General features: G+C 42.5%; 2 protein-coding genes and 2 long non-coding RNA genes across 9 annotated transcripts; 1 reads left to right on the plus strand and 3 right to left on the minus strand.

Moving 5' to 3' along the window:
* Positions 1-22,639: 22,639 nt before the first annotated feature.
* On the plus strand, positions 22,640-75,005 carry LOC106563084 (multiple C2 and transmembrane domain-containing protein 1). Of its 5 annotated transcripts, none has more exons than XM_014128308.3 (21): positions 22,640-23,329; positions 58,885-59,005; positions 59,251-59,393; positions 59,487-59,566; positions 59,980-60,106; positions 62,612-62,650; positions 64,394-64,555; positions 64,622-64,752; positions 64,866-65,052; positions 65,374-65,467; positions 65,670-65,772; positions 66,133-66,235; positions 66,438-66,539; positions 66,646-66,720; positions 66,813-66,932; positions 67,025-67,135; positions 68,701-68,754; positions 68,900-69,009; positions 69,122-69,231; positions 69,418-69,515; positions 70,370-75,005. In XM_014128308.3, the coding sequence occupies exons 1-21, from the start codon at positions 22,811-22,813 to the stop codon at positions 70,439-70,441; spliced, it is 2,661 nt and encodes an 886-aa protein (XP_013983783.1). In that variant the 5' UTR covers positions 22,640-22,810; the 3' UTR covers positions 70,442-75,005. The 5 variants fall into 5 exon arrangements, with proteins under 5 accessions (XP_013983783.1, XP_013983782.1, XP_045545850.1 ...); XM_014128307.3 differs by having other exon boundaries at positions 22,641-23,329; positions 64,391-64,555; XM_045689894.2 differs by lacking the exon at positions 22,640-23,329 and adding an exon at positions 57,696-58,619 and having other exon boundaries at positions 64,391-64,555.
* On the minus strand, positions 33,479-34,057 carry LOC106563085 (uncharacterized). The gene is made up of 3 exons (XR_001319178.3): positions 33,935-34,057; positions 33,732-33,838; positions 33,479-33,564 (listed from the first exon to the last, which is right to left on the minus strand). It is a non-coding gene; the product is annotated as an uncharacterized LOC106563085 (long non-coding RNA).
* A 6,575-nt stretch (positions 75,006-81,580) lies between the features above and the next one.
* LOC106563113 (toll-like receptor 8) lies at positions 81,581-94,824 on the minus strand. The gene is made up of 2 exons (XM_014128336.3): positions 94,788-94,824; positions 81,581-85,216 (listed from the first exon to the last, which is right to left on the minus strand). Exons 1-2 carry the CDS (start codon positions 94,802-94,804, stop codon positions 82,123-82,125), a joined length of 3,111 nt encoding a protein of 1,036 aa, XP_013983811.1. The 5' UTR covers positions 94,805-94,824; the 3' UTR covers positions 81,581-82,122.
* Positions 94,825-111,095: 16,271 nt separating this feature from the next.
* On the minus strand, positions 111,096-129,229 carry LOC106563083 (uncharacterized). Of its 2 annotated transcripts, none has more exons than XR_001319176.3 (4): positions 129,027-129,229; positions 126,806-127,026; positions 126,191-126,551; positions 111,096-111,413 (listed from the first exon to the last, which is right to left on the minus strand). It is a non-coding gene; the product is annotated as an uncharacterized LOC106563083 (long non-coding RNA). The 2 variants fall into 2 exon arrangements; XR_001319175.3 differs by having other exon boundaries at positions 126,678-127,026.
* Positions 129,230-144,179: the final 14,950 nt, after the last annotated feature.

Below are 144,179 nucleotides of genomic sequence, written 5' to 3' on the forward strand. Positions count from 1 at the left end.
TGGGGCCATTCATGCAATTTATCCCTCACACGAGGGACAGTATGTTGGATACAAATAAGTTGACTCAAGAGGAGATGTGAAAGGTCCATAACAACAATCTCCCCTTGTATCAAAGTGACTCCGAACAACTCACTGCACCCACCCAACACATATGAAAATATTCCCTTTGTAGAACAGTAGTATTTATTATTACTGTATATACTGTATGTCATAAATTGCCATAACTGTTCCTGCATACTGCTGTGTAAACTCACCTTGGTCTCCAGACTAAATAAACTTTGTCTTGAAAACAATCCATGTCTACTTATTTGCTACATTGACAGACTAATCTACTGTTTTACTGAAACGTGTTTACCTGCCAACAAATGAAAGTTGAAATGATACATCAACTCCCTGCATCATTTATTTTTAGCAGTAAGATTGTAGCTAGTTACATTTAATGTACTTGGTCTTAAATGGGATTTGAACTAATAACCCCTTGATCGCTACAACCTGTGATGTCTTGTTACAGTGCAGCTACAGCACCAGATCTGTAAGCATATGTAATAAGCCTGTGTGTAGCTGGTGTAGAGGAGTCAGGCGCAGGACAGCAGGTATGAGTAATACAAATAATTTACTCAAAGAAATCACAAAATACAACGCATTAAACGAGCCCACAATAATGGACCGTTTAACATACAAACAATCACTCACAAACAAACAAGGGGGAACAGAGGGTCACATAATGAATAAGTAATTGGGGGATTGAAACCAGGTGTGTAAGACAAGGACAAAACAAATGGAAAATGAAAAGTGGATTGGCGATGGCTAGAAGGCCGGTGACGTCGACCGCTGAACGCCGCCCGAACCAGGAGAGGGACCGACTTCGGCGGAAGTTGTGACAGCATAATAGAGATATGGCCACAGATTTATTGGCAAGAATGCATTTCTGCACTTTGCTAAAACCTGCCCAGAATCAAGTAAATTATTTAACAATTATCACCACCAATGCTCTACACTTGATGTAGAGTAAACAATAATTATTTGGGGATTTGAAACTGCAACCTCTTAGTTAGGAGTAGATCAATATTTCTGCAGTGCCACCAGGTTCATACCTTTTGTTTGGAACATATATTAACACACTCTCAAAAAATAAAGGTGTGGTTAGGGTACAGTGTTGATCCCCGGTGTACAAAAAAGGTAAACGGTACACTTCCCAGGTACACATATAAACTCACATGGTACAGTTCGGTACCTTGTAGGTATGAGAGATTTTTCTACCCAATATTTTGAATATAAGGTACGATCATCACTCCACTTTAAAATATAGGTGTGAACAATGTACTGGTTAGAGCTCATTAGCATATTTGGGGGCATGGTTAAATATATGTATATTTGTGCCAACCATCAGAGGAAGTGTTGGAACAGTTTAAGTGTTTGATGGTTATGCCAATGTAAGTTGAGAAATTCCTTTAACATGGCTCTGCAAATGTGATGAGCTGCACTGAAAAGAGGTTATTGTGCATTTTCCAGTAAGAACCTCTTGAGGATACCGTAGGATAGGGGGCGCCACAGCGCATTTTGAAAAAAAATCGTTCCCATTTTCAACGGCCTACTAATCAAACTCAGAAGATAGGGCATGCATATACTTATTATATATGGATAGAAAACACTCTAAAGTTTCTAAAACTGTTTGAATGGTGTCTGTGAGTATAACAGAACTCAAATGGCAGTCAAAACCCCGAGACCGATTGAAACAGGAAGTGGAATTCTGAATTGTGGACTTGACTTCTCATCTTTCCTTATTAATCACACCGTTAACCATGGTTCAGTGAGCACTTCCTATTGCTTCCACTAGATGTCGCCAGTCCTTTCACAGTGGTTTGAGCCTTATAGAGTCAAAACTCAGTGAATGACACGAGTTTGAAATTGGTCACAGGGGATGGGCCATCACCATTATGACGCCGGCGGCCATGTCTGCCCCCACCTTTGGATACGGTTTTAAAGGCCATGACATCATCCCCCTCGAATCTTATTGGCTCTCTTGGTGTTAGAGGCCCTGAAGATTTATTTTATACAACGTTTGACATGTTTGAACGAACCTACATGCGCGAGCATTGCTTTTATTATGAACTTCAGAGCTGCGCTTGGAGAGAGCCATAGGACGCGCTACCAACATCAGGCTAATGGAACGTGAAGTATGGACTTTTTGACCGAAAATACATCTGTTGTGGACCTGGGATGCTTTCTGATGAAGACAACTAAAGGTAGGCGATTATTGACAATATTATAGAAGATAAGACGTGACATGAGATTCTTTCCAAGATGGCGCCGAGCTCTGTATATTAGCTAATTTTCTGAGTATCGCATCTCCTTTTATCGCAAAGTGTGATTACCCAGTAAAGTTAATTTAAAATCTGGTATGACGGGTGTTCTCAAGAGATATTCATCTATAAATGTTAGATTGACAATATACATTTAAAAAATCGTTATAGTATAGTAATTTAGGGAAATGCAGCATTGTTTACCGGGACGCTTTTGAGGGGAAATGATGTAGTCAACGTCAGACAGAGATGTAAAATGCTGTTTTTATATATAAATATGACCTTTATTGAACAAAAGAATGCATGCATTGTATAACATGATGTCCTAGGGGTGCCATCTGATGAAGTTTGTAAAAGGTTAGTGCTGCATTTAGCTGTTTTTTGATTATATGTGATGCAAGTGGTTGGTCGGAAAATGGCTATGAAGCTGCTTTTTACGATGGACTCATCTAATATAATCTAATGATTTGCTTTTCCTGTAAAACCTTTTTGAAATCGGACGACGTGGGTCGATTCAGGAGAGGTGTAAATTTTTTTTTTTAAATTATGATATTTTTTTAATGCTAATTGGCGATATGATTTTTCGCTGGATTTTGATCCCGCTAACGGGATCAGACGCTGAATTAATGGGAAGTCGTTGCTGTGAGTTTGTCCATTTTTAACTGCAAACTACTTATCTGTAAGTTATTGTAAAAGTCAAAACTACTTACTGGCAAAACATTGCCAGTAACTTACAGGACACTTGCTGCCGCTAGCAATCCTTGCTAACGGACTGTATTACATACAAACAATCACTCACAAACAAACAAGGGGGAACAGAGCCCACAGCCCACTGTGCATTCACTGACATTTCTGTTGACAATATGTGACCTGATTCAGGAAACTAGGCATATGTCGCAAGTCACAACGTCACAGGAGAGCCGTTTGAACGTAAAAAATGTTTGTTTTTTATCAAAATGCGTTTTTTTTGGCAGAAATGCCTTCTCGAACATGTGAATTTCCATGTGCCTTAATAACAAACGTGTATGCCATCTGTAAATACAAATAAAATTGTTAAATTACAAGCCTTGTTGGTTAAGCCACAGAAAAAGTAGGCAACCTTCCCACTAGCAATGATTGGCTGATATAATGAGTGGGCTGGATATGCCGAGTTCGGAGTTCGGATTGGTCTGCCATATTGAAGGCGTCTGTCTATTTGAGGTCACCAGTCTGTGTTGGTAATCCTGTCGAACGCAGATTTAAAAAAAATATATTGTGTAGTGGAGCTGCATAAGTGTTGCTCTCCATTTTCTGGAGGATCAAGTTTTGAAATCAGTGGAATTAGAGTATGATAGCTAAAGAGATGAGGAAAACACTAGTCTCCGGAATACATCTTCAAACTTAGGGCAACCGTGGTATGGCATTCATGACTGGAATGCATGTTGATGTATGCAGGTAAGCTGGTCTAGCGTTAGCTAGCTACAGTTTCAGATATTACACATTTCGAATTTAGACAGAAAGTTGTTTCATTTCAAGCTGAAGTGTACTGTTAGCTAGCTAACATTAGCTGCCTGGCTCATTAGCTGACGTTATTATTTGTTTCCCAGAGCCATTTGCTTTTCTAGTTAAAGCCTAATGTTAGCTAGCCACTTTGTTCATTGTTGTTTAATTAGCAAATGTTAGCTGGCTGGCTCGTTAGCTAACATTACGTGATGTGTGTTATCATAAACGCAGTTTACCTAGCTAGGTTCATTGTTTACCTAGCTAGCTAGCTAACATTAGCTGGCTGGCTGGCTCCCTAGCGGACGTTATTATTCGTGTCCCAGAAAAATTTGCTTTTCTAGTTAGAGCCTAATGTTAGGCATTGTAGGCACTTTGTTCATTGTTGTTTAACTAGCTAACGTTAGCTGGCTGGCTCGTTAGCTAACGTTATGTGTCGTGTTTACAACACCAGTTGAATATGGCTGGTGTCAGTAAACGTCTGCAGAAAAGCGTAATAAAATTGTTGCCAGCAGAGCTGTTAGTGTCACGATCGTCGTACAGAGTGGACCAAGGCGCAGCATGAGTTGAGTTCCACATAATTTTAATTCAGTGAAACAACAAAAACAACAAAACATCCAATGAACGTGAAGTACAGCGCGCACATAGGCACTAACTGAAACAATATCCCACAAAGCAGGTGGGAACAAATGACAATTTAAGTATGATCCCCAATTAGAGACAAAAATAAACAGCTGCTTCTAATTGGGAACCATACTCACCAATTAACATAGAAATACAAAATACTAGATAACCCCCCTAGTCACACCCTGACCTAAACCACCATAGAGAGTTCCGAGGGCTCCAAATGGTCAGGGCCTGACAGTACACCCCCAAAGGTGCGGACTCCGGCCGCAAAACCTGAAACCAGATGGGGAGGGTTGGGGGGGGGGTGCCTAGCATCGGTGGTGGCTCCGGTGTGGGTCGTAGCCCCCACCCAGACCACGGATCCGGCCATGGAGCCGGGCTGAACGCCGTGCCTGGACTGGGCACCGAAGCAGAGGAAGGCTCCGGCCATGGAGCTGGGTTGGACGCCGTGCCTGGACTGGTCACCGGTGTAGAGGAGGACTCCCACCATGGAGCGGGTCTGGACACCGTGCCTGGACTAAGCATCGGCGCAGAGGAAGGCTCCTGCCATGGAGCGGGACTGGACACCGTGCGTGGACTGGGCATCGGCGCAGAGGAAGGCTCCAACCTTGGAGCTGGGTTGGATGCCGTGCCTGGACTGGGCACCGGTGCAGAGGAAGGCTCCTGCCATGGAGCGGGACTGGACACCGTGCCTGGACTGGGCATCGGCGCAGAGGAAGGCTTCGGCCTTGGAGCTGGGTTGGACGCCGTGCCTGGACTGGGCACCGGTGCAGAGGAAGGCTCCTGCCATGGAGCGGGACTGGTCACCGTGCCTGGACTGGGCATCAGCACAGGTTGCACTGGACTGGTGACACGCTCTTCAGGGAGGGTGCGGGGAGCTGGCACAGGATGTACCGTACTGGGGAGGCGCACTGGAGGCCTGGTGCGTGGAGCCGGCACAGGTGGCACCGGACTGGTGACATGCACTTCCGGGATGGTGCGGGGAGCTGGCACAGGACTCACCAGACTGCTGACAGGCTCTTCAGGTCGAATGTTGTGCAGAACACACCTGACCAACATCTCTCTCCTCTCTCTCTCTCTCAACTTCTCCATCGCCTCCCTGATGGTCTCTGGCTCTTCAGGATGAGTGCGGGGAGCTGGCACAGGACGTACCAGACTGGGGAGACGCACTGGAGTCCTGGTGCATGGAGCCGGCACAGGATGTACCGGGCTCGGAAGGCGCACTTTAGGCCTGGTGCATGGAGCCAGCACAGGTTTCACCGGACTGATGACACGCTCCTCCAAACGTCCACATTGCAGCATACTCCTAGCCAACATCTCTTTCCGATATCCCTCCTCACATTACTCCATCGACTCCCAGGCGGGCTCTGGCACTCCCCGCTGCTCAGCCGACCACCCCATGTGCCCCCCCCCAAAACAAATCTTGGGGTTTCTGTGGCTGCGGTCCCTGGCGTTGTCACTGTCCCCCTATGCTCTTTGGCGACTCACGCCAAGGAAGGGTCTCGTGTGCTCCCATGATTTCTTCCCAGGTCCAAAACTCCTTTACCTTCGTCACACGCTGCTTGGTCCTTGCTTGGTGGGATATTCGTCGTACAGAGCGGACCAAGGCGCAGCGTGAGTTGAGTTCCACATAATTTTAATTCACAGTAAAACAACAAAACATCCAACGAACGTGAAGTACAGCGTGCACATAGGCACTAACTGAAACAATATCCCACAAAGCAGGTGGGAACAAATTACAATTTAAGTATGATCCCCAATTAGAGACAACGATAAACAGCTGCCTCTAATTGGGAACCATACTCACCAACAAACATAGAAATACAAAATACTAGATAACCCCCCTAGTCACACCCTGACCTAACCCACCATAGAGAGTTCTGAGGGCTCTCCATGGTCAGGGCGTGACAGTTAGACTGTTTTTATGTTATCCTGAGGTAAACAAATCATTTGCCAGAGCGTCAAGTGTGCGCTCCAAGAGCAAAACGAGATAGGTGGGGCTAAAGCTTAAGAGGGTGTGAACGATGCTGAATGGGTGTGGACAAAGAAGAGCTTTTCACTAGGTACCAAAACATTCAAATGCAATTTTCTCAAAAGTGAGTTTACAGGTTGATCAACTTTCAATGCAGAATTACTTTCCCATTGTTCCTCAAATGTAATGTATGATATACCGTTTTGTAGCTCTGAGTCTCTAATTGTATCCAATGTAAAAAAAAAAACATAATTTCACATTTTGCTACATAAGACCGAATCCAGGTGGTGAGTCACATATGCACATCACTTACAGCATACTGTAGCAGCGGCAGCCTATCGGAAGATTGCAGGAGTGGCTTATTTGTGGTGCTTCTTTCAGCAAGTTCTTTTTGGAAGTGATGGGGAAACAAAACTTCCTGAAGCATTGATCATTTCCAGCTAATTAGGTCGAAAATAGGTCATTGCTCGAGGCTTTGATTAACACATTGTACGCTAGTAGCACCTGTTTGTCAGAAGAATTTAGAACAGCCAGATTATTAAAGGCGACACCGCACACGCCGTGTCCTTTTTGTCTTCTACCAAACCAATACCAAACCAATCAGGTGGTTGTTAGATACAATGAAGCTTCGGACGCCATTGATCACGTGCTTCTGATACAAGCATCACACTGCTTTGAAGTAAACTGCTTAGCGATTTTGACGCATGCCTCGTAGCTCCAGTATCAAACGTAACGTCACTACTTTTTGGTCTCCCATGAGCGGGAATGTCATCCCAGTTAATATGCTCTGTTGAATTCTGTTCATAAACATTAAGCTTGTATTTTGTCAGTTAACAAGGCTGACATACTGTAAGTGCATATGATGACAAAGAGCCATGCAATGTTTAATTCATAGCTAGTCACCATGTTACTGTAATACTCACGTACCTACGCACCAGACCGTCAGGTCAGTGAGTGTGACAGATTAGCTACAGTAAGTTACTGTGAATTTTATAATAAACTACTTGCAACTAGTTGATAGTAAATTATTAACTGTATTATATTTCAGTCTTCTGTGATATATATAAAGTTTAACAGTGGGATGCAAACTCAAAATTGAATACATTTCAACTCTATATCCAACAAGGTACAGGCGTCTTCTTATTTTTAAGCCCATAACCATGTGTGTGAAGTGAAGACTTTTGCTTCAAGGTAGATTTGTTTAAGACTGCCAAGAGTCACTCTGTGTGACCCTGATTTAAACCACCGCAATAAAAGGTTAACAGTGCCGCTCTTGAGTGTCACAAGTTCTTATAAAGATTGCAAAACTGACAGTGTCAAAAGAGGTGCTCAACCTTCATCAACATAACAATAAAACCACTTAAACTGGTACAACATTTCCACTGACGGTTGGCACAAATACAATATATTTTAGACAATGCCCCCAAATACAAAGCACATTGCCCCACCTACATTTAAAAGTGCAGTAATGATTGTACCTAATCCTGTGTTCTTAACCAAGCGGGAATTTACCACATACGACTGGGAAAAATCCACTTGAATGGCCCTCCAACTGGTAATTACTAGTAGAAAATGTGCCTATCATTCCTGAGCTCTGACTTCTCCCACATGGTGAGCACCAGCATTTTTGGCAGTTACAGTGCCTTCAAAGTATTCACATACGTTACATTTTTCCACATTTTGTAGTGTTACAGCCTGAATTTAAAATATATTCAATTGAGATTATTGGTCATTGGCCTACACACAATACCCCAGAGTCTAAATATGTTTTTAGAAATGTTTACAAATTAATAAAAAATTAAAAGCTGAAATGTCTTAATTCAATAAGTATTCAACCCCTTTGTTATTGGAAGCCTGAATAAGTTCATGAGTAAATTTGTTTTTAACAAGTCACATAATAAGTTGCATGGACCCACTCTGTGTGCAATAATAGTGTTTAACATTATTGTTTTATGACTACCTCATATACAATTATCTTTAAGGTCCCTTAGTCACGCAGTAAAATTCAAACACAGATTCAACCACAAAGACCAGGGAGGTTTTCCAATGCCTCGCAAAAAAGGGCACCTATTGGTAAATGGGTAAAAAAATTATTAAGCTATTAATTACACTTTGGATGGTGTATCAATACACCCAGTCACTACAAAGAACTCAGTTGCCATAGAGGAAGGAAACAGCTCAGGGGTTTCACCATAAAGCCAATGGTGACTGTAAAACAGCTACAGAGTTTAATGGCTGTGATAGGAGAAAACTTAGGATGGATCAACAACATTGTAGTTACTCAACAATACTAACCTAACTGACAGAGTGAAAAGAAGGAAACCTGTACAGAATAAAAAATATTCCAAAACATGCATCATGTTTTCAACAAGGCTAAAGTAAAGTATTAATAAAGTATTAAAATAGTAATACTGCAAAAAATGTGTCAAATCAAATAACCTTTTGTCCTGAATACAAAGTGTGATGTTTGGGGCAAATCCAATACAAAACATTACTGAGTACCACTCTCCATATTGTCAAGCATAGTGGTGGCTGCATCATGTTATGGATATGTTTGTAATCATTAAGGACTGGGGAGTTCTTCAGGATAAAAAGAAACAGAACGGCGCTAAGCACAGGCAAAACCTTAGAGGACAACCTGGTTCAGTCTGCTTTCCACCAGACACTGGGAGATGAATTCCCCTTTCAGCAAGACAATAACCTAAAACACAAGGCCAAATCTACACTGAAATTGCTTAGCAAGAAGACAGTGAATTTTCCTGAGTGGCCGAGTTAAAGGTCTGACCATTTTTGTTGTTGTTGCAAGACTTGAAAATGGTTGTCTAGCAATGATCAACAACCAATTTGACAGAGCTTGAATTATTTTTTAAAGAATAATGGTAACTGTTCTTCTCGAGGATGTAACAATAGAAGTAGCCGATGCCAATTATCTACATGGATACTGAAAAGACTATACAAAAGAGGAATTGTAGCGTGTATTTCAATAACTGTTCGGTGTGTGTGTGTGTGTGTGTGTGTGTGTGTGTGTGTGTGTGTGTGTGTGTGTGTGTGTGTGTGTGTGTGTGTGTGTGTGTGTGTGTGTGTGTGTGTGTGTGTGTGTGTGTGTGTGTGTGTATGAATGAGAGTGTGAACAATGGTGAATATGTGTAGGACAGCGGAAGAAAATGAGTGCGTAGATGCATTGGGTATATGTTGAATGGGAATGGATGAGTAAGTCGATGTATGGATAGGTGTAAATGTGTCTGAGAAAAAGGGAGGGTGCATGGGAAAAGATGTGGGACAAACTTCACTTGGGTGAGTAAGGGTTGGCAAGGATGGGAGGTTGTGACAACCTTAGCTTCGGTGGGAAAAGGGTTGTTAAGGATGGCAGGGTAGAACAAGCTTGGCTTGGGGGGGTAAAGGAGGGAGGAAAACTGGGAGCGTGCCAATGGTGTGCGTACTGGGAGCGGAGTCAGGTGCAGGAGAGCAGAGAGTTGTGAACAGGCGCACACTTTATTGAGGCAGGAGAAACCAACAGACGGACGCCACTGCGTCGAAACCTCCAGCCAAATGGCAAAAGTGCAAAACGTGCAAACAGTCACAATAATTATGTTCAAACAAATAAACATACCTCGTGATAAACACGGAATAAACGAACACCAGTCCTGCGTGTCAAAACTGACACGTAACACAAAACAATTTCACACAAAGACATGAAGGGGAACAGAGGAATAAATACATGTAGTGTGATTGGGGAATGAAAACCAGGTGTGCAGGGAACAAGACAAAACAAACGGATGAATGAAAAATGGAGCGGCGATGGCTAGAAAGCCGGTGACGTCGACCGCCGAATGCCGCCCGAACAAGGAGAGGAGCCGACTTCGGCAGAAGTCGTGACAGAGCGGGAGGTGGAGCTGGACAAGCTTTTTGCTTGGGAAAGAGGGAAGGAAGTAAGGATTTATCTATACAACAATGTAATTGTATTTATTTTTGTGACTTGCAAACCAGCTGTAAAATAAATAATAGTTCTGGACAAATTAGGAGGTCAAATCATTATTTATTCCTGGTTTGTGATTATATTTAAGATCCAATGGTGGTTATTAGCGAGAGTGGAGATGGGCTTTATTAAAGGGATCAGGACGGGGGAGCTTGGAGGGCATCAGACTCTCCCTTGAAGTGGGTGTGGTGCCTCCACTCATCTCACTTTGGTCTCTCGGTGGACCCACTCTCCCCAGGTAGAGCCCCATCAGCCATTATACTTTATTTTAATTCACAAGGTATTACAAACATTTAAATAGATTGTCAGAACATTTAAATAGATTGTCAGCAGATGGGTTTTTTTCTGCAAGAGTTACAATTTTTTAAAAAGAAGGAAAAATGCAATATTTAAAGAGAAGTTGGGTTGGAGAGATCTGCCTCCTAACAGTAGTAACAGCAGAGGTGTAGGCATCCTGATGAATAAGAAAACACACTATTCCCTTATATCTGAACATACGGACCAAATGTTTTATTGTACATTACACGGGGAAACATACACATTGATTTCAAAAATACACATTAAATCAGCACTTACTGAAATAAAATACATTTTCAGCTTTTTTTCCCCATGCTCCACCCTTGATAAAATAACTTGTTTGATATGGTTGGTATTGTTAGTATTTATCAGCTGGTAAATAAAGGTCATTTGTCTACTTAAGTGCTCGATACTACATTAAAAAAAAATACATATTTATTGAGCAAACTACACTATCTCAAATGCAATATCCTGACATGGTCTGATTTGGAAGACTACCATGTTATGCTGAAAGGGCAACAGACGCATACGTACAGCTCTGGACGTTCAGAATATGGCACCAGCTCGGGTATATGGAGCAGGAACTCAAAACACTTTGATATAGTTATGGAGAACTAGCTCAGATGATGAGGAATGTTTATTTATGTCATAACGTTTTGAAATGTTTAAAATATTTGTAAAAAAAGTATTTACAGTCGATTATCATCTATTATCAATTACACATACTGTATGCTGCTTTACAAATCTTTGATTCATGACCTATGCATTATGTAAACAATTCTAACATGTGCTTTAACACTTCAACATGTCCATAACAAACTGTTTATTATAAGATTATTAAGATTATAAGATTATTTATACAATAATTCAAAAAAGATTCTGACCCAACAGTGGAGTCACTCAGTGTGTGAACAGCGTAAGCTACTGTAAGTCACTCTGGTTGGTGTCTACTACTAAATTTCAAAATGTAGGACTATGTAAAAAGTATAGCTCTGTGCAGTCCTGGCTCACAAATATGTAAAATACACAGTCATAAAAACAAACATATGCATCAGTAATAAGGTCCTCAATCAGCTTTCTGAATTGCCCTAGAGCAGGGGTGGGGGACGTCCGGCCTCCGGGCCGTATACGGCCTATTAGATCGTTTGATAGGCCACCGAGCCAATTCATAAATAAATAAAACAATTCTAAAAAAATCTCAAGATGTCGTTTTTCCAAAAATACAATTTAAAAAATCTACCAGACAGCTCCCAGACAGCTCTTCATCATCGAGCACCTGTACATCAGAAAAATGGCTACAGTAAAGAAAAGAAAAGTAGATGCGAAGTGTCGCGTTTTACAAGACAAATGGACAAATTCATATTTTTTTGTCGAAGTGAAAGACAAACCTGTATGCCTAGTTTGTGGGGATGCACTTGCAGTAATGAAAAAGGCAAATTTGGAGAGTCATTACAGCTCGAAACATGCTAAACTGAATGAGTTGCAAGGACAACTTTGTGTGGATAAAGTCTTTGCTCTTCAGCGGGGTGTGGGTGCCCAACAAGCCGCCTTTACGAAACCTCATTTGGATGGGGAAAATGTTATGCAAGCAAGGTTTGTGGTGAGGGAGCTTATCGCAAAGAAACTGAAGCCTCATTCAGAAGGAGAATTTTTAAAAGAGTTTATCCTTGCCACTGAAGATTTGCTAGCACCAGACAAAGTTAAATTGTCTCAAAGAATCGTCACGGAGCGGATAACTGACATGGCATAAGATATCGGAAAAACATTTAAGGACTCCGCAAGAAATTTTGAGTTTTTCTCTTTGGCATGTGATGAAAGAAATGACATAACAAATACCGCCCAATTTGCCATTTTTGTGTGTGGGATTACCGCTGAGTTTGACACAAGGGAGGAATTGCTGTCTTTGGAAGCCATGCATGGCACCATCAGAGGTGATGACTTGTTTGAGAGACTTGTCTCGACTATGAGTAAATTTGAGCTACGGTTTGAAAAATTAAGTGGCCTTACTACAGATGGAGCGCCAGCCATGGTTGGCTCGAAAAAGGGGTTAACCGCATTAGTGAAAAAATCTATGATTTGTCTCAGTCTTGATCCAAGTGATTTAATTGTATGCAACTGCATCATGCATCAAGAAAGTCTGTGTGCACAGTCCCTGAAGCTGAACAACATAACAGAAACTGTAGTGTCGACCATCAATTTAATCAAAAGCAAACAGCTGAACAACCGCCAGTTTAAGGAGCTATAGAATGATCTTGAATCGGAGTATGGTGATCCGGTTTACCACCGTGAGGTGCGATGGTTGAGCCTTGGACGAAGTATGAGGATGAAGTAAAACAATTCATGGAGATGAAGGGGAATACTGTCGTGGAACTGAGTGATGACAAGTGGATGTGTGATTTGGCCTTCATGGTGGAAATAACCAAGTATCTGTCTAACTTGAACGCCAAGGGCCGAACCAGCTTCTAAGCTATCTGCTGTCAAACGTGAAATGGTTTGAAGCAAAATTAAAGCTGTGGCAAGTCCAACTAGAAAGGGGTAACACAGTGCATTTTCCTACTCTGCAAGGACAAGAGCCTGAGATTATGTTGGAATATGCCGGTGAGTGTGGAAAGCTCACGAAGGCATTTTGGGAGCGGTTTAAGGATGTGAAAGTAAACAACTGGATTTGAACATATTTGCAACCCCATTTAACGTCGAACCAGCGGATTTGCCGGATGGCCTACAACACAAAGTAATTCAGCTGCAAAGCAATGACGAGCTCAAAGCCAGGTACAACAACCTCCCTCTCCTTGAGTTCTACAAAATGTACGTTAGCGCTGAGCACTTTCCTGTTCTGAGGAGACATGCACTTAAATTTGCATCTGTGTTCGGGACGACCTACTACTGTGAGCAGTTCTGTTTCAAACTGACTCTTACAAAGACTCGATTCGGCTCAAGACTGACTGACACAAACAAATAATCATAATAACAACAACAACATTATTTACAATACTAATATTTATTTAAATAGGACAAGCACTTTTCTAAATACTCAAGGACACAAGAAACATCATAAAAGTCATATTTAAACTATAAAACCAATGTCAGTGATTAAAGTCACATTAAAACATGAATAAAGCAGAAAATAGCCCATTTTTATAATATGGCCCCCGAATTAATTTATAAATATCTAAATGGCTCTTGATGGCAAAAAGGTTCCCCAACCCCTGCCCTAGAGGCACCAAAACATTTAATTTAAGAACATTTTGAAGATTGTTCGAGAAATAACTTGCAAGAACAATAAAAGCTGATTTACCTAACTCAGTAGAAAGCAAAGACATCTCTAGAGCTAGTGTGGTGACTCGTGTTTAAAGGTTAGTAAAGATACAGTGGGAATTTTTGGAAAAGGGCTTTATAAATGTAAACATAGCAATGTATCAACTTACGTGACATCAAAAGAGGGCCAACCAACTTTCCGGTAGAGAATGCAGTGATGATTAGTAAACCTATTGCCCGTAATAATGTGCTATGACAAACTGCTTCTAACGGCTTTAATGAAGTGCCAGAGCTGTGTTCATATAGATGATGTCTAGGACCAGTAGGAACGTCGACTGAATAATCTGCTTTCTACTATTTAGCGAGAGGCATGACCTATTTCTATACAAGAAGCCCATTGTTATTCTTAGTTTCTTAAAACCAACTCATCAATATGCCTTTTTAAAGATAGCTTTTTGTCTATCCAGATGCCTAGATATTTGTAAGTCGGAACACAATCAATATGGGCAACATTCCAAGTACATTTTTATTTTTATGTGCTCGAGAGAACAATACATACTTAGTTTTACCTGCATTCAATACTCATTTCAGGTCAATAAAGTTTTATCTGTAAAATAATGAAGGCAGTCTGTAGTTGAGATAGAGCCTGGTCAACCGTGGGGGCAATAGCATATACAACAGTATCATCGGCATTCAAGTCCAGGTCTTTTTTTGTTGTTGTCAATATTGTTAATGTAAACAGAAAAAAACTACAGGACCAAGAATTTTCCCCTGCGGGACACCTTTCGTTATGTCCATAAAACCTGATTTAATACCATCAGTAGATACATATTGAGTTCTATCTTTCAAGTGATTTCTAAACCAGTTATGTGCAGCCTGGTCTAGGCCAATACATATCTCTGCTGCATCTCTAGTTATAAATGATGTGCTTAACTGTATGGATAAAAGACACCATTGTGCTGCCCTTTTCAAATCCCTGTCAAAGGCCTTTGATAATATTGATCACTCACTGCTAATTCAGAGACAGTCTTTCCTCAATTATTGAGGAAAGACTGAATTAGCAGTGAGCGATCAACAGTATCAAAGGCCTTTGACAGGTCAATGAAGAGGGTAGCACAATGTTGCCTTTTAGCCATACAGTTAAGCACATCATTTATAACTAGAGATGCAGCGGGGATAGAGGCTGGGAGACGGAAGAGCAGTCGACTGACTGACCAGTGTCAATTAAACAACTGTTTCTCGCAAATAGAAAATCTGCCGAAATAAAATGCTGGTTAAAAGCGTCACTTATCCCATTCTTCTCAGTAATGATGCCAGAGTCTGACAGAACTTGCTTAGGTATGGAATAAGAAGACTTTGTATGCTTCAGTGCATTAACGTGCATTAACTGTTTTACAAAATTAGGGTTTCTTAATCGAGATAGTACATCTGTTTCTCAGTTGTCTGAAAGACTTCCAATCCACTACCGAGTCAGTTTTCCTTGCTTTGGCCTAGGCCTTGTTCCTCATCTGATTGAGCTCAGATGCTGTAGCTCAGAAGAAAATCAAGGATTAGATCCAGTGGCAATCGGTGCCGACACAATCATTTTTTTATGACCATGGCCTTATTTCTCTTACAGCATATTGAATGACTGTCATTCATATTCCATTCACCCAGCTTAATGTAATATTGAAATGTATTGGCTACTACATGATACATCATTTTTCACGATACCCATCATGAGGTTGCTACAACCTAGCCTACGAATGAAAGTGCACAACATATGTGTATAGGTCAAAGGAAATTTGAGTATTCAAGGTGACAGACAGTGACACATTCAATGGCATCTTGCACACTCTTGCCTGCATCTAGCTGATCTAGGTTGTAATCATTAGTCCAACAGATGCAAACAAGAGTTTCTATTGGAGAAATGCAGGCATGTTTATACCCGTTTCTATCCATTTGCTTCCATTTAAGAAACGTTTTTCAACAGAATTGGCAGAATGAATACACCCCTGATCACACACAAATACAGAACTACAGTAGCAGCCACAGATAAACTGCATGATCACTTTGCTCATTGTATATATAATTCCTTCTCGCATCTCCTCTCACCTTTTCCCTTCACTTGTGGACTTCAGTGCACAATACAACAGCTGCCTGTGACCAGGCGAAAATACTTTTCCAAGCCAAACTTTCATACCATAACAGCTAACCGCTACATCGTTTTCACCATATTAATGTCATAGTCAACATAGCTACTAGAACTAACGCGTTAGTAAATCTGCTGCAATCGTGCAGTACAGTGTACAGCAAGCAATTTAGCAGTTCCGCCAGTGGGCCTGTGTGGCAATAAATTAATAAAACCAAAAGCTTACCTTGACTTCGAAGAGTTCCAGTGTAGGATAGCCATAGCCAGCTAGCTAACATAGAATCCCTCTCTTTGAAACAGGTGTTTGAGTAGGCTAAACTAGCTAGCTGCATTTGCTACAGTAGCTAAGTAAGTGAAAGTAAAAAAAATATATATATATATATACATACAGTTGAAGTCGGAAGTTTACATACACCTTAGCCAAACACATTTAAACTCAGTTTTTCACAATTCCTGACATTTAATTCAAGTAAAAATGCCGTCTTAGGTCAGTTAGGATCACCACTTTATTTTAAGAATGTAAAATGTCAGAAAAATAGTAGAGAGAATTATTTATTTCAGCTTTAATTTCTTTCATCACATTCCCAGTAGGTCAGAAGTTTACATACACTCAATTAGCATTTGGTAGCATTGCCTTTAAATTGCTTAACTTGGGTCAAATGTTTCGGGTAGCCTTCCACAAGCTTCCCACAATAAGTTGGGGGAATTTCGGCCCATTCCTCCTGACAGAGCTGGTGTAACTGAGTCAGGTTTGTAGGCCTTCTTGCTCGCACACACTTCTTCAGTTCTGCCCACAAATATTCTATAGGATTGAGGTCAGGGCTTTGTGATGGCCACTCCAATACCTTGACTTTGTTGTCCTTAAGCCATTTTGCCACAACTTTGGAAGTATGTTTGGGGTCATTGTTCATTTGGAAGACCCATTTGCGACCTAGCTTTAACTTCCTGATTGATGGCTTGAGATGTTGCTTCAATATATCCACATCATTTTCCTGCCTCAGGATGCCATCTATTGTGTGAAGTGTACCAGTCCCTCCTGCAGCAAAGCACCCCCACAACATGATGCTGCCACCCCCGTGCTTCATGGTTGGGATGGTGTTCTTCGGCTTGCAAGCCTCCCCCTTTTTCCTACAAACATAACGATGGTCATTATGGCAAAACAGTTCTATTTTTGTTTCATCAGACCAGAGGACATTTCTCCAAAAAGTACGATCTTTGTCCCCATGTGCAGTTGCAAACTGTAGTCTGGCTTTTTTTATGGCGGTTTTGGAGCAGTGGCTTCTTCCTTGCTGAGCGGCCTTTCAGATTATGTCGATATAGGACTTGTTTTACTGTGGTTATAGATACTTTTGTACCTGTTTCCAACAGCATCTTCACAAGGTCCTTTGCTGTTGTTCTGGGATTGATTTGCACTTTTCGCACAAAAGTACCTTCATCTCTAGGAGACAGAATGCGTCTCCTTCCTGAGCGGTATGACGGCTGCGTGGTCCCATGGTGTTTATACTTGCGGACTATTGTTTGTACAGATGAACGTGGTACCTTCAGGCGTTTGGAAATTGCTCCCAAGGATGAAGCAGACTTGTGGAGGTCTACAATTTTTTCTGATGTCTTGGCTAATTTATTTTGATTTTCCCATGATGTCAAGCAAAGAGGCACTGAGTTTGAAGGTAGGCCTTGAAATACATCCACAAATGATGTCAATAAGCCTATCAGAAGCTTCTAAAGCCATTACATAATTTTCTGGAATTTTCCAAGCTGTTTAAAGGCACAGTCAACTTAGTGTATGTAAACTTCTGACCCACTGGAATTATGATACAGTGAGTTAGAAGTAAAATAATCTGTCTGTAAACAATTGTTGGAAAAATTACTTGTGTCGTGCACAAGGTAGATGTCCTAACCGACTAGCCAAAACTATAGTTTGTCAACAAGAAACTTGTGGAGTGGTTGAAAAACGAGTTTTAATGACTCCATCCTAAGTGTATGTAAACTTCCAACTTCAACTGTGTGTATATATATATATATATATATATATATATATATATATATATATATATATATATATATATATATATATAGATATAGATATATACTATGAAATATAACTAGCTTTATCTCTCTCATTTGCTTCTCCTTAACTACATCCTGAATCACATTCTTTTGGAGAGATTGGAAACCCAAATTGGTCTACACGGACAAGTTCTGCCCTGGTTTAGATCTTATCTGTCGGAAAGATATCAGTTTGTCTCTGTGAATGGTCTGTCCTCTGACAAATCAACTGTAAATTTCGGTGTTCCTCAAGGTTCTGTTTTAGGACCACTATTGTTTTCACTATATATTTTACCTCTTGGGAATGTCATTCGAAAACATAATGTTACATTTCACTGCTATGCGGATGATACACAGCTGTACATTTCAATGAAACATGGTGAAACCCCAAAATTGCCCTCGCTGGAAGCCTGTGTTTCAGACATAAGGAAGTGGATGGCTGCAAACTTTCTACTTTTAAACTCGGACAAAACTGAGATGCTTGTTCTAGGTCCCAAGAAACAAAGAGATATTCTGTTAACTCTGACAATTAATCTTGATGGTTGTACAGTCGTCTCAAATAAAACTGTGAAGGACCTCGGCGTTACTCTGGACCCTGATCTCTCTTTTGAAGAGCATATCAAGACTGTTTCAAGGGCAGCTTTTTTCCATCTACGTAACATTGCAAAAATCAGAAACTTTCTGTCCAAAAATGATGCAGAAAAATTAACCCATGCCTTTGTTACTTCTAGGTTGGACTACTGCAATGCTCTACTTTCCGGCTACCCGGATAAAGCACTAAATAAACTTCAGTTAGTGCTAAATACGGCTGCTAGAATCCTGACTAGAACCAAAAAATTTGATCATATTACTCCAGTGTTAGCCTCCCTACACTGGCTTCCTGTTAAAGCAAGGGCTGATTTCAAGGTTTTACTGCTAACCTACAAAGCAGTACATGGCCTTGCTCCTACCTATCTTTCCGATTTGGTCCTGCCGTACATACCTACACATACACTACGGTCACAAGACGCAGGCCTCCTAATTGTCCCTAGAATTTCTAAGCAAACAGCTGGAGGCAGGGCTTTCTCCCATAGAGCTCCATTTTTATGGAATAGTCTGCCTACCCATGTGAGAGATGCAGACTCGGTCTCAACCTTTAAGTCTTTACTGAAGACTCATCTCTTCAGTGGGTCCTATGATTGAGTGTAGTCTGGCCCAGGAGTGTGAAGGTGAACGGAAAGGCTCTGGAGCAACGAACCGCCCTTGCTGTCTCTGCCTGGCCAGTTCCCCTCTCTCCACTGGGATTCTCTGCCTCTAACCCTATTACAGGGGCTGAGTCGCTGGCTTATTGGTGTTCTTCCATGCTGTCCCTAGGTGGGGTGTGTCACTTGAGTGGGTTGAGTCACTGACATGGTCTTCCTGTCTGGGTTGGCGCCCCCCCTTGGGTTGTGCCGTGGCGGAGATCTTTGTGGGCTATACTCGGCCTTGTCTCAGGATGGTAAGTTGGTGGTTGAAGATATCCCTCTAGTGGTGTGGGGGCTGTGCTTTGGCTAAGTGGGTGGGGTTATATCCTTCCTGTTTGGCCCTGTCCGGGGGTATCGTCGGATGGGGCCACAGTGTCTCCTGACCCCTCCTGTCTCAGCTTCCAGTATTTATGCTGCAGTAGTTTATGTGTCGGGGGGCTAGGGCCAGTCTGCTATATCTGGAGTATTTCTCCTGTCTTATCCAGTGTCCTGGGTGAATTTAAGTATGCTCTCTCTAATTCTCTCTTTCTTTCTCTCTTTCTTTCTTTCTCTCTCTCGGAGGACCTGAGCCCTAGGACCATGCCTCAGGACTACCTGACATGATGACTCCTTGCTGTCCCCAGTCCACCTGGCCGTGTTGCTGCTCCAGTTTCAACTGTTCTGCCTGCGGCTATGGAACCCTGACCTGTTCACCAGACGTGCTACGTGTCCCAGACCTGCTGTTTTCAACTCTCTAGAGACAGCAGGAGCGGTAGAGATACTCTCAATGATCGGCTATGAAAAGCCAACTGACATTTACTCTTGAGGTGCTGATTTGTTACACCCTCGACAACTACTGTGATTATTATTATTTGACCATGCTGGTCATTTATGAACATTTGAACATCTTGGCCATGTTCTGTTATAATCTCCACCCGGCACAGCCAGAAGAGAACTGGCCACCCCTCATAGCCTGGTTCCTCTCTAGGTTTCTTCCTAGGTTTTGACCTTTCTAGGGAGTTTTTCCTAGCCACCGTGCTTCTACACCTGCATTGCTTACTGTTTGGGGTTTTAGGCTGGGTTTCTGTACAGCACTTTGAGGTATCAGCTGATGTAAGTCGCTCTGGATAAGAGCGTCTGCTAAATGACTTAAATGTAAATGTAAATGTAAATGTAAGAAGGGCTATATAAATAAATTTGATCTGATTTGATTTTAATTAAATGAGGATTAGCATTTTGCAACCAGGAGCAAACATTTATTGGGAACAGAAATATTTAAAGTGGATGCTATGAAATTCAATTTGACATATGGTATGGCCACTCCTCCCCATTTCTGTAATCTGTCACATTTAAAATACATTAGATATAATTATATAGCCTGATATACAGCACCCCCTTTTGCCCTCAGAACAGCCTCACAAGGTGTCGAAAGCGTTCCACAGGGATGTTGGCCCATATTGACTCCAATGCGTCCCACAGTGTAAAGTTGGCTGGAAGTCCTTTTGGTGGTGGACCATTTTTGATACACACGGGAAACTGTTTAACGTAAAAAACAGTGCAATAGTTGTTGACACACTCAAACCAGTGCGCCTGGCACCTACTACCATACGCTGTTCAAAGGCACTTAAAAATGTTGTCTTGCCCATTCATACTCTGAATGGCGCACATACACAATACATGTCTTAATTGTCTCAAGGCTAAAAACGATTCCCTGTCTCATCTACACTGATTGCAGTGGATTTAAAAAGTGATATCATTAAGGGATCATAGCTTTCATCTGGATTCACCTGGTCCAGTCTATGTCATGAAAGAGCAGGTGTTCCTAATGTTTTGTACACTCAGTGTACATTATATGGACGGACTTCAGATAAGGCCTATCTGTAAAAGGTGGTCAGGGGCAATGGTCGGATAAATCAGTGGCATAGCCAAGAATTCGTTGGTGGGTGGGCCTGCAGAAACTTGGGAGGGGGAAAGCGACTAACTTCCAGATATTTTACAGATTTTACCGGGGGCAAAGAGAAAAATTTGCAATTTTATAGCTAATCTCATGCTATTTTTACAATTTTTGCCATGATGCTGAGAGAAAATGTTACTGTTTTAAAGCAAATTTCCTGCAATTCTACATATTTTGCCATGGGCAGAGAGATAAATGTGCAGTTTTATAGCTTATCGCATGCTATTCTACTGTCATGCCCTGATATGATTCACCAGTCCTTGTGCTTGCCTCCATCCCCCTCCAGGTGTCGCTCATCTTCCCCATTATCCCCTGGGTACTTATACATGTGTTCTCTGTTTGTCTGTTGCCAGTTCGTCTTGTTCGTCAAGTTAACCAATGTTTTGTCTCAGCTTCTGCTTTTCCCCAGTCTCTCGTTTTCTCGCCCTCCTGGTTTTGACCCTTGTCTTTAACCCTTTTGACCCTTTGCCCCTACTCTGGATTACCGACCTCTGCCTGACCTGACCCTGAGCCTGCCTGCCATCCTGTACCCTTGCCCCACTACTCTGGATGATCGACCTCTGCCTGTCTTGACCTGTTGTTTGCCTGCCCCTGTTGCTGTGATAAACATTGTTACTTCAACGCAGTCTGCATTTTGGTCTTACCTGAAACGTGATATCTGAGAGAAAATGCTGCATTTTTAAAGTGAATTAAAGCTCAAATATAGGTGTGTTGACTGTGATAAAGGCACTGGACTATGAACTCTCTTATTTGCTAAATGAATAAATGAAATAGGCAGAGGCATGGTGCATATAGCCACAGAAGCACAGTGACATATGCCTCAATGCAGTCATATTCATGGATTATTGGGGGTGTGGCTTTCAGTTAGTTCTTTTTGGCAAACCATCCAGTGAGAGTGAATGTCATTCCATGTCATCTGTTCTGTTATATTTAGTCAAAACTGACTAACCCAGTGCACTGCTTGCTATGATTTATATCTGAGGGGTTTTGCATATGTAGGTAAAACGACAAATAATGTCCCATTTGAAACACTGACAATTAAAGAGCATTTTATTTTTTGTGGGTGGGCCTGGGCCCAACCAGCCCCACCCATGCCTACACCCCTGGGTTAAATAGGTCTAACCAGCTTGGTGTAAAATAAAAGCTTTTCTAGTTTGATGGTAGGCTACTCACATTATGTAATATTAATTTGATCATTTATTATGCATAGGCCTATTAGTTTGTAGTCTACCTTATGTACAGACAGGAATCTTTTGACACCCTGCGGGCTGTTGAATAGGCTTGTTTTGAAACATCTGGGCAAAATGCAAACACCCCCTTTGCAGAGTAGCCTACCATTCACCGCAAATCAGCGTACTTCCGCGTAAAGCAATTAGGCTACTGTCACGCACTCCATTGGTCTACCCTACAGAGAGCATCGAAGCAACATTGCGGTGTCTTCAGAGGGGAAACTGCGTAATGCGCAATAGCTGCTGGTCTCCAGTGCGCCTTGTCAGTCCATCAAGCTGTGACACTTATCGTTTCGAAAGCAGCAGCGCACCACACAGAGAGAGAAAGAGCAGGAGAGAATGGAGAAAAGTGAAGAGAACGACGATGAAGCCTCCTCGACCTCGTCCCACCAAAACACAATGTGGAAACAATTTCAAGCGAGAGCCAAACCCATCCTTAGCCCCAAACTCAGCGCCAGAAACCCAGATGAGAAAAAGGAGAAGGGATCATTGTGGATGTTTCGGAAGAAGAAAAAGCACCCTGTTTTGGATCGGGTGATCTCCTCCTCACAGCCCGACTTATTCTCCGAACCGGTGGGTTTGGACATGCAGGAGTCGCCCCTCTGCGGCAAAGTGGACCCGAGCACCAGCCACAGCTCCAGACAGGCGAGCGAAGAGACGATGCAGCCCGACACACAGAGAGTCGTTGTCGGCTCGGGAATCACGAAGCCCACGCTAGTACAGCTGGTGCAGTCCCACCACAAGAGCTCTTCGCTGGGGTCCTCGTGCCTGGAGAGGCTGGTTGCGGACCCTTCAGCGAGTGGTAGTGACAGCGATGTAGGAGAGAAGGAGGCACAACTGGATAAAGATGACCTGCAGGTAAGGATCAATGAAACAAAGAGACCTCTATAGCCTATCTCTATTAGCCCTACATGAGTAATTTCTTTGCAGCATGTACATGGAGCCTATAGATATAATGTGGGCTATAGTAGCAATATTAGAGCTACAGGCTATTCCGATGTGTACTGTACCACCCCGTTACAATATATTATAGCTCTAACACTCCCCTGGATAATCTTTTGTAGCCTTTATTTAGGGTTCTGGGCTAACCATCATTTCCATTGAAGCTGCTAAAATAAACTACTATGCTGGTGTCAAACAGCACCCGCATCATCAAAGGAAGTTACCTTTAGCTAACAACCAAAGACAACAGTACCTTGGGATGCTCGCCAAACAAATATGAACAGTTTCATTTGTTTAACAGTTCATTTGGGTAAGTATACCTTCATTGCATAACAATACCTGCAGGACAGGTTGACTGGATGGTCATATGGTTCACCTTTTAGTTTTGTGTGTGTGCGTGCGTGAGCGTGCATGCATGATGTGTGTTTTCCAGCTAAGACAGCAGCTGTAGACTATACCTGCAGCCTCATCAGACCTGTTGACTGACTACAGGTTACAGTTGTGTGTCTTTACACAATGTCAAGACAGATGATATTTCATAAAATAAGAAAAACACAATCCCTGGGTTTTGGGAAGGGAGGTGATAATAGAAGTGTGTATATATAGTTAGTTAAAGATCTCTTTTCCTCTGAGAGACAACAAATTGGTGCCCAAATGGGTCTGAGATAAGAAAGTGTAATACCACAGTGTTTCTGAAAAGGAGAATGTGTGTGTGTTTGTTGTGTGGGGAAGGGAGTAGTAGAAATGCATGATCTAAGAGTATGGAGCCAGATAGCTGCCAAAAAGGTTGAACGTGCTTATCGTTAGGATCGTAAGAACAGCCATGCGTGAAACATGAAATGTAAACGTGAAATTTCATCTGTGAACATACAAACACCATGTTACGATTATGGACTAACATTTTAGGCTTGAACTAATCTTGTGTTGCAATTCTGACGTACAATAATACCTTTCAGAGTTTTGGTAGTTTCCTCTTACCAACAAAAACAACCTACACCAAACAGCCTGTGCGGAGTGCTACGCGAACAAGCATAACACAGTATAAAAAAACGGAAGTCAGGGAAACCGGAAAGAGGTATCCTGCGCATTTTCAAGTTAAAAGTCTCCATTCTCTAATACTCAGTTGAGTTTACTTAACATTTAGGTAGCTAATGTAATGGATTTCTTCGCCAGCGCAAGTCTAGATACCACTAGCTGTATTATGCCTACAACAGTGAAGTTTCAGTCCAATAGGTGTACCTCTACAGCATGGACATATCTCTGGGTGACGTGGACATCCCCATGCATGCACCTTATCAAAATATGACTAATTCAATATTGCACCATCCCATTCTCTGGGCTCTGTCTGCAATCAAAACCAGTAGTATATACCAGGAATAATGAAACATAGAATAATACTATATGTTTGGTGAATCTATTAAGTATCTATGAACGCTCTTTGCCACTCAAAATATTTGATTACTATAGAATATTTAGATATGTATTTCATCACTCAAAATCTTGCCAAAGCATATTTTGTAGGCAGGGTTAATATGATTTTAAAATAAAGAACATGTTCACTTTGAAACGAACGAGGTAGATGTTAAACGTAGGCTAAATCTGACATTAGGTAGTCTCCATATAGGCTATTCCCTCCATCGCAACACTTTTTACTATACGCCTCCACTTAAAAAGATACCCTAGCTCACAGGCCTCTAAATAAAGCCTCTAAATACATTTTAAACAAAATAGTTGAAGAAGCACAAGCAGTGGCTGATAGGGACAACAGATCTGGCAATAAGAATAGGCGATAGATAGTTTTGACCATTTGGGACCCCTTGGCTATTTCGCTCAGGACAGGTTATAGCCAAGACTTAATCAATATTTTGTTTTGTCTCATTTATTGATATGGATACAGCCTCTGCGTGATGGGGTTGTGCAACGCAAATGGCTATAACAAGCCTACATGCAGAGTGGAATTAGCAAATACAACAGTTTAAATGCCTAATATAAGACCTACAGACCGTGCTCCCAAATACTGGAAGGTGTGCGATTCATTAGGTTACATGATCACCACAGTAGCCCCACGCAGCTCTAAAAATGTTATATGGCCATTAATAACACAACCGCATGGCATATTTAGATAGTGGAATAGGCCTAGCATAAATCACATTTACTTTCTATTTTGCTGCTCAGGCTGTTATTCTAGACAAGGCTCTTCTGTGTCTTAATAGTATCATTCGCTGTGCAGAATATCAGATCTCTACAACGACTGTTTAACATCACAGGCGTTCCCAAACGTTTTTTGGCCAGCGACCCATTTTTGATATCAAACGTTTTTTGCAACCTGAAGACAGAATGGTTTGTAGTGACTGATATGCATCAGAAAGGTATGGGGAAGTTCAGAAGATCATGAGGCAATCATTTTGTATGATACTTCTGTGTAGAAAAGATCCATCATTGATGATGATCTTTTCCCCCAGTCTGATTTAGTGCCTGGTCTTGTCCACCCGTTGTCAACCCTGGCTTGTGGGCATAGTAGAGTGAAACAGTACATACAGTTGAAGTCAGAAGTTGACATACACCTTAGCCAAATACATCTAAACTCAGACATTTAATCCTAGTACAAAGTCCCTGTCTTAGGTCAGTTAGGATCACCACTTTATTTTAAGAATGTGAAATGTCAGAATAATAGTAGAGAGAATGATTTATTTCAGCTTTTATTTCTTTCATCACATTCCCAGAGGGACAGAAGTTTACATACCCTCAGTTAGTATTTGGTAGCATTGCCTTTAAATTGTTTAACTTGGGTCAAATGTTTTGGGTAGCCTTCCACAAGCTTCCCACAATAAGTTGGGTGAATTTCGGCTCATTCCTCCTGACAGAGCTGGTGTAACTGAGTCAGGTTTGTAGGCCTCCTTGCTCGCACACGCTTTTTCAGTTCTGCCCACAAATATTCTATAGGATTGAGGTCAGGGCTTTGTGATGGCCACTCCAATACCTTGACTTTGTTGTCTTTAAGCCATTTTGCCACAACTTTGGAAGTATGCTTGTGGTCATTGTCCATTTGGAAGACCCATTTGCGACCAAGCTTTAACTTCCTGACTGATGTCTTGAGATGTTGCTTCAATACATCCACATAATTTTCCTACCTCATGATGCCATTTATTTTGTGAAGTGCACCAGTCCCTCCTGCAGCCTAGCACCCGCACAACATGATGCTGCCACCCCCGTGCTTCACGGTTGGGATGGTGTTCTTCGGCTTGCAAGCCTCCCCCTTTTTCCTCCAAACATAACGATGGTCATTATGGCCAAACAGTTCTATTTTTGTTTCATCAGACCAGAGGACATTTCTCCAAAAAGTACGATCTTTGTCCCCATGTGCAGTTGCAAACTGTAGTCTGGCTTTTTTATGGCGGTTTTGGAGCAGTGGCTTCTTCCTTGCTGAGCGGTCTTTCAGATTATGTCAATATAGGACTCGTTTTACTGTGGATAGAGATACTTTTGTAGCTGTTTCCTCCAGCATCTTCACAAGGTTCTTTGCTGTTGTTCTGGGATTGATTTGCACTTTTCGCACAAAAGTACGTTCATCTCTAGGAGACAGAATGCGTCTCCTTCCTGAGCGGTATGACGGCTGCATGGTCCCATGGTGTTTATGTATGCGTACTATTGTTTGTACAGATGAACGTGGTACCTTCAGGCGTTTGGAAGTTGCTCCCAAGGATGAACCAGACTTGTGGAGGTCCACAATTTGTTTCTGAGGTCTTGGCTGATTTATTTTGATTTTCCCATGATGTCAAGCAAAGAGGCACTGAGTTTGAAGGTAGGCCTTGAAATACATCCACAGGTACACCTCCAATTGACTTAAATGATGTCAATTAGCCTATCAGAAGCTTCTAAAGCCATGACTTCATTTTTGGGAATTTTCTATGCTGTTTAAAGGCATAGTCAACTTAGTGTACGTAGTGTACTTCTGACTCACTGGAATTGTGATACAGTGAATTATAAGTGAAATAATCTGTCTGTAAACAATTGTTGGAAAATTACTTGTGTCATGCACGAAGTAAATGTCCTAACCGACTTGCCAAAACTTTGTTAACAAGAAATTTGTGGAGTGGTTGAAAAACAAGTTTTAATGACTCCAACCTAAGTGCATGTAAACTTCCGACTTCAACTGTACGTACGTGTTCTTGAGTCTTACCTTTCAGTGATGGGTTCATACTATTTTGGAGCCTAAACCATTCAAAAGGTAGAGCCACATTTGTAGGAAGAAAACAGAAACCGCTCTGTTTATTACAACTGCATCTAGCGGCTATCGTTCTATGAACCAAGTGTACATTTTCTCTCATGACCCCACTTTCACATGGGTTCGTGACCCATAGTTTGGGAAACCCTGTACTACCACATCCTTATGATAGCTTATATATATTTTCATAAGCGCAACGTGACAGTAAAAGAGACAGGTTGGAATGTCAATTCTTATCAAATTCATGGGAAGTTTAACTGAAATACAGGACACACTTTTTAAATGTGTGTTTTAATTTGGTGATAAAATGTGGCAGGTGATTGGATGTTTGCGGGATTTGGGATTTGCTCTCTGGGCCTGCCGGATAGGCGGAGTTTTCCCTTCAAACACATTAAATGGTTCAAAATGGAAACACTTTGCCTTCACGGCGCTAGGGCTGCTGAAGTGCACCTACTGCCAACAGCGCGAAAATAATTTAAAATGTAAAAAAAAATGTATCGTTGGGTTTTTTACTGAAATGTTTGGTGATCGACTAGGAATGCCTTGGAGATCGACCATTCGATCGCAAATGTGGTTGAAACAGTCACCACTGCTGTAGTTAGAAACGTGAGCCCAAAATATAATTTGTTACCTTGTTGAGAAGTTAATAAGCTATTTATTGTATTTCTAAAGTAATATTGAATTGTGTTCGGTTGTCAACTCAAACACATATCAACATTTAAAGGATATTTATTTTCTGCTTGGATGGTTCCATCTGATCCACCGACTTAGTCAGGTTGTAATTACAGTATTCAGTTTGTCTACAAATTAGTAATTGATATGTTGTAATCACGTCTCCATCTCAACCAAAAATCGAATTTAGAGAATAGGACTAAATCAAATCAAACATTAAATGCACGTTAAATAACGTCCTATTCTTAAGAACTTAGATTGTAGGTTGAGACAGAGACTTAACATATAAATGATTAATTTGTAGACAAACTGGAATTAAAGCCAGACTAAGTCAGTAGCACAGATAGAACTATTCAAGCAGATGATGCATCTCCTTAAAATGTTGATATTTGGTTGCGTTGACTACCAAACACAATTCAGTATCAGTACATTTTGAAATCCTCCAGCACTTGAAGCCCTAGGCCTATGTGTTGTCTTATTTTGTTGATTCCTGGGTTGAATTGAAACAATAGCTGTTGATTTGCAAATGCTATATAGGCCTTAATAGCATCATTGATGATATATGAGTGGAATAACTTGGATAGCAACAGTGAATCTGTTTAGTTTTTAAGTGGAGATCTCTCAACAATCATTCTCACGATAGCACATTGGTAGTCAGTGACAAATATCATCGCTAAGCAGGGCTTGGTAAATAAAACCCTGGAGCTGAAAGGGTAGCTGTAGATAGATCAATTCTCCAGTAGGAGGTGCTGCACATCCTATTTTTATTTTTTTTCAGATATTGGCTATAACATTGAAGATCTGACATTGTTATATGTGCAAATTCAACATATTTATACAAGGTTTGTCTTTGGTAACTATGATGACATAATCCTGTGGTTGGAATTTCACCCTCAAAACAACAGTTTACGTTGATAACTTTTTTTCAAATCCAATGTGTTTTCCACATAGATTTCACATCACAAAACATTGACAAATTACCTTGAAACAACGTTGATTCAACCAGTTTGTGCCCATTGGCTATTTTCCATTTCCTTTGCCTTGTGCAGAACAACCAGCTTGATTTCCCAAGTATGATTGTGTTTTAGTATCCATTACAGAAATGCACGTCTGTTTGCCAGAAAGTATTGCGATCGAAGGGAGAGACAGAGAGCAGCAGGAGAAGGAGAGAGCTTATGGATAGAGGAACAGAGTGAGAAAGGGAGAGAGAGAGTTAGGAGAGAGAGAGAAAGTTTAATATGAGCGAGGGACAAAGAGAGTCTAATTTGACCAAATGTGTTTTTGCAGACTGAGCCATATCCATTACATCCGCACACTACAGGGTGTCGGAATTCCTGATCTAGACATATAATCCTACATTTTTATTCTATTCTAGACAAGTTTTGCATCGTACTGAAGAGAGGGAGGGAGGGAAGGAGAGAGGGATTATGGAGAGAGAGAGATCATGTAGAGAGAGACAGAACGAGTAATAGAGAGAGCGGGAGTATTTATGGAGAAAAGGAGTGAGTAAGAGAGGTGTGTGTGTTTCAGAGTGAGGACGACAGAGAGCGTTAAATATTCCTGTACCGTAGGGACATTTTCCAGCAGATTACCTGTCTGAGCCTGCACCAGGGCCAACCTTTCACAATACTTGGAAAAGGAAAAATAGGGAAATATGGGTGGTATTCAGCAGGTGTCATCACGTTACAACAGGGAGCCTTTGGCCGTCCAATAGGGCTCTGGTCAAAAGTAGTGCACTATGTAGGGAATAGGGTGCCATTTGGGACAGAGACTATGTGTTTGTGTTCCAAACTGTTTCCTTGCAGTAGGAGGAACATGACTCAAGACACTGATCTAAGGTCAAGATTGCTTTTTACACCCTGATGGTTAAGATTAGGATTTAGATAGGGAAAGCTGATTCTAGATCTATGGCTAAGGGGCACATCTACCGAGAGCCTGTTTTCTGTTTTAGAGAGGGACTTTCTGTTGTTGAAGAGAATTCTCTCCGCACACTTCCTGCAGTCTCTGCCCTGCATGCCAATAAATTATAAATGCGTGTGTGTGTGTGTGTGTTTGTACGTGTGTATATGTGTGTGTGTGTGTGTGTGTGTCCCCTAGTGATGCGTGGGTTGACTCATAACCCGCAGTCCCTACGGTTATAGCCGCGGAGCGGGTGGGTTTAGGGTCATTAAATATTGTGTGAATGAAGGGTTGGTGGGTGGCAGGTGGGTTGAATAAAGAGAAAGTGGGAAAAGAGGATGATAGCAGTGCCGGCTATGTTATTTGTGATGATTGTGAGGCGCTATACAAATTCAACAGTCACATGACGGGAACTTCAAATAGGCCTATGGCACGTCAAGGGAACTGTAGCCTGATGGTTAGATGGGTTAAATGGAAACTGACATCTGGACATTGACTGTAGGTCTATAACCTCTCACATAGCCTTAATATTTACTCCTTTCAGAATGAAGCATTTCTTGCAGTAAAATGACACACCAAATGTAGGCTACATTTTTATTTGGGAACAGGAGTGGATAAATATGATTTATTTCTTTCAGCATCTTGAGAGAAAGGGAATGCGCAGTTACTGTCTGTAGAGGTGCTATCTTTATCAGCATCATAAAAGCTGATAGTTGAGGATGGGTTATTAGCAATTGCAGGCGGGTGCAGGTGAACAAGCAGCTGACCCGTGCTCCACACATATGTTTGTACATATACTCAGCAAAAAAAGAAACGTCCTCTCACTGTCAACCACGTTTATTTTCAGCAAACTTAACATGTGTCAATATTTGTATGAACACAACAAGATTCAACAACTGAGACATAAACTGAACAAGTTCCACAGACATGTGACTAACAGAAGTGGAATAATGTGTCCCTGAACAAAGAGGGGGTCAAAATCAAAAGTAACAGTCAGTATCTGGTGTGGCCACCAGCTGCATTAAGTACTGCAGTGCATCTCCTCCTCATGGGTTGCACCAGATTTGCCAGTTCTTGCTGTGAGATGTTACCCCACTCTTCCACCAAGGCACCTGCAAGTTCCCGGACATTTCTGGGGGGAATGGCCCTAGCCCTCACCCTCCGATCCAACAGGTACCAGATGTGCTCAATGGGATTAAAATCCGGGCTCTTCGCTGGCAATGGCAGAACTCTGACATTCCTGTCTTGCAGGAAATCACGCACAGAATGAGCAGTATGGCTGGTGGCATTGTCATGCTGAATGGTCATGTCATGATGAGCCTGTAGGAAGGGTACCACATGAGGGAGGAGGATTTCTTCCCTGTAACGCACAGCATTGAGATTGCCTGCAATGACAAACTCACTCCGATGATGCTGTGACACACCGCCCCAGACCATGACGGACCCTGCACCTCCAAATCAATCCCACTCCAGAGTACAGGCCTCGGTGTAACGCTCATTCATTTGACGATGAACGCAAATCCAACCATCACCCCTGGTGAGACAAAACCGCGACTCGTCAAAGAGCACTTTTTGCCAGTCCTATCTGGACCGGCAACGGTGGGTTTGTGCCCATAGGCGACGTTGTTGCCGGTGATGTCTGGTGAGGACCTGCCTTACAACAGGCCTACAAGCCCTCAGTCCAGCCTCTCTCAGCCTATTGCGGACAGTCTGAGCACTGATGGAGGGATTGCACTTCCTGGTGTAACTCGGGCAGTTGTTGTTGCCATCCTGTACCTGTCTCACAGGTGTGATGTTCAGATGTACTGATCCTGTGCAGGTGTTGTTACACGTGGTCTGCCACTGCGAGGACGATCAGCTGTCCATCCTGTCTCCCTGTAACGCTGTCTTAGGCATCTCACAGTACGGACATTGCAATTTATTGCTCTGGTTTATTGCTCTGCAGTCCTCATGCCTCCTTGCAGCATGCCTAAGGCACATTCACGGAGATGAGCAGGGACCCTGGGCATCTTTCTTTTGTTGTTTTTCAGAGTCAGTAGAAAGGCCTGTTTAGTGTCCTAAGTTTTCATAACTGTGACCTTAATTGCCTACCGTCTGTAAGCTGTTAGTGTCTTAACGACCGTTCCACAGGTGCATGTTCATTAATTGTTTATGGTTCATTGAACAAGCATGGGAAACAGTGTTTAAACCCTTTACAATGAAGATCTGTGAAGTTATTTGGATTATTCAAATTATCTTTGAAAGACAGGGTCCTGAAAAAGGGATGTTTAATTCTATGTGTGTGTGTGTTTGCATGCGTCTGCATAGTGTGCGTGTGTTTGCACGCATGTGTGTAAAAGGCCTGTCATGCCAAATAATGCCCCCCAGCCAAATAGTGTCGACCTCTGCGTCACAATGGGATTCGATAAACTATAAGCGTGCGTAGCTATATCAATGGTGTGATGACCTAATTATTAGACCTAATTTTCACCTAATTATCATTACAGCCTAAATGACGTTCTTTTCATCATCGCTATGTAAACAAGGCTGATTTCCGCGGCAATTTTGCTGTTTAAACGTGTAATCTGCTTGACACATTAAAGTTACTTATGTTACAGATCACAGTCAGCTAATTTCCACTACAAATCCATTTGATTCATACACTGGCTTGTCTGGCTGTCATGTTTTTATTTGAACCTGCCCTTCCCTTATCTGCACTGAAATAATATAATTTCAGTAGTCCTCTAGTATGATTTAAAAAATTAAATATAAAAGAAGCTCATTAGTACACCCTTGTGGTTGAATATATATGTATCTATTGTAGGTCCTAGGATACAACAATGAATAATGTGGAACAAATCAATAACATCAAAGGATACCTTACAACTTACAGTAATCAACACCTTGTGAAACAGATGTGAAAATCAACTTGGCAATATCTCAGATTTGAATACATAAACGTTGATAGTTTTTGTACAGTTGTGTCATAAATTTATTTTCACAGATTTTTTTTGTGCACTCATAGACTAAAATACTGAATTCTGGTGTGTGGAATATAGAGGAGATGGTTGATGTGTGGGTGGGAGGTTCTGCCTGTCAACAGGCGGCCAGTCTCAGAAGGGGGACTTGAAGAGGGAGACTGGAATGTCCAGGCACAACTGCTCTCCTTGTTCTGAGTGTTTGCAGTGCTAGTGTTTTTAGTTAATCTGTGTATCTCACATATTATGTGCCCAGTATGCTAGAGAAAGAAAACTTTCTTAGCAGATATTGACAACATGACAACAACAGTAGCTGTAGATTATGTAATGAAATGTTGGAGGGTAGTTGGTAATGGAGGACATCAGGTGGATCCACGTCTGGGTGTTGGGCAGAACCCCTAGCTCATGGAGAACAGGAGCAGAGTTAAAGGAAACAGGGTAGGAGACAGAGAGGTAAATAAGCAAACACACAGGTTACAGTTTAATGTGAGAAAATTTGATGGATTAGTGCAGTGTTATAAATGGTAGATATGTACTTTCACCACATTTGGAAGTTATAGCCTACCTCAAGCTGGTCCCCCTCTGACTCAGAGCACAGAGAATCAGACTGTTCCGAACTCACTGGTTCTGGTGGATGGGATACCTCCTGGGGGGCTAGGACAGTCGATGGTCCTAAAGTCATTTGGAGAGAGAAATTGAAGAGGTACGTTTTTAGAAGCACAACTACAATTTCTTGCTTTCTCAAATGTCATCCAAAGGTTAACATACTTTGTCTATTGGGCTTCACTGAAGTGTAGGGCGTCAGGGCTTTCAGTGGTTGACTGTCCAACTGCTCCAACTGCAGAAGATTGTTGGCTTCCACCGAGGTAACCTTAGGAAGACAAAGAGAAAAGTATCAATATTCAGGAAACTAAAACTAGCTTCAGGTTATTATGTGTGCAAATGCAAATAGTTATTATCTGAGATTTTTTATATTCACTTTAACAGATGGTGACCCCAGCTAGGAGCGAAAGAGCAGCGAGGTTTCCCAGGTCTCGCCTTCCTTTCGTCCTTCTTCCAAACCAAGTAATTCCCCCGGATGTCAAAGCACTTGGTCCCCTTCTTTATTCTGCTCCGGTAGCGCTCCTTCTGTTTCTCCTGCACCTTGTCCATGTTCAGTCTCACCTTGATTGATGACAGGAATAGATGCAATTATGTTTCATATTTCAAATACATTTCTTACATATCTCTTGGGAGGGCCAGAAAATAAATTAACAGCGGACAATCATTTTTACCTGGTCAAAAACCTCCACATCCTTCTCAGTCCGTGCCTGAAGGTGGTCCTTGAAGGCGTTCTGATCTGGTTCCACAACTACCGGTGGGGTTTCAGAGATCTGAAAGTATGTTATACAAAAATAGCAATAGACAAACAACAACACTAAGTCAATCACATATTTGACTACAGTATATGCAATAATTGTATCTACAATTGCATTGTTTACCTAAGTCAATAGCTGCGGCTCCCGTTCGTACTCGGCCTGGATCCTGCTGTTGTGTGAAAAGAGAATTACCATGAGGTAGTTCTCCCAACCTTCCTGGTATTAATCAAGGGACTTGCCCATGGCAGTCTTGAGGGTCTGGTTGGTCCATTCATCAGACCTGGAGGAGGGGGTAGGAAAGCGATATCTATTGACAATGTAAAATATTGAAATATGTCTGATTAGGTACCATGGAAAAACAAAAACAACTTGTAAAAAATAAATAAGACAAACCATTGGTGACAGAATATAACCTATAAAATCCGTACCTTGTTCCAGCGTTCATGACCTCAGTCACTCAAGATGAGCTCAGGAGAACCGTGGGTGTTGAAGATGTCTACCATCGCCTTGGAGGTAGCCTCGCCCGTCTCATCCTTGATGGGTATCATTCAAAAAGAAAATCTATTTTTGGTTCCAAGCACCCTTTTTAATGGGTTACAGAAGGGAATTTAGAGTTAAGAATGTACTCTTCCTTTACTGACCTTAATGGGTATTTCCTCGCCCTCCACCCACTTGGTAAAGTGATCGGTCGCAGGCAGACACCAGCTTTTGCCATTTCTGGATTCCATGAAGGGTCCGATGTTGTCCACGCCCTAATATTTAAAGTATTAGATAGAAGATTACATCATTCTTACCCATATCTGTGTCGTACAGTATGCAGATGTTCATATTTGTAAGGATACTGACACACCCTCATTCTATAATATTGAACTCTGCTGTGGTCAAATAAAGAAACCATTACAAAACAACTTATCAGGGCAAAACGTGAATTGGGACACTTACTGATCATGTGCCATGATGAAACAACTTTGATGGGCTTCAACTCCGGTGCCACAGTCTTCACTCTCTCAAACTTCTGGCAGGCTAGACAGGGTACTGAGCTGCAAAAAGTGACAAATTGGAACATTGTGTGCTCTCTGATATGACACTTATTGAAATCATAATAATTTCAGATATAATAGAATGTGATTGATTAACAAAAGGTTATTTCACTTGCCCAGCTGTCCACCTCCTTGACAATTCCCCGTCAGAAGAAGCGTAGGTTGATTTTGGCAATCGTGCTTCACTCCAAAATAGCCAGCATGCATCTCAGTCAGCACAGCCTCCTTCTCCTCCTTAGTAAACATCACCCTCCTGTCTGGCTGTCCATCCTTCCCCCATAGGTACATGTGATTGTCTGGAATTACCATAATTGCTTCCACCTATTCATTTGATTGATCAGGTTTAACTTATACTGTAGCTAGACACCTCAATATGACAGACATATGACTATATCAGTGGAGGCTGCTGAGGGGAGGACAGCTCATAATAATGGCTGGAATGGAGTCAATTGAATGGTATCAACCACATGGTTTCCACGTGTTTGATACCATTCCATTTACTCCATTTCAGGCATTATTATGAGCCATCCTCCCCTCAGCAGCCGCCACTGAACTATATGTATAGCTAGCAACTAGCTAACGTTAGATGGAAAATGGTTGTTGAAAAATGGTTGTTTGTAGCTAAATCCTTCCAGTTATCTAATATAAGTTAACTGCTTAACATTACCCTGAATTGTGAATTTCTCTGAATGTTGCACTTCTTTTCAAGATCAGTGGTGTTTTCATAGTGCTTTGCCTGGTTGGAAAGATAAAAGAAAATCTCCTCGAGGGATGCCACTGAAGTGCAAGCTACATACAAACAGAAAGTTGCATTAACAGTTACAGTAGCTTGCTAGCTAGCTAGCGTTAGCTAAATAAAACTGTCTGGCAGCTACTGTTGCTGGCTAGCTGACTAGGCAGGCTGAGGTATATAAGTACAGTAGCTAGCAACATCAATCTAAAAACAGCTTCAATAATTTTTTCCTATTTAACAATATTTACTTATATAAAGACAAATGCATGGTAAAGAAAGTGTTCTCTTTCCAGTCTTTTCGGTCCTCTGATGCAGCAGGTAGTCAGCAGGTTGTCACCATCAAAAGCATCGTCCTTGGAGAGCAATTCTGAGGCCATAATTTTGCGGACTGAGCATGCATTTATGCGGTGAACTAGAACTGCCCGCATCCTCCTTCCTTCGCGACAGCTACGAGGTAAAATAGAGCCAAGCAACCAGCATAGCAACAAACGCTTTGGTTCATTATATAATCCAGTCAGAATGTTGCAAGTTCTAGCAACAGCCCTAGCAACAGCCCTAGCAACAGAAGCTAGAACTCATCAAATCCCATTGTGACGCAGAGGGGGACACTATTTGGCATGACAGGCCCTCAAACCAAAATACTCCCTATTGACGTGCGGAGTAAACAAGTGAGGCAGGTACACGGACCAAAACAACTCACATGGCTGTTCTGTGTTCTGCTTTTAATTATGAAAACCTGCAAACTTAGTAGAATAAATCATGGCACGCGATTTGTGACCAAAATCAAGCATCGTGTATCTGCATTGTTGTTCTACTACACACACATGAAATAAATGATATCTCCTCTGCCAATGTACAATGCATTTGGAAAATAATCAGACCCCTTCACTTTTCCCATGTTGATACGTTACAGGTTTAATCTAAAATAGATTCAATTGCACATTTTCCTCATCAATCTACACACAATAACCCATAATGTCAAAGCGAAAACAAGTTTTTTATAATTTTAGCAAATTTATAAAAATAAAAAAAACAGAAATGCCTTATTTGCATAAGTATTCAGACCCTTTGCTATGAGAGTCAGGATTGTGTCGAGGCACATATTTGGGGAAGGGTAACACAAAATGGCTGCGGCATTGAACGTCCCCAAGAACACAGTGGCCTCCATCATTCTTAAAAGGAAGAAGTTTGGAACCACCAAGACTCTTCCTAGAGCTGGCCGCCGGGCCAAACTGAGCAATCGGGGGAGAAGAGCCATGGTCAGGGAGGTGACCAAGAATCCGATGGTCACTCTGACAGAGCTCCGGAGTTCCTCTGTGGAGATGGGAGAACCTTCCAGAAGGACAACCATCTCTGCAACACTCCATCAATCAGGCCTTTATGGTAGAGTGGCGAGACAGAAGCCACTCCTCAGTAGAAGGCACATGGGAGCCCGCTTGGAGTTTGCCAAAAGGCACCTAAAGACTCTCACATCATGAAAAACAAGTTTCTCTGGTCTGATAAAATCAATATTTAATTATTTGGCCTGAATGCCTGGCGTCACGTCTGGAGGAAACCTGGCACCATCCCTACTGTGAAGCATGGTGGAGGCAGCATCAGGGTGTGGGGATGTTTTTCAGTGGCAGGGACTGGAAGACTAGTCAAGATTGAGGGAAAGATGAACGGAGCAAAGTATAGAGACATCCTTGATGAAAAACTGCTCCAGAGCATTCAGGACTTCAGACTGGGGTGAAGGTTCACCTTCCAACGGGACAATGACCCTAAGCAGACAGCCAAGATAATGTAGGAGTGGCTTCGGGACAAGTCTCTGAATGTCCTTGAGTGGCCCAACCAGAGCCCGGACTTGAACCCGATCGAACATCTCTGGAGAGACCTGAAAATAGCTGTGCAGCGACCCTCCCCATCCAACCTGACAGACCTTGAGAGGATCTGCAGAGAAGAATGGGAGAAACTCCCCAAATACAGGTGTGCCAAACTTGTAGTGTCATACCCAAGAAGACTCAAGGGTATAATCGCTGCCAAAGGTGCTTTAACAAAGTACTGAGTAAAGGCTCTGAATACTTGTGTAAATGTGATATTTCAGTTGTCTATTTTTTATAAATTGCAAAAAATTCTAAAAACCTGTTTTTGCTTTTGTCATTATGGGTATTACATGTATATTGATGAGAGAAAAATAGTCATTAATCCATGTTAGATTAAGACTGTAATTGGGAAAAGTCACTGGGTCTGAATACATTCCGAAAGCACTGTATTTCCAAAAATCTTATTCAGTTATGACCATGGCAGTGGAGGGATAATTTATTGCAGACGTGTCATTGAACAGTTTAGACAAGAATACAATTGATCTCAGTTGACATAACTGTTGCTTTTTTCAGTTCTTCCTGCAGAACACTGAGGACAGAAGATTAGGCCTGCTGGGCGTTTCTATGTAAAAAGCCCCATGTGAAGTTGATAGGAGCACATAAGATTTGGTGTAAAATGAAGGCTAAGAGTTTGTATTTTTGTTGTTGAAATTAAGGCATAGTCCTATATACATTTTTCTAAAATGTTCCAACCTAAAAATAAGCAATCAACAAACGCTTTGATTTCTGGTCAAACAGATAGAAAAGGGGGAAAAGTCTTAAAAGCTATTAGAAATACATTAAAATACAATAATGTTGACGTAAAGACCCCTGCCAACTAATAGTTGTAACGGCTGTCGTCGTGAAGAGAGGACCAAGGTGCAGCGGGTTGCGTGCTCATCATATTAATTTATTAAATAAATGTGAACACGAGAAAAACAATAAACGACAGTTTCACAGGCTATACTTACTACAGCAGTGCTAAAGACAACTACCCACGATTAACAAACAAAACACATCCCTATATATAGGACTCTCAATCAAAGGCAACTACAAACACCTGCCTTCAATTGAGAGTCCAACACCCAATACCTAACATAGAAAATACTAAACTAGAAAGAACATAGAAATACAAAAACATAGAACATAACCCAAAACCCAGAAATAATAAATCAAACACCCTTCTAAACAAACCACCACCCCGAACCACATAAAACAAATACCCTCTCCCACGTCCTGACCAAACTACAATCACAAATAACCCCTATACTGGTCAGGACGTGAAAATAGTGCTATGACAGTCATGGAATTTTGGATGGCGGTAACTGGCCAGCCAAGTGACCGCGGTCTCCATAATAACTGTTCGAATAGCACTATTTTTTGGAGACTGCATGTGCTGCCATAGAAATAGAATTAATAGAATGGGCATCCCATTCAAGTCAATGATGGCATAATCGGTGGACTGGCGGCCATTGCAAGTGTACCCCAAAGAGCAAAGCAGGAAGTAAAAGCAGGAAATAAAAGCAGGAAGTGTGCCCATCAATATGTGCTGTGATTTGTTGATTCAGCTCAACTAACATACATGCTGTAAAGAGGTCAATGAAACTTAGACCATGGGGGATAGAAGATGGACACCGGATTGGCGCACATTCAACAAATTCTATCTAACAAAGTGGATATTCGTCAAATCTGTCATGATTTATGTATTGTAACAGGCCCACAATGTGGGTACCAAAGTCAGATTTTGATATATTTGGCTGTTTTTGCTGCATAAAATGTAGAAGTTGTCCCTTTTCACGTTTAGAAGAAGTGACTGCTAATTGCTATCTCCTGTTCATATAAGCTGCTAGTATAGCTAGCATACAGTTATCGGTGGTGGTAGTCAAAGTCCTTTTTTTACTGTAATGCTGAGTTGATTGCATACAATGACATGAACATTTATTAAGGTTGACATCCATACAAGCATTATACTCAGATTTTTACCTCAACATATATGTGTATTTCACACTAAACAATAGCCTAAATGTAGGCTAATTTTGCTGGAAGGCTATGAGGAGATTCGGGAACTTTCCCACGCTGGATTTCCATGGCATTTCCATAGTTTTAGTTGAGCTCGATTGACCATTTTACCTAATTTATTAAAACATATATATATATTCCATTGCATGAGCCACATCAGTTAACATCATTTGAATTAACATTCTACATTACCATGGAAATTATTGCATCACAATTCTAGTCAGCCATGAGTTTACAAGTCAAATTGCCAGGGTTACAGGTTCCAACCCTGTTCTATTCATTCTATTTCTATGTGTGCTTCTGCTGCATTGTGGGGCCCTTGCCTAGGCAACCGAAGACTTGTTTGTTTCAGCAAGGAGCAACAAAGTTTCAACACAGTGTTAATTGGGCCAGGACAATACCAGTATCGTGATACTCGTTAGTATCGTGGCAAGGAAACAAAACACAAAACGGATTTAACTTCTTTAGGAAAACATCCCTAATGTTGGAAACAAAAATAATTCTGTTGTCATCCAGAGTCATATTTATTTATTTTCCAAGCTGTAGCATACAATATTTTACATACAGCAGCTTTTAAAAGGATCAAAGAGTTTGTCCTGGTTCGTGTTTTCATTTTTTCCATAGAAAAATTAATGCGATACTGGTATCATCACAGCCCTAGTTGTTAAGAGTCCATGTTACCAAAGAAACGGACTCAACCGTACGAATGCCCGGCCATCCTGTCTTCTGTCAGCTGTTTGTTTAAAAAAATATGTATATACAGTACCAATCAAAAGTTTGGACCCATCTACTCAGGGTTTTTCTTTATTTTTATCATTTCCTACATTGTAGAATAATAGTGAAGACATTAAAACTATGAAATAACACATATGGAATCATGTAATAACCAACAAATTGTTTAACATTTCTTCAAAGTAGCCACCCTTTGCCTTGATGACAGCTTTGCACACTCTTGGCATTGAATGCTGAGCTGTAGTCAATGAACAGCATTCTCACATAGATGTTCCTTTTGTCCAGGTGGGAAAGGGCAATGTGTAGTGCAATAGAGATTGCATCATCTGTGGATCTGTTGGGACGGTATGCAAATTGGAGTGGATCTAGGGTTTCTGGGATAATGGTGTTGATGTAAGCCATGACCAGCCTTTCAAAGCACTTCATGGCTACAGATGTGAGTGCTACGGGTCGGTAGTCATTTAGCCAGGTTACCTTAGTGTTATTGGGCACAGGGACTATGGTGCTTGAAACATGTTGGTATTACAGACTCAGACAGGGAGAGGATAAAAATGTCAGTGAAGACACTTGCCAACTGGTCAGCGCGTGCTCTGAGTACACATCCTGGTAATCCATCTGCCCCTGCGGCCTTGTTAATGTTAATATGTTTAAAGGTCTTACTCACATCAGCGATGGAGAACGTGATCACACAGTCATCCGGAACAGCTGGTGCTCTCATGCATGGTTCAGTGTTGCTTGTCCCGAAGCGAGCATAGAAGGCATTTAGCTTGTCTGGTAAGTTTGCATTACTCGGCAGCTCGCAGTTGTGTTTCCATTCTGTAATCCTGTTTGAGTGTTTGCTAGTGAACAAAGCAGGTTTGAGGAGTTAGCGAGGTAACTTTGATCAACTCTGAGTTAAATTTGGAATCCAAAAGTGGCTCACATTTAGCCAGCTAAATTTCTATAGCAACAAATACTTCAGAACTAAACTGCTCAAGGCTGGCTAACTCACGACTAATTCCACTTAACTCCACTTTCCCTGAATTACATGACTGAGGTACAAGGTGAGGACCAATGAAATCACATTCCCTCCCCTTCATTTGAGGAAGATGCCTATTTTATTAATTAAAAGTTTATTGGTGTAAAAAAAAATAGCAATGTTAAAATACACTGAGTGTACAAAACATTAGGAACACCTTCCTAATATTGAGTTGCACCCCTTTTTGCCCTCAGAACAGCCTCAATTTGCTGAGGCATGGACTCTACAAGGTGTCAAAAGTGTTCCACAGGGATACTGTCCCATGTTGACTCCAAAACTTCCCACAATTGTGTCAAGTTGTCTTGATGTCCTTTGGGTGGTGGACCATTCTTGATACACACGGGAACTGTTGAGCGTGAAAAACCCAACAGCGTTGCAGTTCTTGACACACTCAAACTGGTGCGCCTGGCACCTACTACCATACCCCATTCAAAGGCACTTAAATCTTTTGTCTCGTTCATTCACCCTCTGAATGGCACACGTACACAATCCATGTGTATAAAAATCTTTCACTTCATCTACATTGATTGAAGTGGAATCAACAAGTGACATCAATAAGGGATCATAGCTTTCACCTGGATTCACCTGGTCAGTCTATTTCATAGAAAAAGGAGGTGTTCCTATTGTGTATATCACATTACACATTTAGCAATGACGGAATGCATGTTAAACTTCACACAATGGAACACTTTTGTATGACTTAATGAACACATATCGATCGATATGTGTGGGTAAAACGTTGCTTGTGCATTGATAAGCAAAGCACACCAAAGACTGCATTACCGATACGCATTGAAATAAAGACGGGACTTCTAGAAGCATTTTTCACGTCATAGCGTGATGAATTTGCAAGATATTTTTTCTTTCATTTTGATTTCTGCACAAATTAAAATGTGCCACTGACTTGCTCATGGATTGACATTCCAGCATTGTCTCAATGAAGAGTTCGACGTTCGACTAGCCTTTGGCATACTTTTAAAGTGAACAATCTGAGTCTCTGCTTCATTCTGTTACCATGGAATTGCCCTAATGTCTAATGTCACCTAACACAGTATAAAAGCACTGAAGAAAACACTGCTGTCTAATCAATTCAAATGGAGCCTGTTTGTTGAAGCGTAAATCCATCTTAGAGCTGTAGTTTAATTTATTATAAATAATGTGAAGTAAATAATATGGTTTACTGCATTGGTATTCTGTAGATCCCTATTACCATCTTATTGATCTGTGTGAGACTTTAATATATGTGTGTGTGTGTGTGTGTGTGTGTGTGTGTGTGTGTGTGTGTGTGTGTGTGTGTGTGTGTGTGTGTGTGTGTGTGTGTGTGTGTGTGTGTGTGTGTGTGTGTGTGTGTGTGTGTGTGTGTGTGTGTTTTATGCCCACAGTCTAATCAATGCCTATCTCGGAATTCAGATTAACATGCACAGTAAACAAGAGTGCACCGAAAGTGCAGTATGTCCACCAAAAGTGCAGTAGATGGAGAGGCAGCCTTTTCAAAGATGAAAACGGTTAGTATGTTTACACAAGTGTGTGTGCTGGACAACACATTGGGTGTAAACGCTGACACAGTTACAGTCAGCACTTCCTGCTGTATGAGCTCAATCCGTTTCCGTGTGTGTGTGTGTGTGTGTGTGTGTGTGTGTGTGTGTGTGTGTGTGTGTGTGTGTGTGTGTGTGTGTGTGTGTGTGTGTGTGTGTGTGTGTGTGTGTGTGTGTGTTAGTACTATTTGCATAATGAGTGTAGGTTACATGGTTTTCTGTTCCTGTGCAGGCAGACAAATAGCATGGTTGTCTGTTTGTAGGTAGAAGGAGGGTTGGTAGGCAAATAGCATCGTTTTCTGTTTGTAGGTAGAGGGAGGGTTGGTCGATGAAAATAAAATTAAAATGTGCATAGTTTACTGGAATTAATTTGGTGCATGTGTACAGTATATTTGTTATGTATCTTATTTATCACACGCTTACTGCATACAGATACAGAGCCTTTGAGCGGAAAATCTGTCAGACAGCCGAGAGCTGCGGCTACAGCATCTCAAACAGCAAATGCATATTGCGCGTTTACGCGCTAGTCGGAACTAGGAAACTCTGACATTTTCGACTTGCTAACTGGTTGAACGTGGCAAGTGTATAACTACAGCCAGTTAGCTAGCAAGTCAAACATTTCAGAGTTTTCTAGCGCCAACTAGCACATAAACGCGCCAATAGGCAACAGAAGGCAGGCTTCATCAGCGTATCACACTCCACTTTGCAATGAGCTGGAGGCAGTATGCATTTTGAAAACATATACTTCATTGTTTGAAACCTGAATGTTTTAATACATATTATGAGGCATGTCTTACCTTGCCTTAAAGTAGCCTAGCCAAAATTCAGACCATATTATTTTAGGCAATTACAGTATTTTCTATCAACTTTCGGTTACACTTTACTTCCCAGTGTAATAACACGTTATGACACGGTCATAACCATGTCATGATATGTCATAGCGGCTGACATAACTTGTCATAACCTGTTATAATATGGTCATAACACTGTCATGACACATATATGTACACCTGTAAGAGTGTCAAAACCTACCACGGTAGTTATTATATTTAATGATACCTACATAAGAGTGTGAAATCCCACAAAACCTACCACGGTAGTTATTATATTTAATAACACCTACATAAGAGTGTCAAAACCCACAAAACCTACCACGGTAGTTATTATATTTAATAACACCTACATAAGAGTGTCAAATCCCACAAAACCTACCACAGTAGTTATTATATTTAATGATACCTACATAAGAGTGTCAAAACCTACCACACAAGGCAAAACATTCCATTACACCATAGCCTACCTGTCAAAAGTACGTTTATGTTATAGAACATTTTTATCAAACATTGACCATGTTAAATTATCATTGTAATTGTGCACACATTGATCTCAGACATGCACCTACCCCAATGCTCTGTTGCTGATGACTGGGATGAATGCAGGAGCAGATTTCAGGAGCAGGACAAGACACCCTCTTTTTGACTGATGACTGACATAAGGGCATGTACGTGATAGGCCTATCTGGCTTATAAGATATATGATGGTCATAATGCTTCATGACAGTGTAATAAAGTGTATTTGATCACGCTCTCCGCAGCTGATGTGAGTAAGACCTTTCAACAGGTAAACATTCACAAGGCGGCAAGGCCAGACGGATTACCAGGACATGTACTCTGAGCATGCGCTGACCAACTGGCAAGTGTCTTCACTGACATTTTCAACCTCTCCCTGTCTGAGTTTGTAATACCAACATGTATCAAGCAGACCACCATAATCTCTGTGCCCAAAAACACTAAGGTAACCTGCCTAAATGACTACCGACCCGTAACACTCACATCTGTAGCCATGAAGCGCTTTGAAAGGCTGGTCATAGCTCACAACACCATTATGCCAGAAACCCTAGACCCACTCCAATGTGCATACCGCCCCAACAGATCCACAGATGATGCAATCTCTATTGCACTCAACACTGCCTTTCCCACCTGGACAAAAGGAACACCTACGTGAGAATGCTATTCATTGACTACAGCTCAGCGTTCAACACCATAGTGCCCTCAAAGCTCATCACTAAGCTAAGGACCCTGGGACTAAATACCTCCCTCTGCAACTGGATCCTGGACTTCCTGACGGGCCGTACATGTACATATTACTTCAGTTACCTCGACACCAGTGCCCCTGCGCATTGACTCTGTACCGGTACCCCCTGTATATAGCCTCGCTATTGTTATTTTACTGCTGCTCTTTAATTATTTGTTACTTTTATCTCTTACTTTTTTTAGGTATTTTCTTAACTGCATTGTTGGTTAAGGGCTTGTAAGTAAGCATTTCACTGTAAGGTCTACACCTGTTGTATTCGGCGCATGTTATTTAAAATATGATGAAAAAACATGACTGTAAAGAATTAATGTCACGTCCTGACCCTAGTAAGAGGTTATTTTCTATGGTAGAGTAGGTCAGGGCGTGACAGGGGGTGTTTTGTGCTTTTCTATGTTTTGTATTTCTATGTTTAAGTTCTAGTTTTTCTATTTCTATGTTGTTGTTGTTTTTGGGTTGATCTCCAATTGGAGGCAGCTGGTCCTCGTTGTCTCTAATTGGAGATCATATTTAAATAGGGGTTTTTCTTCCTGGGTTTTGTGGGTTATTGTATTTTGAGTAGTGTTTGTTTCTCTCTGCGTCACGATTTGTTGTTTTGTCAATTCAGTTATTTATGTATTGCAGAGTTTCACGGATTAAATAAATATGTGGAACTACAACCACGCTGCACTTTGGTCTGCTCCTTTCGACAAACGTGACAATTAATTACATTAAAAAAAAACAGAGGATTTAAGAGACAAACTTTCAAATGAAAGGAAACTTATTTTCAGGGGAAAAAACTAATTTGAATAAATGTCGGTTTTGACACTCTTATGTAGGTGTCATAACCAACCATAAAATAACACAATATATGTTACAACAGGTGTAACACATATGTGTAATGACAGTGTTATGACCATGTTATGGCAGTTTATGACAAGTTATGTCAACTGTTATGACATATTATGACATGGTTATGACAGTGGGTGTCAAGTAAAGTGTTACCTAACTTTCTTTCATTTTACACTAGCCAAAGGCACAATCCTAGTCATATTAGCAACCCATGCTAGTTGTTGCATCTTAGATCTCCCCTCGTTCTACATTTCTGACAATGTTTTCATCTCTGTCACATGAAAACATGAAACCGCTCACGTGTGCGTTGCCCTTTTGTGTTTTCCTGCTAATTTCATTTTGAAACGAATATTCATGCGTAGCCTACTGCCTTGTGCGCATTGCAGAGTTTATAATATGAAGAAATAATAGTTTATCAACATTTTAAGCTAAATGTTCTGGTCCACTGCAGCAGACTCATTGCTTTTTTACGTTTGTTTTCTGTAGCCTAGGCCTACTGGTTGTATGAATTTGGGGTCTATCGTCCCACAACCGTCCCTGAGACAGTTTGGAAAAGGCTGTTTCTTTCTCAACAAGCTGACAAATAGGTCAACTTCTCTACTATGGGGAATAGTAGATTGACATAGGCGTGTGATTTAGCTGTTCATTACTCGTCTTGTTGGCCGAGGAAAAGTAAATGTGGAGAGTTATTCTAAAATCTTCAAAGTGCACTGCAGAATTCGGTAAGAAGTCCGACTTGCATGTTCTGTTAATATGAACTACCATAATCTAAATGGGATTTCTGTCATTCTGAGTACCCAATGCATATGGGTCCGGTAAATTCCTCAAATGTCCGTTAAATTAAAATGCTGCCGGTTTTCTTAACAGAAACCCTGGTTGGTCAGCAAACTCAGACCAGGATGTATCCATGACACTGAAGTTAGAATGTTCTATGTGGGATAGTGAATGGGTGGGCCTTTAAGAGACATCCCAGTAAGATCAGTCTGTATTGATAATTTATTTTAAAAGATTATTGATTGGAAGATTAAAGGTTTTCTCTTGTATATTCAATTCGGCAACAGGTGTCCAAGATATCGATCAGTCAACCAATCAGCCGGCCATAAATTAAGTTTGATTTGTTGATGTTGTTTCCCATTGGTTTATTTGTCCCTTTTATGTCTTCTGTTGTTGTTTGATTGGTTCCTGGCTTGACTCCTGTCATTGGTTGGTTCCAACTGTAGCATACGCAGTAACATGACTGAACAACTGAGAGCTGTCAGACCGCCTCAGCGGTTACATAACTGGCTTAGCACCTGTCAATCAAGAGGTATCCGCTCCAGGGATTATAGCCAGAAGCTAAGACTTCACTTCTCCTCTCCCTCCCACTCTTCCTCCTCCTTCTACTCCTACCTCTTTGTCATCCCTTCATTCAGCTTAGTATATTTTCCCCTAGTCCTCTGAGCTCTCCTGTCTTTCCTGTCATTAAATGCCTTTCTATCACTTTCTCCCTCTTGTTCTGTTTCTGCCTCTATCGCCCTCCATCTATCTTGGCTCTCTCTCAGAGGACACAGGCTATGATAGTGCAGAGAGTGAGTCTGGCCATGTCTGTCTGAGGGGGCAGTATGTGTGTCTCTGTGTGTGTGTCTCAGATGAGGTTAGGGACTGAGCGGATGTGAGGATGAATGGAGGAGAGGAGGTGGCTGTTTTCTGGATGAGTGGAGCTTGTCGTCCCTAAGCAGTGCCTTTTGGCAGTCCCCTCTTTTTCTCTCTCTTTCCCTCTTTCCTTCGATGCCAGTTTCTCCCACTCTCCCCTCCGTTCTCCTTTTATCTCTCATTCCCTCCCATTCTCCACAACCATCTCTCTCTCTCCTCCTCTCTCTCTCTCACTTCATGAATGAGGGTTTGGAAGTGGCGTTTCAAGGGTTACGGGACGAGTCACATCGCCTGACCTCAATATGCGGATGACTGCTATCGGTGAGCTTAAGCTGCTGTCCCCTGCCTCCCTGCCTCCTACCCCCTGCTTCCCCATGACACCTAACCCCTGCTTCCCCATGACACCTACCCCCTGCTTCCCCATGACACCTAACCCCTGCTTCCCCATGACACCTAACCCCTGCCTCCCTGCCTCCTACCCCCTGCTTCCCCATGACACCTAACCCCTGCTTCCCCATGACACCTAACCCCTGCCTCCCTGCCTCCTACCCCCTGCTTCCCCATGACACCTAACCCCTGCTTCCCCATGCGATGGTTTTCAAGGGTTTCATTGTTTGAATGTGTTACTGTTGGTGGCTCTACTAAATTGTGGCTTACAGTATTTCTCTTGCTCACTGTCCTTCTGCTGGCTGGATAGGTTCTCTAGTGGATACCTGTCTTGTCATCATGAGACCAGTGTGAAATGTTTTCAGTTTGTGTGTGTGTGTGTGTGTGTGTGTGTGTGTGTGTGTGTGTGTGTGTGTGTGTGTGTGTGTGTGTGTGTGTGTGTGTGTGAGGTGTGTGTGTGTGTGTGTGTGTGTGTGTGTGTGTGTGTGTGTGTGGTGTGTGTGGTGTGTGTGTGTGTGTGTGTGTGTGTGTGTGTGTGTGTGTGTGTGTGTGTGTGTCCTTTTGACAGGTTCCCCGACAAGTTTGAATAGTGTGTCTTACATGTGGGAAATCCAGATGCAATGTGTGTTTGTGTGTGTGTGTGTGTGTGTGTGTGTGTGTGTGAGTGACTCAGTGGGTGACTCACACTCTCAGGAGAAGACTTGATCTGACAGCTGTCTAGGTCAGGGAGAAATCACAGTAACATCAAAGTGAATGAATCATGTTGATACGCATGTCTCCCTCGGTTCCCTAACTGGTTTCATCACATGTCTGTGCTGGGATGAAGGAGATATGTAATTCTTCTCATGTTTGAGGATTATCGTTATGCAAGCATGGTTTCTGTGTCACTAGACACTCTAACATATGTATAATTGAAAGGTATACTGCACTTCAAAGTGATTCTATCTTCTGTGACTGTGCTCTGTAACATGCTGAATATGGTAATTTACATAATCAGCATATGCTTTTAATCAATGTACAGTAATATGTGGCCCGTACAGAAATCAAACCCTCAATTCTGGAGCTGGAAATTGCAAGCAACAATGCTCCAACCAACCCGTCTGAACCAAATGCAACCAAGTGCAACACAACAACACTAATCAAAAGGAGCTCGTAAGAATTCATTCTTCCTTCAAGGCTGTGTTCTGTTGTTCCAAAAACAGGTTGCTATATGACCTAGTTTGTGTTCAGAACTGCTATGTTGCCGTTTCCCATTTTAAATACACTGCTCAAAAAAATAAAGGGAACACTTAAACAACACATCCTAGATCTGAATGAAAGAAATAATCTTATTAAATACTTTTTTCTTTACATAGTTGAATGTGCTGACAACAAAATCACACAAAAATAATCAATGGAAATCCAATTTATCAACCCATGGAGGTCTGGATTTGGAGTCACACTCAAAATTAAAGTGGAAAACCACACTACAGGCTGATCCAACTTTGATGTAATGTCCTTAAAACAAGTCAAAATGAGGCTCAGTAGTGTGTGTGGCCTCCACGTGCCTGTATGACCTCCCTACAACGCCTGGGCATGCTCCTGATGAGGTGGCGGATGGTCTCCTGAGGGATCTCCTCCCAGACCTGGACTAAAGCATCTGCCAACTCCTGGACAGTCTGTGGTGCAACGTGGCGTTGGTGGATGGAGCGAGACATGATGTCCCAGATGTGCTCAATTGGATTCAGGTCTGGGGAACGGGCGGGCCAGTCCATAGCATCAATGCCTTCCTCTTGCAGGAACTGCTGACACACTCCAGCCAAATGAGGTCTAGCATTGTCTTGCATTAGGAGGAATCCAGGGCCAACCGCACCAGCATATGGTCTCACAAGGGGTCTGAGGATCTCATCTCGGTACCCAATGGCAGTCAGGCTACCTCTGGCGAGCACATGGAGGGCTGTGCGGCCCCCCAAAGAAATGCCACCCCACACCATGACTGACCCACCGCCTAACCGGTCATCTCCAGACTCTGTCACGTCTGTCACGTGCTCAGTGTGAACCTGCTTTCATCTGTGAAGAGCACAGGGCGCCAGTGGCGAATTTACCAATCTTGGTGTTCTCTGGCAAATGCCAAACGTCCTGCACGGTGTTGGGCTGTAAGCACAACCCCAACCTGTGGACGTCGGGCCCTCATACCACCCTCATGGAGTCTGTTTCTGACCGTTTGAGCAGACACATGCACATTTGTGGCCTGCTGGCGGTCATTTTGCAGGGCTCTGGCAGTGCTCCTCCTGCTCCTCCTTGCACAAAGGTGGAGGTAGCGGTCCTGCTGCTGGGTTGTTGCCCTCCTACGGCCTCCTCCACGTCTCCTGATGTACTGGCCTGTCTCCTGGTAGCGCCTCCATGCTCAGGACACTACGCTGACAGACACAGCAAACCTTCTTGCCACAGCTTGCATTGATGTGCCATCCTGGATGAGCTGCACTACCTGAGCCACTTGTGTGGGTTGTAGACTCCGTCTCATGCTACCACTAGAGTGAAAGCACCGTCAGCATTCAAAAGTGACCAAAACATCAGCCAGGAAGCATAGGAACTGAGAAGTGGTCTGTGGTTACCACCTGCAGAACCACTCCTTTATTGGGGGTGTCTTGCTTATTGCCTATAATTTCCACCTGTTGTCTATTCCATTTGGTGGTGGCTGCCGATGGCTTAACCAATCATGCTATTTTGTTTGTTTTTTCGCGTTGTTCGTAACTTGTTTTTTACATAATGTTGCTGCTACCGTCTCTTATGACTGAATAGAACTGCGAGCACCACACTCAGATTAGACAAAGGGTTTTTCTTCAATGAGTCTGACGGGAGGGAGATACTGCAGACATCCGACCAGGTCCAGATCCCCATCATTGGGCACCATAGTCCCTGTGCCCAAGAACACTAAGGTAACCTGCCTAAATGACCCGTAGCACTCACATCTGTAGCCATGAAATGCTTTGAAAGGCTGGTCATGGCTCACCACAACACAGACCCACTCCAATTTGCATACCGCACCAACAGATCCACAGATGATGCAATCTCTGTTGCACTCCACACTGCCCTTTCACACCTGGACAAAAGGAACACCTATGTGAGAATGCTATTCATTGACTACAGCTCAGCGTTCAACACCATAGTGCCCTTAAAGCTCATCACTAAGCTAAGGACCCTGGGACTAAACACCTCCCTCTGTAACTGGATCCTGGACTTCCTGACGGGCCACCCCCAGGTGGTAAGGGTAGGTAAAAACACATCCGCCACGCTGATCCTTAACACGGGTGCCCCTCAGGGGTGCGTGCTCAATCCCCTCCTGTACTCCCTGTTCACTCATGACTGCACGGCCAGGCACGACTCCAACACCATCATTAAGTTTGCTGATAACACAACAGTGGTAGGCCTGATCACTGACAATGATGAAGACAGCCTATAGGGAGGATGTCAGAGACCCGACCGTGTGGTGGAAGGACAACAACCTCTCCCTCAACGTGATCAAGACAAAGGAGATGATTGTGGACTCCAGGAAAAGGAGGACCGAGCACGCCCCCATTCTCATCAACAGGGCTGTAGTGGAGCAGGTTGAGAGTTTCAAGTTCCTTGGTGTCCACATCACCAACAAACTAACATGGTCCAAGCACACCAAGACAGTTGTGAAGAGGGCACGACAAAACCTATTCCCCCTCAGGAAACTGAAAAGATTTGGCATGGGTCCTCAGATCCTCAAAAGGTTTTACAGCTGCACCATCGAGAGCATCCTGACTGGTTGCATCACTGCCTGGTATGGCAACTGCTCGGCCTCCGACCGCAAGGCACTACAGACGGTAGTGCGTACCCGCCAGTACATCACCAGGGCCAAGCTTCCTGCCATCCAGGACCTCTATATCAAGGAAGGCCCTAAAAATTGTCAAAGACTCCAGCCACCCTAGTCATAGACTGTTCTCTCTGCTACTGCACGGCAAACAGTACCGGAGCGCCAAGTCTAGGTCCAAGAGGCATCTAAACAGATTCTACCCCCAAGACATAAGACTCCTGAACATCTAATCAAATGGCTACTTAGGCTATTTGCATACAAGGTAATATGTACATGCGTACCTAAATGTACATATTACCTCAATTACCTCGACACTGGTGCCCCCGCACATTGACTCTGTACCAGTACCACCTGTATATAGCCCTGCTATTGTTATTTACTCTTTAATTATTTGTTATTGTTATCTCTTACTTTTTTTTTAGGTTGTTTCTTAAAACTGCATTGTTGGTTAAGGGATTATAAGTAAGCATTTCACTGTAATTTAACCTGTTCTATTCGGCGCATGTGACAAATAAAATTTGATTTGATTTGAAATCAATTCAATCTAACCTCAGTAGATACAACAATATCCCAGTTGCTTTAACCGGCAGAATATCAATTGTCAAAATGACTATATAGCCGCGGCTGAATGCTTCCCTTGTCTCCCCCTTCAGGTTATTGGGATACATTTCATAGTGTGGTTTCAAAATGTATATGGCAAGGTAAATGAACACAGATAAATGTAACAAATGTACAACGAGGGAAAGAAGTAGGACTATCCCTACCAAACTTTTTAAATTGTATTTCCAGGAACTAGCATTCTTCTGTCCCCTGGCTGAGTATAGAGAGAAATATGGTGTCTCCTATTGCCCTGGAAGAGGTGGTCTTCACTGATATATCCCTTAAACAATGTAATATGGTGTCTCCTGTTGCCCTGGAAGAGGTGGTCTTCACTGATATATCCCTTAAACAATGTAATATGGTGTCTCCTATTGTCCTGGAAGAGGTGGTCTTCACTGATATATCCCTTAAACAATGTAATATGGTGTCTCCTATTGCCCTGGAGAAGAGGTGGTCTTCACTGATATATCCCTTAAACAATGTAATATGGTGTCTCTTATTGCCCTGGAGAAGAGGTGGTCTTCACTGATATATCCCTTAAAATGGTGTCTCCTGTTGCCCTGGAAGAGGTGGTCTTCACTGATATATCCCTTAATATGGTGTCTCCTGTTGCCCTGGAAGAGGTGGTCTTCACTGATATATCCCTTAATATGGTGTCTCCTGTTGCCCTGGAAGAGGTGGTCTTCACTGATATATCCCTTAAACAATGTAATATGGTGTCTCCTGTTGCCCTGGAAGAGGTGGTCTTCACTGATATATCCCTTAAACAATGTAAAATGGTGTCTCCTATTGTCCTGGAAGAGGTGGTCTCCACTGATATATCCCTTAAACAATGTAATATGGTGTCTCCTATTGTCCTGGAAGAGGTGGTCTTCACTGATATATCCCTTAAACAATTTAATATGGTGTCTCCTATTGTCCTGGAAGAGGTGGTCTCCACTGATATATCCCTTAAACAATGTCAACTACGCTTTGATCCTATTATTGCTCACACTATTTATATTTGGTACAACAACAAAAAATGTGTATATAACTGGGAATCAAAAGATTATGCCCATACTCCAAAATTTCACAATAATACCTTGCTATCTGCAGGGCGGCCTTTTGCATCCCCCCAATTGGCCAAATGTTGAATCCGTACCCTTACCGATAATCATGGACAGTAATGGTTTGAGAACATTCCAAGAATCGAAAAATACATACACGTTATCAGGAAACTCCTTTTTTTCTATAATTGACAACGTAGGTCAGCTACTCTGGCCTATGAAGTCCCTTGGGAAACCCAACTACCAAACCATCCAATGATGGGATTTATAAATACATTATGTGGGCTCCAGAAAGGACTGATCTCTACAATACTGTATGTAACGGCTGTCGTCGGGAATGGAGGACCAAAACGCAGCGGGGTTAAGTGTACTCATCTTCTTTAATAAAGAAAAGAAGGAAAACAACAAACACTGAAAACACAACGACAAACTAACAGTCTGGCAAGGCACACGGCTAAACACAGAACAATCTCCCACATCACTACACCAAACAATTACCCATATATATAGGACTCTCAATCAGAGGCAACGAGAAAGCACCTGCCTCCAATTGAGAGTCCAACCCCCCATTAACCTACACATAGAAATACCACAAACCAGAAAGAACATAGAAATACAAAACATAGAACATAAACCAAAACCCGGAAATAATACATCCAACACCCTACTACATAAACCATCACCCCGAACCACATAAAACAAATACCCTCTGCCACGTACTGACCAAAATACCATAAAAAATAACCCTTATACTGGTCAGGACGTGACACTGTATATAAACAACCTTTGGTAAATTAATATCCTGAGCTAGCCATTAAAAAGTATGGTTCACAGATCTAATTGAATCTGAACAACCCTTTAACTGGAACAGAATATGGCAAAAAAATTACCTTGGCATCCTGTAATCTGAACCATCAATTCATTTTAAGTTTGTTCACAGACTGTATTTAACACCAAGGAAGCTTTTTGCGATGAAAAACGGTTCACTGTTTCCCCTAAATCAGATAGGCACATTCCTTCAAATGATGTGGGAGTACCCTGCTGTTAAATGATTCAGGGGCAAAGTTTAAAAAATTTTTGGGGGGAGTGCATGATTTTAAATATTCAATGCTTTGCATCTAATATGTTACTTAATGATGATAGTGCCCTTGAAACTCTCAATCAATCAGAGAACAATACTGTTGGCAGGCAGCACTGCTGTGAAAACATTTTTGTCTCCAAAATGACAACCACCTCACTCTCTCCGATTTAACCAGTGGATACAGCTGCATGGTTTCTGAGTGGGGCGGGAGGATGCGGGAGGATGGATGGTGACTGTGTCACGTCCTGACCATAGAAAGATGTTATTTGCTATGGTAGAGTAGGTCAAGGCGTGACAGGGTTTTTTCCCCTATGTTTTCTATTTCTATGTTTAGGTTCTAGTTTTGTATTTCTATGTTGGGGTTTTGTTTGGGATGATCTCCAATTAGAGGCAGCTGGTCCTCGTTGTCTCTAATTGGAGATCATACTTAAGTAGGGGTTTTTCCACCGGGGTTTTGTGGGTGATTCATTTTGAGTTTTGTATGTGTTCATCGATGCGTCACGGTTTGTTGTTTTTATTGTGTATTTATGTATTGCATAGTTTCACAGTATAAATAAAATGTGGAACGACACACACGCTGCACTTTGGTCCTCTTCTCCTTTCGGCAACCGTGACAGACTGAAGTGGGGAATGGGTTGTGTCTGTTTGTGATTACCATAGTAATTCTCTCTCTCAGTCTAATTTTTTTATTGCTTTTGTACATTTAAACCCCCCTCTGAATTTTCGATTTGGTCACGAAGTTGAGCTCACAGTATATTTAACCAGTTGAAACATGTCTATTGTCATGTCACAGAGCTCACGGAGATCGCCTATACTGGCTGCTTGTCTCACTAAATAACTAACACACACACACTCTCCTGAAATACCCTGTACTGCATGTATATCAGTGCCTGCTGATAGGATTGTACCTGATCAGTGTGTATTATAAGCCCAGCGACGCTCATCTCCTGATTTAGTACCACAGGCCTGTGGAGATCAGCTGCAAGCAGCTTGTTGTTCACACACGCACAGCCTGGTTGGTTAGACATATGGCTTAGTCCAGAATCAAACCTTATTCATTCACTGTACATAATGCACTACTTAGGACCACAGCCTAATAGGCAGGCATACAGTCACATAATACAATTGGTTTTGACATTTGACATTTTTCCATTGGCTCAATTGAACCAGGCAAGTCAAGTGTCTTGTTGTTGTTTGGCCAATATCTCTCTCCTGTTCGTAGTCTATCGACTACACCCCCCCCCCCCCCCCCCCCAGCCATAGCAAGACTTATCACATCACTATGATTGATTGTTAGTACAGATCCCTATTATTGATCACCTATTGATCGTGTGCACAGAGGTTGTGTCTCAGTGATGGTCTATTGTTGATATCATTAGATAGCAGATATCTGATAATGACACTAAAAATAGAAAGACTCAAAACACCATGATCGTGTAATGAAACCATGAAAAGTAATGCAGCTAACCTGAGATCTGGTGTTTGAACGTAAACACCAATGTAAGTGTTATGAGACTAAGAACGTTTTAAAACAGAATAGAAGTACTCCGAAACGCCCAAAGTGGTTCTTCAATCTGAATATTGTTTTTTTAGGAGAGCATTGGAAGGGGTGGGGGGGGGGGGCAGTGCATGTAAAAGGCAGCATAAAAATACGTTTTTTGGGGGGGGGCAGACTGTCTCTCATACAATCAAATGGTTAATATTAAATGGAATTGAGTTATAGCCTAAATGTTGATTAATGATATTTTAGTGGAGTTCCACCTTTTTCAATGCTTTATTTAGACATAATAGAAAGAGGAGGAGACAGAGAAGGAGTGAAAGGGACAGGCGGAAGCTGCAGTTGAACCCCTGGGGCAGTAAAATGGTGCATTTCTTTGGAATTGATTTGAATTTTCACACACTCAGCCACACTAAAACATTATTCTGGGGTGAATATAAATTGACAACAACAACAAACAAAAAACATATACTTAATAGAAATTGAATGCAAGTAGTTTCAATGATTTTACCCAAAAATGTAAGAATAAATCCTACTTAATATGTTGCTCAAAATGTAAGTCACTTTTATTAGGATAACTCACCAAAGAGAGAACATTTTGTGATTGAACTGATTTGGTGTGAATCATATCTGGTCACGTGGCTCTTTTTTTTCGAGGATTATGGGTAATTCAAATGTTTTAGAGTTTATGATTATTTTACAGAACGTTGTATGCATGTTTGAAGAACGAAAAGTACATTTCTATATTAGTATTAAGCAGCTTGTTGTGCCATGAGGTGTAATGGATTATGATGAACGGATATCAAAACCATAAATCAAAATGACGTTCAATGGTGAGACTACCCATTCCCACGTTTCAACCTTTTGATGGAAGAGGGAAATATAGTGCTTGTTGTAAAACCTTTAGTTACTGCTGGTGGATTGGGCACTGTGCTCAACAAACCTACCAAAATGGGTTAAATGGGCAAACGATCAGATACTGAACATAAATACATTTTAACATATTGCAGAAGAGCTGTTCTAACGTTGAAACACTGTGATAGTGTTTAGAACATTTAGAGATGGGAAACAACACCAAAAGAGAAGGTATCTAATTCTGCACTAAAACAGAACTCGAAACGCCAAAACAGTGTTTTCAACCTCTTCCGGTTGGGTTACACAACACTTGATTAAGTGGTGTTACGACACATGTCATCTTTCAAAACATCTCAGAACGATGTGTTTCAATACTCCAGCAAAGTTCAGCTTTCGCCTCCTTCGCGTTGGTGCCAGCTCAGTTGCCATTCGTTTAGGTGTTACAGAGCACTTCATTTTAAGTGTATGAGCTGAATAGCTCACCTTTCTGTTGACTGGATTAAAGTTGCTGACCGCCATTGATTTAAGTGTGTCTGTGTGTTTGAGTGCGTCTGGAGGGAGAAAGAGAGAGCGAGAGCGAGAGAGAATTACTATGGTAACCACAGTGTAATTATGAGGTACAGCTATGTATATCCACGGAACCGAACTCGGGAGACAATGCGGGCACTGGCAGTGTGTGTACACTGTAGTCACTATGTGATCAGGGATGCAATACTGTAGAGTTGGTGTTTATCCCTGGGCTTGGTCTATGTCCTGATCACAATTTTTTTATTTTTTTTTGGTGTAAGTGGGGACAATATATCAGCTGACCTTCTCTTCACCAGAAGTATAATTCCTAAAGAACCAGTAGCAGGAAATTGTTGAATACAGTAGATGCACACACTGACCGGCCTCGGTAATGCACCGTGATGACAGTGGACCTGGGTATGGAAGTGGAGCAACACCGGAATGGATATGTATTGCAGATAAGAAGCTCACACTCAGCTCAGGAAGTCTTTCTCATGCAACATCCTGTTAGTGGTGTCCCTGTAGATGTGCTGTTTCATTGTTTCTCTTGGTACATGAGACCCACAATGATAGCCGTCTGCTCACTGGAAACGTGTGTGCCCTTCCTGCACACACCCACAGCAGAGGAACGGAACTAAGCTTACAGTGGCTTTTATGGTGAATATTATGCTCTTGACTGTGTTTGCTGGTGAAAGCATCGCTCCTGTAGGAGCTGTAATGCTGAAAGCATCTCCGGTGCAGGACATTCCAAGAAGTTGGTTTTGTGAAGCTGTGTCACACCCCTTTCCTCGTTCCAACGCTGTGTTTTAGCCAACATATTTTTCAGGATGTCAGTTTTATTAGGCTTTGTGTGTGTGCTTTGTGTTTTTTCTGTCTCGCTCTCTCTCGCTCTCTCTGTTTGTTTGTCTGTGTGTGTATGCCTGTGAAACGTGTGTGTGTGTGTGTGTGTGTGTGTGTGTGTGTGTGTGTGTGTGTGTGTGTGTGTGTGTGTGTGCATGCATGTTTGTGTATGTGATACTGTGTGTGTGTCTGTGTGTGTTAGGTTGTGTGTTTAACGCTGTATTTTTAAACGTCTGTCTCCCCTCTCTCCCCAGGTTATGGGTGCCACTGGTGCCTCGGGGGTTAACTCAGACAGAGCTCTGCCCAGCTCAGAGATGTACCAGCTGGACATAGTGCTGAAGAGAGGACACAACCTGGCCATACGGGACAGAGGAGGTAGAATCATATACAGTATATCTGTCCATCTATCTTTAGGGGGGGTGGGAGGTACAGAGTTGGACTGGAATAATGTGTTTGTAAAAAAAAAAAAAAATCATGAAAAGTCTGTCTCACTTTTTTTTCTCTCTCTCACTCTCTCTCTCTCACTTTCTTCTCTCTCTCACACTTTTTCTTCTCTCCCTCTCTCACTTTTTTTCTCACTTTCTCTCTCGATCTCGCTCTCTCTCTCTCCACCCTCTTAGGTACCAGTGATCCATATGTGAAGTTTAAGCTGTGCGGGAAGGAGGTGTTTCGCAGTAAGACCATCCACAAGAACCTTAACCCTGTCTGGGACGAGGGGACTAAACTACTGGTGGACAGTCTGCAGGAACCTCTCTATGTCAAGGTAACAAACACACACACACACACACATGCACACGCACACACATGCACACACACACACACACTCTAACACAGATGGTGTGTGTTTTCCCTGCAGGTGTTTGACTATGACTTCGGCCTTCAGGATGACTTCATGGGTTCAGCTTACCTCTATCTGGAGTCCCTGGAGCAACAGCGGTACTGTAGGCCTATGACATCTGTATATTACCTGTTTGTAAACTGTTTTGGCATATACTGTACATACAGTATGCAGATCACCTGTCTGACAGAATGATAATACATACACCACTTAGCAGAAGCTTTTCTACAAAGCGACTTACAGTACAGCGAGTGCATGCATTTTCAGTCTGTGTATATGATGATCCCTGCACAAATTGAACTCACGACGCTTACCACCTTAGCCACACGAAACCACTTGACCGCATTACGTCATCAGCTATTGTGGCTCCCGGGTTTTGCAACCTGTTTTCCTCTGATTTCCTCTGTTCTGTTCCTCCAGTGGAACCGGACCCTGCCTGAGACCTGGTGTCACACAGACATCCACACACTCAGACACACACAGGAATTGATTGTGATCTATTCCTGTGCAGGGCAATACCAGTTACTCTAACACTGCAGGACCCTCACTACCCGGATGTAGACCTGGGAACACTGGAGCTGACCGTCACCTTAAGACCTAAAGACGGCTCCATAGAGGAGCCGCACAGAGATGCCACTGTAAGTGTCACACCACCACTTACACACTGACAACAGTTATCACTATAAGAGAACTATAGGGTGTGCAGGGTTTTGCTCCAGCCCGGCACTAACACGTTTCATTTTTGATGAGATGCACGGTAAGGGAGCCAGATCACTGCAGTCCCGGAAAAACTACAGGGCGGTGCAGGTTTCTGTTCCAGCCCAGCGCTAACACGTCTAGCACTGAGATAATGTAAGGCAGCCAGCAGCTATAGTGTATTGAGGGTCTAGTGGTGCTGAGTCTGTGAACTGTTTGCGTCCAACAGACAAAAAAGGTGGTAAAGGAGCATCGTTGGAAGCCTTATGTGAACAAAGTGAGTCTATTGGTAGTTAGCCCTTTAGCCTCTTGTAGCATATTCCATACCTGCCAACTCCAATTAGTCTCTTTAGCCTAATGTAGCCTGGCTTAATATTCCTACATGCCCTCTCTCCATCTCCCTGACACTCTTTCACACAGATTTAATATCCATCAGGGGAATTTATTGGGTTCTTACCCCCTTGATTAGTTTTAATTAAAGCCTTAATTACAGCAGCATCTTAGACTGTATTTTTTTTGCGTCTGTATCTGGAGCAGTGTGAAACTGGAAGCGGGAATTTGGAACACTGTCCTGTTCTGTTATTTTGTGTTCTACATCGGAGGGGGATGAGGCATCTGCAGTACCAGGATGTAAAATTAATCCTGTCAATGTATTATGCATGATCTGCTGGGTTAATTAGACATGATCCCAACAGCTACACTAAAAAAGAAAAACAAAGAAGAAAAAAAAAAGTTGCTTCAACGTACAAGGCAACCAGCTGCAATAGGATTGTGATTTTTCTCAACAAAATGTTTGTGTGTGAAATTTCTGTTGAGCAAATTCACAATCCTATCGCAACTGGTTGCCTTACAATTTTATATAGAGACAACATATCTCTCTTTTTTTACAGTGTACACAGCCTGGCCTTTCAAGTATGACCCTCTTCCACTCTGGGAGAGATTGTGGGGCAGGGAAAGAGAAAAAGGGGATGGAGATAGAGAGGGGGGGTACTGATCAGAACCAGTGTGAAGTGTCTCTTATCCATACTTTGATACTCTATAAAATCGAAAAGGGGTGTTAAATCCGTTTTTTCCCCCACCAATCTACACTATCTACTCCACATGTTCAGAGTGAAAGAAAAATCATAGAACATTTTCCAAATGAATAAAACATGTAGACGTCTTGACAGCGTATGTCTTCACACCCCAGAGTTGATTGTTGGTGGAAGCACCTTTGGCAGCCATTACGGCTGTGAATCATTTTGAAAAAGATTCTACCAAACTTGCACAACTTTTAGGGCCACACATATCCATTGATTTTGACAAAATTGCTCAAGCTCAGTAAAATAGTTTGGGAATCATTGATGGATAGCAATATTCAAACCTTGTCTCTGATTTTCAAGCAGATTTAAGTCAGGACTGAGACACCACCTCTTGGAAAGCCATTCTGGTGGGTTTTTGGCTATACAATTTGTGTATTTGTCCCGCTGAAAAAGAAAACTCTTTCCCAGGGTTAGGTTTTCAGAAGACTACGGCAGGTTTTCCGCAAACTTTTTACCTGGGCTTTGGCTCCTTTCATATTTATTTTGATGCTGACAAACTCCCCACTCCCTGCCAGTGACAAGCATACCCATAACATGATGCTGCCACAACAATACTTGAAAATATAGAGGATCAACAACATCACATTCACTCCTCATTACTGGCCTGTTTACCACAAGGCCATTAAGTAATACTACAATACAAAATGGAAAATACATCTTATTTGACCAGTTTCTCACAGCAGGAAAATAATCCTGCAGCAACAGGAACTGTGAATAATTATGTGGATTATAATTATTGGAAACATTTTGGGAGTTTATACATTTTTAGTTAGGGTAAATCAAGTCTGACATTTTAAAGTGGAAATTACCAACTTTAGAAGCACTTTTAAACCTTCGAATACACTGCAATTTGCAATCAGGACATCTTTGTTTATCACAGGTTTTTATACATTTGGAACATTTAGAAAAAATGTCTTTCACTTTGAAGATGTGGAGTAGGTTGCATAGATTTGTTGGTTAAATTTGTTTAATTTAATCCCATTTTAGATGTAACATTAAGGCAGCAAAATGTGAAAACAGTGCAAGGGGTCTGTAGACTTGATGGTTTGGCCCTGTAGTTGATGGTTTGGCCCTGTAGTTGATGGTGTGCGTATAAAGTATATCCACTTATTCCAACTACTCTACATACAGTGCCCTCTGAAAGTGTTCAGACCCCTTGACTTTTTCCACATTTTGTTACATTACATTACAGCCTTAACTCTTTGGCATTCAGGCCAAATAGTTCAATCTTGGTTTCATCAGACCAGATAATCTTGTGACTTCCGTCTGGCCACTCTACCATAAAGGCCTGATTGTTGGAGTGCTGCAGAGATGGGAGTCTATGTTGAATGGAGTGCTCTTTCAAATAATGTGTCTTATTTCTAGACCATGCTGCTCAAACGGACCTGGAGGCGATCCAGTAAGGTAAAACTATGAAGAATAGCATCAGCTCCTATCCCTAGCTATACCCTGTGTGTGTGTGTGTGTGTGTGTGTGTGTGTGTGTGTGTGTGTGTGTGTGTGTGTGTGTGTGTGTGTGTGTGTGGCAGCCGCATCCATCCCAGTGCTGTGTTGCTGTGCTCTATCCCCTCATCCCCCTCCACTGAACTCATCATGAGGGGCCGCAGTGGCTGGCAGGTCTGCGTACCCACATCCATACAGTCAGATCCTGCCCTAGCCTTTTGGAATTTGTTGGCCCTCTACTCATTTTGCAATGCGGCTGAGCGAAAAATGTGCAGTTTTACAGCTAAGTCCCTGTAATTCTACACATTTTGCCACAGGTTGGAGAGAAAAGTTTGCAGTTTTGAATATGATATCTGAGTGAGAGTGACTAACAAAATCAATGGGGGCCCCCTGGTCGGTAATCGGACCATGATTACTACAAGTTTGATAGCTGGCTAGGCGAACTTATAAATCAAAAAATGGTAGCTGACGTGGGCTAATTGAATGACTGTCAGTGACTGACATAGCAAGATAAAAAAACTGCCGACGCACAACTAAATTTCGAAATTGCACCTTGTGTATTTTACTATTATAACTCTCGACGGTAAGTTGAGATGCCGACTGAGTTCTAAAAAAAAAAGACAAATATTTGCCCATCCCTGGTCTACAGTAGCTGGATAAGCAGGTCTGACCAGCATGGTCTAATTGGTTGCTGATTTACCAGCATGGTCACTAGCATTCTGCCCCTGAAAAAGGCAGTTAACCCACTGTTCCTTGGCCGTCATTGAAAATAAGAATTTGTTCTTAACTGACTTGCCTAGTTAAATAAAGGTCAAATTAAAATAAAAAATACCAGCATAAGCTGGGCTCTAGCACACCAGCATGAAAGTGAACAAAACACAACAAAGGCTGGTCACCAGGAAAATCAGCTCTAGTCACAAGCATATGCTGGTCTATGCTGGGTTTTTTCAGCAGGGTCAGTCTCACTGCCACACCAGAAAGAACACTATCCCATTTTAAACACAGAGATAAGCTCTGGATCCTAGAGATAATATATATATTTTTAATTCTAAACACCATAGTTCAGCAAGGAAACACCATGTCGAAATGTGTTTCACCATTTATTAAAGAACGAATAATGCAAGTCTAGGCGATATGGGCTCCGCTCCTTCAGGGTAGCTCACTGCCCAAGCGAAGCATCAATATATACAATGAACTACAAGCAGTGAGCGCAGTCAGCTATACCAATCCCACAGCAGGAAAGCAGGACAGGTGGAGGCTGGGGTTTGTGGTGGAAGAAGAAGCGCTCATCTTAAACAGACCGCCAAATAAGGTTGGCGTGATTGTTACTAGCATCTAATTGGTGCAATCCTAGCTGATGCGTCAGCTGAGGCGGGCACTCGGGTTCCCTTTCAGAACTGACTTTGCTTTATTAATCGTGTCACATTGTCAGTTATAGTATAATTGATAATGTGTCTCTGAGCAGACAGTCTGTCTAACAGCTGGTTCAGGTGATAAACTGTGGCTGTACTGTAGCATTGTTTGTTGTGGATGTCATCCTCTCCCATATTTTAGCACCGGGGTCGACATGATGTTGGGGCTCCTGCTTTTAGCACCAGAAGTGATTCAAACCAGAAGTGATGTAAAATCTATGTAACTGACTTTCTTTCTTTCTCTCTCTCTCCATCTCTCTTTCTGTATCTCCCTGGGTTTGTCGCTGCAGCAGCAGTCAGTGCGTCTGGCAGAGCTGCACCGTAAGCACCAGCTGTGGAGAGGCATTGTCAGCATCTCTCTGATCGAAGGTCGTGACCTTTGCCCCATGGACCCTAACGGCCTCAGTGACCCCTATGCGAAGTTCAGACTGGGAAACCAGAAGTACAGGAGCAAGGTACAGACGGCATATACATATGCACACGCACGCACAGGTAAACAGCGTCTCTCTTTCCCTCTGTAGACCATGCCTAAGACGCTGTGTCCCCAGTGGAGAGAGCAGTTTGATCTGCACCTGTATGAAGAGACAGGAGGAGTGCTGGAAATTGCAGTCTGGGACAAAGATACAGGACGCAGGGATGACTTCATAGGACGGTGAGTCTGTTTGTGTGTGTGTGTGTGTGTGTGTGTGTGTGTGTGTGTGTGTGTGTGTGTGTGTGTGTGTGTGTGTATTTAATCCTGTGAGTGTGTGTGTGTGACTCTTTCAGCTGTACATTAGACTTGTCCACCCTCGCTAAGGAACACACCCATCGGTTAGAGCTGGCGTTGGAGGAGTCCCGGGGCTCTGTGGTGCTGCTGGTCACTCTGACAGCCTCCTCACACGTCTCCATCGCCGACCTGTCACTCACCCCGCTCGACGACCCCATCGAACGCAGGGAGATCATAGGCCGATATGTGAGTAACATTGTAGGTAAAGGGAGTACAACTTAGTCTATTCACCATTATGTTTGCCAACCTGCAAGCTCAGGGAAGACATCCGTTCAAAAAAGAGGATTTGGTTAAGTTTACAGGTCGCTAAGGGATATGGTGGTGTAGTGGTTGTAACCTAAAGCCTCTTTCTCTGACCACTGGATCCGTGTAGTACCTCTGTTTGACCAGAGAGTAGAGCAGTAGGACAGATCTCACACACAATGCTCATACACTCACACCACTCTCTCTCCAAAATGCTGGTTAGAATTAATATTCTGTCTTTCACTTTCTCTCCCTCTCTCCCAGGGCATGTTCCGGCCCCTGTCTAACCTGAAAGATGTGGGGATAGTTCAGGTCAAGGTGATGAGAGCTGAGGGCCTCATGGCTGCCGATGTCACAGGTAAGGTGTGTGTGTGTGTGTGTGTGTGTGTGTGTGTGTGTGTGTGTGTGTGTGTGTGTGTGTGTGTGTGTGTGTGTGTGTGTGTGTGTGTGTGTGTGTGTGTGTGTGTGCGTGCGCACGTGGAAGTCCGTGTGTGGAAGTGCATGTGTGGATGTGTGTGTGTGCATGTGTTTATAGTATAACTGCCTGCGTCTCTGTGTAGGTAAGAGTGATCCTTTCTGTGTTTTGGAGCTGAATAACGACCGGTTACAAACACACACCATCTACAAGAACCTCAACCCGGAATGGAACAAAGTCTTCACCTTGTAAGTGTCGACTTCTTTCTATCCCTCTATCGCTCCCTTTTTCCATCTATTTACAGTTTATCCATCTATCTATTCCTCTGTCTTTCCATCTTTATATACCTGCCTCTCTGCTCTTTCATCAATATATCCATCCCTCTTTTTATCCCTTGCTCTATTCCTTCTATTCCTCAGTCTCCAACCCAATACAGACTTTTGTCAGTAACAGCCTCCTCTGTTTCCCTCCCTCCCTCCCTGCCTTCCTATCCCAATCCTTCCCCCTCCTCTGCTCCCTCCCCCGTCCTCCTCTCCCTCTAATCCCCTCCTATTACTCCCTCCCTCTCTTTCTTTCTCCCCCCCTCCCCCTCCCCTCCTCCCTGTCAGTAATGTGAAGGACATCCACTCTGTGTTGGAGGTGACAGTGTTTGATGAAGACAGAGACAGGAGCGCTGACTTCTTGGGCAAAGTGGCCATCCCACTGTTACATGTGAGTGTGTGTGTGTGTGTGTGTGTGTGTGTGTGTGTGTGTGTGTGTGTGTGTGTGTGTGTGTGTGTGTGTGTGTGTGTGTGTGTGTGTGTGTGTGTGTGTGTGTGCCGCACACCTCCAGCACACGTATTTTTTAGGAATACAAAGAAACACACATAGCCTGCTCTCACCCTCTTTCACACTCCCTCCCTCCCTCGCACAGATCCAGAATGGAGAACAGAAGGGTTATGTATTGAAGAATAAGGAGATGACTGGACCAACTAAAGGACTCATCTACCTAGAGTCTGACGTCATCTATAGCACTGTGAGTTTACTCACCTCACCTTTTCTTTTCTAAACCATCCTTTGCTTCCTCTCGCCTGACATGTTCCTTCCACTCCTTTGGGGGTTGTGACTCATGTTGTCCTCAGGTGAAGGCAGGCTTGAGGACGATAGTTCCACCAGAGCAGAAGTACATTGAGGAAGAACCCAAAGTGTCTAAACACGTGAGTGTGCGAGTGTGTGTTTTACGGCCGGTGATGATGATGATGATGATGATGATGATGATGATGATGAAGACCCTGTGTTTTTCGTCTAGTTGCTCCAGCAGAACTTCAACCGAGTGAAGAGGTGCATCATGTTTGTGATAAACATTGGGACCTTCATTAACAGCTGCTTTGAGTGGGAGTCACCTCAGAGGAGCATCAGTGCCTTCCTGGTAGGAAACACACACACACACACACTTTGATATTAAGGTCTACGGGCCTCGTCCAATTAAAGTAATAAACTGTCTCTCTCTCTCCCTTTCAGTTCTTTGTGGTAGTAGTGTGGAACTTTGAGCTCTATATGGTGCCTGGGGCTCTGCTGCTGCTGTTGACGTGGAACTACTTCATCACTGCAGGCAGGGAGTCAGGAGACACGGTGAGTGCTGTGGTTCTGTGTAGTGTGTTTCTATAATGTTATCGTTTCTCTCAACAGTGCCTTCAGGAAGTACTCAGACCCCTTGACTTTTTCCACATTTTGTTACGTTACAGCTTTTTTCTTAAATGGATAAAAAAAAAAAATCCTTGTCAATCTACACACAATATTCCATAATGACAAAGCGAAAACAGGTTTTTAGAAATGTTTGCAAATGTATTAAAAATAAAAAACAGAAATTCCTTATTTACATACGTTTTCAGACCCTTTGCTATGAGACTCGAAATTGAGGTCAGGTGCATCCTGTTTCTATTGATCATCCTTGAGATGTTTCTACAACTTGATTGGAGTCCACCTGTGGTAAATTCAATTGATTGGACATGATTTGGAAAGGCACACACCTGTCTATATAAGGTCCCACAGCTGACAGTGCATGTCAGAGCAAAAACCAAGCCATGAGGTCAAAGGAATTTCTGCAGCATTGAAGGTCCCCAAGAACACAGTGGCCTCCATCATTCTTAAATGGAAGAAGTTTAGAACCAGGGAGGTGAGCAAGAACCTGATGGTCACTCTAACAGAGCTCCAGAGTTCCTCTGTGGAGATGGGAGAACCTTCCAGAAGGACAACCATCTCTGCCGCAATCCACCAATTAGGCCTTTATGGTAGAGTGGCCAGACAGAAGCCCTCCTCAGTAAAAGGCAAATGACAGCCTGCTTGGAGTTTGCCAAAAGTCACCTAAAGACTCGGAACATGAGAAACAAAATTATCTGATGAAACCAAGATTAAACTCTTTTGCCTGAATTCCAAGCGTCACGTCTGGAGGAAACCTGGCACCATCCCTACTGTGAAGCACGGTGGTGGTAACATCATGCTGTGGGGATGTTTTTCAGTGGCAGGGACTGGGAGACCAGTCAGGATCGAGGAAAAGATGAACAGAGCTAAGTACAGAGAGATCCTTGATGAAAACCTGCTCCAGGGCGCTCAGGACCTCAGACTGGGGCGAAGGTTCACCTTCCAACAGGACAACGAACCTAAGCACACAGCCAAGACAACATAGGAGTGGCTTCCGGACAAGTCTCTAAATGTCCTTGAGTGGCCCAGCCAGAGCCCGGACTTAAACCCGATCTAACATCTCTGGAGAGACTTGAAAAAAAGCTGTGCAACAATGCTCCTCATCCAACCTGACAGACATTGAGAGGATCTGCAGAGAAGAATGGGAGAAACTCCCCAAATACAGGTGTGCCAAGCTTGTAGCGTCATACCCAAGAAGACTCGGTGATGTAATCGCTGCCAAAGGTGCTTCAACAAAGTACTTAGTAAAGGGTCTGAATACTGTGATATTTTTTATTTTTTTATATAAATTAGCAAAGATATCTAAAAATCTGTTTTTGCTTTGTCATTATGGGGTATTGTGTGTAGCTTGAGGAAAAAAATATATTTAATCAATTTTAGAATAAGGCTGTAACGTAACAAAATGTGGAAAAAGTCAAGGGGTCTGAATACTTTCCAAACGCACTGTATGTATAATGTCTCTCTCCTCCCTGTCCTGGCAATGTGGCCTACAACAGGTAGGGGAAGCCACGTTTGAGTGGGAGGAGGAGGAAGAGGAGAAAGATGACAAGGTAACATTTGACCTTCTCTTTAACCTTGTGTGCAACTGATGGAAAAACATTATTGTAAAAAATAAATACATGATTTTGTATTTTGTTGTTAGAAGCAACCTTTCCTGTCCCTGTAACATTTGCGTGCGTGTGTGTGTCCTGGCAGGATTCGGAGCGTAAGGGCTTCATGGATAAGCTGTATGCCCTCCAGGACGTGTGTGTCAGTGTACAGAGTGCCTTGGATGACGTGGCCTCCTATGGAGAGAGGATAAAGAAGTGAGTGAGTCTGTGTGTGTGTGTTTGTGTATCGCCTTTCGACAGCTACAGTTTGTGTGTGTGTGTGTGTGTGTGTGTGTCTTCACTAACATCTCTGTCTCTCTCTCTACAGTACATTTAACTGGACAGTGCCTTTCCTGAGTTGGCTGGCCATATCTGTTCTGTGTGTGGCTACAGTCCTCCTCTACCTCATCCCTCTGCGATACCTCGTGCTCGCCTGGGGTGAGTGTGTGTGTATGTGTGTGTCCCTTGCTCCTTGTGTGTCTCCTGTCTACAGAGCCTAAACTGAACATGGAGGCTAGCCTCAAGGAGGGGTGTAGCTAGTCAGCTCCTGGGGTTCTGACCATAACATCCCTATCATCGTCTCTAACCTGTTCTGACCAGTTTCTTCCCATCCACTCTTCTCAGGTGTGAATAAGTTTACTAAGAAGCTCAGGAATCCATACCTGATCGAAAACAATGAGGTGCTAGACTTCCTCTCTAGAGTCCCCTCAGACGTACAAATGGTAGGTGCTACTCGTGTGTGTTTGTGTGTGTGTGTGTGTGTGTGTGTGTGTGTGTGTGTGTGTGTGTGTGTGTGTGTGTGGACATGTTTAACTATACTTGTGGGGACCAGAAGTCCCCAAAAGAATAGTAAATGTGTCAGAGATTCCTAGCAGTGGGGGCTGGAGTCAGGTGCAGAGAGCAGAGGGTAAGTACAAACATCTTTATTTCTCCGGCACAAAACGGACACGCCAAAACCAGAGGGCGCGTAATAAGGAGGACCAGCCCAAACATTCAGGGCAAAACAGTCCTGGAGAAAAATAAGACGTATCCAGCACATCCAAACACAAACAGTGAAAATAATCCTGCACAAACCTGGGCGGGCCTAACAGGCTTAAATAAACACAAATCAAGAAACAAAACAGGGAACAGGTGAAACCAATAAGACCGAACAAACAGAAAAGGGATCAGCGGCGGCTAGTAGACCAGCGACGACGACCGCCGCCCGAACAGGCAGGGGAGCCACCTTCGGTAGGATTCGTGACAAAATGAACAACAATTTGACCAACTGGGGACATTTTGTTTGTACCCACAAGGTCAAATGCTATTTCTAGGGGGTTTAGGGTTAAGGTTAGAATTAGTGTTAGGGCTAGAATTAGAATTAGGGTTAGGTTTAGGGACTAGGGTTAAGGTTATGTTTTAGGGTTAGGGGTTAGGGAAAATAGGATTTTGAATGGGACTGAATTGTGTATCCCCACAAGGTTAGTTGTACAAGACTGTGTGTGTGTGTGTGTGTGTGTGTGTGTGTGTGTGTGTGTGTGTGTGTGTGTGTGTGCGCGCGCGCGCGTGCGTGTTTAACTCCGACTGTATTTGACAGATGCAGTATCGGGAGCTGAAGTTCGATCCAGGGCAGAGCCCCAGCAAACGAAAGAAGACCAACCTTGGCTAGACATACACACACACACACACTGGACTCTGTCTCAGAGGGATATTCAACTCTCCCATACTTTGTAAATAGGGTACGCAACTGTAAACATTGTAAAACAAATCGTATAGAGTTTTTTTATATTATGAATATTTCATCATTATGATTAAGACTAGTGCTAGTTTTATTTTGTATGTTTTAGTTATTGTGGAAGTCACAGCACAAAGGGAACACAGTGTATGTTTTTTTTTACTCCTTTTCTTTGTTTGGTCACAATATAATTTTATAAAACGGGTCCAAACATGTCTGAATTTTTAAAATGGAAATATTCCCTTCTGGAGACGTGTGTGCTTTCCTCCGACTAGATACCTGGATACCTGTGCAAGACCAACACAGGGACACACACTAGCATCCAGGACTAAGTTGCCAGTTATAAAAACTTTGTTTTTAATAAAGATTTATAAAGAGATATATACAAATATATGTACTGTATGTGTATAACGAAGAGTATGTATTTATATCAAAGAGCATATGTGTATGTACTGTGTATTTTTGTCAAATCAAATCAAAAAAATATTGATCACATACACATATTTAGCAGATGTTTTTGCGAGTATCGAAATGCTTGTATAACACAAAAAAATCCTGCAAAGTTGCTTAGGAGTTAGAAGCAGAGCTGCCATATCTATTGGCGCCATCTTGGCCCTAGTCTGAATTTCTGCAGGTTTGTTTTAACGTACAGAGAACGGTGAGTCTTCTTGTAGAACTCTTCTGTTTCTTTGGTCCAGACACATTTTTTATATGAGCATCTGCCATTGAATACCCCGAAGAACATGGCTGACGTTTTACATTCATTACACTCCCAACCAATTGTGCTATTTTGTTATTTTTGGGGCTTTTTGTGTAACTTATTTTTTTACTTATTGTGTACATAATGTTGCTGCTATCGTCTCTTATGACCAAAAATAACTTCTGGACATCAGAACAGCGATTACTCACCACAGACTGGAAGAAACTTTTTCCTTTAACGAGTCCAACGAGAACGATATCCTGCTTTCACTGGAACAGGCCCAGATCCACGCCTTTTGCGTGAAGAAAAGAGGCCGGAAAAGGGGCCTCAGATCGGGCATTCTTCTGAAAATCCGGAGGCGAGCGAGTAAACTCCCACTGCCTTCCATTTTTCTCGCTAACGTGCAATCATTGGACAATAAAATTGACGACCTACGATAAAGATTATCCTACCAAAGGGACATTAAAAACTGTAATATCTTATGTTTCACAGAGACGTGACTGAACGAAGATACGGACAATGTAGAACTAGCAGGATTTTACATGCACTGGCAGAACATAGACGCTACCTCTGGTAAAACGAGGGGTGTGTGTCTTTTTGTCAATAACAGCTGGTGCGCGATGTTTAATATTAAATAAGTCTTGAGGTAATGCTTGCCTGAGGTAGAGTACCTTATAATAAGCTGTAGACCGCACTATCTACCAAGAGAGTCCTCATCTGTATTATTCGTAGCCGTCTATTTACCACCACAAAATGAACCTGGCACTAAGACCGCTCTCAACCAACTCTGTAAGGCCATAAGCAAAGAAGAAAATGCTCACCCAGAAGCGGCGCTCCTAGTGGCCGGGGACTTTAATGCAGGCAAACAAATCAGTTTTACCAAATTTTTATCAGCATGTCACGTGTAACAAGGGGGGAAAAAAATCCTAGACCACCTTTACTCCACACAGAGATACATACAAAGCTCTCCCCCGCCCTCCATTTTGCAAATCTGACCATAATTCTATCCTCCTGATTCCTGCTTACAATCAAAAACTAAAGCAGGAAGTACCAGTGACTCGCTCAATACGGAAGTGGTCAGACGACGCTGATGCTACACTATAGGACTGTTTTCCTAGCACAGACTGGAATATGTTCCAGGATTCATCCAATGGCATTGAGGAATACACCACCTCAGTCATCGGCTTCATCAATAAGTGCATCGATGACTGTACGTACATATCCCAACCAGTAGCCATGGATTACAGGCAACATCCGCATCGAGCTAAAGGCTAGAGCTGCCGCTTTCAAGGAGCGGGAGACTAATCCGGACGCTTATAAGAAATCCTGCTATGCCCTCAGACGAACCATCAAACAAGCAAAGCATCAATACAGGATTAAGATTGAATCCTACTACACCGGATCAGAGGCTCATCAGATGTGGCAAGGCTTGAAAACTATTACGGACTACAAAGGGAAACCCAGACGCGAGCTGCCCGGTGACACGAGCCTACCAGATGAGCTAAATGCCTTTTATGCTTGCCTCGAGGAAAGCAACACTGAAGCATGCACGAGAGCACCAGCTGTTCGGTAGCTGATGTGAACAAAACCTTTAAACATGTCAACATTCACAAATCCGCTGGGCCAGATGGATTACCAGGACGTGTACTCAAAGCATGCGTGTGTCTTCACTGACATTTTCAACCTCTCCCTGACCGAGTCTGTAATACCTACATGTTTCAAGCAGACCACCATAGTCCCTGTGCCCAAGGAAGCGAAGGTAACCTGACTAAATTATTACCGCCCCGTGGCACGTCGGTAGCCATGAAGTGCTTTGAAAGGCTGGTCACAGCTCACATCAACAGCATCCTCCTGGACACCACAGACCCATAGTGCCCACGAAGCTCATTATTAAGCTAAGGACTCTGGGACTAAACACCTCCCTCTGCAACTGGATCCTGGACCTCCTGACAGGCCGCCCCCAGGTGGTAAGAGTAGGCAACAACACGTATGCAACGCTGCTTTTTAACACTGGGGCCCCTCAGGGGTGTGTACTTAGTCCCCTCCTGTATTCCCTGTTCTTCCACGACTGTGTGGCCAAACATGACTCCAACCCCATCATTAAGTTTGCTGACGACACAACAGTAGTAGGTCTGATCACCGACAACGATGAGACGGCCTATAGGGAGGAGGTCAGAGAGCTAGCAGTGTGGTGCCAGGACAACAATGTCTCCCTCAATGTGAGCAAGACAAAGGAGCTGATCGTGGACTACAGTAAAAGGCGGGCCGAACAGGCCCCCATTAACATACACGGGGCTGTAGTGGAGCGGGTCGAGAGTTTCAAGTTCCTTGGTGTACACATCACCAACGAACTATCATGTCCAACCATACCAAGACAGTCGTGAAGAGGGCACGACAAAACCTTTTTCCCCCTCAGATTTGGCATGGGTCCCCAGAACCTCAAAAGGTTCTACGGCTGCACCATCGAGAGCATCCTGACCGGCATCTGACCATAAGGCGCTTCAGAGGATAGTGCGAACTGCCCAATACATCACTGGGGCCAAGCTTCCTGCCATCCAGGACCTATATATAATAGGCGGTGTCAGAGGAAAGCCCATAAAATTGTCAGAGACTCCAACCACCCAAGTTATAGACTCGTTTTCTCTGCTACCGCATGGCAAGCGGTACTGGAGCACCACATTTAGGACCAAAGGGCTCCTCAACAGCTTCTACCCCCAAGCCATAAGACTGCTGAACAATTCATAAAATCTCCACTGGAAAATGTACATTGACCCCCCGCCCCCCCCCCCCCCCCTTTTGTACACTTGCTGTTTGTTTGTTACCAATGCATAGCCACTTCGCCCCCACCTACATGTACAGATTACCTCAACTAGCTTGCACCCTTGCACACGGACTCAGTACCGGTGCCCCCTGTATATAGTCTCGTTATTCTTATTGTGTTACTTTTATTATTACTTTTTATTTTAGTCTACTTGGTAAATATTTTATTCTTCTTGAACTGCACTGTTGGTTAAGGGCTTGTAAGTAAGCATTTCATGGTAAAGTCTACACTTGTTGTATTCGGCGCATGTGACAAATAAAATTTGATTTGATTTGACTGAACTTGGACTGCTAGCAGAATAATCTAGGAAGTCAATGCATTCTAGCTTAGAATGCTAAAGATTATTTTACAATGTCATTGTCTTGCATGAATCTGAACCTGTGAGAAAGTGCATTTATGTATGTGATATGTGGAGTGCATATTCATTGTGTGTGTTGCATGAGTGTGTGTCGCATCCTGAAGTCAGTACAAAGGCTTGTTGATAGTGTATTTGCATTTATCCCAAGAATAGTGTTTTTCTTTAACATCAACTTCATCAAAGGTTTCTTCCTGGTTCTCATGTGATTTACCTGATCAGGATTTTACCTGTGATGTGTGTGTTTATAAACATTCATTGGCTGATCAGGGTTTGAATGTGAACTGACAGTGTGCTCTTATCTGAGAACACGTTCGTGAAAGGTTTATGACCACAGGTTTACCATAGAGTGAGGTCACTGCACGTTGGTGCTGTCCACAAAAAGTACCTGATGAAATGAAGAGGACAGAGACGCACATCTGGAAAAGTATATTCTTTGTTTAAATAAGAAATCATTAGAAGAACAACAGCCGCAGGTTTATAACATGAGCTCTGGGTCGGCTGAAGCCAAAATCATGAGATCATCCTCTGATAATCTTGATTAATGTAAAATACATTTGTGATGTTTTATTTTCTGTCTCTGTCTGCATAGACCATGTTCATAAATGATTGTTGTACCGCTGTGACTGTTAATGCTTGATGCTGAAGGAATTCTGTATGTTCTGCCTGATACAGTATATAAAGACCATGTAACTGGAGCTAAAATAATTTGTATAGAGAGTCTTACTGTGGGTGTGCTCAGAGGCGGAAGGATCATGGGAAGATTTCCCGCTATGGGGTAGCGCTACGTGCGCAGAGCCATAATCTAAATATATGGCTCTGGGTGAGCTGCTCTCTCTGCTTCATAAACCACGTTTACATCTACAGTTGTTATGCGAGTAAAGTCATCATGACAGCTGTGATGGAAACAGGTTGTTTCGGTAGAATTTTATAAATGCAGAGAGATCATGTGTTCTTTCGACATGGTGGGATCTTTTTTGTCGGTAAAGTTAATTATTGAAGAAATGGCGATGGAAACGCCTTTATGCGCAAGTATTGCAAGATGGCGACCGACAGAGATGGTTGCCTCGCTTACAGTTCTTAGGAAACTGTGCAGTATTTCGTTTTTTTAATGTATTATTTCTTACATTGTTAGCCCAGAAAATTGTTATTACAGTTATTACATACAGCAGGGAATAACTATTGGATATAAGAGCGATATCAACTTACCAACATTATGACCAGGAATACAACTTTCCCGAAGTGGATCCTTTGTTCTGACCACCACCCAGGACATTGGATCCAATCCCAGAGGCCGACCCAAAAAAAGTCGCCGCAGAAGAGGTAGACGGAGCGGCCTCCTGGTCAGACTTCGAAGGCGTGCACACCACCCACCGCTTACGAGTATATTAATATTACTCGCCAATGTCCAGTCTCTAGACAACAAGGTGGATGAAATTAGGGCAAGGGTTGACTTCCAGAGAGACATCAGAGATTGTAACATTCTCTGTTTCACAGAAACATGGCTCTCTCGGGATATGTTGTCGGAGTCAGCCACCGGGTTTCTTCATGCGTCACGCCGACATAAATAAACCTCTCTGGGAAGAAGAGGGACAGGGGTGTATGCTTCATGATTAACGACTCATGGTGTAATCATAACAACATGCAGGAACTCAAGTCCTTCTGTTCACCTGATCTAGAATTCCTTACAATCAAATGCAGACCATATTATCTCCCAAAATAATTCTCGTCAGTTATTGTCACAGCTGTGTGTATCTCCCCTCAAGCAGATACCACAACGGCCCTCAAGGAACTTCACTGGACTCTATGTAAACTGAAAACCATATATCCTGAGGCTGCATTTATTGTAGCTGGGGATTTTAACAAAGCAAATTTGAGAACAAGGCTACCTAAATTCTATCAGCAGCACTCACGCGGGCAATACACTGGACCACTGCTACTCTAACTTCCACGATGCATACATGGCCCTTTCTTGCCCTCTCTTCGGCAAATCTGACCACAATTCCATTTTGCTTCTACCGTCCTATAGGCAGAAACTCAAACAGGATGTACCCATGACTAGAACCATTCAACGCTGGTCTGACCAATCGGAATCCGCGCTTCAAGATTGTTTTGATCACGCGGACTGGGAAATGTTCTGGCAGCCTCAGAGAATAACATTGATTTATACGCTGACTCAGTGAGTGAGGTTATAAGAAAGTGCATTGGAGATGTTGTACCCACTGTGACTATTAAAACCTACCCTAACCAGAAACCGTGGATAGATGGCGGCATTCGCGCAAAACTGAAAGCGCGAACCACCGCATTTAACCATGGAAAGATGACTGGGAATATGGCCAAATATAAACATTGTAGTTATTCCCTCCGCAAGGCAATCAAACAAGCAAAATGTCGGTATAGGGACAAAGTGGAGTCGCAATTCAATGGCTCAGACATGAGGCCTATGTGCCAGGGTCTACAAGCAATTACGGACTACAAAAAGAAAACCAGCCACGTCATGGACACCGACGTCTTGCTTCCAGACAAATTAAACACCTTATTTGCCCGCTTTGAGGATAATACAGTGTCACTGACGCGGCCCGCTACCAAGGACTGCGGGCCCCCCCACCTTTTCTGTGGCCAACGTAAGTAACACATTAACAGGTGTTAACCCTCGCAAGGCTGCTGGCCCAGACGGCAATAACGACGAAAGCCTACAGGGAGGAGGTGAGAACACTCGGAGTGTGGTGTCAGGAAAACAACCTCTCACCCAATGTCAACAAAACAAAGGAGATGATCGTGGACTGCAGGAAACAGTAGAGGGACCACCCCCTATCCACATCGACGGGACAGTAGCGGAGAAGGTGGAAAGTTTTAACCTCTTGGGGCTAGGTGGGACGCTAGCGTGCCACCCGTGGTGCACTCCATCAACAGCAGGTGCATTTCAAGAGCGGCAAATTTGAATCCAAATAAATGTCAAAATTCAAATTTTTCAAATATACAACTATTTTACACCAATTGAAAGATAAACATCTCCTTAATCTAACCACGTTTTACGATTTCAAAAAGGTTTTACGGCGAAAGCATAAATTTAGAGTATGTTAGGACAGTACATTTACAAGAGTTGTGTGTAATGTTTTGTCAATTCAAAGACGGTCACCAAAACCAATAAAACCAGCTAAAATGATGCACTAACCTTTTACAATCTCCATCAGATGACACTCCTAGGACATTATGTTAGACAATGCATGCATTTTTAGTTCTATCAAGTTCATATTTATATCCAAAAACAGCGTTTTACTATGGCATTGATGTTGAGGAAATCGTTTCCCTCCAATAACCGGCAGTCAAGTCAGCGTAACAAATTAAATAATTAAAATTAGAAAACATTGGTAAAATATTATATTGTCATTTAAAGAATTATAGATTTACATCTCTTGAACGCAATCAACTTGCCAGATTTAAAAATAACCTTACTGGGAAATCACACTTTGCAATAATCTGAGCACTGCGCCCAGAAAAATACGCGTTGCGATACAGACTAGACGTCATGTTGGGGAGATCTAAAATCGAAAATACTATGTAAATAATCCATTACCTTTGATTCTCTTCATCAGATGTCACTTCCAGGTATCACAGGTCCATAACGAATGTAGTTTTGTTCAAAAAAGCTCATCATTTATGTCCAAAAATCTCCGTCTCGTTAGCACATGATGTAAGCCAGCCGGACTTCTCGTCATGAACGAGGGGAAAAAATATATTTCCGTTCGTTCAAACATGTCAAACGTTGTATAGCATAAATCATTAGGGCCTTTTTTAACCAGAACATGAATAATATTCAAGGTGGACGAATGCATACTCTTTTATAACGTATTGGAACGAGGGTACCCAACATGAACTCGCGCGCCAGGTGTCTAATGGGACATCATCTTTCCATGGCTCTTGTTCGGTCAGATCTCCCTCCAGAAGACTCAAAACACTTTGTAAAGGCTGGTGACATCTAGTGGAAGCAATAGGAAGTGCCAAAATATTCCTAAACCCCTGTGTTTTTCAATGGGATAGGTTTAAAGTCAATACAACACATCAGGTATCCACTTCCTGTCAGAAAATGTCTCAGGGTTTTGCCTGCCAAATGAGTTCTGTTATACTCACAGACACCATTCAAACAGTTTTGGAAACTTTAGAGTGTTTTCTATCCATATATAATAAGTATATGCATATTCTAGTTACTGGGTAGGATTAGTAACCAGATTAAATCGGGTACATTTTTTTTATCCAGACGTGCAAATGCTGCCCCCTAGACCCAACAGGTTAGGTTCCTCGGGGTACACATCACAGAGAAACTGAAATAGTCCACCCACACAGACAGTGTAGTGAAGAAGGCGCAACAGTGCCTCTTCAACCTCAGGAGACTGAAGAAATGTGGATTGTCACATAAAACCCAGACAAACAGATGCACAGTTGAGAGCATCCTGTCGGGCTGTATCACCGCCTGGTACGGCAACTGCACCACCCTCAAACGCAAGGCTCTCCAGAGGGTCGTGCGGTCTGCACAACGCATCACCGGGGGCAAACTACCTGCCCTCCAGGACACCGACAGCCCCCGATGTCACAGGAAGGCCAAAAAGACCATCAAAGACAACAACCACCCGAGCCACTGCCTGTTCACCCCGCTATCATCCAGAAGGCGAGGTCAGTACAGATGCATCAAAGCTGGGACCGAGAAACTGAAAAACAGCTTCTATCTCAAGGCCATCAGACTGTTAAACAGCAATCACTAACTCAGAGAGGCTGCTGCCTACATACAGACTCAAATCATCGGGTACTTTAATAAACGGATCACTAGTCACTTTAAATAATGGCACTTTAATAATGTTTACATATATTACATTACTCATCTCATATGTACACTACCATTCAAAAGTTTGGGGTCACTTAGAAATGTCCTTGTTTTTTAAAGAAAAGCCTTTTTTTTTGGTCCATTAAAATAACATCAAATTGATCAGAAATACAGTGTAGACATTGTTAATGTTGTAAATGACTATTGTAGCTGGAAATGGCAGATTTTTTATGGAAAATCTACATAGGCATACAGAGGCCCATTATAAGCAACCATCAGTACTGTTTTCCAATGGCACGTTGTGTTAGCTAATCCAAATTTATCATTTTAAAAGGCCAATTGATCATTAGAAAACCAAACCCTTTTGCAATTATGTTAGCACAGCTGAAAACTGTTGTTCTGATTAAAGAAGCAATAAAAACTGGCCTTCTTTACACTAGTTGTGTATCTGGAGCATCAGCATTTGTGGGTTCGATTACAGGCTCAAAATGACCAGAAACAAATAACTTTCTTCTGAAACTTGTCAGTCTTTTCTTGTTCTGACAAATGAAGGCTATTCCATGCGAGAAATTGCCAAGAAACTGAAGATCTCGTACAACGCTGTGTCTTTTTTTATATTCGAATGAAAATATGTTGCCAATTGAATGGAAACCTAGTTATACACACAACAAAATGTGTTTCTAAATAGTACCAGATAGGGGTTCTTTGGGTTGTAACCACAGCGGAACCCTTTTTGGTGCTATATAGAACCCTTTTTTGAAGGTTCAATAAAGAACCATGCTCATAAGGTTCTAAATGGAACCTGCATGGTGCTATAAAGAAACATTTCCTAAGGTTCTATTGTATAAAGAACCATTAAAAAAGGTTCTATATAGCACCAAAAAGGGTTCCGCTATGGCTACAACCTTTTTTGGGGTTATATAGAACCCTTTTTTTATTGTCCTTCATATAACCTTTATGGAGAATGGTTCTATAAAGAACATTTCTCAGGTTTTTTTTAAATTCTTGTCAGCCATATTATATTGTTAAAATTCCACAGTGTTTTTTTGTTGATTGGCAAATTGAATCAAGTGAATTACCTCTGGAACAGCTGGGGGTCCCTGAGGAGAGCATTGGGAACCACTGACTGATTTAGTCAACCATTCTAAATTGACACAAGGTACTGTCAGTGGCCATGGACATATACTAGGTAATGGTATAACATAACCCAGTCTGGATTTTTAAAATAGAAAGACTCCCTTCTGGAGACGTGTGTGCTTTCCTCCGACTAGATACCTGGATACCTGTACAAGACCAACACAGGGACACACTTGCCTCCAGGACTAAGTTGCCAGTTATAAAAACAAAGTTTTTAATAAAGGTTTCTACAGAGATATATATAAATGTATGTACTGTATGTGTATAACGAAGAGTATGTATTTATATCAAAGAGCATGTACATATGTACTGTATGCTTGTCAAATCAAATCCCCAAAATATTGGTCGCATACACATATTTAGCAGATGTTATTGCGGGTGTAGCGAAATGCTTGTATAACACAAAAAAAATACTGCAAAGTTGCTTAGGAGTTAGAAGCAGAGCTGCCATGTCTACCGGCGCCATCTTGGCCCAAGTCTGCATTTCTGCAGGTTTGTTTTAACGTACAGAGAGCAGTGAGTCTTCTTGTAGAACTTCTGTTTCTTTGGTCCAGACACATTTTTTATCCTTCGTACAAGGAGGTGACAGACAATGTTGTTGTGTTGTTTGATGCAAGAAACCACTTTACAAAATAAATTGTATTATTATTCCCGTATCATTATTACAGAGAATCAGACAAATTATGCTACCCTCTGCCTATTGGCTACTTAGGTTATTCAAGCCTGTCCTTAAGACAACAAAAAAGCTCTTTACCCAACTCGCTTTTTAAAGATGTCTAGAAATGTACACGTTTTGTGATCTTGTAGGAAATAATCACTCCCCCATTGATGACAACAAATGATCTATAACTGGTTTAATAACTCACTAACTAGCAAAGGATATAAACAAATGAGCACACGTGGCTACATGCAGCTCTCAAAACAAGCGGATCTTCTCAGGACCGCAATTGTAAACACAGTCCAGTTCAAAGTGAATGGCACAGATCTTTTGGTGATAAAAAAATAATTATGATATTAATACACTTTGTAAAGTATGAATCGCTAAAGCCTGCACACCCTGTGGGTCCCTAGGACCAGGGATGGAGAACACTGCCTTCCAGAGTCAGATGATACTGTAGGAGAAGCTACTGATATGGAACTAGTAGTGTATATATACATCATGCCAGCCCTGAACACATGAATCAGGAGTTACTCTGCCACCCAGTGGTTGAGATCAGTAAGATTGTCCTCCCATAGGAAACTATTGTAACTACATTTATTAAAGTATCGGTAGACTGGTTTACACCTGGTCAAAAACATCTGAATGTAGCCAAAATATGATCATAATACTGTTTTCTTACCAGGTATAGATGAGGTCATGTACATCAACAGTAAACATGATTTACTATATTGTACTGTAGATGAAGCAGGCATTTTCACAGAGAAGCTAATGTGACCATTGATAATATAATCCTTCACAGGAAAAACAGAAATGAAGGCCTAATATTCTATTATGGATTGTACAGAAAACCATGCAGCCGCTACAATAGGCTACATTGTGTGTGTGTGTGTGTGTGTGTGTGTGTGTGTGTGTGTGTGTGTGTGTGTGTGTGTGTGTGTGTGTGTGTGTGTGTGTGTGTGTGTGTGTGTGTGTGTGTGTGAGGGGGAACTACACAGTCATGTCTCTAGGAACTGATTCTATAACACTGCAGAGTAGGAATTGGAGACCTTTAAGCTGAAGTAAACTCAACCATGTTTTTGGTCGGTTTCCTGTTTTTGGTCAGTTCTTTTCATGACCTTGAGTTCACCGCCCAGTGAAGTATGTGCCGTGTAGTGATGCGTGTGTGGCTCGCTGATCTTTCCGTATGGCTCTCTTCAGGTGGTGCCAGAACCAGCGCTGGGCAGCCGGACCGGCAGTTGCTGGCCACTCCAGAACACTGCGCCTGCAGAGCCGTCTGCGCAGGTGGAGGATGCGTGAGCGTCGCAGAACCTGGGGCTGCAGCAGCAGCAACACCATGGCATCCACACCCTCCTCCACCAGTCGCTGCTGCACCAGCAGGGCGGCCATTTTAACCACACCACGCGACAGGAAGCCCTCTGTCAGCACGAACACCGTTTTCCTGCTCTGCCGCACACTATTGGAAAGGTTATCCATGATAGGCATCCCTGGCATCCAATCACGCTCCTCCAGGCAGAGTGGGCGAACCCTCTCTCCGCGCTCCTCTAGTTCCACCCTAAGGTGGTTCAACACCCAATCAGAGGCCAGCGGGTCTGTGGTGTCATACATGACGAAGGCATCGTAGACACAGTCTGTGTCATGTAAGAGACATTGGTGCTTCAGCTTGGCCAAACAGTAGTAAAGAATATAGGACAGGTCCCAGTAAAAGAGGTGTGCTGTGAGAGATACCAATAGAAGGTGAACGACGACTAACAACGTGAGGATGCAGAAGGCCATTGCGTTGTCATCCTTCACGCATTCCTCTATGTCGTAACTCAGCACAGACCTGCCCCTCCTCTCCATGGGCATGTCGCATGTCACCTCAATGGCCAGCAGAGGGAGCTCCACCTCATTGCTCCTCATCCACATGTGGAACTCCAGCAAGTCACAGGTGCAGTGGAGCGGGTTCCCCTGTAGTGACAGCTGCTGGAGGTTGTTCTCAGCTCCAGATTCAAACGTTGTCTGGTTGATGAGCTCCAGCAGGTTGAAGCTGAGGTCCAGCACATACAGGCTCCTGGCGCCCCTGAGGAAACCAGGCACTAGCTGGGAAATCCTGTTATGGCTCAGGTCCAGCAGCCTCAGTGAACTGTTAAGAGTGGAGAAGGTTAAGGCCACTCGCTCCAGTTTGTTCTTACTCAAGTCCAGCTCCTCCAGATGTGGCAGTTGTGTGAGCCTCGTCCAGTTAAAGTCCTCAAGTCCGTTTTTACTCAGAGTCAAGTGTCTCAGGGTCTTGGGGAAGTTGTCGTATACCTCAGATGGGATGTGGTGGAGCTGGTTGTATGACAGATCCAGGGACGTCAGGTTATTAAGTTCTCTGAAAAGATGATTAAAGTCCAGACCCTTGTTCCACATGATGTCCAGGCGGTTGCCCTGGAAGTTCAATTCTTGCAGGGAGTTGCTTGACATGGCTTTATCAGTGAGGGTGCTGATCTCATTCCAGCTCAAGTTCAGAACCTTCAGAGAACCCAGGTTTTCTAGGAATGCTAAACTGTGGTTTAGCCCTGCCACCAGAAAGTAATGCTTATTATAACTCAAGTCCAACACCTCCAGTGCAGTCAGTTCACTGAATGCATGCTCAAAGCGCAGGTAGACTTTATTCTGGGATAGATCCAAGTACTTCAGCTTGGAGAAATGTACAAACTCACTGCCGTTGAACATGTCTCCAATGAAGTTAGATGACAGGTTGAGACAAGCTGTGTTGTTCAGGCCCTGCAGCATATCAGGGTTTATGTGGAAGATATTGTTTTTGCTGAGGTCGAGCACTGGACCGTACGCAAGACACTCTGGTTTAATGTTAGGCAAATGGCGACGGTAGAATTCATCCTTGTGTATCAAAGGCTCATACCTGTCTATATCTGGCTCATAGCCCCAGCCATACCCATTCACAGACAAGGCATCTGCCCTCTTGGACAGGAAAGTCAGACTGTTCTCTGAGAGGCCAACACTGGATAAATTGTGGAACTTTTCAAAAAGTGAAAGGTCTGTCCAATAGATGAAGTTGGTTGCCAAATTGAGGACAGACAGATTAGCTAAACTGTAAAGTGGTTCCAAGTGATTTTTGTGAAGAGCTGAAAAAACATAGTTTTCTAGGTGCAATGTCTTCAGAGATGCCAGTTTGGAAAAATTCTTTGAGAGGCTCAAGTTGTGGGAATTTTGTCCAGCATTATTGTAAGACAAGTCCATCACTTCTACGAAAGGTAGCACAGAGAGAAAGTCCCCATTGGCTATCTCCCCAACCAGACGATTAAATGAGAGGTACAGGTAGCGTAAGTTGGTGAGGTTCTCAAACCAGGTTGTTTGTAGGTGCTCTAGCGAGTTTCCTGATAGCCTCAGCTCCTGCAGCTGGGAGAGCTTCCTGAAGGCATCTGGGTGGATTTGTAGTGCTCCGTTGGGTGTATTACAGGGAAAGCAGAGGAACGGCGTGTTAGAACACACAGGACAGTTACCCGAAAAGTCTAGAGCGCTCAGATTAGTGAGTGCACTCAGGTCATGCTGGTGAATGTGGGTGATTAGGTTCCGTTCGAGTTTGAGCAGCTGGAGGGATGGGGGGAGGAAATGGGGGATGGCTTTCAGTCTGTTAAAAGACAGTGTCAGGTTTGTCAGGTTAGTGAGGCTGGAGAAAGTGTGGTTTGCAATATCCAGGGTCCCATTACAGACACTCCCTTGGCAGTTGTCACTTAAACGGATGACTTTAATTCGTGGAATATCCCTGAAGTTTTCCGGTGTTACAGTCCTGATGTCATTGTACCTCAGAAACAGAATCTGCAACCCAGACGGAAGGCCCCTCGGCACTGTGCAAAGGCCATTACCGTCAAGGAGCAGTGCCTCAAGCTGATCCAGCATGGAGAATGTTTGGTCCTCTATCTTCAATGGATGTTCCTGGGGGTTGAAGTTATGGCTAAGGTCTAGCAGAGTCAGATTCTGGAGGTTCCAGAACGAGGAGCTGGAGAGTATCTTGATTTGGTTGGAGGACAGGTCGAGCTCTGTGGCGTTCCAGCTGATATCGTGGGGTACCTGGAGTAGCTTCCTGTGCGAGCAGTTGAAGGCCAGTGAATGGTTGAGAGAGATGACATCACAGGGTAGTTTCCTCTGAGCCCAGGTCCTCCCAGAGCAGGAGGGGGAGAGACACAGCAACACTAGGAGTAACAGCAGCCTCTGAAAGGAAGTGTAAAGGGGACACCTGTGGGAACAGGATATGAGTATTTCATGGGCTGAAAACAATCTCAGTTCCCTGAAAGAAGGGACCGGCGTAACACATAGCTACAGACTACTTAAAGATACAGTATTATGCATTTCAAAGACTGTTGAGAATATGGAAGAATCCGAACCAAAAAGGAGCGCAGACGGCCTCCCATTACTTCTATTTTAAAAACTGAAAATCTGTCTTGACTTCATTTACTGTGTGGTACGTTCAATAATATGCTGGGCATCCCTGAGCTACAACAAATCCTACAATCCTGCTTCCCTAACTCTTTTCTAAACACTTTTAAGTTACCAAAAGTGTTATGAAATGTAGTAGGCGTACTGTAGTACTTTGGTTGTCAGAAAATTCACCAGTTCACATTTTTACAAGACTGAACTGTTCCTATGCATCACATCAAAATCACACTGTAGGCAAATAAAACACCATTCGGATTAAGTTTAAGCAGACCGGTCATGAACCTGCCATTGAGCTGTCAAGGGTTAGTCATGGTGTAGTCAGGGCCCGCAATCCACAAAGCATTGACCAGTGAGTCAATTTAAGTAACAAAATTAAAATATCCCCTTCAAAGTCTGTCAGTTTAAACTATCTGTTTTTTTGCATTGGCTGTCACGTTCTGACCATAGAAAGCTTTTATTTTCTATGGTAGAGTAGGTCAGGGCGTGACAGGGGGTTTTGTCTAGTTGATTTATTTCTATGTTGGTTCTAGTTTATTTTTCTATGTTGGGGGTTTTGTCTAGTTTCTGTATTTCTATGTTGTTGTTTTTTGGAATGATCTCCAATTAGAGGCAGCTGGTCATCGTTGTCTCTAATTGGGGATCATATTTAAGTTGTTGGTTTTCCCACTAGGTTTTGTGGGAGATTATTTTGAGTAAGTGTATGTTGCAATGCTTTGTCACGGTTTGTTGTTTTGTTCATTAGTTTCTTTTTATGTCTTGCATAGTTTCACAGTTATAATAAAATGTGGAACGATACACACGCTGCGCTTTGGTCCCATTCTTCAGACAGCCGTGACATTGGCTGTGTCTCAATTCACCAAATCTGCCTATGTTGACCTTCCACATCTATAGGGGAAAGAGCTACAGTGCTGTTTGTCAGACCAGGAAACATCCCGAAAATTGCTCCTCTCACTAAACTTCTGCAGCATCTGAACGGTTGAAGTCGATAATGCTGATGTGCCAACTTTTGTCTGTAGCGTCCGAACCGTTTGGGCTACAAACTAATATGCTCTACTACAGTACCCCACAAGAGTCACGGGACTCGGCTAAAGGTAACCTATACAAATTAATGTAGGTATAGAGGTAGTTTTGTGGCAACAAAAAAAATAGCGTTAAATATGAGCTTTTATCTCCTAGATAAAGGACAGACATTTTAATGAGTTGATTTTACTCCTGGCTCAGTAACATGAGTTTGTCTGGGCAGCATCTTAACATCATCCTAAAATCTACTCTGAGCTGGAAGTTTTTATTTTTATCTTAAAACAGGTTTTAACAGGATTCCATTTTTTTTTACTGTATTTTTTTGCCATTTATGAATGTGTTAATCAATACACCCAATGGCTTACACTTGCAATGACCAAATGCAATGAAGGCTTTAAATTCTATAGCTTGTGTCACCTCAGTCAACCATGGTGAATGTAAGTGTACATCAAATGCTGCAATGGTAAAACGTTTGATATAATTTTCAACTGACCCGATCACTTTGCCTACTCATATTGCCTAATATGTTGGCATGCAAACTTTATTCTCTTTTTTCTCCCAATTCTGATTGTTGTTACAAGCAGAATTTTGACAAGTACCATTATATCAACACACTTGTCACTCCCATTTAACAACTCTAAATGGCTTTGACACAGTAGGCATCAATTCACTTGCCAATAATGTCGCATACAACATTTGAAAGGTCTATAATATTCATCAAACATAATCAAAGTTAACATAAGCCCTACACTCAAAAAATGAGGGGTTCAACAAGGGTTCTTCTAAGATCCTCAAAGTTCTTTGAAGAACCTTCGGGTTCTTGGCGCTGGGGGTGGAGGAACCTCCTCAGTTGGTGGGGGTTCTTGCAGGAACCTAACTGCCCAACTGAAACATTTGAATTTGAAAGGACAGCAGGTGCAGGTGCTTAAAGGAAAAATGTAAAGATGTGTATGATCTAAATTGATGTTGTTTTAAGATGAAACCATCTATCTTTTGATATTTGTGCTAATCTTTCTAAAACAGAAAATGGACACAATTCAATGGATATCAATCAACAAAGAGGTAAGAATATGTAGGCTATAAGAATATGCTGAAGGCTAGCTGTATTGGGTGCAGATGACTGAACTGCTCACTTTTGTGTCTGCAGGTATACAGACAAGGAGGCATGCGAAGGTATGTCTATTGGTATGTTATGCAGATCACATGTACCATCCTCCTCCCTTACCTCTTCAATGAAAGTCCCATAGGCCTCTACATTATGGACATAGTATGTGTATGAAAACCATAATCAAAAGTTTTTTTCATTCACATTTACCACAAAAACCAAGGTATGAATACTGGTGTGTGCACGTTTTGTTAAACATCTGTATAATTACTATTTTTTGGATTCAGACTTTAACCCCCCTACACCTCTGATGAATATAACAGGAAACCTGTTCAATCACCATGCACTGCAAAATCATTCTGGCTATGGCTAACGTCAACACATTAACATCAACACGCCAGAGGAAAGGGAAAGGGGGATACCTAGTCAGTTGTACAACTGAATGCCTTCAGGATATACCCATTGGACTTGGGGCTCTGCTGGGAGTTTACCTCATATTTGGATATTTTTATTCTGCTTTGCCACTAAAATTATAATAAACACTAAAATATTGTGTTGTTAATAATAATAGGGGGGTAGTTCAAAAATTAACCCCAAAAGGTTCTTCAAAAGGTTCTTTGAGGATCCATTAAAATTGGTTCTTTGAAAAACTTATAAGGGTTCCCCCACAGTTTCAGTTTGAAGAACCCCTAAAGGCCACTCCAGGAACCTTTTATTTTTAGTGTAGATGCCATCAATTGCCCAATTTAGGCATGGTCAATTTAGACATATATTTTAACACCATGGTGTTGTGCTCCAAATGGATAACTTGAGTTAACATGAAGTAGGTAATTAAATAATCAAAAACGTGTTTATTAGCCTAGTGGTTATAAGTATGTAGGCATATCATGTAAAATAGGCCTCATGTGTTATTCAGGGCAGGTGGGGCTTTGAGCCCCACTTTTTTTGTGGGGGGGGCTTTCCTGTTTTGCATGTTATTTTGGTGTTAATACGTATCACACATCAGTTTGCAAACAGTGTGGAAAAAAAAGAACGGCCCATGTTCTGAATTCTGTTGCTGTACATTTCAAAAGTGCTGAACAAATAGTTATATTGACTATGTCCGTCCTAGCTCGCTCATTAATGTCTACATCGAAATTACAGATTGCCTCATCTGCTTGTCGTCCCCTTGTGCCGTAGTTTGTACATCTCAATTGTCAGTAGAAACCACATGTGTTTAAGCAAGTCAGCCATATCAGCTATGATTCTTTAAAAGGCAGTAAACGAGGCTGAATGAACTGTTTCGCTGCCAGACAAGACTCCGCTGATAGCCAGGTGTAGCAGTGGTAAGGTGTTGGGACTCTGCTGGGACAGCTTTATGTACGCCCTAACAGTTTTTGGGCATGTTTGTCACCGTTATAGTGAAATTAATGTATTGTTTAATATTGTTGTGTAGTGGCATTGCTGGCATGCATCCCACTTTCTTTTTTTTGCCCCACCAAGATTTACAGGCTAAAATCGCCACTGCAAATTATATACTTCATCGTAATGTACGATCGCCAGGTAAGCCTACTTTACCATTTAATTGTGAATGTTTTGCCGAAAGTACTTATGTCAACCCACAAGACGGTTATCACATCAATTACACAAGGAGTGATAAACAAACACGCGCACCACACAGACAGACGGGCAAAATTGCTGGAAATTAATTGGCAGATATTTTGTGTTAGTGGCTAACCAGGGATGGGATAATGTGAGTGTTGTGTTGAATAAATAGTAGCTGGGAGCTTGCGGTGTCTGATAGGCTACTTGTGAGATTTGTTTATGACAATTTGCGGTGAAAATTGCATGTACTTTCAGAATTGTTTAGCGAGCTACTCATAGGTGGGTTGCGAGCGACTGGTAACTCGTGATCGACCTGACATCGAACAATAGCCTACTGTGGTCATTGTTCAAGTCAGACAGCATAAATTGTCATCGAAATGCCATTGAACTCATGAATCACAGGTAGGCCTATTTTAACGCATATAGATTTTAAGTGTAAAGCATAAGGAATAGACACATTCAGCGATAACCTGTATAAACATAAGTATGTGGACACCCCTTCAAATTAGGGAATTTGTCTATTTCAGCCACACCCATTGCTGACAGCTGTATAAAATCGAGCACACAGCCATGCAATCTAAATAGACAGACATTGGCAGTAAAATGACCTTACTGAAGAGCTCAGTGACTTTCAACATGGCACTGTCGTAGGATGCCAACATTCCAACAAGTCAGTTCTTCTAATTTCTGCCCTGCTAGAGCTGCCCCGGTCAACTGTAAGTGCTGTTATTGTGAGGTGGAAACATCTAGGAGCAACAATAGCGAAGTGGTAGGCCACACAAGCTCACAGAACGGAACCGCTGAGTGCTGAAGCTAAAGATCGTCTGTCCTCGGTTGCAACACTCACTACCGAGTTCCAAAATACCTCTGGAAGCAATGTCAGCACAATAACTGTTCGTCGGGAGCTTCATGAAATGGATTTCCATGGCCGAGCAGCCGCACACAAGCCTATGATCACAATGTGTAATGCCAAGCATTAGCTGGAGTGGTGCAAAGCTCGCTGCAGTTGGACTCTGGAACAGTGGAAATGCGTTCTCTGGAGTGATGAATCACGCTTCACCATCTGGTAGTCCATCTGGGGCTGTTTTTCATAGTTAGGACTAGGCCCCTTAGTTCCAGTGAAGGGAAATCTTAACGTTACAGCCTACAATGACATTCTAGACGATTATGTGCTTCCAACTTTGTGAGCCTTGGGGAAGGCCCTTTCCTGTTTCAGCGTGACAATGCCCCCGTGCACGAAGCGAGGTCCATACAGAAATGGTTTGTCGAGATCGTTGTGGAAGAACTAGACTGGCCTGCACAGAGCCCTGACCTCAACTCCATCAAACACCTTTGGGATGAATTGGAACATCGCCCAATATCAGTGCCCAACTTCACTAATGCTCTTGTGGCTGAATGGAAGCAAGTCCTCGCAGAAATGTTCCAACATTTAGTGGAAAGCCTTCCCTGAAGAGTGGAGGCTATTATAGTAGCAAAGGAGAGAATCAACTCCATATTAATGCCCCTGATTTTGTAATGAGATGTTCGACGAGCAGGTGTCCACATACTCTTGGTGTTGTAGTGTATCTATTTTAATGCCTGATTCTTTTATCTAAGTGTCATTTTCAAGTGTTGTTTTTTCATAATGCTGTTAGAGTTGTCATAGAGAAGTCGTGGTTGGAGGAGCGTGGTTGGAGGAGCCTCTGCTGGGTAATAAGCCTATAGCACAGTAAGAGGAAGTTGTCTAACTGCCTGTGATGAACTTCCACATTCAGAGAAAATACTTTCTGTCTGTCTGGGGAATGTAAAGAAATGCTAATGTTGTTGCCAGGATTCTTCTTTTCACAACCGGATGGCATATTGTACTGAATCATACAGTTTGGTTGTTAAAAGCTGGATTTTGATTACCCTTATCAACACTCCATCAATCCCATTCAACAACTGTCTAAATCGCTTTTGGCACAGTAGGCCTAGGCATCAAGTCACTTGCCGATAATGTTGCATAAAACGATAGACCTTTCAAACATTAATCATCGAACACTTAGGCCCCAGATGCTATCAACTGCCCAATGTATACCTTTACTGAAGGGATAACTTGAAATAACATGATGTAGGTTAATGATGAAATCAAAAGAAGCATTAGTGATTATTTATTAGCCTAGTGGTTAAGTATTTAGGTAAACTCAGCAAAAAAAAAGAAACGTCCCTTTTTCAGGACCCTGTCTTTCAAAGATAATTTGAAAAATCCAAATAACTTCACAGATCTTCATTGTCAAGGGCTTTAACACTGTTCCCCATGCTTGTTCAATGAACCATAAACAATTAATGAACATGCACCTGTGGAACGGTCATTAAGACGCAAACAGCTTACAGACGGTAGACAATTAAGGTCACAGTTATGAAAACTTAGGACACTAAAAAGGCCTTTCTACTGACTCTGGAAAAACACCAAAAGAAAGATGCCCAGGGTCCCTGCTCATCTGCGTGAACATGCCTTAGGCATGCTGCAAGGAGGCATGAGGACTGCAGATGTGGCCAGGGCAATAAATTGCAATCTCTGTACTGTGAGATGCCTAAGACAGCGCTACAGAGAGACAGGACAGACAGCTGATCGTCCTCGCAGTAGCAGACCACGTGTAACAACACCTGCACAGGATCGGTACATCCGAACATCACACCGCGGGACAGGTACAGGATGGCAACAACAACTGCCCGAGTAATGCACTATCCCTCCATCAGTGCTCAGACTGTCCGCAATAGGCTGAGAGAGGCTGGACTGAGGGCTTGTAGGCCTGTTGTAAGGCAGGTCCTCACCAGACATCACCGGCAACAACGTCGCCTATGGACACAAACCCGTCGTCGCTGGACCAGACAGGACTGGCAAAAAAGTGCTCTTCACTGACGAGTCGCGGTTTTGTCTCACCAGGGGTGATGGTTGGATTCGTGTTTATCGTCGAAGGAATGAGCGTTACACCGAGGCCTGTACTCTGGAGCGGGATCGATTTGGAGGTGGAGGATCCGTCAAGGTCTGGGGCGGTGTGTCACAGCATCATTGGACTGAGCTTGTTGTCATTGCAGGCAATCTCAATGCTGTGCGTTACAGGGAAGACATCCTCCTCCCTCATGTGGTACTCTTCCTACGGGTTCATCCTGACATGACCCTCTAGCATGACAATGCCACCAGCCATACTGCACATTCTGTGCGTGATTTCCTGCAAGACAGGAATGTCAGTGTTCTGCCATGGCCAGCGAAGAGCCCGGATCTCAATCCCATTGAGCACGTCTAGGACCTGTTGGATCGGAGGGTGAGTGCTAGGGCCATTCCCCCAAAAAATGTCCGGGAACTTGCAGGTGCCTTGGTGGAAGAGTGGGGTAACATCTCACAGCAAGAACTAGCAAATCTGGTGCAGTCCATGAGGAGGAGATGCACTGCAGTACTTAATGCAGCTGGTGGCCACACCAGATACTGACTGTTACTTTTGATTTTGACCCCCCCTTTGTTCAGGGACACATTATTCAATTTCTGTTAGTCACATGTCTGTGGAACTTGTTCAGTTTATGTCTCAGTTGTTGAATCTTGTTATGTTCATGCTGAAAATAAATGCAGTTGACAGTGAGAGGACGTTTCTTTTTTGCTGAGTATATATCATGTGAATTAGGCCTCATGTAAAATCATTGTCAAATGTGCAAGAGAGAGGCTACTCTTAGGTCTAGATTATTTGTGGGTTGATCATAAAGCAATATCAAAACATTCTTTCAACTCCAAAGAAATTGCCTGTCTATGTCACAGGAACCACTGACTTGATGCCTTTTTATAATCAAGACACCTGCTGGTAACTCTTAACTGGTGAAGACAGCTCATGAGGTCTTCTAAATATCTGTCGACTAGGTGATGGCTTTGTCTAGACTGATCCGTGGAGAACGGAAACCAAATTAGATTTGATGAATTTTGGTCCATGGTCCATGCGCATGTTGCTCTTTTCTAATTGGTTAATTTATCCGTCCGCCCGTCAAAAAATCAATTTATCTGGGGCCTCATTTATAACGGTTGCGTAAATTGCACATTAAATATCTGCGTTCGCCATTTCTGAAAAGACTGCACATGTACAGATATATTGAGATGCATAAACTTGGCGCACGCCATACATACGCTTGTTTCCCGTTATAAATTAGACCTATCCTGAAACTGTGCGCGTGTGAACGATAATTAAAACTCCGCCTGAAAAACAACCATCATTCACCTTTTATGGTTATAATAACGGTCTTATTTGCTGTATACTTTGGAAGTATTCGAATTAGGACGAGGCAGTTTTCTAAAGGATAACATTAGCGAACTTGATCAAATGTCTTTGTAGGTGATGGCAGAATGTTACACTTTTGCAGTGGCATTTGCTGTAAGGCTATCTGGCAGACAATAATTGCACATTGCTGTGGACCTGTAAACAGACCGTTTGAATTTAATAGGACCTAAATGTTTTGCATTTACTTTTTGTTGAACCTATGCTGCATTGCCCGAATTCTGAAACATTGTCTTTGTCTACTTACAGTGGTAGCCATACACACTTCAATGCAAAAGATAAACTGTCTATTCACCTGTTAAAATCCACTGTATGTTATGAACCACTCTTCCTTTCAAATGACTAGAGCAAAATACTCGAAATAATACCAATAGGTCCAATTAAATGACAAATGCGCATGGTCATTTGTTATAGGCTATGGCTACTTCGGGAATATGAATCCATCATCCATGGCCAGTAGAAGAGAGGAATTTATTCTGCAATGGTTATGAAAATATGTATTGTGTATAAATGCAATATTGTCTACTTGAGAAGTGTGAGATTACAGTATTCAGACGTAAGCTATAGAAGTAACCTCCAACTGTCTGTTCCACTGTTAATTAACTGTTAATTAACTGCGGATGGTGTAGAGCAAATACTTGAAATAGCTTATCATTTGCTACTGTGAAGTGGGTCAAATTAAACGAGTGATGGGACCTCACGACTATGAAACCATCACAGAAAAGGTGAGTAATTTATTATCGCAATATCATGGAAATGAAATAAATAATAGCCTAGGAAATAGATGCCTATTTCTCATTTTAAATGCTAAGATTAACAAAATAAATGTTCTCTCTTCTCACTAACGGCAAATGATTACATCTTGTTATTGAATAAGCGTGTCCATCATATCACAAATGTGCACAAAATACTAATCTACTTGCCTTCTAGCAATGCAATACTTAGTTCAACCTGATGGAAATTGTATGGTTATGGATGTGTCATTTCTGCTGACCGTCAACATACTGTAGGACTCTCTTTGAGAAAGCATGGGAAATCACGGATACGGATCAAATCACTGATACGGATCAAATTATCACGAAAGAGGCTTCATGCAGAGCTTTTATTTGTTATGCATACCAGTATGAGTGTAAAATGTCTATATTCCCCGTACTTTTCTAGACTGAGATGCTTTGTGGATATGGCCCCAGTTCTCAATATAGAATAGCCTACCGTGGTCATTGTTCAAGTCAGAGAGCATAAATTGTCATCGAAATGCCATTCAACTCATGAATTAAAAGTATTTGAAGGCATACAGATGTTAAGTGTAAAGCATAAGAAATACACACATTCAGAAATATCTATTTTCATGTCTGATTCTTTTATCTAAGTGTAATTTTCCTTACCAGTGTTGTTCCTTCATAATGCTGTCAGAGATGTCAGACTAGTAATGGATAGATGAGCCTCCTCTGTTTAATATAGCACAGTAAGAGGAAGCTGTCTAACTGTGATGAACTTCCACATTGAGAAAATACTTTGTCTGTCTTGGAAATGATTTCTTATGGGGAATGTCAAACATACTAAACGTTACAAATTGTTCCCCTGTTCGGGTCAACTAAGACCAGGAAGAACTCTTCACCCTATTAGATGACCTGACCATGACAAACTCCGGTTTACAGTATAATAGTTTATATCAGGGGTCGCCAACCTCTCGTAGCATGAGAGCGACTTAAAGAAAAAAATGAAACCCAGGTCCTTAGTGTACAAGAGAAAGTAGTGCATTATGTTTTCTGTCAATATACCTGGTAAAATAATGGTTAACAAACAACTCCAAGGGGGGCCCTATAAAATCTGTGACCCCCCCCCCCCAAATTAGGTTCTCAGTTTTATTTTTCACAATTGTTCATAGAGTAACAACGAAATTGGATATTCTGAGTTAATGTCAATGCTTAAATCACAAGAGAATACTTTTTTGGGGGGTCTGGAAGAAAACTAAGAAATGTAGATTTTGGAGTGTAATTGCGCATCTGGCACTTTTAATTTGGCCTCTAGCTAGTGAGCAGGGGCGGGAATCGCGGGGGGGACGGGGGGCACACGACCCCCCCATCCTGGGAAAAATATGATTTGTCCCCCCCAGTATATCACTGAATCATAACTATGTAATTTAAATAATATTAATAATACGCAATGAAAGCAATTGTGCTGATTATAGACACTTAATAGCGAGTTTTTAAGTTTCAAAAGATTGCGACCCCCCCCCCCCCCCCCCCACCCTTTTCCTCACAATGGTTTGATCCACTGGCAGGGTAACAGAGGGGTCTAGCCACTGTCTGAAAGGCACTCAATGAACGTAACTGACGTGAGGTTAATCCAGTCAATCGCACACACACACTAGCTGAATATGCAGAGCTAGCGCGCAAATATTAACTATTACGCAAGCTAGTACCTATTCCATTTATGTGGCCTCGTCAAAGATGGAATCTTTGCTATCGTCAATTTATTCCGAGATCAGCATGCAGATGATGTAAGTTAGTGCTTCAAAGTCCCTGTGATAAGGTTAGCGATAAACTGAAGTCCAAACTGAACAGAACTACACTCTCTTCTACCATTGTCTTAAATATATTTAATGGTCTCGTTGCAAAAGCTAAATTGTCGCAAGGGAACTTTTATTTATTTATTTTATTTAACCCGGGTAGCAAAGATTATAGCAAACACCACTGAAACTGAATTGGTGCTCGCTAGCTTTGCAAATTCAGCTATTGTTGGAAGCCAGCCAATATGAAACAAACTATTCAAATTACAAAAGGTTGCAGCATATGTTGTGTAAATGGTGAACTCATACAGCTATCAACTCTTGTCATTTTAATCCGTTTCACATTTGCTAGCTACCTTTTAGATCGAAGCCCAAATAGAATGATAAAAGATAAGATGATAGAAGCCCATCTCCTACTGTAAATAACCTACACACTGTGTGTGTAGCCAGCCAGCCAGGTAGAAAAATGGCAGAAAAATAAAAGACGGACATCAGAGTATTTTTCAGTACACCAAAACGCAAAGTAAGAACCCTAGTAGCCTAATATCTCAGACTAGTTGATAAAATGTTCATAAGAAAGAAATGAAATTCTAATGGAAATGTTTCACAATGATGTCATTAGGCAGAGCAGGCAACAGATGGCACACAGACAGCAGAGTTGGGGACAGATATGCAGGAACAGACTGGCAGAGACAGGGAGTCTCAGGTAAGTTTGTTGAGTCTTTGTTTGGCAACATTATGAAAGGTTCTCCATTTTTTTTACTTGTAAAATAGGAACATAATTGGAAAATGCCATGGATACCCCCACTCTCAACTTAAACTGGTGACTGAACTAAGATTTGTTAAAGGCAATGGTATTGCTGTTGTGAGTAGTTAGCCTTCCCTGTAGCTCAGTTGGTAGAGCATGGTGTTTGCAATGCCAGGGTTGTGGGTTCGGTTCCCACGGGGGGCCAGCACAGAAAAAAAATAATGTATGAAATGTAAAGTTCCGGAACTCCAATTTGAGCAGCAGCAGCTGAAAAATGAGCTCCTACAAATATTGAAATGTACATGGTTTTTAGAGTGAAGTACATCGGAAAAAAGCAAAAGAAAACTGCAAGACTGAATAGGAGAAAAAACAAGCAACAAACAAAGAAGATAGGCTTTTGAAAAATAACTACAATTTTATGAAAAATAGTTATCTTGGCTAGCTGAATTGTTTACCAGTTGCTAAGCAGTTGCTAGGGACTCTTTTGGAAGAAGCTAGCTAGCTAACGAAGAACAACAAAGAATATCTAGTTAACAGAAGAAAAGAAAGAGAAAATCAGGACAGAAGAAAAAGGATATCAAAGTGAAACAGTTCTCTAAAGACACAAGAGACAATAATACAAGAAACAACACTTCTGTAGCTTGTCAACTATGTGTCTGTCTATCCCTGTTCTCTCCCCTCTGCACAGGCCATACAAACACTTCACACCGCGTGGCCGCTGCCACTCTAACCACGTGGAGTTCCAGGTCTCCGGCAGCCTCTGGAACTGCCGGTCTGCGGCCAACAAGGCTGAGTTCATCTCAGCCTATGCTACCCTCCAGTCCCTAGACTTCCTGGCGCTGACGGAAACATGGATTACCACAGATAACACTGCTACTCCTACTGCTCTCTCTTCGTCTGCCCACGTGTTCTCGCATACCCCTAGAGCATCGAGCCAGCGGGGTGGTGGCACTGGAATCCTCATCTCTCCCAAGTGGACATTCTCTCTTTCTCCCCTGACCCATCTGTCTATCTCCTCCTTTGAATTCCATGCTGTCACAGTTACCAGCCCTTTCAAGCTTAACATCCTTATCATTTATCGCCCTCCAGGTTCCCTTGGAGAGTTCATCAATGAGCTTGACGCCTTGATAAGTTCCTTTCCTGAGGATGGCTCACCTCTCACAGTTCTGGGTGACTTTAACCTCCCCACGTCTACCTTTGACTCATTCCTCTCTGCCTCCTTCTTTCCACTCCTCTCCTCTTTTGACCTCACCCTCTCACCTTCCCCCCCTACTCACAAGGCAGGCAATACGCTTGACCTCATCTTTACTAGATGCTGTTCTTCCACTAATCTCATTGCAACTCCCCTCCAAATCTCCGACCACTACCTTGTATCCTTTTCCCTCTTGCTCTCATCCAACACTTCTCACTCTGCCCCTACTCGGATGGTATTGCGCCGTCCCAACCTTCGCTCTCTCTCTCCCGCTACTCTCTCCTCTGCCATCCTATCATCTCTTCCCTCTGCTCAAACCTTCTCCAACCTATCTCCTGATTCTGCCTCCTCAACCCTCCTCTCCTTCTGCATCCTTTGATTTTCTCTGTCCCCTATCCTCCAGGCCGGCTCGGTCCTCCCCTCCTGCTCCGTGGCTCGACGACTCACTACGAGCTCACAGAACAGGGCTCCGGGCAGCTGAGCGGAAATGGAGGAAAACTCGCCTCCCTGCGGACCTGGCATCCTTTCACTCCCTCCTCTCTACATTCTCCTCTTCTGTCTCTGCTGCTAAAGCCACTTTCTACCACTCTAAATTCCAAGCATCTGCCTCTAACCCTAGGAAGCTCTTTGCTACCTTCTCCTCCCTCCGTAATCCTCCACCTCCCCCCCCTCCTCCCTCTCTGCGGATGACTTCGTCAACCATTTTGAAAAGAAGGTTGACGATATCCGATCCTCGTTTGCTAAGTCAAACGACACCGCTGGTCCTGCTCACACTGCCCTACCCTGTGCTTTGACCTCTTTCTCCCCTCTCTCTCCAGATGAAATCTCGCGTCTTGTGACGGCCGGCCGCCCAACAACCTGCCCACTTGACCCTATCCCCTCCTCTCTTCTCCAGACCATTTCCGGAGACCTTCTCCCCTACCTCACCTCGCTCATCAACTCATCCTTGACCGCTGGCTACGTCCCTTCCATCTTCAAGAGAGCGAGAGTTGCACCCCTTCTGAAAAAACCTACACTCGATCCCTCCGATGTCAACAACTACAGACCAGTATCCCTTCTTTCTTTTCTCTCCAAAACTCTTGAACGTGCCGTCCTTGGCCAGCTCTCCTGCTATCTCTCTCAGAATGACCTTCTTGATCCTAATCAGTCAGGTTTCAAGACTGGGCATTCAACTGAGACTGCTCTTCTCTGTGTCACGGAGGCTCTCCGCACTGCTAAAGCTAACTCTCTCTCCTCTGCTCTCATCCTTCTAGACCTATCTGCTGCCTTTGATACTGTGAACCATCAGATCCTCCTCTCCACCCTCTACGAGTTGGGCATCTCCGGCGCGGCCCACGCTTGGATTGCGTCCTACCTGACAGGTCTCTCCTACCAGGTGGCGTGGCGAGAATCTGTCTCCGCACCATGCGCTCTCACCACTGGTGTCCACCAGGGCTCTGTTCTAGGCCCTCTCCTATTCTCGCTATACACCAAGTCACTTGGCTCTGTCATATCCTCACATGGTCTCTCCTATCATTGCTATGCAGACGACACACAATTAATCTTCTCCTTTCCCCCTTCTGATAACCAGGCGGCGAATCGCATCTCTGCATGTCTGTCAGACATATCAGTGTGGATGACGGATCACCACCTCAAGCTGAACCTCGGCAAGACGGAGCTGCTCTTCCTCCCGGGGAAGGACTGCCCGTTCCATGATCTCGCCATCACGGTTGACAACTCCCTTGTGTCCTCCTCCCAGAGTGCTAAGAACCTTGGCGTGATCCTGGACAACACCCTGTCGTTCTCCACTAACATCAAGGCGGTGACCCGATCCTGTAGGTTCATGCTCTACAACATTCGCAGAGTACGACCCTGCCTCACACAGGAAGCGGCGCAGGTCCTAATCCAGGCACTTGTCATCTCCCGTCTAGATTACTGCAACTCGCTGTTGGCTGGGCTCCCTGCCTGTGCCATTAAACCCCTACAACTCATCCAGAACGCCGCAGCCCGTCTGGTGTTCAACCTTCCCAAGTTCTCTCACGTCACCCCGCTCCTCCGCTCTCTCCACTGGCTTCCAGTTGAAGCTCGCATCCGCTACAAGACCATGGTGATTGCCTACGGAGCTGTGAATGGAACGGCACCTCCATACCTTCAGGCTCTGATCAGGCCCTACACCCAAACAAGGGCACTGTGTTCATCCACCTCTGGCCTGCTGGCCCCCCTACCTCTGAGGAAGCACAGTTCCCGCTCAGCCCAGTCAAAACTGTTCGCTGCTCTGGCACCCCAATGGTGGAACAAGCTCCCTCACGACGCCAGGACAGCGGAGTCAATCACCACCTTCCGGAGACACCTGAAACCCCACCTCTTTAACCTCTATGGGCTAGGTGGGACGCTAGCGTCCCCCCCGTGGTGCACTCCATCAACAGCAGGTGCATTTCAAGAGCGGCAAATTTGAATCCAAATAAATGTCAAAATTCAAATTTTTCAAACATACAACTATTTTACACCCTTTGAAAGATAAACATCTCCTTAATCTAACCACGTTTTACGATTTCAAAAAGGTTTTACGGCGAAAGCATAAATTTAGAGTATGTTAGGACAGTACATTTACAAGAGTTGTGTGTAATGTTTTGTCAATTCAAAGACAGGGTCACCAAAACCATAAAACCAGCTAAAATGATGCACTAACCTTTTACAATCTCCATCAGATGACGCTCCTAGGACATTATGTTAGACAATGCATGCATTTTTAGTTCTATCAAGTTCATATTTATATCCAAAAACAGCGTTTTACTATGGCATTGATGTTGAGGAAATCGTTTCCCTCCAATAACCGGCAGTCAAGTCAACACCACAAATTAAATCATTAAAATTAGAAAACATTGGTAAAATATTATATTGTCATTTAAAGAATTATAGATTTACATCTCTTGAACGCAATCAACTTGCCAGATTTAAAAATAACCTTACTGGGAAATCACACTTTGCAATAATCTGAGCACTGCGCCCAGAAAAATACGCGTTGCGATACAGACTAGACGTCATGTTGGGGAGATCTAAAATCGAAAATACTATGTAAATAATCCAATACCTTTGATTCTCTTCATCAGATGTCACTTCCAGGTATCACAGGTCCATAACGAATGTAGTTTTGTTCAAAAAAGCTCATTTATGTCCAAAAATCTCCGTCTTGTTAGCACATGATCTAAGCCAGCCGGACTTCTCGTCATGAACGAGGGGAAAAAATATATTTACGTTCGTTCAAACATGTCAAACGTTGTATAGCATAAATCATTAGGGCCTTTTTTAACCAGAACATGAATAATATTCAAGGTGGACGAATGCATACTCTTTTATAACGTATTGGAACGAGGGTACCCAACATGAACTCGCGCGCCAGGTGTCTAATGGGCCATCATCGTTCCATGGCTCTTGTTCGGTCAGATCTCCCTCCAGAAGACTCAAAACACTTTGTAAAGGCTGGTGACATCTAGTGGAAGCAATAGGAAGTGCCAAAATATTCCTCAGCCCCTGTGTTTTTCAATGGGATAGGTTTAAAGGTAATACAACACATCAGGTATCCACTTCCTGTCAGAAAATGTCTCAGGGTTTTGCCTGCCAAATGAGTTCTGTTATACTCACAGACACCATTCAAACAGTTTTAGAAACTTTAGAGTGTTTTCTATCCATATATAATAAGTATATGCATATTCTAGATACTGGGTAGGATTAGTAACCAGATTAAATCGGGTACATTTTTTTTATCCAGCCGTGCAAATACTGCCCCCTAGCCCTAACAGGTTAAGGAATACCTAGGATAGGATAAAGTAATCCTTCTAACCCCCCCTTATAAGATTTAGATGCACTATTGTAAAGTGGTTGTTCCACTGGATATCATAAGGTGAATGCACCAATTTGTAAGTCGCTCTGGATAAGAGCGTCTGCTAAATGACTTAAATGTAATGTAAATGTATGCATTCACTACTGTAAGTCGCTCTGGATAAGAGCATCTGCTAAATGACAAAAATGTAAATGTAGTTGTGTAGTTTTGGTTACCGGTAGTTAGGAGTACTGCAAACACCTTATTTCTTTGGTTCCTCAATATACATTTACCATATTACAATGTAGGCTATGTCTTACAGCACTACTTTTGGTGTCCCCCTCAGGAATTACTCTTGAGAAAATTTTCATGTAATTGTCCCCCCCAAAGTTGATATCAGATTTTCGCCCCTGCAAGTGAGGAATGTGCCTTCTAACGTGCCGGTGTAGCAATGGTTCTCTACTGCTGCTGCTCATTTCATGGCAAAGTTTGCAAATAACAAATAATAGAAATACTTATATACTTCTGCCACATAAGCCTAATTTGCAGTTAACATTTAACTGAGAAGGATTTGGGGAATGTATTTCTGTCAACCCACAAGATGGTTATGACATCACGAAGTAATAAACAAATGCGCGCACCACAAGGACAGACAGACGGGCAATATTGCTGGAAATTAATTGGCCGATATTGTGTTAGGTTTGCCTTTTAAGCCAATAGTGGCTACAGCGGTGGGATAATGTCAATGTTGCGTTGATTAGATAGTAGTTGGGAGCTTGCGGTGTCTGATACATGTGAGATTTGTTTATGACAGTTTGCGGTGGAACATATGAAAACATCAGAATTGTTTGGCGAGCTACTCATAGATGGGCTGTCGCGATCGACCTGTTAGAGACCCCTGGTTTATATCATATCATTTGACTAGTTCATGATGTTGTTCTTTTCACAAGCATATGGCACTAAGGGACCATGGTGTCGTCATATTCGGTTGGAAGGTTCAAATAGCCAGCAGGCCTTTTTATCAAAACCAATTTTTGGACCAAATGTCACAGCGGTCATTATGGTATGAACACAGCAGGAGACCAGGGTTAGCCTGGAAGGTAGCCTGGTCCCAGATCTGTTTGTAACGAGTGCGCTGAGAGTCGGGAAGCCAGTACAGGGAGTGAGTGTTTAAAAAAAAACACGAAACACAAACAACACATCGATATGAAACACAGTCAATAACACCTGAGGAAAGAACCAAGGGGAGTGACAGATATAGGGAAGATAATCAGGAGGTGATGGAGTCTAGGTGAGTGTCATGAGGCGCAGGTGCGCAAGACGATGGTGACAGGTGTGCGGGATAATCAGTAGCCTGATGACCCAGAGGCCGGAGAGGGAGTATACGTGACACTGTTTGTGTTGTTGCCTACTCCATTGTCATTTTCAATGTTTGGCATTCCGTAAGGAGTATTTGGTTGAGATGTTGATCAATGAGACTGCAACTTATGTTCACTCACTAAGAAAGCCAAAAGTTTGTTGAATTTCCAATTGTGTTATCACTATGCTTTCAACCATCTAAAAGCACAACCAAATTCCAATGGAAAACAATGTCTGATTTTGGTTTAGTTGTCACACAAATGTCTATCACTGTGCTTTCAACCATTTTAAAGCACAGCAAAGTTCAAATGGGAGTACAATGTCAGATATTTTGTTTATTTATACAACAGAATGTGTTATCACTGTGTTTCATCTAATAGCGGAACCAAATGACCTGCATTGCCTTTTAGATTACATTAAATAGAAAAGTGCAAGTGATCAACACCGTTTGAGATGTTGCACAAATTATTAAGATCTCCACAGACCTGCGACAACCTACACATGCTATCTTGAACATGCACGCTTTATATGATTACATAAGACATTTATAGTTAGAGTAACCTCAATGTGGCCATGGATGCTTTACACATTTTAAGGTTGAATGTTACATTAGTTTGTAAGATAGCCTTAACCTTTGTCTATTTACTGTATTACAAAAGCAATATTGAATTGACCTCGGACAGCATTTTACCTGGGAAGCCCAATTCCCCATTCAAACTGTTTCTAAATACACAATTAAATTAAAACACAGACTACCCCTTGCTAATCAGGACACTCTTGGGAATGTTGTGGTGGACTGTCAACACAATTGATTCACAGGAACCTAGTAAAATTATGTTTGTAGTGTAGCTAGCCACTGAATGGCTCTGAATTCAATGTCAGCATGCAGTCAAAGATATAACCACTTTTTTGGAGCTAACTAGTGCTCTCAAATAGTATCCTGATGTCGACAGCAGATGGGAGTTGTATTCATAATATTACTACTGTAACGTTGTTGGCGAACATATTTTGAGAAAATAAGTTATATTAAGTGGCTAGCTAGCTAGCTAGCATTAGCAACGTTTTGTTGTCAAGACTGAGACCAAGCTAACTAACAATGTAACAAAGTATAATTTCAGATTCGAAAAATACTCCATCAAGCTCTGCATTTCAGGAATCACAGTAGCAAGTACTCCTGTCGAATTTCTTTATTATTTTGCCATTTAAACAAATCGCATGAAAGCCAGTGAGGGCTATGGCAAAAACTTGTTTTTGCCATAGCCCTCACTGGCTTTCATGCGATTTGTGAGCGTGTTTGAGGTTAGACACGACAGTTGCTATCCATTGGAGTGCTGTGATTGGTTGCCCAAAATTCGGGTCGGGGCTTAGCGAAGGATTAATTGCGTTTGGTTGACAACACAAATAAATATCAACATTTGAAGGCGATATATCTGGAAAATGAATTAAATTAGTTAAACATAAAAAAATTAAAGGTCTTTCTACCTTCATCAGAGTGTTGTGTATATTTCAACAAGTTTAATTCACCAAGAATGTCATTCATGCATTTTGATTATGAATCGTTATTGCATCACAATTAATATCACAACTTTTCTATTTGCTACTGACATGGGCTCATTTGTTATCACCCAAATCGTCATGATGAAAAGTAAAAAAGCTGGAAAATGTTTTAAAAAATGCTGTAAAGGAGTAAAGATTATTATTGTATCCTCAACTCCACATGACTGTGACATCGTTACAGTGACATACTGTGAGATTCCACATTGGATGATCATAAGATTATCTCAGCAACAAAGATGTACTTTAAAAGCAACTGATGCCAATAAACAACTTGTCTGATAGAAAACGGCCCATGTGGCATCAATATTAGTCAGAAAAAATCATTATAGCGTCAAAATTGACAACAAAGAGTAAATAGGATAATTTTGGTCATTAAGTCAGTCTCCTCCAAAACAGAGTTTTGTAAGTGAGTTCGTCATGACTTACTAGAGGATTGGGACTCCCGAGTGGCTCGGCACTGCATCTCACTGCTAGAGGCGTCACTACAGACCCTGGTTCAATTCCAGATTGTGTCACAACCAGCCGTGATTGGGAGTGGCGTACAATCGGCCAAGTGTTGTTTGGCAGGGGTAGGCCGTCATTGTAAATAAGAATTTGTTCTTAACTGGCTTGCCTAGTTAAACAAATAAATTGGGTTTTGATTTTGACAATGCTCACTTCCCCACTAACACAGGATACACAGCTGCAGTGATTGCACTCTATCCAATCCTACTGCAGAACACACAAACAGTGAGACAAACCTAACCAGGGGCCTGTTGCACAAAACTAGGATAAGGGATTAAGCCAGGATATCTTGGTGATCCTGGCTCAATTGATCCGTAATCCGGTTGCACTAAAGATGGATAGGGGGCAGGAGGATATGTTATGGTATAAATTACCATGGAGATTTATTCTGTGGAGCTAGCCTGCTCCAGACCAGGCTAAATTCCAGGATCTATTTAATCTCATCCCTAATGTCAGTCAGCAGTCACCACAAATGGAAACCAATAGTTATTTCACTGCTCACTATACATTGTTATCACATAACTAGACCCACTGTCATTATTTAAACGTTTGTGATCATTAATTTCAATGATTTTGGATAAAAAATAATTTTTAGATTATGTTGCTATCATTAGATAATTTACAGTTTCCCATAGACTATAAGGCTATATATAAAATGATAGAATATTAGGGCCACAGAGGGGAAAAAAACACAAGTAATAATATTGTAACCGGTTGTTTTAAAGGAGGACAGTTGTTAAAATGACAGATGTGGGGCATTTCGTGAAATTGTACTTCAGTATGGTTTCATAAACAAAGACATGCTGATGTGCCAGAATATTAAGTATCACATTGTCATAAGTATCAAAACTGTAAAAACAATATGTAGCTTTTCTGCAGAAAGAACCAGCCTCATAAATGTATGACTTTATCCTTTTTCTTCAGTGTGGCCCTAGTACTCTGTCATATAAACAAATACACATTCCATATGAATATAAAAACACAATGTGTAACATTATGTTCCTTTATTGAATAAGGACAAAACAAAGCAGGTAAACCATCAGCTCCTTTCGAAACTGAAGTCACAGTGACTACAAGATGGAAAGCACAGAATCCAAGCATATTATACAAAATGATACATACACATTCAAAGGTCTGTATATAACACACCCTGCATGTCTGCACACTAAAATAAATGCAGGACAAATCCATACACATCAACTGAACAGACAAATGAATGGATGCAGTAGCCTCCCTGCAGCCTTGTATTACACACAGTATACCGCACAAACATCATAAGAGGCCAAATTCGTAAAAAAACGAACCCAAAAAAACCCCAATTCCTCTGCCACCGCAGGACATATTTAACCAAAATTGAAAGCACACATACTAACTAAAATAATTCAACACATATTGGTCCCTCAGCAGCCGACCACTGTCGTCATCAGGGAAGATTGCCGGATTGTCCCAGTCCATGGCTGGTGGCACTCTGGGGGCCCTCTCCTTCCTCAGGCAGGCCACATTGTGGAGGACAGCACAAGCCACAGTAATATCACATGCCCTAACAGGGCTGACCCTTAATTTGTGAAGGCAGTGAAAGCGTGCCTTCAGGAGGCCAAAGGTCATTTCAACTCTGGCCCTGGTCCTGGCATGGGCATGGTTGTAGGCCTGCTGTGCTTCCTGGGGGTCTGTGAAAGGTGTCAGGAGAAAAGGCTGGCAGCCATACCCCCTGTCTCCCAGCAGCACACCAGAGAATTCACCTGTCAACACAAAATCTCATCATTACTACCTCATAAACACAGTGATATTCTTGACACAGCCATGATGGTTATAAATAGGGGTTGTGTGGCTTACCTTGTGATAGGCACTGATAGATTTCAGAGGCCCGAAAGATTCTGGAGTCATGGACTGAGCCAGGCCATTTTGCCACAACATTGCTGATCACACAGTCAGCATTGCAGACCATCTGAAATCATAAGATGAGGAATATTACACCAATCAATGCACATCACTGGCAATGCAGAGTGTTCGTCAATGGACAATATCAAAAAAGTTATGTTCACCTGAACATTAATGCTGTGAAAGGATTTCCTATTCACAAAATCGGCCTCATGGGCACCTGAGGGGGCTTTTATCCTTATGTGTGTGCAGTCCACTGCACCAATGACATTGGGGAAACCTGTCACACAAAGTAATGAGTATCCTACTATGTGTTAACAGTTGTCCTGTAATTTGTAGATCCTCTTACCTGCAATCCTATAGAACTCCTCTTTGATGTCACAGAGTCTTCTGTGGCCAGGGAAGGAGATGAAGACATCTGCTAATGCTTTGATAGCCAGACACACACTCCTTATTGTGCGGCAAATTGTGGCCTTGTTCAGCTGTTCTGCATCCCCCACTGAGTACAGGAAGGCTCCACTAGAAAAAAAGCGCAAGGCCACACAAACCATTTGCTCCACACTCAGTGCATGGCTCCGTGCAGTGCGGTGCTTAATCCTGGGACCCAGTAGTCTGCATAGATACCTGATGCCATCTGCAGAAAACCTGTATCTTTCATATAGATGGTCATCAGGGAAGGCCAGTGGGTCCAACCGGTCCCTGAAGACCCTTTCTCGCCTGAAGGCTCTCCTCAGCACAAGTGCTTCTTCATCCACCACATCTCGCACGAATGGGCATGCCATTGTCAGAGCAGAAAGGAACACACAATTTTGGGCCTTCATATAGGCTAGTGGCCACACCTGGTGCTGGGGGGGTGGGCAAAAGAGGGCGATGCCTTATAACGATGACTTGGTTGTACTGATTGCTGGGAAAATAAAAAAAACCTTAGAAAGATGCCACCGTCCTGTGTGCTCACAATAAGAGCTCATATGTCATGGCTCACTTGACTTTACGAGAATATACCTAATTTTTATTTTGAGCTGTGTCATCTTCTTGGAGCTGGGGGAGGAAAGAAAAATAATGATTAATACATTTGTGTTACAGTTAGCATACAGTGTACATTGAAGGCATATCTCACCTCCCTCTCAAGTTTTTTTATTTCAAGGTCCAGTTTCCTAATTGTCCTCTTTTTTATTTCGGACTCCAGTGCAAGATTTTCCATCTTTTTCTTCTTGTACTGAATGTCTATGTCTGCCAGTTCTATTTGGCGCCGGAGGTGGTTGCCATACAACTTTCTGATAGCTTGTGAGCTCTGTGAACACAATACAATTAGCGCAGCTGGAATTTGGCAGGATGTGGTGTCCTTTTATTAATACGCACTATGTTGCCAGGCTGGTTTTCCCACTGTATAGCATCTGGGTCCTGTAAAAGAAATTAGATTTTTTGATTTTGATGAGGACTCCTCACCATTGTAGAGTAAATAGTACTTTCACAGTCTTAACATGATACCTCATGCCTTCTGGAATCCAGAGAGATGGTCTCCTCCTCATCATCGTCTCCATCATGTGCTGTTGCTGCTGCACTGGGGCCTTCACCCTATCACATTTAATCGGATTCATATTGAAGCTAGTAGACAAGACATGCCAGGCCTTTGATGGAGTACTCACTGGATCAGCATCGTCTGGTGCTTGTGCTGGTGGCTCTAACAGGAACACAGTGCTGCCAGACACTGCAAGGCAATAGGTAAACCAAAGTCAGACAGTCCAAATTGATTCAATATGAATGTGGTTGTATCCCATGTAGAGATGGAAGGACATACCTTGAATGAAGCGGGTGGCATCTTGGGAGGAACCTATGCTCGTCTCTTTCCCCCCAGGGATCCCCTCTAAGACGGGCCTGCCTTTATTTAGCTCCAAGGCCATGTCCTCTGCTGGGGTAAGGTCAGCCTTTGGTGACCCACCACCCGTGCCTTGTCTGTGGGTATTCTTTTTCACTGCTAAAACAGTACAGACAATGTGTGAGCAGGCACCTTCTGGGTACAATATATGCTTGTGCTTTGTTAAATATTAGTCAGGGACCATACCATTCTGCAGAATGTTCTTGTATTTGATTTTGACCTGCTGCCATGTCCGTTTTGGCCCGTTCATGTTTAATCTACACACACACACACACACACACACACACACATTTAATGGAGTCACACTGCAAAAAATTACTTGGTATTTTTGTGTTGTTTTCAGTAAAAATATCAAAAAATCTATCATAGCTTTATACAGTGTGATGGAGTTACTTTACACAATTTCACTCATATCTGCAGTGCATTTCAATTAAAAATTTAACCGTTTCATAATTACAGTACAACTGCATTTTTGGAGATGTGAATTAAATATTTGAATTGTAATTGTGATGTTTCAGCGGAGCGGTGACTGTGTAATTGTGCACTACTTACGCATTCAGGCGGTCTGCAATACTTTGCCACGCTTTTTCTCTTTGCTTTATCACTGTGGCGGTGTTGCCTTTCTTCTTAATTATATATTTTACCTCCTCGTATGCCTCCATGAGGATTTGTGCTTCCGACGGGGAAAAGTACGCGGCTCTAGTTGCCATGGTAAATCAGTTAATCTGTGATCTGTGGCGGGGTCTATTTGAGTGAGCCGTGAGCGCGCACCTATCCAGGATTGGTTTCACCTGGCTTAATGAATCCGTGTCTGCTCATCCTGGCTTGGTCTTTGTGCAACCAATTAAGCCTGGACGCACATGTTTTGGCTTCATTGAGCTCAGCTGAGTCATTTATCCCGGATGTCTTAATTCTACTTTTGTGCAACAGGCCCCAGCACTGCAGCAGATCGGACTTTGTTTACATAAGACATGTCACACATTTTTTTTACTTGAAATATAACCTGCACCAAACGCATTAAATAGAAATTGCAGGACTAAAATCTCCTCTGTAAAAGCGTCAACATTGATGGCAGATTTATTGAGTTCTCAGATTCATTCTGATTATTTTGAGGAAGTGACACTTGCATCATATGATGCAAACTCATCATACTGGCTGTATTTCTGCCTGCTTGAAAGGGGAATAGGTCAGATACACATAAAAACATGAAATAACCCCGTGAATCAATAGAACATTGCTCAGAGATGCACAAAAACGTAACATTCAAAATGGGTGAATCTTTCCTTTAACTGCTCTATTCTTTAATACCTTGCTCTCCTGCTTGCAAGCCACTCTTCCCTAGAGGTTCTGCATTCTCCTGTGCCCTGAACTGTGCAGCCCTCTCTTTGTTAGATAGAGGCATCTAGGACAGAATTTCCCTTAAAACATAAACGGTACTTATAAATCCTTGATTAAATCCTTATGATTTGAATTGATAACCTCACAAAAACAAAATAATAATGGCCATATTGCTATCTCTTTTGTTAATTAACAACATAAATAAAGACAACACATGCCTTACATTGTCATTAATAAAACATAACAATATCAAGTCCAGGTCCTAAAAGCTTATGAATAGTGACAAACAATAAAGCTATACGTGTCATTCGGAGTTACACATTACATTGTGGTATAGCAGTTATGCCGAATGATAGAATCGTTAGTCCAAATTACAAAAAAACAATTTTGAACTCATTCAACAGGCAATTGCTTGGTCACCTATGGAAAACTACATCCTTGACCTACAGCTTTTTAATGTCATATTTCACATCAAATATGAAATAAAAAAACAAATGTTTTTAAGCGTTCTACTGCATGACACAATATTTTATATCATAGTGCAACAGTGACCGAATACCCTTACCAAAAAAACAGGCTTCTGGCAAACAGTTGTGGCAAACCTTTGGCAAATCTGCATCAAGTTGTGTGGCAAATTGCTGAGGTAAAATTGTGAACTTCTGGCAAACTTGTAGCGAACATTCTGTTTGCTGCAAACTCAGTATGAATATGCAAATTAGATCAGGTTTTTGGTTACTGTGTGTTAAACATTGAAATGTATTCACATAAACAAAATCACAACTTTAAATGAACTTACTTCACAGAGAAAAAAACTAAACATGCTAAATGTAGTAAATATACTTAACATGTATTCAACATCAACAGATAAAACAAGTCCAATACAACTTGAAATAAATCAGCATGCTAATGAAGAAAAGAGAAGACTGCATATTTCCCAAATAAATTGTTTATTTAATATTTTTATTGATCTACAACATTTATGAGTGAGAGAAATGGGAACACTATGGGGATGATGACCTTAGGATGTTTAAAGGGACAACTACATAATTATTTACATGAGCCAAGTGATAACTGAGCAATAGATTTCAACCAATGGAAGTTTAAAAAGATAATTAAAAATGTTTTATTAATTAAAACAACAAAAACGAAATCAAACACAGTTCAGAACTATGCCCTTTTTTTTGAGTGAACTTTGGAGATGGTGGCCCTGTGGAAGTCCTTCGTCCCAAAGGTTGTTGAATGCATGCACTGAAACAATCAGAAAACAAAACAAAACTAAGACACTGAAAACAATTACTGAACTCGTGGCATTTAAAAAGGTAGAAATTGAGCTATGCCTAATATGACGAATCATATTATTTTTCCAAAATTGATTATTGTTACTCTAAAAACATTGGGTTCAAAATAACCCAATTTTGGTAGTTTTGACAAACCAGTGCTTGGTCTATATTGAACAAACACAGCATTGGGTTAATTCAAACCAGCAGGTTTGGGTTGTGCTTCTAACCCAGTGCCTTGGGTTGAGTGCTTGACCCAACTGCTGGGTAAATTAGACAACAGGACATTCGTAAAGTACTCAGACCCCTTCACTTTTTCCACATTTTATTATGTTACAGCCTTATTCTAAAATGGATTAAATCGTTTTTGCCCCTCATCAATCTACACACAATGCCCCATAATGAAAAGCAAAAACAGGTTTTTTGAAATCTTTGCAAATGTATAAAATAAACTGTAATATCACGTTTACATAAGTATTCAGACCCTTTACTCAGTACTTTGTTGAAGCACTTTTGGCAGCGATTACAGCCTAGACTTCTTAGGTATGACGCTACAAGCTCTGTTCGTGGAGTTTCTCTCATTCTTCTCTGCAGATCCTCTCAAGCTCTGTCAGGTTGGATGGGGAGCATCACTGCACAGCTATTTTCAGGTCTCTCCAGAGATGTTCGATTAGGTTCAAGTCTGGGCTACTCAAGGACATTCAGAGACTTGTCCCGAAGCCACTCCTGCGTTGCCTTGGCTGTGTGCTTAGGGTTGTTGCCTTGTTGGAAGGTGAACCTTCGCCCAAGTCTGAGGTCCTGAGCACCCTGGAGCAGGTTTACATCAAGGATCTCTCTGTACTTCACTCTGTTAATCATTCCCTCCATCCTGACTGGTCTTACAGTCCCTGCCGCTGAAAAACATCCCCACAGCATGATGCTGCCACCACCATGCTTCACCGCAGAGATGGTATTGGCCAGGTGATGAGCGGTGCCTGGTTTCCTCCAGATCTGACGCTTGGCATTCAGGCCAAAGAGTTCAATCTTGGTTTCATCAGACCAGAGAATCTTGTTTCTCATGGTCAGAGTCCTTTAGGTCCCTTTTAGCAAACTCCAAGCGGGCTATCATGTGTCTTTTACTGAGGAGTGGCTTCCGTCTGGCCACTCTACCATAAAGGTTTGACTGGTGGAGTGCTGCAGAGATGGTTGTCCTTCTGGACCATTGGTGTCTTGGTCACCTCCCTGACCAAGACCCTTATCCCCCAATTGCTCAGTTTGGCCGGGCGGCCAGTTCTAGGAAGAGTCTTGGTGGTTCCAAACTTCTATTTAAGAATGATGGAGGACACTGTTCTTTGGGACCTTCTATGCTCCAGCCATTTTTTGGTACCCTTTCCCAGATCTGTGCCTCCACACAACCCTGTCTCTGAGCTCTACGTACAATTCCTTTGACCTCATGGCTTGGTTTTTGCTCTGACGGCACCGGAGAAGATGACTGACGTTTTACGTGCGCCTAACCGATTGTGTTTTTCTGTTCACTTTTTTGCGTTGTGATGTATCTTTTTTCTTTTTACATATTTTGTACATAATGTTGCTGCTACCGTCTCTTATGACTGAAAATAACTTCTGGACATCAGAACAGCGATTACTCTGGCAGATGCTTTTTTTTCTTCCTTTAATGTGTCTGACAAACCCAACATGAACGACATACTGCTTTCCGGGAACAGGCCCAAATCACGGTCATTTGCGTGAAGAGATGACGGACAAAAAGAGGACAGAGGTCGGGCTGCCTTCTGAGAATTTATAGGCGATCGAATAAACCCCCATTGCCTTCTGTTACTTCTAGCTAACATGCAATCTTTGGAAAATAAAATTGACGACCTACGAGGAAGATTAAACTACCAACGGGACATTAAAAACGAATATCTTATGCTTCACGGAGTCGTGGCTGAACGACGACATTATTAGCTGGCTGGTTATATGCTGTATCGGCAGGATAGAACAGCGGCGTCTGGTAAAACAAGGGGTGGCGGATTATGCATATATGTAAACAACAGCTGGTGTATGACATCTAAGGAAGTCTCGAGGTTTTGCTCGCCTGAGGTAGAGTACCTCATGATAAGCTGTAGACCACACTATCTACCTAGAGAGTTTTCATCTGTATTTTTTGTAGCTGTCTACATACCACCACAGACCGATCCTGGCACTAAGACCTCACTCAATGAGCTGTATTCCGCCATAAGCAAACAGTAAAACGCTCATCCAGAGGCAGCGCTCCTAGTGGCCGGGGTCTTTAATGCAGGGAAACTTAAATCTGCTTTACCTAATTTCTATCAGCATGTTAAATGTGCAACCAGAGGGACAAAAAACTCTGGACCATCTTTACTCCACACCGAGACACCTACAAAGCTCTCCCTCGCCTTCCATTTGGCAAATCTGACCATAATTCTATCCTCCTGATTCCTGCTTACAAGCAAAAATTAAAGCAGGAAGCACCAGTGACTCGGTCAATAAAAAAAGTGGTCAGATGAAGTATATGCTAAACTCCAGGACTGTTTTGCTAGCACAGACTGGAATATGTTCCGGGATTCTTCCGATAGCATTAAGGAGTACACCACTTCAGTCACTGGCTTTATCAATAAGTGCACCGAGGACGCCGCTCCCACAGTGATCGTACGTACATACCCCAACCAGAAGCCATGGATTACAGGCAACATCTGCACTGAGCTAAAGTCTGGACCAGCCGATTTCAGGGAGCGGGACTCTAACCCGGAAGCTTATAAGAAATCCAGCTATGTCCTCCGACGAACCATCAAACAGGCAAAGTGTCAATAGGACTAAGATTGAATTGTACTACACCGGCTCCGACGCTTGTCAGATGTGGCAGGGCCTGCAAACCATTACAGACTACAAAGGGAAGCACAGCCGAGAGCTGCCCAGTGACACGAGCCTACCAGACGAACTAAACTACTATTATGCTCGCTTCGAGGAAAATAACACTGAAACATGCATGAGAGCACCAGCTGTTCCCGGATGACTGTGTGATCACGCTTAGGGTTGCAAAGGGTCAGAAACTTTCCGCTAAATTTCTAGAAGTTAAGCCCAGGAATGTTGCTTAAATTCATCAAAAAGAATTGCTTATAACAGTGAATCTTTTTTGTGGGATACACATAAGGCAATTCTAGGTCTTGTGGCATATATTGGTTAAACTATCCCCGATTCAATGGTATTGCAACCCTCTGCATGCACAGTGTATTCTTCCATCACATGTTCAGTGCACTCTTACATCACATGTACAGCTGATTCTCAAGATCTTGCACACTAATGAGATGCTATTGAGCCCACAGGACTACATGTTTTCTGGTAAGTTTTGATTACAATACTGGGTGGGGAGAATATATTTTATATGACATACATGATTTTTTGTTAACTAGTAAATAGTAGCCTACAGCAAAGTGTGTTTAAATAATTTCTAACTTGTTAATTAACCATTTCTGCTAGTTAGTTTTTGCTACCATGTGGGTAATAGCTTGTTGAGCCTGCTAACTGAGGAGTGCTAATTCACCTGTTTCCATACATGTTTAATTTTAAAACATTTATCTTACAAAGGAGTTGTTTAATCTAACTGTTTAACTATTTATCTGAACATGGAGTTGTATGTTTTTTTTTTTACAATTATTTTTCCTAATCTTTACAGGAAAATACTAAGGGCACTGTCTGATGTGTGGAGACATTTCACTGCAGCTAATATAGATGGAAAAGCTGTGTACATTTGCAAATACTGTGCCAAATCTTTTGTGAAGAATGCAACAAAGATGCAAATCATAGAGAAAGCAGACTGTATTGCAATCATCTCTGATGGGTGGTGGAATGTTCGTGGGAATAATTAACTATATCATCTCTACCCCTCAAACAGTATTCTACAAGAGCACAGACACAAGGAACAACAGACACACCAGTCTCTACATTGCAGATGAGCTGAAGGCAGTCATCAATGACCTTGGACCACAGAAGGTATTTACACTGGTGACAGAGAATGCTGCAAACATGAAGGATGCTTGGTCTAAAGTGGAGGAGTCCTACCCTCACATTATTACACCCATTGGCTGAAATACATCAAAAAGCGTGAAGACTTCTGCCTGAAGCCCATACACGCTGCAGCGTACATGTTCGACCCCTGGCAAGAGCATCCTGTCTGGTGCAGAGATCAATAAGGCCTATGGTGTCATCCCTATCGTGTCTCGCCACCTTGGCCTGGATGAGAGCAAGATTCTTGGCAGTCTGGTGGAGTACACTACCAAGCAAGGGCTTTGGGATGGAGATGCAATATGGCAGTCGTGCCAACATATCTCATCAGCCACCTGGTGTAAGGGACTGCGGATCTGAGGCTCTTTCCCCTCCATCATCCTCCAAATCCCACCAACATCAGCTGCCTCAGAGCGCAACTGGTTCTTGTTTGGGAACACACACACCAAAGCACACAACAGACTGACCAATACAAGGGTTGAAAAATTGGTGGCCATCTGGGCAAATTTGAGGCTTTTTGAGCCTGACGACGAGCCATCTTCAACAAGGTTGGAAAGTGACAGTGAAGATGAGGCCTCAGAGTCTGAGGTTCAAGAGGTGGACATTGAGGAGGTCCAGGGAGAAGACATGGAAGCATGAGAGGAAGACAACCAAAGCTTTAGATTCTAGACTATAGTTTTACAGATGTATATTGAAAACGTTTTTGGGGGATGCGATGGATCATTCAATATTCCCTTTCTTTTTGTTGTTCAGTGAAATCCTCCCATGTGAAAAGTCAACTCAATTAAAGTTCAATTTGTAACTAAATGTTTTTTTTTTATTTCTATTGGAAGGATTTGATCATTTGCAATTATGTATACTTATGATAATGTAAAAAGTTTATGTTTCTGTCTCCATATTATATGGTAAAAATATCCAATGTAAAAAAACATCTACATTTAAATGGTATTAATATTAATTCCCATAAATTCCCATTAATTCCCACGGAAAGTTTCCACCTCTGAATCATCCCTAAAATGTGCAACCCTAATCACGCTCTACGCAGCCGATGTAAGACCTTTAAACAGGTCAACATTCACAAGGTCGCAGGGCCAGACGGATTACCAGGACGTGTACTTCGAGCATGCGCTGACCAACTGGCAAGTGTCCTCACTGACATTTTCAACCGCTCCCTGTCAGAGTCTGTAATACCAACATGTTTCAAGCAGACCACCATAGTCCCTGTGCCCAAGAACACCAAGGTAACCTGCCTAAATGACTACCGACCTGTAGCACTCACATCTGTAGCCATGAAGTGCTTTGAAAGGCTAGTCATGGTTCACATCAACACCATTATCCCAGCAAACCTAGACCCACTCCAATTTGCATACCGCCCTAACAGATCCACAGATGATGCAATCTCTGTTGCACTCAACACTGCCCTTTCCCACCTGGACAAAGGAACACCTATGTGAGAATGCTATTCATTGACTACAGCTCAGCGTTCAACATCATAGAGCCCTCAAAGCTCATCAATAAGCTAAGGACTCTGGGACTAAACACCTCCCTCTGCAAATGGATCCTGGACTTCCTGACGGGCCGCCCCCAGGTGGTAAGGGTAGGTAAAAACACATCCGCCACGCTGATCCTCAACACAGGGGCCCCTCAGGGGTGCGTGCTCAGTCCCCTCCTGTACTCCCTGTTCACTCATGACTGCACGGCCAGGCACGACTCCAACACCATCATTAAGTTTGCCGATGACACAACAGTGGTAGGCCTGATCACCGACAATGACGAGACAGCCTATAGGGAGGTTAGAGACCTGGCCGTGTGGTGCCAGGACAACAACCTCTCCCTCAACGTGATCAAGACAAAGGAGATGATTGTGGACTACAGGAAAAGGAGGACCGAGTACACCCCCATTCTCATCGATGGTGCTATAGTGGTGCGGGTTGAGAGCTTCAAGTTCCTTGGTGTCCACATCACTAACAAACTAACATGGTCCAAGCACACCAAGACAATCGTGAAGAGGGCACGACAAAACCTATTCCCCCTCAGTAGACTGAAAAGATTTGTGATCCTCAAAAGGTTCTACAGCTGCACCATCGAGAGCATCCTGACTGGTTGCATCACTGCCTGGAATGGCAACTGCTCGGCCTCCGACCGCAAGGCACTACAGAGGGCAGTGCGTACTGCCCAGTACATCACTGGGGCCAAGCTTCCTGCCATCCAGGACATCTATGCCAGGCGGTGTCAGAGGAGGGGCCTAAAAATTGTCAAAGACTCCAGCCACCCTAGTCATAGATTGTTCTCTCTGCTACCACACGGAAAACGGTACCGGAGCGCCAAGTCTAGGTCCAAGAGGCTTATAAACAGCTTCTACCCCCAAGCCATAAGACTCCTGAACATCTAATCAAATGGCTACCCAGACTATTTGCATTGCACCCCCCCCCCCCCCCCTTTACACCGCTGCTACCCTGTTATTATCTATGCACAGTCACTTTAATAACTCTACATGTACAAATTACCTCAATTACCTTGACTAACTGGTGCCCTCGCACATTGACTCTGTACCGGTCCCCTGTATATAGTCTCGCTATTGTTATTTTACTGCTGCTCTTTAACTACTTGTTACTTTATTTCTTATTCATATTTTTTAAACTGCATTGTTGGTTAAACTGCACCAAACACTGTTGTATTCGGCACATGTGACTAATCAAATTTGATTTGATCTGTGGGACCTTATATAGACAGGTGTGTGCCTTTCCAAATCATGTCAAATAGACTCCAATCAAGTTGTAAAAACATCGCAAGGATGATCAATGTAATCAGGATGCACCAGAGGTCAATTTCAAGTCTCATATAAAAAGGGTCTGAATACTTATGTATATAAGGTATTTCATTTTTTTATTTGTAATACATTTGCAAAAATATCTAAAAACCTGTTTTCACTAGGTCATCATGGGGTATTGTGTGTAGATTGATAAGGGGGAAAAAATGTTTTATCCATTTACGAATAAGGCTGTAACATAACAAAATGTGTCAAAAGTGAAGGGGTTCGAATACTTTCCGATTGCACTGTATATAGCTGGATTAAAACAACCCAGTGTGTTGGGTTGTGACATAAATCCAGCACATTGGGTTGGGGGCTTGACCCAGCAGCTGGGTAATTTATGTAATCCTTGGGTTATTTTCAGTCATCCTAATTTCAATTTTGTTAGCATATTTTTGCCTTCTCTACCATCCCTTTCCTACATACACAATCGAGATACAATGATGAATTTCAAAAAATTAATTTCTATTGCATGCATTTTAGAACATAATGTACATCACGTCAGAGAATGTACAAGAATATATCAAAATGTTAAATAGCACATTGAAACAAAGCCATATTATCTAAATATGTGTCATTTCACAATATTTCATAAAATAGGATTGATTATTATAATTGATTTATATTATTTCATGAACCAAACAGTCCAAACATCAGACTAAAGCCTTAGCTGAACTTAATGTGCACACTCAGATTGCAATTGGAGAGAAACAAAGCCTGAGTGCCTGTGACACTGTCTGTCTTAAGTGGTTATTAACACATATCTGTCTATCAGACAGTGCCAGAGCTAATCAATAGATTTTCACATTCACGGAGACACTTCGGCTATCTTCGGTGACTGCACACACACACAATTCTGTTTTGTCATATAATAATGGTCTACATTTGGGTCGAGTTAAAGCACTGTTACACAGAACAAGCGTAAAATATTACATTTGAAGGTCTCTTTACTAATGACTCATTACTTAACTGTATATCATTCACAAAGCACTTTTCACAATCCACAAAATGTAATATTTGTATTTAAAATAAATTGTTGTGATAAAATGAAAGCGTACCAGAATGCACTTCAGTAGTTGAACTAAAGGCAAGTGAGCAACATACGGTACTGTAGGCAAAAAGCAGCCACGAATGCATAAAAAGTACATTTAACAAAGCTCTAAATAGTGCCTTAATTCTTGCATCTAGACGTTCCGCTAGCGGAACCCCTAGCCAACAGCATCGCATCGCACGAAATACAAAACCAACTAAAATACCACAATTCAATTTTCTCAAACAATCAACTATTTTACACCATTTTAAAGATAAGACTCTCATTAATCTAACCACATTGTCCGATTTCAAAAAGGCTTTACAGCGAAAGCAAAACAGATTATGTCAGGAGAATACCCAGCCAAAAATAGTCACACAGCCATTTTCAAAGCAAGCATATATGTCACAAACCCCAAACCACAGCTAAATGCAGCACTAACCTTTGATGATCTTCATCAGATGACACTCCTAGGACATTATGTTATACAATACATGCATGTTTTGTTCAATCAAGTACATATTTATATCAAAAACCAGCTTTTTACATTAGCATGTGATGTTCAGAACTAGCATACCCACCGAAAACTTCCGGTGAATTTACTAAATTACTCATGATAAATGTTGACAAAATACATAAATTATTTTAAGAATTATATTTACAGAACTCCTTTATGCAGTCGCTATGTCCGATTTTAAAATAGCTTTTCAGCGAAAGCACATTTTGCAATATTCTGAGTACATTGCTCGGCCATCAAGGCTAGCTATTCAGACCCGCCAACGTCGGGGCAGCCTAAACTCAGAATTACTATTAGAAAAATTGGATTACCTTTGCTGTTCTTCGTCAGAATGCACTCCCAGGACTTCTACTTCAACAACAAATGTTGTTTTGGTTCCAAATAATCCATAGTTATATCCAAATACCTCTGTTTTGTTTGTGCGTTCAGGTCACTATCCAAAGTGTAACGCGCGAGCGCATTTCGTGACAAAAAAATTCAAAATATTCCATTACCGTACTTAGAAGCATGTCAAACACTGTTTAAAATCAATTTTTATGGAATTTTTCTCGTAAAATAGCAATAATATTCCAACTGGGCAACGTTGTATTCATTCAAAGAGTGAAAGAAAAAAAATGGTGAGGTCTCGTGAACGTGCACTGTCCCCAGGAAGTCCACTGACAAACAGAGCTCCTATACTTTGAGACAGCAGACTCCCCAATCCACTTTCTGGCGGCTTTAGAGAGCCAATGGAAGCCTTAGAAAGTGTCACGTAACAGCACAGATACTGTAATTTCGATAGAGAGGCAACAGAAGGACCACAAATTGTCAGACAGGGCACTTCCTGCTTGGAATCTTCTCAGGGTTTTGCCTGCCATATGAGTTCTGTTATACTCACAGACACCATTCAAACAGTTTTAGAAACTTCAGAATGTTTTCTACCCAAATCTACTAATAATATGCATATTCTCGTTTCTGGGCAAGAGTAGTAACCAGTTTAAATCGGGTAGGTTTTTTATCCGGACGTGAAAATACTGCCCCCTATCCCAAACAGGTTAATAGCATATTAGCATTGGAATGAGAAACTCATGGCTCAGCCATCCATTGATCTATTAATTCATAGGAACACTGAGGGCTGTGGTTCCTGCTATCCCTTCTCAGACTATATACAAGAGCAGATACTTATCCACTATTGTTCAGTGGAAAAAAAAATATTTTTGCAACAATCTAACTGTGGGGGATTCTGTGTCTTGCTGCTGATCCACAGTGGTCTATAGGAATTCCCATGCTGGCGCACAGTGGGAAAGTTGATATCAAACACATAATAGGACTTGAAGCCCACATCCAGTGCCCCAAGCAGTGTACTTTGCTCCAATGCTGGTCCACTAATGACTGTAAACCCCTGTGAGCAGTCCCCAAGAGCCAACACAAATGGGTAGGGTCTGGTCACCTCTGCCTGGTGGAGGTACTCAACCATGTTGGACCCAACCTATTAGAGAAATCTTTTGATTTTAGAGTATGAGAACTTGTGCAAAGCATGGAGGCACACTGACAATGCCCTCACACACACTGTATTTTGTATATTTTATAGTCCATTTACATCAATCAACACCCAATCCCTACATCTTCCATTCATTTGGGGCTGGGGCTCATAGGTTAATTTTCACAACACTAACCACATTTCCATCCAACCATTTCATGCGGATGAATTACCTGACGCATGGGAAAAGTCACGACCGGGCTGATGGAAACATGAAGTGCCGGAACAATTTTATAAATGCCTACAGACTATTTGTTCGTTCGACATGGTGGGATCTTTTTGTGTCGTTAAAATGAATTGTGAGAAATGGTGGTGGAAACTCCTTTATGGGAAAATATTGATATAATAAACATCATATCGAAGTAAACTTGGAGTCACGCGATGATAAGGTGTGTGGTCCCCCCATTACGACTCAGGAAAGCATGCAGTTTATTAAACTACAGATTAAGTAAATTATATAAACTTCACAGGGTGGTGAATGTGCAAGATGAAGAGCTTGATGCTCCTTTCCAATAAATATTGAGGGTCTTATTCTGGTGACATGATGATAGATGCTTGGCTCCTGTTTGACAAATAAAAAATAATATTGCTCTTATCCATAATAATCTCATAATGTAGGTAGCCTACCCCCACTGTGTGTGCGAGCTGTTGGCTAGAGGGCATGTGCCAAGACCAGAGTGGGCACATTTGGTATATATTTTATATTTTATTTTTATTTCACCTTTATTTAACCAGGTAGGCTAGTTGAGAACAAGTTCTTATTTACAGCTGCGACCTGGCCAAGATAAAGCAAAGCAGTTCGACACATACAACAACACAGAGTTACACATGGAATAAACAAACATACAGTCAATAATACAGTAGAAAAAGATTATATACAGTGTGTGCAAATGAGGTAGGATAAGGGAGGTAAGGCAATAAATAGGCCATGGTGGCGAAGTAATTACAATATAGCAATTAAACATTGGAATGGTAGATGTGCAGAAGATGAATGTGCAAGTAGAGATACTGAGGTGCAAAGGAGCAAGATAAATAAATACAGTATGGGGATAAGGATGGGCTATTTACAGATGGGCTATGTACAGGTGCAGTGATCTATGAGCTGCTCTGACAGCTGGGGCTTAAAGCTAGTGAGGGAGATATGAGTCTCCAGCTTCAGTGATTTTTTGCAGGTCGTTCCAGTCATTGGCAGCAGAGAACTGGAAGGAAAGGCGGCCAAATTTAAGAATTGGCTTTGGCAGTGACCAGTGAGATATACCTGCTGGAGCGCGTGCTACGGGTGGGTGCTGCTATGGTGACCAGTGAGCTGAGATAAGGCGGGGCTTTACCTAGCAGAGACTTGTAGATGACCTGGAGCCAGTGGGTTTGGCGACGAGTATGAAGCGAGGGCCAGCCAACGAGAGCGTACAGGTCGCAGTGGTGGGTAGTATATGGGGCTTTGGTGACAAAACGGATGGGAAAATGATAGACTGCATCCAATTTGTTGAGTAGTGTTGGAGGCTATTTTGTAAATGACATCGCCAAAGTCGAGGATCGGTAGGATGGTCAGTTTTACGAGGGTATGTTTGGCAGCATGAGTGAAGGATGCTTTGTTGCGATATAGGAAGCCAATTCTAGATTTAATTTTGGATTGGAGATGCTTAATGCGAGTCTGGAAGGAAAGTTTACAGTCTAGCCAGACACCTAGGTATTTGTAGTTGTCCACATTTTCTAAGTCACAACCGTCCAGAGTAGTGATGCTGGACGGGCGGGCAGGTGTGGGCAGCGATCGGTTGAAGAGCATGCATTTAGTTTTACTTGCATTTAAGAGCAGTTGGAGGCCACGGAAGGAGAGTTGTATGGCATTGAATCTCGTCTGGAGGTTAGTTAACACAGTGTCCAAAGAAGGGCCAGAGGTATACAGAATGGTGTCGTCTGCGTAGAGGTGGATGAGAGAATCACCAAAAGCAAGAGCGACATCATTAATGTATACAGAGAGAAGAGTCGGCCCGAGAATTGAACCCTGTGGCACCCCCATAGAGACTGCCAGAGGTCCAGACAACAGGCCATCCGATTTGACACACTGAACTCTATCAGAGAAGTAGTTGGTGAACCAGGCAAGGCAATCATTTGAGAAACCAAGGCTGTTGAGTCTGCCGATAAGAATGTGGTGATTGACAGAGTCGAAAGCCTTGGCCAGGTCGATGAATACGGCTGCACAGTAATGTCTCTTATCGATGGCGGTTATGATATCGTTTAGGACCTTAAGCATGGCTGAGGTGCACCCATGACCAGCTCTGAAACCAGATTGCATAGCGGAGAAGGTACGGTGGGATTCAAAATGGTCGATAATCTGTTTGTTAACTTGGCTTTCGAAGACGTTAGAAAGGCAGGGTAGGATAGATATAGGTCTGTAGCAGTTTGGGTCTAGAGTGTCTCCCCCTTTGAAGAGGGGGATGACCGCGGCAGATTTCCAATCTTTGGGAATCTCAGACGATACGAAAGAGAGGTTGAACAGGCTAGGGGTTGCAACAGGGGTTGCAACAATTTCGGAAGATCATTTTAGAAAGAGAGGGTCCAGATTGTGTAGCCCGGCTGATTTGTAGGGATCCAGATTTTGCAGCTCTTTCAGAACATCAGCTATCTGGATTTGGGTGAAGGAGAAATGGGGGAGGCTTGGGCAAGTTGCTGTGGGGGGTGCAGGGCTGTTGACCGGGGTAGGGGTAGCCAGGTGGAAAGCATGGCCAGCCGTAGAAAAATGCTTACTGAAATTCTTAATTATAGTGGATTTATTGGTGGTGACAGTGTTTCCTAGCCTCAGTGCAGTGGGCTGCTGGGAGGAGGTGATCTTATTCTCCATGGACTTTACAGTGTCCCAGAACAATTTTGAGTTTGTGCTACAGGATGCACATTTTTTGAATGGGGCATGCTTATTTAAGATGGTGAGGAAGGCACTTTTAAAGAATAACCAGGCATCCTCTACTGACGGGATGAGGTCAATATCCTTCCAGGATACCCTGGCCAGGTCGATTAGAAAGGCCTGCTTGCTGAAGTGTTTTAGGGAGCGTTTGACAGTGATGAGGGGTGGTCCACGGGAGGGGTGCGTCACTTGAGTGGGTTGAGTCACTGACGTGGTCTTCCTGTCTGGGTTGTCCCCCCCCTCCCCCCCTCCTTGGTTTGTGCCGTGGCGGAGCTCTTTGTGGGCTATACTCGGCCTTGTCTTAGGACGGTAAGTTGGTGGTTGGAGACATCCCTCTAGTGGTGTGGGGGCTGTGCTTTGGCAAAGTGGGTGGGGTTATATCCTGCCTGTTTGGCCCTGTCCGGGGGTATCATCGGATGGGGCCACAGTGTCTTCTGATCCCTCCTGTCTCAGCCTCCAGTATTTATGCTGCAGTAGTTTATGTGTCGGGGGGCTAGGGTCAGTCTGTTACATCTGGAGTATTTCTCTTGTCTTATCCGGTGTCCTGTGTGAATTTAAATATGCTCTCTCTAATTCTCTCTTTCTTTCTCTCGGAGGACCTGAGCCCTAGGACCATGCCTCAGGACTACCTGGCATGATTACTCCTTGCTGTTCCCAGTCCACCTGGCCGTGCTGCTGCTCCAGTTTCAACTGTTCTGCCTGCGGCTATGGAACCCTGACCTGTTCACCGGACGTGCTTGTTGCACCCTCGACAATTACTATGATTATTATTATTTGACCATGCTGGTCATTTATGAACATTTTAACATCTTGACCATGTTCTGTTATAATATCCACCCGGCACAGCCAGAAGAGAACTGGCCACCCCTCATAGCCTGGTTCCTCTCTAGGTTTCTTTCTAGGTTTTTGGCCTTTCTAGGGAGTTTTTCCTAGGGAGTTTTTCCTAGCCACCATGCTTCTTTCACATGCATTGCTTGCTGTTTGGGGTTTTAGGCTGGGTTTCTGTACAGCACTTTGAGATATCAGCTGATGTACGAAGGGCTATATAAATAAATTTGATTTGGTCGTTTGACTGCAGAACCATTACGGATGCAGGCAATGAGGCAGTGATCGCTGAGATCTTGGTTGAAAACAGCAGAGGTGTATTTGGAGGGCAAGTTGGTTAGGATGATATCTATGAGGGTGCCCGTGTTTACGGATTTGGGGTTGTACCTGGTGGGTTCCTTGATCATTTGTGTGAGATTGAGGGCATCTAGCTTAGATTGTAGGATGGCCGGGGTGTTAAGCATGTCCCAGTTTACGTCACCTAGCAGCACGAGCTCTGAAGATAGATGGGGGGCAATCAATTCACATATGGTGTCCGGGGCACAGCTGGGGGCAGAGGGTGGTCTATAGCAAGCGGCAACGGTGAGAGACTTGTTTCTGGAAAGGTGGATTTTTAAAAGTAGAAGCTCAAATTGTTTGGGTACAGACTTGGATAGTAAGACAGAACTCTGCAGGCTATCTCTGTAGTAGATTGCAACCCCGCCCCCTTTGGCAGTTATATCTTGTCGGAAAATGTTATAGTTAGGGATGGAAATTTCAGGGTTTGTATGCAACAGTTTGTCACAAAACCATCAGTACAGTTGAAAATGCGATGGAAATCCATTTCACTTGCATCTTTTTATTTGGTACATTTAACGGCAAAAGTAATTTACGTGCACTATGTCATCACACAGTCTTTTATCCACAAAAAGTCTGTTTGCTGGAAACATCTCCGGTGAGAAAATGTGCATATTGTTTAATGCAGATTTGAGAATATTCGCATGAAAATCTGTCGCAAATGGGATGGAAACCTTCCTAATGTCTTGGAGTGTGCAGTTATGCGTTGCAGATTTTGGAATGGTGTTCCTTTCATTCAAGGTTTACAAAATGCCATCATCTAATTTACTCATCAATCTCCCTTTGCCTATGCACTATTTAAACTTACAGGCTGCAAGTCAATGAAGGACTTTCTGGTCTCATTGAAGCTGGGTCGGAATGTCTTCCTGCCTATCTTGTAGACTGGTGTTGGGAGGACCACTAATAGTCTTAAAGTGACGTCTTCAAGTGACGTCACCTTGTGTATCTGGAGAGATGAATGTTTAGTGAATAACTTGATTATAACTGAGCATCTGAGGCACCACCAGCAGGGTCATTTCAAACAATACTTGCACTTTGAAGAGAAAATCTTGGGCCTGCTTCTCTCTGGACTGGCGAAGCAAAGTTTTTTTGTCCTTGAAGACTGTGATCCAGTTATCAGTGAGTTTCCACAAGCAGTCCAGGTTTAAAATGTAGAAGTCCTGAGCAATCTGTAGTAAAGCAAACAATAAAAAAAAAAATATTATTTGATTTTACTTTGTTTTTTTACAAACAAAAACATACATTGTCAAAAACAATAGACAACCTACATTTACATACTGTACATATCCACAAACCTTAATGACATCACACTTGCTCAGATCCACATGTTCCCACCGTATTCACACCCACTGCTGTTTCTAATGCTTGTGAGACTCTGCACCATACTACTTAAAATTGTGTTATTTTGTTGACAAACAATTACTTTTCCATTGCAGTCAATCACTAGTCAATCACTAGTCTGACTAACACCTAATTCTTGAAGTCCTCCTGATTTCAGAGTCTGGAATGGCTCTTTGACTGTCTTGGCCCCATTCTGTCTGGTCCACTGAGCCCTCTGGATCGCAGTCTCCTTCATGTTCCTGGTTTGCAGGCCAGATTTTGTTCAGTCACTTGGTCATCTGGGATGCCCTCTCACATTTGACTCTGTTGTGAGCAGAAAGAATTTAATTAATTAGAAATTTCTTTTAACAATCCGTTTTCAAAATGGACAAATCTTTCAGCGCCCGGGGAGCAGTTGTTGTTGGGGGTTAACTGCCTTGCTCAAGGGTAGAATGGCAGATTTTTCCACCTTGCTGGCTCTGGGATCTGAACCAGCGACCTATCAGTTATTGGCCCAACACTCTTAACCACTAGGCTTAACTGCTAGGGTGGAGATTTTAAGGGATAGTTTCACCAACATTTCTAAATTAAATACTTTGAGGGAAGCCAGGTCAAATGGTTGAACAAAGGCAAGGGAGTGAGGAAAGAGCAAAATGTGTAGGAGCAGCAGTAGTTTTGAGCTTAGAAAGGCAGGCCAGTATTCAAACCCCCCAAGCTGCCTGCAAGGAAATCTGCAGGGAGCGATCTGTCAGCCAGAGGGTTACCAGTACAATATCGCTGTATACTACCTACTGCTGTTGTTCCCTTGAGCAAGGAACTTTACCCCTAAGTGCCCATGAGCTGCTCACAGCCTGTAATGTGTGTGTTGTGTGTCAGGTTGGTCACTGTGACAGAATATCTGTACAAATGACCATTAAATCAAGTACGGTAAAATGAAGGCCAGACTATCTATGGTAGCTGTACATGTAGTCACAAGGTTCTAAGAGGCTCTGGTGAAGTTAAATCTTTCAAGTTTCCATTAAGGTTGCACTATTGGCTATCGATGACAATGTTGAAGAAGTAGATGCTGTTTTTCACAGGGTCAATGAAAATCAGTGTTTGAAAATCAGCTCTGTCCCTACTCTCAAAAAATAATTTCTCAGTTTTACTTATCCTCAAAGTTTGGAATCAAAGAGGTCAGGTTCCACTTATCCAGTGTATCTTTACAAAGCTGTCCATTCATTGGCCTTAACCTCTGCATTTAAGTATATAAATAAATACATGTTAGAAACATAGCTAGCTAGACTAAATTGGCTACAACAAATTTAAGATTAACTCTTTTTTTTAACCTTTATTATTTAACTAGGCAAGTCAGTTAAGAACAAATTCTTATTTTCAATGAAGGCCTAGGAACAGTGGGTTAACTGCCTTGTTCAGGTGCAGAACAACAGATTTGTACTTTGTCAGCTTGGGGATTTGAACTGGCAACCTTTCGGTTACTAGTCCAACGCTCTAACCACTAGGCTACCCTGCCACTCCAGGGTAGCCTCTCTTAGCTAGCTAACAGGAATTGCATCGATCCTCCTCAACTTCATGTCTGATTAAAGCTGCAACTGTCAGAAACCATTGAAAACCAATACAGTAACACTAGCTAACTCAATCAATCACCATGCAAGCATGAGATAAGCCTGCCAAATAGCTTGGTTAAATTAACCCAGATGGAGAAGTAAAATCTAGCTATGGTAATTTAGCTAGCCAGCTAACTTAACTAACTCTAGCTAACAAGTGAAACCGTGTCCAAGACAGTCCTGAAGAATTGACAGACTTAGCTAGCTAACTTTAGCTAGCTACCGTTACAGACACTGACATAGTTAGTTAGCTAGCTAGCCAAACAGCGACAAAAAAACATACATTTTATTACATTCCACAATAACACTTCCGTAAACTAGAGTTGCAAGCATGCTCGCGAGGCTAATGCGCAAGCTAACGTTAGTTAGGTACCTTATTATGATAGGACAACCTATTTTACCTGAAGGACCATCAAATTCATAATTTGCAATGGTTTTCAGTCAACCAAAAACATTTAGTCTGTCGAAATAACTTTAGCCGTTTTCCACTCGTCAGTCACTCAGTCGCGTTAGAACTAGAATACTTGCAAGTATTCTGGTGGATTTCACACGCTGGTGGCGTGAGAATTAACCCACTGGCTCGGTCAAATATCGATAACACAGCACCAAGAACCCAACCTTGCTGTATTTACAGAAAACAACCCATCTATTGACCCAATGCCAGCAACCCAGCAATTGGGTCATCCAAACAACCCAACATTTTAGAGTGTAACTTACCTCTCAAAGTCATGCATGCAAGAAGCCTTTACCTGTCTGGTGCACACATATTTCTCTGCCCTCAGTTTGATTGAAGGTCTCAATCTGATTTTTGCCACGTAACTGATTGCATCTAGAAATAGAGAAGGAACGACACATGTTCAAGATAGTGATGGGCATTCCATCTATTTTCAGTGAGCCGGCTCGTTCGACTCAGCTCACCAAAAAGAGCCGTCTCTTTTGGCTCCCAAATGGCTCTTTAAAAAAAATATGTGTGTATTTTTTCAAGTCAAACAGTTTGACTATGATTGGTGTTAAAACAATTCTAATTAAATTATTAAATGAAACCATATTCTACCTTAACCACAATGTATTTAAAACTGCATTGGTTTGTTATGAAAAAGAATGCTATTAAAAATGTGCATTTAAAGTATAGCTTTTTTTAATGTATATAAACAAAGTGCATATAAATGTAACAATTCAAAACTAATACAATCTGAACAACATAATAATAGAATATTGCACCATATCAAAGAAAAATAAATAACAATGTGCAAAACTGCAGCATTCCACTTAAAACATTAAACTGGTCCCTCATTTCTCTTATTTATTGCCATGTTATAACCAGCAGCACACAGCAATGCTGACCATATTTTGCTTTTATGAGAGATTTGCATTCAGTTTCGGTTTCTTCTCTCAGTAATTATGGGTGTCCATCAACTCTGTCACATGTCCTATGGTTACATGTGTTTCTTTCTCTCTGGCGGCTGGCTGTGATTCGCTGCAGACCCTTACACAGGAGTATCATTTTTGAGTCTGGAACATAGCTGAAAAGAGAGGACAGGTTCATGTTTTGTCTACTGATACTACATTCTACTGCTGCTCATATACATATATAATACTGGATTAAATAATGATGTAGTAATAACTGCTTACTGTACCTCCGTCCGCTGATCTCCACAGTGACCTGCTCAAAGGGTTCCAGGACTCTGCACACCTCCTCCACCACCTCCCATTCCTCTTGGGTCAGAGCATCAGCAGGTGCATTGACAATGGCCAGGGTAGAGATGATACTACATGATACTACATGGCATCCTTTGACTCAAGAAACCAATTCAACATATAAAATGTTGAATTCTACCTTGTAGTGCAGTCTTGTATAGGCCTCAGCTCAGACATCCCCATCTGGCGTTGTGTAGACTTTTGTTTTTGAGCACCTACTGTGCTCCTGTGGAAGTATTCCACAGCTGCTTTCACTTTGTCCACAGTGGGCTTCATCACCTTCAGAGCATCTCTTACAATCAGGTTGATTGTGTGGGCAAGACATGGATGATGGGTCCATTTGAACATTTTCATGGCTTTGGTTATGTTAGCTGCATTGTCGCTAACACAACAGACCACTTTTCCATCTACTTCCATCTACTCTCAACAGTTCCTCTGCCAAGTTCTCTGAGGTGTGTCTGTCGCTGAACTCAAAGCAGTCCAGAAGACAGCTAGACATCGAAAAATCTTCAATGAAGTGACATGTAACAGACATGTAAGAAGTGGTTACCCTTGATGTCCATCAGTCAGTGGTAAGGCACACTGCAGTTTTCCTGCTTGGAATTGTGTACATTGGATTTAGACTATTGCTATAATTTCTAAAACCTCTGTGCTCCACGATCGAAAATGGCTGAAAATCGGTGGAAATCATTTTAGCCAATGCTATATCAATTTGGCCTTTATTTGCTACAGACATAGACTTTGGCATAAACTGGTCCATAGAAGACTGTGTTGCTGTGGGTCGCGGACTAGGCCTACTTGACTGAGTGGATACATCTCCATGTGTGGAGGTGCTGGCTCCACCACTATCACTAGCAGGCCCGCTAGTTTCTCGAAGCTCCGCTACAGCTAGCTTCACAGTTGGGTGCACAGTTCGCATATGCCGGTGTAGGTTGTGCGTAGAACCAGCTTTATATGAGATTTTGTTTTGACAAATTCTATACTGTGCTCTAACATTGTCTACAATCAACCTTCCTCCTTGAGGACTGTCAGACCGTGCCCGGTGGTCAACATAGGCTACCTAGGACAGTAAAACGAGTCCTATATTGACATAACCTGAAAGGCCGCTCATCAAGGAAGAAGCCACTGCTCTAAAACCTCCATAAAAAAGCCAGACTATGGTTTGCAGCTGCACATGAGGACAAAGATCGTACTTTCTGGAGAAATGTCCTCTAGTCTGACGAAACAAAAATAGAACTGTTTGGCCATAATGACCATCAATATGTTTGGAGGAAAAAGGGGGATGTTTGCAAGCCAAAGAACACCATCCCAACCGTGAAGCACGGGGGTGGCAGCATCATGCTGTGGGGGTGCTAGGCTGCAGGAGGGACTGGTGCACTTCACAAACTAGATGGCATCATGAGGCAGGAAAATTATGTGGATGTATTGAAGCAACATCTCAAGACATCAGTCATGAAGTTAAAGCTTGGTCGCAAATGGGTCTTCCAAATGGACAATGACCCCAAGCATACTTCCAAAGTTGTGGCAAAATGGCTTAAGGACAACAAAGTCAAAGTATTGGAGTGGCTATCACAAAGCCCTGACCTCAATCCTATAGAAAATGTGTGGGCAGAACTGAAAAAGCGTGTGTGAGCGAAGAGGCCTACAAACCTGACTCAGTTACACCAGCTCTGTCAGGAGGAATGGGCCAAAATTCACCCAACTTATTGTGGGAAGCTTGTGGAAGGCTACCCGAAACATTTGACCCAAGTTAAACAATTTAAAGGCAATGCTACCAAATAATAATTGAGTGTATGTAAACTTCTGACTCACTGGGAATGTGATGAAAGAAATAAAAGCTGAAATAAATAATTCTCTCTACTATTATTCTGACATTTCACATTCTTAAAACAAAGTGGTGATCCTAACTGACCTAAGACAGGGAATTTTTACTAGGATTGATTGTCAGGAATTGTGAAAAACTGATTTTAAATGTATTTGGCTAAGGTGTATGTAAACTTCCAACTTCAACTGTATGTGGTGTGCAACTCTGGTTTCTTTTCATTCTTACTCGATTTGCGATTGTTGTTTATCTTGTAGTACTTTGTTCTATATTCCACTTTGTTGTTGTCTATAGTGTCACTCAATGCTAAGGGGTTAAGAAATAATGTAAAGCGCAAAGCCTTATTTTTGTTTGACAATCAGCTTAAAACAGATTTATGTTTTTTTTCCCCAAGAGTCTCATTCAGTTTCTACCAACGTCAACTTCTGGAGATCTCAGTGGGGAAATGATGTAAGGCTCTCTCATGGTTCTGAACACTCTGCTGGAGTAATCACTCTTCCTGTTTCCGGTCACAACTTGCAGACTTGTTTACGCTGCTGTGCGTTTTTTTGCCGATCTTACTTTGCTACCTGACGGTTTTTACTTTTTCATTACCGTATATTTTTACTTTTTCCCTCACTCAACTTTTTTCATTCAACTTTTTGACCCCGGAGGTTTTATCTGGACATGGTTCGTCAGGACTTCAAACAGCCGAAGCTAAGTAACATTAACATGATGCCTTCTAATTGCAGTCGTTGTACTTATAATATACAGGAGAACGATCGCCTTACGGCAAGGATAGCTGTGCTGCAAGCCCAGCTTCAGACGCAATCGTTAGGCAAGGGCAATTTCAGTGTTGGAAAGGATGAAACAGCGTCTGTGCCACCAGTAAGTACAGATAGTAACGTTAGTATAAACCTCCTCGCACGGTCCCTGCAGCCGGACAACTTTCTCATGGCTTCTGGAGGGAAACGCTGTAGGAATGCTCAACCGGTGTCGCTTATTCAGCCGACAGAAACTTTCAACCGGTTCTCCCCATTAAGCGAGTCGGAGTCGGAGGCCGAGACTTCTCTGGTCTCTACTCCTCCCGTTGTGGGGTCTGAGACGCCGACGGCTCCCACCATTAGCTCTGACAAATTGAAAACCCTAGTCATTGGCGACTCCATTACCCGCAGTATTAGACTTAAAACTAATCATCCAGCGATCATACACTGTTTACCAGGGGGCAGGGCTACCGACGTTAAGGCTAATCTAAAGACGGTGCTGGCTAAAGCTAAAACTGGCGAGTGTAGAGAGTATAGAGATATTGTTATCCACGTCGGCACCAACGATGTTAGGATGAAACAGTCAGAGGTCACCAAGCGCAACATAGCTTCAGCGTGTAAATCAGCTAGAAAGATGTGTCGGCATCGATTAATTGTCTCTGGCCCCCTCCCAGTTAGGGGGAGTGATGAGCTCTACAGCAGAGTCTCACAACTCAATCGCTGGTTGAAAACTGTTTTCTGCCCCTCCCAAAAGATAGAATTTGTAGATTATTGGCCCTCTTTCTGGGACTCACCCACAAACAGGACCAAGCCTGGCCTGTTGAGGAGTGACGGACTCCATCCTAGCTGGAGGGGTGCTCTCATCTTATCTACGAACATAGACAGGGCTCTAACTCCTCTAGCTCCACAATGAAATAGGGTGCAGGCCAGGCAGCAGGCTGTTAGCCAGCCTGCCAGTTTAGTGGAGTCTGCCACTAGCACAGTCAGCGTAGTCAGCTCAGCTTTCCCCATTGAGACCGTGTCTGTGCCTCGATCTAGGTTGGGCAAAATTAAAAATGGCGGTGTTCACTTTAGCAATCTCACTAGTATAAAGACCTCCTCCATTCCTGCCATTATTGAAAGAGATTGTGATACCTCACATCTCAAAATTGGGTTACTTAATGTTAGATCCCTCACTTCCAAGGCAGTTATAGTCAATGAACTAATCACTGATCATAATCTTGATGTGATTGGCCTGACTGAAACATGGCTTAAGCCTGATGAATTTACTGTGTTAAATGAGGCCTCACCCCCTGGTTACACTAGTGACCATACCCCCCGTGCATCCGGCAAAGGCGGAGGTGTTGCTAACATTTACGATAGCAAATTTCAATTTACAAAAAAAAAAACAATGACGTTTTCGTCTTTTGAGCTTCTAGTCATGAAATCTATGCAGCCTACTCACTCACTTTTTATAGCTACTGTTTACAGGCCTCCTGGGCCATATGCAGTGTTCCTCACTGAGTTCCCTGAATTCCTATCGGATCTTGTAGTCATAGCAGATAATATTCAAATTTTTGGTGACTTTAACATTCACATGGAAAAGTCCACAGACCCACTCCAAAAGGCTTTCGGATTCATCATCGACTCAGTGGGTTTTGTCCAACATGTCTCTGGACCTACTCACTGCCACAGTCATACTCTGGACCTAGTTTTGTCCCATGGAATAAATGTTGTGGATCTTAATGTTTTTCCTCATAATCCTGGATTATCGGACCACCATTTTATTGCGTTTGCAATCGCAACAAATAATCTGCTCAGACCCCAACCAAGGAGCATTAAAAGTCATTCTATAAATTCTCAGACAACCCAAAGATTCCTTGATGCCCTTCCAGACTCCCTCTGCCTACCCAAGGACGTCAGAGGACAAAAATCAGTTAACCACCTAACCGAGGAACTCAATTTAACCTTGCGCAATACCCTAGATGCAGTTGCACCCCTAAAAATTAAAAACATCTGTCATAAGAAACTGGTATACAGAAAATACACGAGCTCTGAAGCAAGCTTCCAGAAAACTGGAACGGAAATGGCGCCACACCAAACTGGAAGTCTTCCGACTAGCTTGGAAAGACAGTACCGTGCAGTATCGAAGAGCCCTTACTGCTGCTCGATCATCCTATTTTTCCAACTTAATTGAGGAAAATAAGAACAATCCGAAATTTATTTTTGATACTGTCGCAAAGCTAACTAAAAAGCAGCCTTCGCAAATGGAGGATGGCTTTCACTTCAGCAGTAATACATTTATGAACTTCTTTGAGGAAAAGATCATGATCATTAGAAAGCAAATTACGGACTCCTCTTTAAATCTGGGTATTCCTCCAAAGCTCCATTGTCCTGAGTCTACACAACTCTGCCAGGACCTAGGATCAAGGGAGATACTAAAGTGTTTTAGTACTATATCTCTTGACACAATGATGAAAATAATCATGGCCTCCAAACCCTCAAGCTGCATACTGGACCCTATTCCAACTAAACTACTGAAAGAGCTGCTTCCTGTGCTTGGCCCTCCTATGTTGAACATAATAAACGGCTCTCTATCCACCGGATGTGTAGCAAGCTCACTAAAAGTGGCAGTAATAAAGCCTCTCTTGAAAAAGCCGAATCTTGACCCAGAAATTATAAAAAACTATCTGCCTATATCGAATCTTCCATTCCTCTCAAAAATTTTAGAAAAAGCTGTTGCACAGCAACTCACTGCCTTCCTGAAGACAAACAATGTATACGAAATGCTTCAGTCTGGTTTTAGACCCCATCATAGCACTGAGACTGCACTTGTGAAGGTGGTAAATGACCTTTTAATGACGTCAGACCGAGGCTCTGCATCTGTCCTCGTGCTCCTAGATCTTAGTGCCACTTTTGATACCATCGATCACCACATTCTTTTGGAGAGATTGGAAACCCAAATTGGTCTACATGGATAAGTTCTGGCCTGGTTTAGATCTTATCTGTCGGAAAGATATCAGTTTGTCTCTGTGAATGGTTTGTCCTCTGACAAATCAATTGTAAATTTCGGTGTTCCTCAAGGTTCCGTTTTAGGACCACTATTGTTTTCACTATATATTTTACCTCTTGGGGATGTCATTCGAAAACATAATGTTAAATTTCACTGCTATGCGGACGACACACAGCTGTACATTTCAATGAAACATGGTGAAGCCCCAAAATTGCCCTCGCTAGAAGCCTGTGTTTCAGACATAAAGAAGTGGATGGCTGCAAACTTTCTACTTTTAAACTCGGACAAAACAGAGATGCTTGTTCTAGGTCCCAAGAAACAAAGAGATCTTCTGTTGAATCTGACAATTAATCTGGATGGTTGTACAGTCGTCTCAAATAAAACTGTGAAGGACCTCGGCGTTACTCTGGACCCTGATCTCTCTTTTGAAGAACATATCAAGACTGTTTAAAGGACAGATTTTTTCCATCTACGTAACATTGCAAAAATCAGAACTTTCTGTCCAAAAATGACGCAGAAAAATTAATCCATGCTTTTGTTACTTCTAGGCTGGACTACTGCAATGCTCTACTTTCCGGCTACCCGGATAAAGCACTAAACAAATTTCAGTTAGTGCTAAATACGGCTGCTAGAATCCTGACTAGAACCAAAAAATGTGATCATATTACTCAAGTGCTAGCCTCCCTACACTGGCTTCCTGTTAAGGCTAGGGCTGATTTCAAGGTTTTACTGCTAACCTACAAAGCATTACATGGGCTTGCTCCAACCTATCTTTCCGATTTGGTCCTGCCGTACATACCTACACGTACGCTACGGTCACAAGACGCAGGCCTCCTAATTGTCCCTAGAATTTCTAAGCAAACGGCTGGAGGTAGGGCTTTCTCCTATAGAGCTCCATTTTTATGGAATGGTCTGCCTACCAATGTGAGAGACGCAGACTCAGTCTCAACCTTTAAGTCTTTACTGAAGACTTATCTCTTCAGTAGGTCCTATGATTAAGTATAGTCTGGCCCAGGAGTGTGAAGGTGAACGGAAAGGCTGGAGCAACGAACCGCCCTTGCTGTCTCTGCCTTGCCGGTTCCCCTCTTTCCACTGGGATTCTCTGCCTCTAACCCTTTTACAGGGGCTGAGTCACTGGCTTACTGGTGTTCTTCCATGCCGTCCATGGGAGGGGTGCGTCACTTGAGTGGGTTGAGTCACTGACGTGGTCTTCCTGTCTGGGTTGGCGCCCCCCCTTGGGTTGTGCCATGGCGGAGATCGTTGTGGGCTATACTCGGCCTTGTCTTTGGACGGTAAGTTGGTGGTTGGAGACATCCCTCTAGTGGTGTGGGGGCTGTGCTTTGGCAAAGTGGGTGGGGTTATATCCTGCCTGTTTGGCCCTGTCCCGGGGTATCATTGGATGGGGCCACAGTGTCTTCTGATCCCTCCTGTCTCAGCCTCCAGTATTTATGCTGCAGTAGTTTATGTGTCGGGGGGCTAGGGTCAGTCTGTTACATCTGGAGTATTTCTCTTGTCTTATCCGGTGTCCTGTGTGAATTTAAATATGCTCTCTCTAATTCTCTCTTTCTGTCTTTCTCTCGGAGGACCTGAGCCCTAGGACCATGCCTCAGGACTACCTGGTATGATGACTCCTTGCTGTCCCCAGTCCACCTGGCCGTGCTGCTGCTCCAGTTTCAACTGTTCTGCCTGCGGCTATGGAACCCTGACCTGTTCACCGGACATGCTTGTTGCACCCTCGACAACTACTATGATTATTATTATTTGACCATGCTGGTCATTTATGAACATTTTAACATCTTGACCATGTTCTGTTATAATATCCACCCTGCACAGCCAGAAGAGGACTGGCCACCCCTCATAGCCTGGTTCCTCTCTAGGTTTCTTCCTAGGTTTTTGGCCTTTCTAGGGAGTTTTTCCTAGGGAGTTTTTCCTAGCCACCGTGCTTCTTTCACATGCGTTGCTTGCTATTTGGGGTTTTAGGCTGGGTTTCTGTACAGCACTTTGAGATATCAACTGATGTACGAAGGGCTATATAAATAAATTTGATTTGATCTAAAGAATAATTTTAATGGAGGTATTTTCCACTCCGACTGTGACCCTTTTGGTCACTTTCTTTGTCTTGTTATCATCTGTAACATCATTATTATTATTACCAACATTTATGGGTACAATTCCAAACTTGAAAATGATCAGTTCCTTGAATCTTTGGAAAAGCGTAGTCTCCATTGGCTAACTGTCACGTACGTCGTATTGAGTGGACCAAAACGCAGCGGGAATGTGTATACTCATCTTCTTTTATTTAGAAGGAAACTTGAACACTTACCAAAATAACAAACAATTAATGAAGACAGTCCTGTAAGGCAACACGCTATACATGGAACAACTACCCACAAACACAGTGACAAAAAAAACCTTACTTAAATATGGCCTCCAATTAAAAGCAACGAAGAACAGCTGCTTCTAATTGAAGGCCAAACCAAAAACCCTGAACATAGAAATAGACTAAACAGACACAGACATAGAAATATTCTAACATAGAACATTGCCCCCAAAAAAACGAAACACACTAAACAAACACCCCCTGCCACGCCCTGACCAAACTACAATAACAAACAACCCCTTTTACTGGTCAGGACGTGACACTAACCAAGCTCCCTAATGCTTTACTTATAGTAGGTGGGGATTTTAATATTTCTCTGAATAATTGAATTGATAGATGGCCTTAGGGACAGACCACTTCTATGAATACAAGTTTGAGGCATTTTATGGGAAGGTTTGATATTATAGATATTTGGAGAGCAAAGTTTTCTAATGACAAGTCTTTCACATGGAGTAATAAGGCATGCTCCAGACAATCACACATAGATGTTTGGCTGGTGTCTAAATGTTTTGATAAACAGGGTATTTCTGTTAACATCCTTGCCACTCCCCTTACTGATCATAGAGCTATTTATATTGACATTAAACTTTTTATCTCTGATAATGGCCTTGGCAGAGCATCCTACTGGAAGCTTAATAGCTCTATATTAAACCATGAGTTGGTCAAGATGGAGATAAACAATTTAATTACACACTTCTGGAACAAAGATCTAAATGACAATTCATACAGTAATAATTGGGAGCTTTTTAAATATGAGTTTGGAAAATATTTAAGAAAATATGGGAGTATTCTTGCCAAGAGGAGGAGAGCCGAAGAAGAAAGTGTACTGTAATTACAAAGATAACCTCTCTTGTTCAAAAGCATGTTGAAAGTCTCTCAGAAGAGGACAAATCTGTTCTGTTTGAGCTGCAAAACAAGTTGGATGATATGTATAAACTGATTTGCCTTTGTCAGATCTAGGAAGAAGTAGCTAGAGGAGGGTGAATAAAATGTATTATTTTTTCAGGTTAGAAAAATACCACTAAAAATAATACAATTCAACAATGAAATATTAAAGGTCTCATCACATTTGATCCCAAATTAATCTCTAACTTTAGTTGCAACTTCTACAGGAATTTATAGAGTTCTAAGTATCGTGAGGGTTCCTCAACTCTTTTCTTTGACTCTGGGGGATGTGAAATCAATTGGGGAGGCTGTGAGGGAACAGCGGGATGACCCTATTATAGTTAAAGAGATCATTTATTCTATTGAACACCTTAAAAGGAATAAGTCTCCTGGGACTGATGGTATATCTGCTGAGTTTTACTAAACTTTTTCTCAACTGTTAGCCCCATTTCTGTTAGAGGTCTTTTCTGAACGCATCGCAAATAATGCTCTCCCTCCCAGTTTAACTCAAGGTCTGATTACATTAATACCTAAGCCCAAGAAAGACTTGCTTCTCCTTGATAATTGGTGTCCAATCTGTCTGCTCAATAATGACTACAAAATATTAGCCTCTATATTTGCAAAAAGAATAAAGGCAGTATTGGAATTATAGAAGAGACCCAATCTGGCTTCATGAGGAATAGACATATTGTCACATATTCTCCCTCTCTGGCCTCTAGGTCATCAGGCTGCTGATTATCCCGCACACCTGTCACCATCATCAAGCGCACCAGCGCCTCATGACACTCACCTAGTCCATCACCTCCTGATTATCTTCCCTATATGTGTCACTCCCGTTGGTTCCTCCCCAGTTGTAATTGTTTCTGTTTCCTATCTGTGCGTTGTTCGTTATTTCTTGTTTTGTATGTTTCATTTATTTATTAAAACACTTACTCCCTGAACTTCCTTCCTGACTCTCAGCGCACATCGTTACAGAATAACACCTCACCTAAGGGAAGCATCAGGGAGTGTTTTATTTTTTTTATTTTTTTTGTCAGTGTAAATGACGTCGGGTCCGGGAGCCGCTACAGGCTCCCCTGCCTCCGCCGGATCGCCAGGCTCCCCTGCTTCCACCGGCTCGTCAGGCTCCCGTGCCCCAGTCGGCTCGACAGGTTCCCGCGCCTCAGCCGGCGTGATAGTTTCCCACGCTTCAGCAGGGGTGACCAGTCCGCTCCTGATCCCCAGGTTCATCCCTTTTGTCAGTGTCTTGCGGCTGAAGCCGCACGTCGGGGAGGGGGTTCTGAGAGGGTTCTGTCACGTATACTCCCTCTCCGGCCTCTAGGTCATCAGGCTGCTGATTATCCCGCACACCTGTCACCATCGTCTTGCGCACCTGCGACTCATGACACTCACCTGGACTCCATCACCTCCTTGATTATGTTCCCTATATCTGTCACTCCCCTCGGTTCTTTCCTCAGGTGTTATTGACTCTGTTTTCATGTCGTTGCGTTGTTTGTTTCGTGTTTATTGTTTAGTTTATTTATTAAAAACACTCGCTCCCTGTACTTGCTTCCCGAATCTCAGCGCACTCGTTACACATATATCTAATAATATCCGACTGGTGTTAGACCTTATTAAACTCCAAAGGTAGTTTTGTCTTCTTAGACTATTATAAAGCCTTCGATACAGTGGAACATGAGTTTATATTTCTCTCCCTTGAGAAATTTGGTTTTGAGGAATTCTTTTGTTGTTCTATTAAAACTCTATATGAATGGGAACAGTTCCATTAAAGCATGGCACTTCTCCTAGATTTGATTTAGCCTTACCTGCTTGCAACCCAACTTCTTACAAGTTCTGTTAAATCCAGCGATTATAAAAGGGATTTCTATTGCTGACAGAGACATAAGTCAGCTTGCAGATGACACCAACCTCTGAAAGATACTGACCAGATTCCTAGAGCAGTCGATGTGAGAAATATTTTTTCCAAAGCCTAAACCTTAATAAGTGTGAATTGTTTGCTGTTAATGACTGTGTGATACCCTCTATATGCAATATTCCCGTCAAGGAAAAAGTAACGTACTTTGGGATTACCATAACTAAGGATCAAGAAGAAAGATGCTCATTAAATTTCATACCTATTATTGAAAAAAACAAAAAGAAGTTGATCCATTGGTTGCAGAGGGATTTATCCTTGAAAGGTCGAGTATTGCTTTCTAAAGCTGAATGTATCTCCAGACTTACTTATGCAGCCCAGTCCCTACATCTTGACAACAAAAGAGGTAACGCGGTTGGCCAGATGCTTTTCAACTTCATCTGGAAAAATCATACACGTTAATTGGGGCGGCAGGTAGCCTAGTGGTTAGAGTTTTGGGCCAGTAACTGAAAGGTTGCTAGATTGAATCTCTGAGCTGACGAGGTAAAAATATGTCGTTCTGCCTCCAAACAAGGCACTGTTCCTAGGCCATCATTGTAAATAAGAATTTGTTCTTAACTGACTTGCCTAGTTAAATAAAGGATAAATATGGTGGTCTCAATTTTTTTGATTTTCCTACTTTGAAAAATAGTTAAGATATGTTGAGCCCAATTTTTCTTAAAGAATCGAACTTCAATTTGGAATTTCATCCCTCATATCTTCTCCTGTTTTGGTGGCTTCAATTTTATGTTACTTTGCAACTAAACTCAGCAAAAAAAGAAACGTCCCTTTTTCAGGACCCTGTCTTTCAAAGATAATTCGTAAAAATCTAAATAACTTCACAGATCTTCATTGTAAAGGGTTTAAACACTGTTTGCCATGCTTGTTCAATGAACAATAAACAATTAATGAACATGCACATGTGGAACGGTCATTAAGACATTAACAGCTTACAGACGGTAGGCAATTAAGGTCACAGTTATGAAAACTTAGGACACTAAAGAGGCCTTTCCACTGACTCTGAAAAATACCAAAAGAAAGATGCCCAGGGTCCCTGCTCATCTGCGTGAACGAGCCTTAGGCATGCTGCAAGGAGGCATGAGGACTGCAGATGTGGCCAGGGCAATAAATTGCAATGTCCATACTGTGAGACGCCTAAGACAGCGCTACAGGGAGACAGGACATACAGCTGATCGTCCTCGCAGTGGCAGACCACGTGTAACAACACCTGCACCGGATTGGTACATCCGAACATCACACCTGCGGGACAGGTACAGGATGGCAACAACTGCCCGAGTTACACCAAGAACGCACAATCCCTCCATCAGTGCTCAGACTGTCCGCAATAGGCTGAGAGAGGCTGGACCGAGGGCTTGTAGGCCTGTTGTAAGGCATGTCCTCACCAGACATCACCGGCAACAACATCGCCTATGGGCACAAACCCGTCGTCGCTGGACCAGACAATACTGGCAAAAAGTGTTTTTCACTGACGAATCACAGTTTTGTCTCACCAGGGGTGATGGTCGAATTTGCATTTATCGTCAAAGGAATGAGCATTACACCAAGGCCTGTACTCTGGAGCGGGATCGATTTGGAGGTGGAGGGTCCTGTCACGGTTGTCGTCTGGAATGGAGGACCAAAACGCAGCAGGAATGTGGATGCTCATCTTGTAGTTTATTTTAACTCAAAAAGAACACCAAAATAACAAACAAAAGCACGAACGATCAACAAAACAGTCTTGTCAGGTATAGACACACAAAACAAGAGACAATCTCCCACAAACACTAAACCAAACACATACCCATATATAGGACTCTCAATCAGAGGCAACGAGAAAGCACCTGCCTCCAATTGAGAGTCCAACCCCCCATTAACCTAAACATAGAAATACAACTAACTAGACTAAACATAGAAATACATTAACAAGGAACAGTGCCCAAAAACCCCGGAATACATAAATCAAATACCCTTCTACAAAAAACACCACCACGAACCACATAAAACAAATACCCTCTGCCACGTCCTGACCAAACTACGATAACAAATAACCCTTATACTGGTCAGGACGTGACAGGTCCATCATAGTCTAGGACGGTGTGTCACAGCATCATCGGACTGAGCTTGTTGTCATTGCAGGAAAACTCAACACTGTGCGTTACAGGGAAGACATCCTCCCCCCTTATGTGGTACCCTTCCTGCAGGCTCATCCTGACATGACCCTCCGGCATGACAATGCAACCAGCCATACTGTTCATTCTGTGCATGATTTCCTGCAAGACAAGAATGTCAGTGTTTTGCTGTGGCCAGCGAAGAACCCGGATCTCAATCCCATTGAGCACGTCTGGGACCTGTTGGATCGGAGGGTGAGGACTTGGGCCATTACCCCCAGAAATGTCCGGGAACTTGCAGGTGCCTTGGTGGAAGATTTGTCAATATATCATCTCACAGCAAAAACTAGCAAATCTGGTGAAGTCCATGAGGAGATGCACTGCAGTACTTAATGCAACTGGTGGCCACACCAGATACCGACTGTTACTTTTGATTTTGACCCCCCCCCCCCCCAATTCAGGGACACATTCAGTTTATGTCTCTGTTGTTGAATCTTATGTTCATACAAATATTTACACATGTTAAGTTTGCTGAAAATTAATGTAGTTGACAGTGAGAGGACATTTCTTTTTTTGCTGAGTTTATAACATTGATAAGATTCCTACAAAATTCTGCTTTTCATAGACAAATATTCTTAGCGTGGTGGTTAATATATACTGCTCAAAATAATAAATGGAACGCTTAAACAACACAATGTAACTCCAAGTCAATCACACTTCTGTGAAATCAAACTGTCCACTTAGGAAGCAACACTGATTGACAATACATTTCACAAGCTGTTGTGCAAATGGAATAGACAACAGGTGGAAATTATAGGCAATTAGCAAGACACCCCCAATAAAGGAGTGGTTCTGCAGGTGGTGACCATAGACCACTTCTCAGTTCCTATGCTTCCTGGCTGATGTTTTGGTCACTTTTGAATGCTGGCGGTGCTTTCACTCTAGTGGTAGCATGAGATGGAGTCTACAACCCACACAAGTGGCTCAGGTAGTGCAGCTCATCCAGGATGGCACATCAATGCGAGCTGTGGCAAGAAGGTTTGCTGTGTCTGTCAGCGTAGTGTCCAGAGCATGGAGGCGCTACCAGGAGACAGGCCAGTACATCAGGAGATGTGGAGGAGGCCGTAGGAGGGTAACAACCCAGCAGCAGGACCGCGACCTCCGCCTTTGTGCAAGGAGGAGCACTGCCAGAGCCCTACAAAATGACCTCCAGCAGGCCACAAATGTGCATGTGTCTGCTCAAATGGTCAGAAACAGACTCCATGAGGGTGGTATGAGGGCCCGACGTCCACATGTGGGGGTTGTACTTACAGCCCAACACCGTGCAGGACGTTTGGCATTTGCCAGAGAA

The sequence above is a fragment of the Salmo salar genome, chromosome 11, assembly GCF_965601325.2.
Source record: "Salmo salar chromosome 11, fSalSal1, whole genome shotgun sequence".
In the NCBI taxonomy this organism is placed as follows: domain Eukaryota; kingdom Metazoa; phylum Chordata; class Actinopteri; order Salmoniformes; family Salmonidae; genus Salmo; species Salmo salar.

Coding starts and splice junctions, on each gene's coding strand:
- LOC106563084 (XM_014128307.3), top strand. CDS start 22,811: ATGGAGAAAAGTGAAGAGAACGACGATGAAGCCTCCTCGACCTCGTCC. Junction 65,053..65,373: donor GGGAGATCATAGGCCGATAT/GTGAGTAACATT, acceptor CCTCTCTCCCAG/GGCATGTTCCGGCCCCTGTC. Junction 65,468..65,669: donor CATGGCTGCCGATGTCACAG/GTAAGGTGTGTG, acceptor GTCTCTGTGTAG/GTAAGAGTGATCCTTTCTGT.